General features: G+C 53.2%; 6 protein-coding genes and 1 long non-coding RNA gene across 12 annotated transcripts; 3 read left to right on the top strand and 4 right to left on the bottom strand.

The window, feature by feature from the left end:
• Window positions 1–1,485: 1,485 nt before the first annotated feature.
• On the top strand, window positions 1,486–35,153 carry ZFPM1 (zinc finger protein, FOG family member 1). 3 transcript variants are annotated; one of them, XM_061477385.1, is made up of 10 exons: window positions 1,486–1,615; window positions 15,387–15,518; window positions 17,887–17,976; window positions 27,073–27,206; window positions 29,309–29,411; window positions 30,618–30,830; window positions 30,966–31,190; window positions 31,819–31,914; window positions 32,062–32,205; window positions 32,346–35,153. In XM_061477385.1, exons 1-10 carry the CDS (start codon window positions 1,576–1,578, stop codon window positions 34,577–34,579), a joined length of 3,411 nt encoding a protein of 1,136 aa, XP_061333369.1. In that variant the 5' UTR covers window positions 1,486–1,575; the 3' UTR covers window positions 34,580–35,153. The 3 variants fall into 3 exon arrangements, with proteins under 3 accessions (XP_061333369.1, XP_061333368.1, XP_061333370.1); XM_061477384.1 differs by having other exon boundaries at window positions 1,486–1,642; XM_061477386.1 differs by lacking the exons at window positions 1,486–1,615; window positions 15,387–15,518 and adding an exon at window positions 16,098–17,573.
• Window positions 35,154–36,631: 1,478 nt separating this feature from the next.
• Window positions 36,632–38,542, bottom strand: CIDEC (cell death inducing DFFA like effector c). Its single transcript, XM_061477331.1, has 5 exons — window positions 38,073–38,542; window positions 37,765–37,906; window positions 37,499–37,648; window positions 37,154–37,338; window positions 36,632–37,022 (listed from the first exon to the last, which is right to left on the bottom strand). The coding sequence occupies exons 1-5, from the start codon at window positions 38,120–38,122 to the stop codon at window positions 36,842–36,844; spliced, it is 708 nt and encodes a 235-aa protein (XP_061333315.1). The 5' UTR covers window positions 38,123–38,542; the 3' UTR covers window positions 36,632–36,841.
• Window positions 38,543–42,292: 3,750 nt separating this feature from the next.
• ZC3H18 (zinc finger CCCH-type containing 18) lies at window positions 42,293–89,866 on the top strand. Of its 4 annotated transcripts, none has more exons than XM_061477405.1 (19): window positions 42,293–42,375; window positions 50,842–51,443; window positions 54,384–54,468; window positions 57,033–57,181; window positions 57,524–57,616; window positions 58,180–58,337; window positions 59,879–59,911; window positions 61,487–61,604; window positions 62,725–63,017; window positions 73,608–73,808; window positions 74,840–74,965; window positions 76,497–76,598; window positions 78,236–78,379; window positions 80,036–80,188; window positions 82,577–82,731; window positions 83,332–83,528; window positions 84,675–84,771; window positions 87,030–87,126; window positions 89,043–89,866. In XM_061477405.1, the coding sequence occupies exons 2-19, from the start codon at window positions 50,856–50,858 to the stop codon at window positions 89,239–89,241; spliced, it is 2,988 nt and encodes a 995-aa protein (XP_061333389.1). In that variant the 5' UTR covers window positions 42,293–42,375; window positions 50,842–50,855; the 3' UTR covers window positions 89,242–89,866. The 4 variants fall into 4 exon arrangements, with proteins under 4 accessions (XP_061333389.1, XP_061333388.1, XP_061333391.1 ...); XM_061477404.1 differs by having other exon boundaries at window positions 61,487–61,613; XM_061477407.1 differs by lacking the exon at window positions 59,879–59,911.
• A 3,239-nt stretch (window positions 89,867–93,105) lies between these two features.
• On the top strand, window positions 93,106–94,724 carry IL17C (interleukin 17C). Its single transcript, XM_061477365.1, has 3 exons — window positions 93,106–93,126; window positions 93,316–93,635; window positions 94,394–94,724. Exons 1-3 carry the CDS (start codon window positions 93,106–93,108, stop codon window positions 94,641–94,643), a joined length of 591 nt encoding a protein of 196 aa, XP_061333349.1. The 3' UTR covers window positions 94,644–94,724.
• Window positions 94,725–95,955: 1,231 nt separating this feature from the next.
• On the bottom strand, window positions 95,956–100,412 carry LOC133281593 (cytochrome b-245 light chain). The gene is made up of 6 exons (XM_061477329.1): window positions 100,232–100,412; window positions 97,814–97,883; window positions 97,554–97,628; window positions 97,260–97,343; window positions 97,101–97,182; window positions 95,956–97,000 (listed from the first exon to the last, which is right to left on the bottom strand). Exons 1-6 carry the CDS (start codon window positions 100,287–100,289, stop codon window positions 96,818–96,820), a joined length of 552 nt encoding a protein of 183 aa, XP_061333313.1. The 5' UTR covers window positions 100,290–100,412; the 3' UTR covers window positions 95,956–96,817.
• LOC133281594 (uncharacterized) lies at window positions 98,127–98,700 on the bottom strand. Its single transcript, XR_009747550.1, has 3 exons — window positions 98,644–98,700; window positions 98,380–98,601; window positions 98,127–98,297 (listed from the first exon to the last, which is right to left on the bottom strand). It is a non-coding gene; the product is annotated as an uncharacterized LOC133281594 (long non-coding RNA).
• An 845-nt stretch (window positions 100,413–101,257) lies between the features above and the next one.
• Window positions 101,258–105,676, bottom strand: MVD (mevalonate diphosphate decarboxylase). Its single transcript, XM_061477328.1, has 10 exons — window positions 105,609–105,676; window positions 104,488–104,558; window positions 104,262–104,376; window positions 103,998–104,144; window positions 103,715–103,914; window positions 103,103–103,177; window positions 102,694–102,912; window positions 102,495–102,610; window positions 102,306–102,414; window positions 101,258–101,478 (listed from the first exon to the last, which is right to left on the bottom strand). Exons 1-10 carry the CDS (start codon window positions 105,664–105,666, stop codon window positions 101,398–101,400), a joined length of 1,191 nt encoding a protein of 396 aa, XP_061333312.1. The 5' UTR covers window positions 105,667–105,676; the 3' UTR covers window positions 101,258–101,397.
• Window positions 105,677–108,588: the final 2,912 nt, after the last annotated feature.

Raw genomic sequence — 108,588 nt, 5'->3', positions numbered from 1 at the left:
CATCCTCATTGCTGGCTTGACCTCTTTACTGGCATGATGTTCTGCTTAAAACTCATTATCCCACCATTGAAACAGGAAGTTAATTAAAAAACCTTTAAACAAAAGAACAGAAAAAGAGAGGGGAAGGGAAAAAAGAGCACACCCCATGTCCAGTGATAGATGGAGAGGGGGACATGGCCAAGACGCTTTGCCATGTCATGTCCCCACAGTCACCTGCTCTCCCACTGATCCAGAAATTGCATTAATAATTGGTACCATAAGCTGTCACTGCTGGCAAACCCCCCACCCTGAGCTGAGATCAGCCATGGCCAAGGGCCAGGATTGGCAGAAATGACCATTTTTCACAGAGGAATATTCCCATCACGGACCCATTTAGCCCCAATATTGCCACCTGGCTGCATGTTCATGGTGAGGACTGGCTCACACACTTGCGATGATGCCAAGGGGGACCCCAGCACCCCAACACTGGCCCCAGTGTGCTCCCACATCAGAGGAAGGTGTCACAGTGACCCTGGAAGCTGCAAACGGGCCTTCTTGGACCACTCATCTACGAACGAGTGGGATTTTAAGCTGGGTTTGTGATTCCAAAGAGAGAGACTCTTACAGGAAGGTCCGGGAGGCCCCACAGGAGGCTTTGAGGACTTCCAAGGGGAGGATTGGGAGCTCAGTGCCAGGCACTGAGGTCCCAGAAGGGGGGGATTGGTGGACTCATGGGAATTTAGGACCTTCAAGAGAGGGTGTGAGGGCGAATTTGGAACCCAAAGTGTGGGATGGGGACACAAAAGGAGAGATTGGGATCCCAAAGGAGGGGTTTAAGGACCCTGAATGGGAGTTGGGGTCCCAGAGGAGTGGGTTGGGGACCCCAAAGGGGGACCATGGTCCCAAAGGAGTGAGTTGGGGACCCCAAAGAAAGGTTGGAGACCTCAAAAGAGGAGTTTGGAAAAATGCAGAAGGGCTTGGGGAGACCAAGGGAGGGTTGTGGAGCCCAAAAGGGGAGTTTGGGACACGCAGGGGGGCTTGGGGACCCCAAAGAAGGGTTGGGGACCCCAACAGGGGGGGGCAGGACCCCAAAGGGCCAGGGTCCCAAGGCAGGGTGCTGGGAGCTTCACGGGAGGCGTAGGGACCCCCAAGTGGTGCTGGGGAGCCCTCGGGGACCTTCGGGGGGGGGGGGGTGTCTGTCTCGCATCCCCTCCATTGATCAGACCCCCCGTGGGATCACCGCCCTTCGCCCCGCCCCTCGCGGCGGCGGCCGCCTGCGACGTCATCCGGTGGGCGTGTCCATCGGCGGGGCCCATAGCCTATAGGCGTCCGCGGCGGGGGCTGGCCCCGCCCCCGAGGAACGTTCCGCGGGTTTAATCCTCCGCGGCGCCCCATTGAGAAAATCCCGCGGCAGCGGCGGCGGCTCCGCTCCGCCGAGCACGGCCCCGGCCCCGGCCCCGGCCCCGGCCCGGCAGCGCCGGCGGGAGGCACGGACGGAGGGCGGGCGGGCGGGCATGCGAGCAGCCGGCAGCCCGCCCGCCGCCACCCACCTGCCCAGCCGCCAGCCGCAGCGCCGGGCTCGCCCCTCGCCGAGCGATGTCCAGGAGGAAACAGAGCAACCCCCGGCAGATCAAACGTGAGTCCCCGTTACCGGTGCCTCCGGGTCCCCGCTCTCCGTGATGCGCCCCTTACTCCGTGTGTTTGCCCCAGCCCTCCGGCGGCAGCTGCCCCGACACCCCGGGACTGCCTTCACCCCGTTCCCGCTACCGGCCGCCCACTTTGGTCCCGTCCCCGCCGCCTCTTTCTCTCCCCGCCACCGCGGTGACTCCGGTACCGGCTCCCGATGGGGCCCCGATAAGGCTGTAAAATATTCCGTTCTGCAAGTCCCGTCCTGATAACATCGCTCTGTCGGGACGGCCTGAAATTGTGATCTTATCTCCCGCGCCTGCCTCCCATCCAGCGCTGTGAGCCGGGGCGAGGGGCTCCCCAGACTCCCCTCCTTAGCTCTGTCAGCAGCTCCTCACCGCGGGTACTGCACGCTCGCCCTGCCAGGGGCTCCCCTTTCTGCACGGGGACCCCACATTCACCATCGTCCCCCTGACCGCGCTCCCCTCCACCTTTCGCCCTGCGCGGTGCCCCCCGTGCTCCCGCTTCTCGCCCTATCCCAGGTGGGGACAGGGCTGCAACGCCTCTGGCTGACGGCAGGAGGGACCACCGAGGCGTCCCACGGGACCTCGGCCACCACCCAGGTGCCCCCCCCCCCTTCCTATGTGCTGTCGCTAGAGGGTCGTGCACCCCACGATCCACCCCGAGGGCTGGGGTCTGGTTTCGATCCATCAGGGATGTGCCGCCTGCGCTGAGAAATCCTGTAAAGTGCTGGAAGTTTTTCGGTGACAGGCTTCGCTTTGGCTTTCCTCCCTTCCTTTCTTAGTGTGTGTGTTTTTTTCTTCTTTCCCCCTCGAGTCGATGGAAGCTGGTGATAAGAGCGAGATGGGAGGATAGGGAAGGCTGGCCACCATGTGATAATCTAGCTTTATCTTTCTCTTGAAATAATTGCAAGGCTGAGTTGCACCTACCTGTTTCCCTGCCTGGGGTGATTGCTCTGGTGATAAAGCTCAGCTAGACTTTTACCCGGGTAGAGTTAAAAATAGTCCCAGCTAGCTGCCTCCTGTATGGGGTGTTTTTTTTTTCCTGGTGATAGTTTTCTCCTTCAGCTTTATCCAACTTCCGCGGTTTTATTTCGGCAAAGGGCCCGGCTGCCCTGCGATCCCTCCCCGGGTAATGCCAGCCCATTAAACCGGGAGCGTTGAGACCTAAGTGAGCGGGAGCGTTGCAGCCGCTGATGGAGGTGATAGCTGCATGTGTGCTGGGGACGTGCTGATGGTGGGATGCCCATAAGGTCCTGGCACCCACTGGTGTGAACCACTTGGGGGAAGGGGGGGGGGGGGGGGGTGGAAATGTGTCTGGATGAGGCTGCGGCAGCTTGGCCGGGCAAAGGCAGCTCGTATCTCCTTCCTCTGCTGCTTTTCTGCAGAGATGTGAAGAAATGATAAAGTGGGAGGCTGATCTCAGGCCGCCGGCGATGGCCAAAAGTGATTAAAAGCTGAAAGCTTGGAACCCTTCCTGTATGTGTCAACATGAAAACAGTCATTAGAGCCGGCGAGCGTGGCGAGAGCGTCTTGCCGCTGCCTCCGACGGCTCTCCCCGCCGAGGGAAGGTATGCATGAATCAGGGCTCCGGTAACCAGACTCCTCTCATGTACAGACCGGACCTGTTTCCACAAAGTCTATCCTCCTTATCATCTCGGCTGGAGCATTAAAAACCTCCTCCAGATCGGTATCTGCTGATTTTATTTTCCTGGGTGACGCTATGTTCTCGCTTTGGCTTCATCTCTTCTGGGGTTTGGGTTCTGTGTTGGGGTGTTTTTCTTCAAGCTCGATGCGATGTGCAGATAGGCTCGCAGGGGAGATCACCGGGAGAGCGGGCGATTGCCAAGAGCGATTAAGTCGAAGATCAGACACCGGACTATATTTAACCAGCTGCTTTAACCGTCTTCTTCATCTTGGCTCTTTGGGTCACAGCGATGTGGTGCTGGAGGGGGACGATGCTGCTGGTGATGTGGGATCCCTCTGAGCCCCTCTGAGCACCCACTCTGCCCATGGCACGCAGCGATGAGGCTTTGAAAGCTGATTGCATCTATGTGGTGGCTTCCAATAGCGGAGAGCACTTAAAAACACCCAGAGCATTTATCCATCCCATTTTGCAGGGTACCTGCCCAGCGAGGACAGTTGCTTTTCACCCCCTTGCTCCATCCATGGCTCTAAACCCCAGCACCCCCCCTTGCAGCAGCTGCTGCTTTATAGGGTTTGGTGGTTGAGGTTTCTTTTTTTTCCTCTTTATTTTTTTTTTTGCTGTCTTTTGTTCTGCTGGTAGATAGATGTGAACGGCTGATAGAGAGCAGGAGCTGATCTCCAACCCAGATAGCCTGTTATATTTATTAACTTCAAACATGGGAGCGCGGGCACCGGGCTGATGAGCGAGGCTGCTGGCAGCTGCCTGTGCGTGCATTCGCAGCGCCGGGTCTTCGATGGGGGAAGCTGATAAGCAGGAGATTGATCTCGTCTTGCTGATGTGCCTCTCCCTCTGTTGTTGTTCTAATATATATACACTATTCTCTTTCGTTTCCCCTTCCGAAATTAGCTGGAAGTGAACAATTTTTGTAGTAGTTGCAGAGGCCTGTTTGTGGCTTTTTTCTCTTCTTTTCTTTTTTTTTTTCCCCTTTTCTCTTTCTATTCTGCTTTCAGCAACAGTAGATCTCGAGCTCCCGATAAGCACCGAGGCCCGATCTCCATCCTGATAGAGATTGCCAGGCGTGATAAGGACCACTTATCTCTCCCCACCAGACTGAAGCAGGATTCACTACAACAACAAACACAGCAAAGAGGGGCAAAAGGGCTCCAACAATTTGTTCCATTGCAAATGTGATTAATGCAGGCACTTTAATTATCTGATGGGGGGCAGCTGCATATGTGTTTTTATTTCTCAAGGTGTTTCAGGCTCTTTCTCTCCCCCGTGTGCCCTGTGAGACAAGCTGGGCTGAGCAGCCAAGCTCTCCCCAGTGCCTGTTATCAGCTGCAGATGTTGCATTAGTTTGATGAGAGCTTTGACTTTCTTTTTTGATTGTTATCTCCCATTCTGCTCTGCGGAGCAAACACAAGGGCTGGGGCGGGTGACAAAAACACCATCATATTTTCACATGTGGATTTTCTTTAATTTCTATTAGATGGTGTGAGATAGCGGCAGCGATCTGCACTGTTAAACCCCGCCGCCTCTCGATGGGGTGGTTTGGGTTGGGGTTTGTTATTTTCCTTTCCTCTTTGGCTGCTCTCTACTCCCATGTGGGCTCTGCAGTGATGCTGGGCAGGGGGTCACGGTCCTGGACAGGGAGTTTGGTGCTGGTCAGGCCGTGGGAGCATCCTTGCTGGGAGCCTGGAAAACTGCATTTCTTGTACAGATGTCGGTAGCCAGAACAGAGTCTATTTTAAGCAGCGGTGTGGTGAGCTGGTGGCGTGGGATGCTCCTGGCACGCCTCCTGCTCTTCTCCCACTGCCTTTTCTCACTGAGCTGCTCCTCTCCATTCAGTCCCTGCGGGTGACTAACTGCCTCCACTTGCTTGTTCTTTCCCCCCGCCTCCCATCACTTTGATCCTGCACTGCTTTTCCATCACTGCCAGCGTCTGTGCCTCAGTTTCCCCATTCAGGGATGCTCCGGGGTGGTGGGATGCCTGGGGAGGGGAGGGTCTGGTGCCTGCTCCCCAGGGATGAGCTGGGTGAAGGAAGGGCCTCCCAGAACGGGTATGATCTGCACTTCCTCGGGGGCTGTCTCAGCATTGGTACCCCCCATACCCTACTCTAAGCACCCCAAGGATGGCATCCGTGTGTCCCATGTGTCTGCTACACCCACGGGTGCTGCTTGCCAACCCCTCCCCACTTGTGCAAGCTCCATCCTGAGCCATTTGCCAGCCCTTGCTCAGTGGCATCCTGAAGTGACTGCTCCTGGGTGCAGGCAGCAAAGCCCTGTGGCACATCTGCCCCCGCAGCAGCTCTGCCCATCCCAGCTCCTGCCAGCCTCTTGGGATGTGCCATGGGTGACATCAGAGGCTCCTGGAGGTGAGGACCCGTTGTGATCCCCACAGGGGTTGAGGGGGGATGACGCAGGATGGGCTGGTGATGCTGTGGTGCTGGTGGGACATCCAGCAGAGCCTGCAGCCCCCTGTGGTGAGCTCTCCTGGCCATCACCAGCCGTTTCCCTTGGCAGCACCATGGGGAAGCTGTGTTTTCACTTGTTGGAGGTGTTGCTGGAAGAAGTTTCTCTCCTCTTCTCTCCTATGGCTAATGGTCCAGGTATGAGCATTCCTGCGGGCCCTGTGCCTAGGAGAGGAGTTAGCACTGTGCTGGCTGATGGTCAAGAGCACAGCTCGCCTCAGCCTTCCCCTGGAGCAATAGGGCCATTTACAGGGCACTGGGCTGCCATGGGACACATCGTGCCTTTCCCACATGGATGCTTCCCTTGGTGGGGGACACCCTGACAGCTCATTCTGGGCTCCTACTCAGGGTGTATGCACAGGGTGCCCCTTCCCACTCATCCCCATCTCAGCATCAGGTAATGTGGATGCATGCAGGAGGCTCGGAGGGTGAGTGCCAGAGCCAGGCTGGCCATGGCCGTGCACAGGGCACCCAGCAGCATGGCAAAACCTATTCTGCCGAATGCCTCAGTGCACATCCCTTCCCTGCCACAGCCCCGTGTTGGGAAGGCAGCACTGGCAGTGGAGGCTGTGGCTGCTTCCAGGGCCTGTGAGTGCTGGGGTTGGATTGGGTTGAGTTGTGTCTGCTGCCACCTTGCACCCCTGGGGGATGCCCCATGTCCCCTCCTGGGCACCCCGAGCGGGCATGGAGCTGCAGTGATGCCCATGCTGCAGGGTCCATCGCTGACATCCCATGCCAGAGCCAGAATGCCACCTCCAGCTGGGATTTACGGCTCTGGATCCAGCCTTGTGCGGTTGGGCAAGGTCTTGTTTTCCATTGTGAATCACGAGGCCACCTAGCCAGCTGCAGGTTCCCCTTCTGCCAAGTTGTGAGTTGGCCAGCTTGGCACCCGGGGCTTGGGAAGAAAGCAATCCTTTCCCCACGGGTGTTGCAGCAGATTGTGCAAGGAGATACAGTGCCATGGCACAGGTGATCCATGATTCCTGGAGAGGGGCAGCTCCATCCTTCCTTGAGGACCCAGCAGAGCCACCCAGCAATGGCAGCATCCTAAAGGCAGCGTGGCATTAAGTTGCAGGGCAGACAAGTCCTCCTGTGTACAGAGCATCCCTGGGGCAGCCTGTGCTGTGTGATGCTCTTTGTGCTGGCCATGGGGTTGTGGTACCTGCATCCCTGAGAAGGTAAGGGACCATGCTGCCCAAACCTGGGGACAGAACCACTGTGCCCTGCATGGAGTTGGTGGATTTGGGATCAAACACACACATTCTGGGCAAAGGAAGAGGGTGTTTTCCATGCGTCCTGGCTCACCTGGCGCAGAAAACCCTTGCATGATCTGCCTTGGAGAACACTGGCTGAGTGACAACCATGGTGGTGCAGCCTGGTGAGAGGGATGTGAACAGCCCCAAGCATGGTCAATGCAATGAGGGGCGATGCCAGGAGCGGGGAGCCCTTGTGCTTTTAACATCTCTTCTTATTTAAGTAGGAAAAAGTGTAAAACTCCCCTGCCAGCCCTGCACTGCGGGATCCACGAGTGCTGTGGCTGCACCGAGGGCATGGATTTTCTTCTTCCTGAGGAGGAGAAATCAGCTTCCCTGTGCTGAAGAAGAGCAGGAGGTCAATATCTCCCTGTTTCTTCAGTGACACGTCCCATGGCTGTTTTTGTTGCCTGACTCGGGGCTTTCGGACGCTGAGCTTGGCCAGGCTGCTGTCCCGCTGCTTGTTTTATCAGGAAAGTTCAAGTGTTTCGGGGTAATACAGTTCCCTCTTCCGATGGCTGCCCGGCAAAGGCTCCACATTGTTCCCGCAGCAACATTTTTTTTGGGAGGGATGAAATGCCGAAAGGAATGTAACCGCTGACCTTGGGCTGCAGTGGGGTTAAGGAGTGTGTGCCTATGAGTCACTCCAGATAAGAGCCTTGCATGGCTTTTTTGCTCCAAAATAATTCTTTATCTCCCCTTCCTCACATCAGCATATTTTCTTGACATCTCCCGTTCCATAGCACGTGGAGGAAATGTGCTTCTCTAATTTGTTCATCTGATGAAATATAGATGCATTGTTTGCTCTTGTCCTTGGCAAGCCGGGGGTCGTGGCCCTGTGGTTTGGGGAATGCTCTGTATGGTCGGTGCACGGGGTTTCGGGAATGTGCCTTAGGGTCAGTATGGAGGGCTTTGGGGTGCTCAACAGAGTCAGAACATGGGGCTTTGTGGATGCTCAGTAGGTTTGGTACCCGGGGTTGCGTATGGCTCACCTCAGGGTTGGTACCTGGAATGCGCAGGAGGATGCTCAAGCAGGAGACCATCACGCTCCGCGTTACCATCTCTGGGGAGGACAAGCTGCTTTCAGCTTCCCCTCCCTGCTCCAGCGGGAAGTTTGGCCGCTCACTCGCTTCTCCGTCTCCCAGCTGAGGCCTCTCATGCTACTTCCAGCTCCTATGATAATGCGGAAAGTTGAACTGGCCCCATTACTGCGCTGCGATGGTTGCCTCGATAACGCCCCGATAATGGCAGCGATAGCGGCAGCTCGGTAGCCAATGGCTCTGCCTCTCCTCCCATTAACATTCCCCACCACGGACCGGCTCGGAGCTGCCTATCTGCTCTCCATTTCCACTCCTCCGCTAGATAAGAATGGAAATACTGACTTCATAGCTCACTGATTAAAGTGTCTGGATTTCTTGATAATACACAGATAAATTATGTTTTTCAAAAAGAAGGTAGGGAAGGGAGTGTGAGGGGAGGGAAAAGCCTCCAGTCCATTTTTATTACTTTTTTCTTTCCCCTTTTCCTTCTTTCTGGCCATGCTCTGTGGGCTGGGGGCTTTTCTGCTCCCAAATGCCCTCCCCAGCCTGTGCGTGGGGAGGGCATTTGCATTGGGCAAAGAGGTTTTGGGAGCTACATGGACAGGGTGTATTGCACATGCAGTCACACCCCTGTGCTGGGATGGAGATGCTGTCCTCTGATGCCAGGGACCAGCTCCCATCACAGGGATGTTCAGCTTTGCCAGCTATGGTGATGCCATGTGGCTGTGGGATGTGGTCAGGATCCTGTCACCAAGAACCAGCAGGGGCCCAGAGATGCTCTGGAAGCATCTGCCTTTCTACACCTGAGCCTCACTGGTTCTGCTCTAGGATGCTGCCCACTCCAGTGGGATGTTTTAGGACCAGCCTCATCCCACTGGCTGATCCAGGCTGAAAGATTGAGTTTCCTCACTCATCCCTATTAAAGCAAACGGGGCTTCCAGACTTTTTGGTTCCTCGCACTGGAGAAGGTATCAACCACAAGAATCTAAGTTTGTTTCATCTAAATATAAAACTAAAGAGCAAACAGTCTAAAGTTCATTTTTTAATGTGCTGCCCCATTCCAGTTGGGCTGCTCTCTTTATTTTTTTTAGGGGAACTGTGATAAAAAGCAGTGATAAAGCCAGGGCTGTTTTGTGTAGGAGTCGGTATCTGCGTTATCTATCTCCCTTTTTCACTCTCCGAGCAGCTCTGTTGTTTTTTACCCTTATCTTGCTCCACCAAAATGCCAAGAACAGGAAAAAAAAAAAAAAAAATTAAAAAAGAGACAGCACAGGCACGTTTGCATGGAGCAAACTCAGCATCCATGGAGCCGGGCAGGAACAGCCACCCTGCCTGGAGCTGGAGGAAGAGGGGGGTCAGGGGTGACGGGTGAAGGTGCAGGTGACAGAGGGGATTTGCCATAAAGGATGCTTGTGCCGGTCCAGTAAAGGCTGTGGTGTGGGGGAGCAGGTAGCAGTAGGGTTTTAGGGGACAATGCTGTCCCAGTGGGTTCTGGTAACCCTCATCTGCTGGTCCCAGTGCCAGCAGCCCACCCTGCTTCTTGCTTTCCTAGTGCTTTTTCTGCTCATGGAGCTCACCCAGCCCCTGCTCATTGCTTCAGTGCTGGTTGGAGACCCCACTGTGGTCCAGGATGGCACTGGGAGCTGGCACTGGGCACCCCAGGATGCTCCGAGCAGCAGGGGGACCCCAGCCAGAGCATCTTCAGTGATGGGTCTAGTGGCCTCCTGGGCCACAGCCACCATCATCCCTATCCCCATCTCTCCATCCTTGTCTGAGCCTGGTGCTAGCATGTCCTGAGAGAGCCTGAAATCTGTCCCCATTCTGCTCCCAGCAGCTCTTGGCAGTGGGATGTACCCATGAGGACCTGAAGCCGCTTCCCACGAGGAGGGGGACGGCTCCAACGCAGCATCTCTGGGCTAATTTGTTGCTAGATTAGCAAAGAGCTTGACCTCTGTCCTCGCCATCACCTGGTATTGGTGGGCTCTGCAGGGCTGTGCTGCCGGGTGCACATCCCTCCCTGCTCACAGCCGTTCCTGACTGGAGCAGCTTTATTCCAGGTGGGAGAAAAAGGACCGGAATTGAGGGGCTTGCACCCAGAAGACCTCCCTTTGGCCAGCAGCAGCGGTAGCAATGAGCCTTGCCTGTCCATGCCACCTTGCATGCTCATGCGCATTCGGAGCCTGATCTTCATGGATGGAGTTTCCTTCCGCATTATCAGGATATCCAGCTGATCCCTAAGTGCGGGCTCACACTGGTGCCCAAATCCTGTGTTAAACATCTCAAACTGCTCTGGGATGGGGATTGGGATGGAGGATGCGTCCGGGTCCCCCAGTAAGGACGCGCTGCAGAGGGTCCCACCAGCTCCTTCAGTTTCCCTCTTGTGCTTTGAACATCATCTCCTCATCCTGTCTCCCCTGCCAGCTGGGAAGGCAGGACTGCGTTAAGCATCACATCCCCTTCTCGCCGTGCAATCTGCTCCCATCCATCTGATGTGCCAGGCCTGGGGACGGCTCTATTAGACTCTCTCCTCTCTTAAAATCTATCAGGGCGTTATCAGCCCCATCTGAAACGTAAAGTCACTTCATTGTCATTGTCCCTGTATTTTCTTTCTCATTACTTTCCCGTGCCCCCCCCCTCAGCCTGTATGTGTCGTGTGTGTGTGTGTGTCCCCCACAGCCGCTGTTTGATATGATGCGGGCTCTCTCGCTATTAGTATTAGTAATCGCGGCCCCTGAAGTGAAACAATCTCCTGTAATCTATCAGCGGTTTATCGGCCCTATCTGAGCGCCGGGAATGGCTGGGCTCGGCGATGGCGCCATGCTCGGCCGCTGATAAAGTTACAGAGTTCAGGCGGTGATGAATGTTAAGTAACTGCACCCCGCGCAGATAGGATATGGACTTGGCAGGGGGAGCAGCTCCGCCTGAAACCAATCTCTCCCCTATCAGCAGGGCTGCTTTTTCTCAGGCTCTGCTTCTCCACAGCTCCATTCTTCCCCCCCCACCCCACCTTCCCATGGTTATAACTGGGGGGGGTTCCCATGGGGCGGCACCGCCCCAGGTTGCGGAGGGATGCTCGAGGTGCTGTGCACCCTGGGTGCTCCTTTGCGGTGTGTGGGATGCTGCAGGGTATGGACATGAGTGTTCCCCCATCAGCAATGGTAGCATCCCCCTGTGAGCACTTGCAGGATCTTCCCCACCATGAGAAATCACAGCAGTCCCACCACCTTCATTCCCTCTCTATACCCTTCATTCCCCTTCTGGACAAACTAGGCCATAACAGACGTAATAAATGTAATTATAAATAATTATAAATACCCCCCGTGAGCAATTGCAGCATCACCCACCACCTCCACTCCCCAACTATCCCTTATGCCTCTCCTGGGTGAATTAGACTAAATACTTTATAAATTTCATTATATATTATTGTAAATCCCCCCCTACAAGCAGTAGTAGCATCTCTTTTTGCGAGCAATTACAGCATCCCGCCAGCAATCATAGCATCCCCCACCACCTTCATTCCCTTGCTCTCCTTCATTCCCCTCCGGATAAATTAGGTATAATTTAATGATAAATTATTAAAAGTCTATTATAAATCCATCCCTCCACCTACCAGCTCCCCAAACATATCTCTTTTTTTTACCTAGCCCTTTAACACAGGGCACTGCGGGAAGGATCAGGGCGAGTTTTATCTGGTGGTGATGGAGAAGGGCCCCATATTAGAGATAGGTACCGCTGGGGTTGGCCTCAACCGCTATCGCCTCCACGCATGGGGCTGATATTTCATGTGCTGATATCCATGGCAGGAGCCCGGCCCAGGGATGCTGCAGCTGAGCTGATAGGGCATAGGGTTGATTTGTGCTCTAGAAGGTTCGTTTTCCTCCAAAATGAGGTCTTGAGTAGGGGTCTTGCCCACCAGGACCCCCTTTTATGGATAGCATTGCAATGTAGTGCTGGATCCCAACAGCATCAGCCAAGAGGAGGGGGAAAATAACCCACTGGATAGCGTGACCTTTGAGGACTGGTGTCATTTCCCGGCCATTGAAACCTCATTTGCCCTCGACCGCAGTGCTTGGCATCCCTGATCCTCTGGGAACAGGCTCGGGGGTACCCGAGGTCATGGGTGAAAGCAAACATTAATACATACCAGGGAAAAATTGGGTGAGAAGAGGCGGGCTGGTGTCCCATCAGATACCAGTGGTTTTTGGATCTGCAGCCCAGGTTGCTCTCTGGGTGTTGCTTGCTGCGGGGCGGACACGGCATAACCCTGCTACAAGACCCTGGGGAATCCCCAACCTGGGCCAGGCCCCACAGAATCACTTGGAGATGGTTTTGCAGGCAGTGCAAGGAAGGATCAGGAGTGGCTGTGACCCTCTCCATGGGTGTCTTTCCCTGGGGAATACCAGTTCCTTTGCCTGCTCCTGCAACACTTTGCTCGTGGCTGCAAAATCTGGGGTGAAATAGGGAGGTTTTGGGGCAGCGGCACTGCCATGAGGAGGTGACGCCTAAGCATCTCAATCTCAAGGTGATGGGTGGGCATCGTGGTGATGCTTCATGTGCCCTGAGACCCTCTGGGCAGCCTTCCCCAGCTCCTTTGGGGCTTACTGCTTTATTATGGTTTATTTTTAATTAGAAGATGTACTCAGGGCCAGCACAGGGGTGATGATGAGGAGCTGGAAGGGGGAAAAAGAGATCCCCCATCACGGTGCCCACATGGTCCTGCTGAAGCCAGTGGAGCCGCCTTCAAAAGTCCTGCTCATGGAGTCGGATGTGGGCTGATGCACACCCAGGCTGCCCCCAGCCCGCACGAGTTTTCAGTCCAGGACCCGCTTTCCGCCATGGAAACTCCTCTTCCTCCTCTTCCTCCTTCTCCTCCTCCCTGCTCCAGAGCCAGTGGGAAAGTCTGGGGCTGTTGCTATTTTCTATCTGCTATCAAGGCCTCTTACCGCTTTGCTCTTGTCTGCGTGCCGGCGTTCGGAGTGTCCAGGGTCTCACTCTTGGCAGCGTGGAGGATTCCCCCCTCCTTTTATATTTTCCATGTATTTTTTCCCTTGCGTTTACCAGCACAGCCCAAGGAATCAACAACCTTCATTTGAGTGAAATGATCAAACAGTTCCCTGGGTAATGATGAGCTTTCCTACCACTGGGAATGCCGGCCTCGATGGCAGACTTGCATCCCCTTAGCACGGGTGACAAGAGTGCATCACTGCGAGTTTTGGACAATCATTGTAATTTTTTTTTTTTGGTAAAGAAGAAGGAAAAAAAAAAGAAAGAAATCCTTCCTTGTTATCAAAAATAAAAAAGGAGGGAGGGAGAAGAGTTAATCGTCAAAGAGGAGTATCTTGGAAGGGAGCATTTTTTGGCTCTTCCCCTCTCTGTAAAGCCAGCCTCAGTAATTCAGTTTTAAAGCATGAAAAAAGGGAGTTGATGAAATTCCACTATCAGCACTGAACCAATATGCAAAATATCTCGCCGAAAATCAAATAGCTATTATGTTTTCATTTCCATTTCAGCGTATTTGCTTAATGAAGAATAGACAGATCAGGCAAGCCGAGGGAGGCTGTGTGCGGTGATAACTGTGCAGGGCTTCCAGCAATCCCGGAGAAGTGACGCTCCGCTCCCTGCTCCACGCTCCCTCTCCCTCCCTGCTTTTCCCTTTTCTTTTTTTTTTTTTCCCTCTTTTTTTACCCTTTTTTATTTTTTCTAAGCTATCCAGTAGCTCATTTAACCCACGCAGCCAGCGGCAGCGGCGGCAGAGCATCCCTTGGGAATAGGCGGCATGTTGGGAGCGGGATGCTGCAGTAGGGCCGGCTGGGTGCTGGGATGCATCCAGGGACCGTGGTGACATGGTGCTGGGATGCTGCTGGCCACCCATCATCCCTATAGGCACTTGGTGATGTTGCAGCACCCAAACTCCTGGTTTTATATCATTGCATCTATATGGGGCATCCCCATCTCCATCCTCGGTGTATTAGGGCAGGATATGGTGGTCTAGGCACCCTGGATGGGTACCGCATGCGGTCCTGGCTCCATTCATTCCTCCCTGGCCACATCCATCCCTCCCTGGGTCTGTCCATCCCTTCCTGGCCAGGCTGGGAGTGCCAAGCTACGGAGCAGGCGAGAGTCGGGTTAACTTTATCAGAAGCCCAAGAGCTGTGAAGGCGTGAAAGAAGAAATTAGCCTAACAATGTTTCATTTGCAGCGAGAGAAACGATTTGTTAGCTGGCGATTGTTTCTGAATATTATCAGAGCCTTTTTAATTGTGCTGGAACTGAAATTAGCAGAATTAGAATAAATTGCCTTCCCTTCTCCGGCAGCCTCTTTATTCACGCTCATTGTTGTCTGCTTTGTATAGATTATGGGCTCTTTGTTCTCCTGCTGTAAATATACATGCCTGGAGTCACAGAGAGCAGCTGAGGTCTGCAGTGGGTTTGTCACCGCGCCATTCCCCCCCTTGCCTGCACCGGGGTGGTGCCGGACGGGCATCGGGCAGCCCCCGGCACGAGCCACGCATGCCGCTCGCTCTTCCTCCCTTTCTTTATTGGTATCAGCACGGACGGGGATGCTGCGTTACTGTGGAAACAGCAGCAAGGGCTGCCAGGGCTGTTTGGGGGGAGCTGAAGGGGTGTCCCCCGTCGTGCACCCCATTTGCACCCGCCGTGTGCCCTGTGTCCCCATCGCAGCATCCCCCTGTGTTCAGGGCTGTGGGCATGGCAGGGGGATGTGTTGTAGGTCCCCTGTGAGATGAGGGGTGAAATTGGGGACCATGGAGATGGTCTCTGGGGTCCCTCACCCCGTTTAGATGATGGGGGTTCAGATGGGAAGCGCAGGTGAGCGGTGCAGCAGGCTGGGTACCTCACTATGCCATACCCATGTACCCATGGTACCTGGGGACCCTGCTCACTTCCCAGGCATGTGTAGGGCTCATTCTGCACAGTGTGGGAATCGCTGTTCCTGGAAGTGCTCAAAAACATATAGATAAGGCCTCAGTGACATGGTTTAGTGCTGGGGAGCAGTCCGACTTGATCATCTTAAAGGTCTTTTCCCACCCGGTTGATTCTATGTGTGAGGGGCACCAGGCATCCCTTGGGGTACCCCCCCAGCAAGCCACTGGTTCTATAAACCTCCCTCAGCAAAGGGACATGGACCTGAGGGAGAAGCTGGACCACAGGGCTGGCTGGGGATGGGGGTTCCCTTCCCTTCCCATGGCATTCAGGGCATCTCCTCGCAGCCCCATGTCAGGTCAGGAAAGGGCCCTTTGCCATCCTCCTACATTTCCCAACTGGGATAACCCACTGCTGGGTTTTTTTCCCATCCAGTTCTCCCACTAACCACCCCTCTGTGTTTCCCAGGTTCCTTGGCAGTGATGGAGGAAGGTGAGGATGGCCCAGCGGCAGAGAAGAGGCCCTTGGAGAGGGATGCAGCCACCTTGGACCTCGAGGGCTCTGTTGAGCATGATGCCTCCAGTCCCCCCGACAGTGAACGTGAGTCTCACCACAGTGGCAGGGGGCTACCCATGGTGTCCCCATGCCATGGGGATGGGCTGTGCCACCAGAGCACATCAGCATCTTCTCTGCAGGGTGTGATTCTGCTTCTGTGATTCTATAAAGTGACCTTCTTCTGCCCAAGATGAGCTCTGAAGGCCCCTTCCAACGCAAACTGTGATATGATTCTATTCTTCTGTGGTTGTATAAGGTGATTTTCTTCCCCCAGGAATGCAAAGTGACCTCATGATGTTCAGAACAACATCTCCTGGGGTGCAGACTGCCTCCCCAGGCAACAAAGCAGTCCCTGAAGTTATCAGAATAGTCTGGGTTAGAAGGGACCTTCGAAGGTCATCTTGGGGAGAAGGAGTTCACTTTGTAGAACAACATAATCAGAATCATATCGTAGTTTAGATTGGAAGGAACCTTCAGAGCTCATCCAGTCAAAAACCTTGCAGTGAGCAAGGACGTCTTCAGTCAGCTCAAGACACCAAAAACCTTGCAGTGAGCAAGGACGTCTTCAGTCAGCTCAAGACACCCAGAACTTTGAGGCCCTGATTCTATGATTCTGTGGTTCTATGAAGTGACCTCTTTCCCCCCAAGATAAGCTCTGAAGGCCCTTTCCAACCCAAACTCTGATACGATTCTATCATTCTGTGATTCTATAAAGTGATCTCCTTTACCCAGGAATTCAAAGTGACCTCTTGGTGTCCAAAGCCACATCTCTCGGGGTGCAAACTGCCTCCCCCTGGTGCAGAGCATCCCCTGAACCCACAGGTGCTGGCACAGATGGGGCTGGGGGCACGGGGCCGTTGCTGCCTGCTTCCTGCCCTTGCCGCCTGCCTGCCGCCGCGCTGTGCCATGCCCCACCCCAGAGGTGGCTGCGTTACAGGGCCGGGCTGAAACAGTCCCCAGATATCCTTTAAGTTCCTTCCTGTGGAGGTGGGGGCAAATCCTAATCAGTTCATGTTTGCAGTGCCCTTTGAGATAACCGCGGCAGGGCAAGGCTGCACCGGCTAACGCAGCCGGACGGGTCCGCAGCAGGCAACGGTGGCTCCTGGGTAGCACCGGAGCAAAGCAAAGCGTGTGTCCCTCTTGAAACCCATTGGAGCGATGCCATGGGGATCCACACCAGGCAACAGTGGCTCCTGGGTAGCACCAGAACAAAACAAAGCGTGTGTCCCTCTTGAAACCCATTGGAGCGATGCCATGGGGATCCACACCAGGCAACAGTGGCTCCCGGGAAGCACCAGAGCAAAGCAAAGCGTGTGTGCCTCTTGAAACCCATTGGAGCGATGCCATGGGGATCCACACCAGGCAACAGTGGCTCCTGGGTAGCACCGGAGCAAAGCAAAGCGTGTGTGCCTCTTCCAAACCCATTGGAGCAATGCCATGGGGATCCACACCAGACAACGGTGGCTCCCGGGAAGCACCAGAGCAAAGGGTCCCCATTAAAACCAATGGAGCAATGCTGTGGGGATCCCAATAGCCTGGGCAGGGAGGGCTCGCAGGCAAACTTTGCTCTGCAGCAGGGAGAAGCAAGTGGCTCTTATCTGATGGGGGAGCCGGGCTGGGGGCGAGGGAGCCGGGAGCTTGGGCGCGTTGCTGCACCTGGCACTGGGCTGCCTCGATAAAGAGGTGATAGCAGAGATAACGCGGAGCAGCAATAACGGCCACTAAAGCTTTCAGCGCGATGGATAAAAATCGATATGCCAGGCACTTTGATTTATAGCCAAAAATAATAGGACTTTTATACCCGGTGATTGATTTATTTGATGTTAATCATTCCGCTTATCACCTGTATTAATAATCTCCAATGCTGGTGACGTCACCCCTGGGTGTTCGCTCTGGCGCCGATCGATTGGGCTCCGTGCTGGTTATCCGCCCGGGACGCCAAGGCAAACATGTACTTTGGGCGCTAATCTTCCACACTGTCATATGCAGATAGGCTCTATCAGCTGCATCTCCAGCAGCAGTTAATGGAGAAAATAATTGTTATCAAGTTGCTATGAATACGCCACAAATAGAGCTGTGATGGGAGCGGGGCTGAATCCGGTGACATGGGGCCCAAAGTGGGATGGGAAGGATGGATGTGGGAGGGGTTTAGGGGTGAGAGGTGGGTGCCTACCCATTGAGGATGTGTGGTGGGCTTGGCTGTCATTATGGGATATTCCATGGGGGGGCAAAGGACCCTACAGGTCGGCAGTGGGGCGTTTGGACATGGGGATTTTGAGGGGGACCTCCCTATGCATGTCCCTGAGAGCATCCTGACCCTGGGGTGTCACAGGTCCAGTGGTCCCAGTCCCCATGGGATGCTCCCTCTGAAGTTCCCCACATTTGACCTGCTGCCTTCCCTCTCCTGCTGCAGATTCCAGAGACACCCCAGAGAGTTCGAAGGAGCTGGAGAAGCCAGATCCTGGAGAAAACCTGCAGGAAATGGGTGTCTGGAATGGGCCAGGTAAGTTCCCAGTGTGCAGCCAGTCATCCTGCTCCTTCCCAGCTTCCTGGCTGGGACACAGGCTGGAATAGCTGAAGCAATCTCCGTGCATTCATCTCTTGCAAACCAGTATGAGGACTGGGAGCACTGGGACCTGGGCAGATTGTAAATACAGCACTTCTGCAGAGAGGGGAGGTATGAGATGATGGTTGTGGTCCCCACATCCCCAGGGCACTTGTTTGGGACAGTAAAACCCAAGCTGGAAGCTGCGGGGGTGCCATCACTGTGCCTGGCATTGTGCTTCCCAGCACAGGGAGGGTTTGGACCCCGTCCTGCATCGCTCCACGCTTGCAAGGGCACTTCACAAACATCCTGGCAACCACAAGAGCGACGCTCAAGTGGTTTGGTGATGGTTATCAAAACCCCAAGGAGTGAATAAACGCGTCTATCTCCCTCTCGGCATCTCTGCTGGCACCCTGGCAGCCCAGCAAGGCTGCGTGTGCCATGTGGGTACCCTGCGCCCTATCGCCCTGCTATCTCCAAACCACCCCGAGATGGGGTTACACTTGAGGCTCCATTGTGCAGATTGGGTTTGTGGGTGCCCGTCTGCTGCGGATGGGCAGGGATGGGACAAGAGGGAGCTGAGCCCCCCCCAGGGGTTGATGTGCCACGTTTTGGGCCCCATTGGTGCTGTTCCTCCCAGGAGGGATGCTGATGGACCAGGGTGGTTTTGGAGCATCCACCCTGGATGCAGCAGCACGTGATGGGACGGGGTGACCCTGATGCAGGGCAGTGATTGCCTCTCAGTGATGGATGCAGCAGGGCAGGGGTGGTCCCAGTGTGTCCCCAAGGCCACCAGGCTCCCGCATGGGTGATGGATAGGCACTGGGAACTACCGGCTGCAGCACACGTGCTCCTGCAGCTGCCCAAATCCCCACGGCCCGGCAGGGAGCCATGGCCCCGCTCCCCCTTCCTGCCCCATCCAAGGGGAAGCTCTCGCCGGCCCCGCTGATATCCCAGCCCTTCCTGCGTGCCGGGCAGGAAGGAGCTACGAGGCCTCCCCAGCTCCTTCTTATCTGCTCCCCAGCCCTTTGGCCCCTGCACTGCCGGGCCCCCTGCTCCACCGCATCCCAATAGGGATGGGGCTTCCATGGGTGCCCCCATACTGAGGGGTGACAGCACTGCACAGCCCTTTATCCCAACAGCTCCATCAACCACGGGGTCCCCAAAAGGGACCACGAAGCCTTGGCTGTGACCGTGCTTCCCCCTTCCCCCTCTTCCCTCTCCGGAGCGGGTTATTTGCATTCTTTATGTAAAAGAGATTTTATTATCGCCTTCTCCCAGCCCATCTCTATTCTGGTAATTGGAGTGGTATTAATTTCTGTGTGGCTGGGAGTTGATGGCGGTCCGGCGATGCTGCAGCGATAGGGTGTTCCTTTCGCACCAACCGCCGCGATAGCCCGTCTATCAGGCGCTCTGCAGGCTCTGCACTTATCAGGGATGGAGCTGGCAAAAAGGGAAACTCTGAGCAGCCTGAATTTTCTTTTTTATCTGGCAGGATCCGCCGTATGTCAGCAGTGGCAGCTGTGAAGATGCAGCACATTGAGGCGGGGGGGGGACAAGCAGGCTGCTCCAGGCGCCTTTGTTCGCACCCTGAGGGGTCTCCCCTTCCTCTGGCTCTTTTTTGGGGGCTACAGGGTCACTCCCCACTATGGCTTTGCTCTCTGGGTCTCCAAAACTGGGTGCGCTGCTGTGCCAGAGGCTGGGCAGTGTCAGGATGTGGCATTCCAAGACCTCACCGTGGGGCTCCTTGGTCCCACGGGTCAGTGAGGGATAGGGAGTGTTGTATTATCTTTGCAATGATCTTGTTCACTGGAGAGAGCTGCTGCTCACCCGTCTGATATGCAAATCCCCAGGGGCTGTGGGCTGTGGGCCGTGATCCTCAGCTTGGGAGCCTTTACCCCTTCAGCTGGGGTGCTTGGTTCTGCTTCCTGACAGGGTCCTGGGATGGGCCGTGGCCGTGCCTCATGCTCATCCTCTGATGGGCTGGGGAGGAGATGTTCGTCCTCCCCAGATCCCCTTCGCCACATCCCCAGCAGTGCCTCTCTTCCATGCCCATCTTTCCCACTCGTTTTTGTTTGCTCTGGAGCAGGGCCGGTAGCAGAGACCTTTGGGAGCACCCGCAGCCCCTGGCTCCCATCCCAGGGCTGTCGCATCCCACCCCATCCCTGCCTGGCCAACCTCACCAAGTCCAGCCAATTTTCCCAGAGAACTAAGGTGAAAAGTTCCAACAAATTCCATGAATGTGGTGTTAGGACAAGGGGGGTGGAGGAGAGCAGAGTCCTGCCGAGGGACAAGCTGCTCAACCGCTTTACGAGACACTGGAGAATCCCTCACCAGGCACTGCAGCCCCAGGGAAGCCCTGATGGCACTTGCCTTTCTGCAAGGTGGGATGAAGCTTTTTGCTGTTGTCCCTGTGGGGACATTGACAGGGCCAAGAGAGGGAAGGGATGGAGCAGACAGGGCCAAACCCAGGGTTGTTCTTTGCCTTGTCCCCCAGTGGCGATGTCTCACCACCCTCCCTCAAACAGCAGCAGCTGCTCCCGGGGGGATCCCTCACTCCTTTTCCTACATCAGCATCACCATTTGGGTCTCCATAAAGATTCCCACCTTGCTGAGCCCCATCAGAACAGAAACTCATCCCTGGCGGTGTTCAAGGCCAGGTTGGATGGAGCCTTGGGTGACATGGTTCAGTGTGAGGTGTCCCTGCCCATGCCAGGGGGCTGGAACTGGATGATCTCAAGGTCCTTTCCAACCCAAACCATTCTGTGATTCTCATCTGTTCATGGCTTTATTTAATAGCTCCCAGGCAGTAACGACGCCTCTGGGTTAATTACAGAGCGTGGCACAGGTCCACCTCTCAGGACTGACCACGAACCCCAAACCCACCCTGACCACCAGCCCCGCATGCGGGTATCGCGATGGCACAGACCCATCCCCTATGGCTTTTTGGGTGCATCTAATTAAAACCACGAACTTTGTCAACTCTCCCCCCGCCTCCCCCTTTGCCTTCGGTTGTGTTTATCTGCGCCGCGACTCCTACCCGAGTAATCTCCGTCTGCCCGGAGCGTGTCTGCAAACCTCAAGGTTTATTATCGGGACGAGCAGGGCACGAGGAGGACGGCTCATCCGGATGGCCGTCTCCGCGCCGCGTCTCCCCCTTTCCCCTCTGTTTTGAGTGGGTGGCAAAAGTTATTCCAGCTATTCCTTTTTATCGCCGGGAGCCCGGCTGAGCAGCTATCGCTGTTTGGGTTAGATTGTTGTGGGATGGGGGAAGATTGGGTTTGGGGGAGTCTCCTGCTGTGCTGCAAACTATCCCCTGTGCTGCTTGTGTCAGCAAAGGCAGACAATGAAGGCAGAAGGATGGAGGGTGTCGCAGCAGTGACACCTGTCCTGGACTGGAGATATGGAAGGGGACACTGTCCCTGCTGGGGTTTGTGTCCCTGACATCAGTCTGGCCTCTGTGCGGGGACACTGGAAGGTGGAGGGATGGCCAGGATGGGTTTGGGGATGTTGCTGAGTGGAAGGATGCTCAGAACAGTCTGGAATAACTCCTGGGCTGCAGGGATGCTTAGGCTGGTTTAGGGACACTGGTGTGGTGCAGGGATGCTCAAATGGGTTTCATTTGCGGACATTCCTGGGATGCAGGGATGCTCAGGCTACTTTGAGGACATTGCTGAGTGGAAGGATGTTCAGATCCGCTTGGGGATACTGCTGGGATGCAGGGATGCTCAGGTTGCTTTGAGGACACTGCCAGTGTGGGGGGACACCCATACACAGCGTGGCAGGGAAACCCCTGCATCGAGCAGCACCTGAATGATGTTGAGAGGTGCAGGCAGTGTCCCCTCCCAGCTCTGTCCCAGTCCTTTCCCTTGGGAAGGAGAAAAATCTCATGTACTTGTGGAGAGAGCCCTGAGGGCAATGCTGCCAGGCTCACTGTGACTGACAGCCGTCAATCACTGCTGCCTTGCCGCTCTGCACTGGGCTGGAGCTGAGGACCAGTGGGGTTTGTGTGCAAAGCCAAGCTCGCACCCTGCTCCTGCCCAGTGCTGAGGAGTGACCCCCCCTTGTGGTCCCCTCCTCCTTTCCGGAGGGGATATCTACCCTCTGCATCAGCTCCAGGGGCCCCTTCACTCCCCTTCCTCCCCCTTCCCAGCTTCCTGCCCCCCCCCCCCCCCCCCAGCACATCCCTACCCGCTGCTTGGTACCAGCCTGGGCAGAGTCGGGGGGTCCCAGCAGCCCTGTGACTGGGGGTGAGCAGGGACAGGGGGTCCCTGGCACAGGGGTCCAGCCAGCCTGGGAGAGCTGGGAGGTATTCTTCCTTCCCATCCTCCCTGAGTGCTTTCTGATGTTGTTCCCAGTGTTAATTCCTGTCCCCATACCCGTGGGTATGGCTCACTTTTATTATCCAGGGTAGGGACCCTCTTGTGACAGGGACCCCTGGGGATGGGGACCCCCTCAATGCCACATCCCCGCAGGGCTCAGCAACACCCCAAACTCAAACGTCCCGGGGACGTTATCAGGACGCATCCTGCTGGGGCAGGGCACCCTGGCTTACATGGGGCATAAGGGAAGGGCGATCCCGGAGTGACGCGTGGCAAGGCTGGTGCCAGCACCTGCCAGCTGTGCAGCACAGCTGGCGAGCGGGTGCCTGGCCCTCTCTGGGGTGCAGCACCTCCTGGGTGCCATGGTCCCCCCTTTTCCCTGGGCGCTGGGAGGTGCAGCTCTGCTCTCCGAGGTAGGTCACAGCTCCTCTATTAACCAGGGGCAGGGTTCAGCCTGATAAAGATTTGCTTTTGTACTCTGTCAAAAAGGAAATCAATAAATGGCAGGCGATGGGCAGGACTGATAAAGGCAGAAATCTCCCCTCAGCTCCTGCCATGCCAGGGCACTGGGGTGCCCCCTCTGCACCCAAAAGCCCGGGGAGGGGGGCAGAGCCCAGCTCTCCCATAACCATCCCCTCCCAGGCCATGGCAGCTCAGCCACAGCAACCCCAGGCTGAGCCTAAGCAGGCGCAGCCCAGCAAGGCTCGAATTGAAACCCTCCTCGCTCCTTTGTCGTCCCCAAGGCTGCCCTGATTACTCGAGCACCCGGGACGGCAAAGCCGGGATAATCTCCTTAGCCCCTTTGGAGAGATTTCCCTTTGTGAGCGGAGGTGAAGAGTGGAGATGCTGCGTGTTCGCAGCTTAAGACTCTTCCCAATCGGCTCCCTCCATCTTATCGGAGCGGTGCCATCACATCATTTCACTAGTTGAGTTGTCAGGATTTATTCCTTCCGCCGCGCACTCACTGCTTCTAAAAACAGCAGCTGGGGCGTGCAGCAGGGCCAGGGCTGCTGTGGGAGACGGGGCAGCTCCAGCTCCGCTTTCCCCTCGGGATGTTGGGTACCAATGGATGGATGGATAGATGGATGGATGGATGGATCCATCCTCCCTCCCCTTAGGGGTTGCCATGCCATAGGGACATCCCAGACATGCTGGGATGGGAGCAGAGATTCCCCATTCATCCCTGTTCCCCTTGGGTTCATGTGGGGGCTGTACCTGGTGTTGTGGTCCCCCCCAGCGAGGGCTGGCAGCTCCTGGGGCCAGGCACAAAGCGCTGTATTAATAGGAGCAGCGCGGCTGATGCTGGGATGTGGTCCCGTGACATCCCGATAGCAGTATTTATCCAGATAGTATCCAGGCAGCTGCAAACACTGTGGGGACCTCCAAGCCTGGATCCCTGCCGAAGGGCAGAGCCCATCATTCGGATTGGATTAAAGTCACACCAGTGCAGTTGGTGCAAAGGGGGTGCAGGAGTTGGTTGGGATGGGATGGGTGGGTTTGCCCAGGGCTGTGTGGGCCCTCTCTTCTGTTTCCTATTGTTGCTTCCACAAGGAAAGCAAATGTGGGTGCATGGATGCAGCTGCGCCTCTGGAGCATCAGGAGCAAAGGCAGGTGGCTGCAGGAGTGCATCCTTGCCCAGCAGCACTATTTCCCTGGCCATAAGGATGCTGTGGGTCGCCTTGCGGATGGGCTCTTATAGATGTTCCTCACACCCTGGTCCTGTGTTCACCCTGTCTTGCGTGGCAGTGCCTCACATGCAGGCCTGCAGGTTTCCTCCCTTCCTGGACCCCACAGGTCCAGGGGGACTCTGATGCCAGCCCTGCCTCCCCAGCCATTGATCGCCCCATGCGTGGCCGTGGTGTGATGACAGGATTAATCTTTGCTCTCCAGCACAGCTCAGCCTGTTTCTTTGAAATCTCTCGATGGGGAGATAAGCCGAGGTGCAGTGTGGGGCGAGCAGGCGCTCTCAGTCCCTGGGGCCAAGGAGCAGCCCCAGCGCTCCGTGTTTCAGACGTGGGGCAGAGCACTGGGGTCCATGCCGTGCACCTGGCTCACCGGGGGCTTTTCCCCTCCCTCCTTCCTTCCTTCCTGCTGCTTTTCTTCACGACACAAAGCAAACAGCCGCGTCCCTGCCCAATTTGGTTAATGATCAGGGAGATAAACGTGCCGCGATAACCGGGGCACTGCCTGGCTGGGACTGATGGCCAGAGGAGATACCCGGGGCGGTGTTCACCTGCCGGGGGGATCCCGCAGGGAGGCAGCACCGGAGCCGGGCCTGCTCCTGTGGACTTTGCTCCTTGCCGGGCACCCCATGGGCTGGCACCAGCAATTCCCAACTCCGCAAGGCTGCAGGCAGGGGGACGCAGCTGAACCCGGTGCTGTTGGAACGTGGGGACGTGGATCGCTTGCTTTGGGCTTTGTTACCAAGTGTGGACAATGTGCCGGGCTGTGCCATCCTGGCTTGGCATCGTTTCCCCTTTCCAATGGAGAACTAAAGCAATACCACGTGCTTACTTTGGAAAATCCCCTTTTTCCTCCTCTTTTTCCTTGCTCTATTGATGTGGGTGCAGCCGGTGCTTCAGGGGCTGTGGCAGCATCCCTGTCTGGGCACAGGGACACCCATCCAGATGGAGACCCGCTGGATGGGGTTCACCACATCACGTTTTCGGGGTGACAGTGGTGCATTGGGCCAGTGGCCAGTGCCATGGCCACCGGGCGCTGGTGGGGAGCGGGGCCAGCTCCGGCGGCACTATTTTTGTCCCCCTGTCTGGAACGGTTTTGTCTTTATCAGCGCCTGCGTGTTTTCTCTGCTGGGGATTGATACACAGAAGATGAAGTGCTCTGACATGGGAAGTGTCAGGCGAACGCTCTTATCTTGGAGACATGGTCTCCTGACCCAAACGCTGCTGATTACCAGTGAGACGGGGGGAAGGAGGGGCAAAAGGGGGGGCACGGAGGGGTGGGGGGGGGGGGAAGTGGCGGTTGGGCTCTGCTCCCCAAAAGCAGCCAGGCTGTACAGAGGGGAGACACCACTATTAGGAATGTGGGGCTTTTCTTCCCGGCTCCGGTGATAAGGGATGCTGGGAATGTGATGGAGGGGCTAAAGGGAGCCTGGCAGCCCAGTGGCACATCAGGAGTAAGGTGTTGGAATCGTGGAGCAATGAGCACTGAGCTGAGCACTGACTGCCCTGCTCAGCCCTGAGGCCTCGGTGATGACCACATCCTGCTCGGTGGCTCTGCTTCCTGCCTGCCCCCCTCACCCCGGTCTTTCACATGAAGGGCTGCTGCTGCCTCTTGGCATTGGTTTGTGCCAGGGAATAAATCCCATTGGCTCCTTGAAGGCCTCAGCCCTCCTCCTTGTCTTATCCTGCGGTGGAGCCGGGGGTGCTGGGCAGGGGGATGCCAGGAAAATGGGGCAGGGGGATGGCAGGGATGCAGGACGGGCAGAGCCAGCACTGTGCTCACTCCCAAACCGCTTTGATGGGGATGAAATCCTGACTGAAGAGAGCAGGGATCCCTACGGAGCATCCAGCTCCAAACCAGCACCAAGGGCTTCCAAGCTGAAGGCACTGAGGGCAGGAGGTGCTGTGGGAAGGGGAGGCAGGAGCCCTGCCTGTACCCCAGCAGGGCACTGCTGCTGCAGGCAGAGCACATCTCATTCACCAGCATGTGTTGGAGGCTGTGGCATGGGGATGGAGGGTGGCTCAGGGATGATCCTTGGGGATCTCTAAGACCTTTGCAGCCTTTCCTCCATCCCACCCACCAGTGGGGAGCAGGTTTTGCCAAGGGGCACCAGTTGATCCCCTGGGACACAACTGGAAACACATCCCTGGTGGCACAAGGCATCCTTGGTGAGCAGAGCTCACCTATGGGTGACGCTGGGATGCAGGTGATCTCAGGTACCGCCAACCCATGCTCACCACCCAGACACTCACCTTAACTCACCCTATTGCTGACAGGATCCAGATGTCAGCTGGGCTAATAAACACATCAGATTTCAATCTCCGCAGCCATGGGATCGCTTTATCCTCCCTGTGCTCCCAGCTCTGAAAGCAATTTTGCCTTCAGACCAGCCCACAGGACCCGAGCCCTGGCTGCATCTACTTCAGTGCCCTCAGAGACGGGGCATGGGGCTTTAGGGGGCTCTTCTCCCTGCTATGGTCATGGGGGGAGCCCCACTTCTGCCCCAGAGCACCCTGGGGTGGTAGGAGCCTGCCTGGCTGCAGATGGGTGCCCAGGGCCTCACTGGTGGCCTGGTGTTCGGCTCACTGTCCTTAGGGAGCATCACGGGTTTTGGGGTGCAGCATCCAGCTCCTTGTGCTGTACAGCGAGGGGCAGCCAGCACACATCCATCTGCGTATTGGTTACCTGCCATCTTATCTGCGCTCCAAAAGACAAAGGCACAGTTAAAACATTTTAGAGCAGCCTTCATAGCGTATTAACATGTTATCTAACCCATTAAACCAGAGGCTTATCAGATAATCAAAGCCATTAAGCCCTGAAGCTGCTTCAACTTTGGGTGCTGGGATGGGAAATACTTCTTCCGCTCCACCACTGTGCTGTGCCCGGACCCCCCGGTGAGCAGCTGGATGCCTCCCACCCATTAGGGACACCAGGGGCACCCACCAGCAGCTCCAGGCTCCAGATGGGCGCCCACATCCCTATGGAGCTGCCATGGGCCGTGGGTCTGGCTGGGGGGCATCGCGGTGATGCTGTGCCTGTCTCCCCACAGATGAGCTGGACCAGGTTGTGCAGGATGGGGAGAGGCAGGTGCGAACCCGCAGGAGCCTCCCCGAGGGCTTCTCCTGGGGACCCTTCCAGGGCAGCATCCACAGCGAGCTGTCATCACCCAGGCACAGTGACACGGTAAGGAGCACTGCCGTGGAATGGTGGTGAGGAAGGGCCTGAGGAAAGGAGGGGTTTAGAAGAGGGGTTGGTTTAAAAGGGATCAAGCTCCTGGGGATCTCCAGATTTGGGTGTCCGGAAGGTTTCCGTGCCGTACACTGCCCATCGTCCCGAGATCAGAGCATCAAAGCAGGCAGGGAGATGGGATGCTGGCTGTCCCCTCTGGTCCCCTCCTGCACAAGCAGGCTGTGTGGTGGTACCTGTATCCTTGAAGAAGGGATGGCATCGGGGTTTCCCACCCGAAATCTGCTCCTGAGGGACTCTGGTTGTGCCAGGAAAGCACCAGGACTCTGCAGCACAGGAGAGGAGGCAGTGGAGGACGTAGGTGGCTGGTGGTGGCAGGAGCATGACAGGGACTTGAGTCTGCACATGGGTGTGTTGGAAGCACTGGGTCCTCACATCCCAGCCACATCCTTGCCCCTGTATCCCCCCGTGCCACACGCAGACAGCTCCATCCCAGGATCTTCAAGGCTGGAGAATCCCTCCCAGTCTCCATCCCCACCTCCTCCTTTCACCCTCTTTTTTTTTTCTTCCCTTCCCTTTTTTTTTTAGCCCAGGCCCGTTTATCTTTGCTGAATTAAATCCTTGATTAACCCTTATCTGCCCAGTTTGGCTCCCTATCTCCTGGTTGGCGCCGTGTGTCCAGACACCCGGTACAGGATGATTGATTTCTTAAAGATATGCGCAGCTTTTTTCTGATACTTCATTTATTGTCTAAATATTTTTGCTCCCATTTCAGCAGCTCCCTTATCGAGCCTGGCTGATGATTCCCAGCCCTGCTCTCCTCCGCCACTCGCCTCCCTCCCTATCTCTTGCTCGGGAAAGCGAGGAAGGAATCGCAGCCCCATCCCTGATACAGGCTGTCGCCCCCAGGTTCCTTCGTCTTTGTTGCTGACGGCAGGAGAGGGCATGCAAGGGGGTCTCCCCCAGCTCCTGCCCAAGCTCTGCTCTTCATCCCCATGTGGGAAGTTAGCTCATCCGAGTGGGAAGTGGGAACACTGGGTGGCTTTAATGTCTCTGTGGCATGAAGCATCATGGGTGCCCATTGGTGCACTGGTGGAGGAGGAGGAGGAAGAAGGCTTCCTGCTTCCCCAGCCAGTCCCACGAGGCTCCCCCAACACATCCTTGCTCCATCAGGTGCACATGAGAATGCCAAGGGACCCCGGAGCTCCACGTGCTGGCTGTCCCCCCACTCCATCCCTGCTCTGCTGACCCCCCCACCAGGGCACCCAGCCCTAGGGTGATGCCCACAGAGGGGGACAGTGAGGGCACGGGGCTGTTCCGATAACGCCCTCCCAGCGGATGCGGAGCAGATAGGGTTTCCGATGGTTATCGTGCCGGTGCAGAGAGGAGACACTGACCTCTTTGTTCCAGGGAGAACAAGGAAGGGCTTGACGCAGAGGCTGGGGCCGCCAAAGGGAGCTGGGCCAGGCACCCTGGGGTGCTGGGAGCGCCTTTGGGGTGGTGGGAGCACCCTGGGGTGCTGCAGGTGCCTCCCTCCATTGGGGGTACCCATAGTTCCCACCGTTGTAGAGCAAGAGCTCCACAGGGATCCATCCTCATCTCCCACAAAGAGGGGCCACCGCAGTGCCGGAGGGTGCTCAGCGCATGTGCCCCACCACCAGCACCCATCCCCGCGCCCCACGCAGGGAGGTGCCCAAGCCCCCAGCCCCATTTCCCACCCAGGCGGGTTCCTGCAGTTCACACGCGTGTGCGAGCGCCTTGCACACGCGTGTGCGCAGGGGTTATCAGGCTCCCAGCACCGCGCTCCTGCCGGCGATAAGGCCACAACCAGCTGCCACCGTCAGGCTGAGTCGGAGGGCTTAGAAATATTGGGATGAATAATTAGATTTCATATCGTTACGGCAGCAGCCATCAGAGGATCAGGCAGATTAATTCTAACACACACCCCCCCTGTTCTTTCTGGTCATTAATATTCATTAGAGATGCGGGAGGCAGAGCAGGGTGCGGGATGGGGGAGAGCACCATGACCCCCCCAGCCCAACTCAATCTCAGCCTGTTTTGGGGGGCGATGCTCACCCCACTCTCTCTGCTCTCAACAGAGCCCTCCCGTGACGCTGGTGCTGGAGGATGAGAGCTGCTGGCTGTCCCGCCTGCCCCTCGTGCCTGGAGAGCCCGATGCCAACACCGTCATCTACAGGAAGGGTTGGTACCGGTGCTGTGTGTCCCTGCACCCAGGGAGGGTTAATGGGGGGCACAGGCATGGTCATCTCAGTGCTTGGGTGATGGAAGGGGTCCTTGTCCCCCTCCATCTGCTCCTCCACATCCTCCGTGACCCATCACTGAGCATCACTGGGGCTTGCTCCCTATCACAGCCCTTCCTGGTTGGGATATGAGGATGGTCCCAGTGGCTTGTGCAAGCATTACTGCATGCTGCTGGGGCAGGACCCTTTGGAGAGGGTCCAGAGATGGGCACAAAAGTGATCCAAGGGATGGAGCACCTCTCCCATGAGGAAAGGCTGAGAAAGTTGGGGTTGTTCATCCTGGAGAAGACTTCAGGGAGGCTTTATTGAGGTCTTTCAGTTCCTAAAAGAGGCTTATCTCATATGAAAGATGGGATGAGACTTTATAGCGGGGTCTGTTGTGACAGGATGAGGGGTGATGGTTTTAAACTAGAGGAGAGAGATTCAGGCTGGATATAAGGAAGAAATTATTACAATGAAGGTGGCAAAACACTGCCACAGCTTGTCCAAAGAGGTGGTGGATGCTCCATCCCTGCAGACAGCCAAGGCTGGGTTGGATGTGTTGTTGGGCAACCTGGTCTAGATGAAGATGTCCCTGCTCATTGTAGGTTAGAACTACATAAGCTTTGAAGGTCCCTTCTAACCCAAACTGTGATACGGTTCTATGACTCAGTGCATGCATCATATAGGTGAAAGACTCAGTGTAAGCACTACTGCATGCAGTGGTGTAAGACTCGGTTTGGGCATTACTGCATGTATGGGTGCATGTATGGATGCATGTATAGGTGCATGTACAGGTGCGTGTATAGGTGCATGTATATGTGCATGTATGGGTGTATGTATAGGCACATGTATATGTGCATGTATGGGTGTATGTATAGGCATACGTATATGTGCATGTATGGGTGTATGTATAGGTGCATGTATGGGTGCATGTGTAGGTGCATGTATGGGTGTGTGTATAGGCTCATGTATAGGTGCATGGGTGCAAGCACCAGCGGGAGCAGCACTCGGGCACGGGCAGACACCGCCATCTCCAGGCAGACCTGGAGGAAGCACCAGGGACAGAGGGGACAGGCGAGCCCAGGTCCATGCAGGCAGCAACAGGATGGGGATGCCATGCTGACCATCACCCCGTTGTCCCCCATCCCTCCGTGTCCCCCCCAAGATGAAGCCCTGTGGTGCCGGACGACACGAGCCCTGCAGGAGGACGAGGTCTTGTGTGCCTTCGTGTTGGCGGAGCCGCTGGCCATCCCCAACCACCATGCAGTGACTGTGGAGCCCGGCGACTCACCATACCCGGCTGCACTGCACTCCGACATCCAGCTGCTGCCGCAGCAGGCAGGCATGGCCACCATCCTGGCCACGGCCATGGTCAACAGTGAGTCCTCATGGATGCGCAGCACTGGGAACGGGGACATGGTGCAGCCCCGTGGGGTGCCACCGCTGTGCCAGGCATCCCCAGCATGCCATTGAAGTGATGTATGTGCCCTCCTTGTCTCTTTTCCCTCCACAGAGGATGTTTTCCCATGCAAGGACTGTGGGATCTGGTACCGGAGCGAGCGCAACCTGCAAGCACACCTGATGTACTACTGTGCCAGCCGGCAGAGCGCCGGCTCGCCCGCCCTGGAGGAGAAGACCAAGGAGACCTACCCCAATGAGCGCATCTGCCCCTTCCCGCAGTGCAAGAAGAGCTGCCCCAGCGCCAGCTCCTTGGAGATACACATGCGGAGCCACAGTGGTATGACATGGTGTGGCTGCTGCAGCCTGGGGCATCAAACCACACACAGCGACCCCCAGAGCTGGTGTGGAGGGGCAGGGAGGATGTGGGGCTGCAGCGTGGTGACCAGTGATAGAGTCATAGAATCAACTGGGTTGGACAGATCAAGTCCAGTCTTTATCCCAGGACTGCAGCTAGCCCATGGCACTGAGGGCCTCGTCTCCACGGTGTGTGAACACTTGCAGGGACGGTGACTGCAGCCCTGCCCGGGGCAGCCTGTTCCAATGGCTGGAATACTGGGGAAGGAACTGTTCATCTCCATTTAAATCATCTCATCCCCATCTAAACCTGCCCTGGTGCAGCTTGAGGCCATTTTCTCTTGTCCTATCACTTGTTAGTTGGGAGAAGAGACCAGTCCCACCTCACGACAGCCTCCTGCCAGGCAGCTGTGGTTAGATGAGGTTCTTCCCCAGTTGGGTTACGGTTTGGGGCAGCTCACTTGTAGGTCTTCCCCCATGTCAGCCTTGTGAAGGTGGAAGGAGCATCCTGCTTCCCGCAGCCGTGCCCTCCTGGCTGGCCTTGCGGGGTGTCCCCACAGTCCCCATCCCCTTTCCCTCGGCACTGAGGTGTCTGCCTGTCCATCCCGCAGGAGAGCGGCCGTTCGTGTGCCTGATCTGCCTGTCCGCCTTCACCACGAAAGCCAACTGCGAGCGTCACCTCAAAGTGCACACTGACGGCCTGAACGGTGAGTGAGCGCCGCACGGCATCCTCCCGTGGGGACACCCCTGGCCCCATAGCACAGCATGGGGACAGGGATGCGTTCCCCACGGGTCTCTGCTCGCCCTGCTGAGTGCCGTCCTGCCTGCTCAGCCCAGCGCTGTGTTCCCTGCAGGGGTCTGCCATAGCTGCGGCTTCATCTCCACCACGAGGGACATCCTCTACAGCCACTTGGTCACCAACCACATGATCTGCCAGCCAAGCTCCAAGGGGGAGCTGTACTCACCGGGGACAGCCCTGGCTGCCACCAAACCCCATGGTGGGTACCACAGGGACACACACACACAGAGCCCAGCATCGCCATCAAGGGCTGCGGCCACAAGGAGGGAGGCTGGGGATGGGGTGAGCATCCCTGTGCCAGGATGCTGGGTAGCACCCGTGCCTCTCTCCCCTCTGCAGGGCTGAGCCAGACCAACAACGCATCCCTGCGGAAGTGCAGCCTGCCAACGCTCCTGCCCGAGGGGCTGCCAGCGCTGACACAGCACATGGTGCTGCACAGCCCCCTGCCTGCCCCACCGCCCGGCCCCGATGCCGTGCCCCCCATGGCACCACCCACTTCATCCCCTAACGCCGCTGCTGGCAAGCTCTCACCAGCAGTGCAGCCACAGAACGGGGAAGGGCCATCATCGTTGTCGTCATCATCATCATCATCATCTTCATCATCATCATCATCATCATCCTCCGGCGAGGCCATCCGCATCAAGGTGGAGCCTGCCTGCAGCCCGGTGAGTGAGGCGGAGGTGCCCAAAAGCAGCGGTCCCGGGGAAGGGGTCAGCAGCAGCCCCAGTGCTGCCTCCCAGACCTCGTCCCCGCACAGCCTGCCCTCGGCAAAGGTCAAGTCAGAGCTCGTGAGCCCCACGCCGGGCTCCAGCCCGGTGCCCAGCGAGCCGGGGACGGGGACGGGCACGGCCGGCGGCACCATCTTTGTGCCCCAGTACGTGTTCAGCCACGAAGCCGCGGTGGTGCCGCAGGCATCCGAGATCCTGGCGAAGATGTCGGAGCTGGTGCACAACCGCCTGAAGCAGGGCCATGGCGGCGGCGTGGTGCAACCCGCCGTGTACAGCAGCACGCCGGCACCCAAGGGCGCCACGTGCTTCGAGTGCGACATCACCTTCAACAACATCAACAACTACTACGTGCACAAACGCCTCTACTGCTCCAGCCGGCACCTCACCGAGGACAGCGCCGCTGGGGCACACAAGCTCAAAGTGCCCCCCGGAGTACCCAAGGGCCCTCCTACCCTTGGGATGCTGCTGTCCTTACCGCTGGGCGACGGGCAGGGGACACCAGGAGGGAATGGGGATGCCAGCCGGAATGCCACGCCACCAGCCATAGTGCCAGAGGTGAAGGTAGAAGAGGGGGGTGTTAAAGCGGGGACCCCCGAGGCGGAGGGCGGGTTGGGGCGGTGCAGCGAAGACAGCCAGAGCCCCAGCAGCTCGGCAGGGGATGAGGGGGACGAGGACCCCAACAAGACGCTGTGCGAGGCGTGCAACATCCACTTCAGCCGCCACGAGACCTACGTGGTGCACAAGCGCTTCTACTGCGCCTCGCGCCACGACCCCCCCATGCGCCGCCCCGCGGCCCCCAAAGTGCCCCTTCCTCCCCAGCCCCTGCGCACCCGCAAGCGCCGCAAGCTCTATGAGATCCATGGAGCCACTCATCGCCCCACTGAGCCCTCCCCAGCCCCTGACCTACCACCACCGGTCCTAGAGCCAGTGGGGGCTGCCCCGTCGCCCCGCTCCAGCCCGGATGCTGATGGTCCCATTGACCTGAGCAAGAAGCCGCGGTGGCAGAGCGAACCAGCGCCGGCAGCGCTGATGCCTTTGGCTGACTACCATGAGTGCACCGCGTGCCGCATCAGCTTTAACAGCCTTGACAGCTACCTGGCGCACAAGAAGTACCGGTGTCCGGCCACCCCACTGCAGCCCCGCACTCTCGAGCACCTCCAGAAGATGAAGGGGGCCATGCCTGTCCCCATCAAGGGTCAGCACAGCCCCGGCAGCCCTGGTGAGGGGGACCCCGAAGGGATGCGGGTGAGGGCAGCTCCAGCGGGGAGTCCCGGCATCCCCTACCCCAGGGCAGACTCACCACTGCGTTACCCCAAGAGTCTCCTCTCAGTCCTGGGGACGAAGGGACCCCTCTCTCCTTGTCCCTACTGTCCCATCAATGGGACCATTAAGGGCGATCTCCTTGAGCACTTCCGTGTTGTCCATGGGCTCTATGTGGCCAAGCCGGTGATGGCCAGGCAGCGGGTCCCCGGTGCCGGCAGGACACCAGAGACCCCGCTGCCCGCGGTGTCCCCCCCACATCCTCCTGCCCCCCCTCTCCACAGGGACAGCTCCAACGGGAGGGACAGTCAGGATGGCAGCGTCAGCCCCCGGCCCCCCTCCTTGCCCCGGCCCCCCATTTCCCCCGGAGCCCCCGAGGGGCTGCGGGAAGCCCCCCACAAGCATCCTACACCCCCTACTTACACGGACAGGGCAGTGCAGACCCCCCTGGCCAAGGCTGCGTCCGTGTCCAACAGCAACCACAGGTACTGTCGCCTCTGCAATATCAGGTTCAGCAGCCTCTCCACCTTCATTGCCCATAAGAAGTATTACTGCTCCTCTCACGCCGCTGAGCACATCAAGTAAAGCCCTCCTCCCCCCCCTCCCCTCATTTACCATCATCAACATTCAGGGGGGCTGCAGGGGTTGGGGGACCAGGAGCCGATGCCCAGCACCTCACTCTTGCAGGGCTCAGGGTGATCAGGACCCCGGGGAGGCTCTGCTGAGGATGCTTCAGCATCCAGAGGTCCCTCCTGTATCCCTACATGTCACCCCAGGTTGGGGATCCTGCGCGTCCTGGGTCAAGGACCCCATGGAGAGAGTGTGGTGCTGGCAGGGGTCCGGTCCCCCCCTCCAGCACATGGTGCATGCGGTGCCCATATCTGTGTCCCTGCTGCAGCCTAGGTTGATGTTGCAGGGAAACTCAAGCTTAAGGTGCATGGCCTTGTCCTAGCCAGGGGGCTCTGCCCCCAAATAGACACTACAGGGGTGGGAAAGGGGATAAAGCGTGGCTGGGGTTGACCCAGGGCACACTAAGAAGTGTGTGGGTGCCCCCACCACAAACCAGACCCTGCAATGAGACAGCACTAGAGGCAAGATGAAGCTATACTGGGAATATCCGTGTGTATAAGTGTGTATAGAAATAAATATGTCTTACGAAGCTGGGCTGGTGGCTGCACGTGAGTGTTGGTGGGTGGTGTGGGCACTGTCACCCCTGGGGTCAGGACACTGGGTGCGTAAGGAGGACATGGAGGTGGCCATGAGGATGATCAGGGGCTGGAGCACCTCCTGTATGGAGCCAGGCTGAGAACACTGGGGCTGTTCAGCCTGGAGAAGAGAAGGCTGCGTGGAGACCTCAGAGCAGCTTCCAGTGTCTGAAGGGGGCTATAGGGATTCTGGAGGGGGACTCTTCATCAGGGGCTGTTGCAATAGGGCAAGGGGTGATGGGTTCAAACTGAAACGGGGAGTTCAGGTTGGATATAAGGCAGAAGTCCTTTACTGTGAGGGTGCTGAGGCACTGTCACCGGCTGCCCAGGGAAGCTGTGCTTCCAAAGGGCTTGGAGCAGCCTGCTCTAGTGGAAGGCATCCCTGCCCATAGCAAGGAGTTGCAACTGAACGAGCTTAAGGTCCTTTCCATCCCTAACCATTCTATGACTCTTTGTATAGCCATGGTACAGCCTGCAGAGAAGGGGCAGAGCACGGTGTCCCCATGTCACCCCTGCCACTGCTGGTAGCACTGCTTCACCCTGGGTGTCACTCCTCTGTGCCACAGGGAGATGCAGCCACCAGCCCCTGGCTGGGCTCCAGCTGATGGGTCGTTAATTATCAGCTAATGAAGCTGCTCTGAACCTGGTTCAGGTCCCTGCCCCATCAGCAGTTCCTGTGCTGGAGCCCCATACCCCTGCAGTGGGGTACCCGGGTAAGCATGGCTCAGCTCCTACATCCCCTGCAGTGCATCATGGAGGGATGCACATAAGCAAGCCCAAAGGATGGTTTTCTGGCCTTCCCAAGTGCTTCCCAGTACAGGAAGCAGGTCATTCCCCTCCAGCCCACCCTCGAGAGACCCAGCCTTGGCTCCCCCTCAGGGACACCCTTCAGCTTCCAGCTCACTATAACCCAGTGGCCCCCCAGGCTGTTTTCCGTTCTGGTATCCCTGGAGCTACAGGGTGTTTGCAGTTTCCAAGAGCTAAGGCCAAGGCTGCAGCATCCCACGGGGGTTGTGCAAGGCTGGGGCACAGGGCTCTCAAGGAGACCAGGGACTAAAACCTCCATCCCAGCACAAGAGGAACACATCCCTCTGCGCTCTGGGTGCCAGTAGCACCAAGCACGACCACTGGCATCTTTCATCCTTTTCAATGGAGCAAGAACAGGGATTGTGCCAGCAGGCACGTGGGTTTGGGGGTTTGCACCTCATGGCTTGAATGCAGTGACAGAGGTTGGGACCAGACCCTATGTGCCAACAGGGTGCTGGGGTGACAGGGAGGAGGAGGAGAACGAAGGCAGCAGCTCCCTTGGGAAGCACTTGCGACAGGTCCCCTCCTTGCATGCTCTTGCACCACCACCCAGCACAGCCCTACAGTGCCAAGTAGGGCAAATGGCTGCGACACCCCCACAAGCAAAGATGAGACGAGAGACAGCTGAAATGAGCAAAGCTTTACTTAAATAAATATATTTACAGAGCAGCAGACAATAGAGACACGCTGGCCCCAGTCAGCCAACGGAGTGCAAGGACAGGCTATGGCAAGCACCATGGCAGCCTCTATCCCCAGGCATTGACCTAGCAGGGTGCTGGGACCCCCCCCCAGCATTAGGGTAAGTGGTAAAGGAGGGGGACAGGGCACCCAATGCTCACTGCAGGGTCTTCCTGCGGGGCAAGGGGGGGAGGCTGAGGGGGGGCTGCAGCGCTGGGCTGCTCTCTGCCTCCTTGGGCTCCTCCGTGGCATCCAGGAGCTGCTGCATGTAGCAGGAGGTGCCGAGCAGGACGTGGCCAGTGGCCTGCATGGTGAAGAGCGTCCAGCGCAGGGCTTCTCTGCGAAGGGAGGAAAGGGGTGAGCATCCCTCCTTGCAACCCATAGGGCAGGCTGGTCCCCCACTGCAGCATCCCCACACCCAGAGCCATCTCCTGCTCCCCCCCCCCCCCCCCCCCCCCCCAGCACTCACTTCATCAGCCGCTTGGCCCCATAGCAGCGCAGGTCGTAGGACATGCTGTAGGTGCCATAGAGCGTGGCTTTGACATTGAGGCAGCCCAAATCCCGGGGGTTGGTCTTGTACAGATCGAAGGTGACACGGGCGACATCAATCCTCCGAGGGGGCTTGTGGGACAGGCTCAGCTGGTATCCAGGGGTCTGAGCACGAGCAGGACCAGGGTTACGCAGTGGTACCCCTACCCTTCCAGTCCCACCTCATCCAGCATCCTGAGTACCTCCCATTGAGCAACAAATCACCTCTGTGCTGTTCCCAGGGACAAACCAGGCTCTTGCCCCCCACCCCAAGGGATGCACTTACCTTGGAGGCAGCCCAGGTCTGCCCCTTGCTCAGGGCCATCAGCACCGTGCCCTCCTCCAGTGTCTGGAAGAAAGATTCCGTCTCCACCGCAGTGCCATCCTCATCCAGCACCAGTGAGATGGGATCAGGAGTGAGCAGGGCAGCCTGAGCCTGCAAGGATGCTGGGGGTGAGCAGGGCTGGGGGCAGCCAGCCCACCATACATCTCTGTGTACCGACAGCCCCCAGGCAGGCAGACAGACAGACTGACTGACACCCAGCAGCTCACCTCGTGCAGCAGCTCGGAGAGGCTCTGTGCCATGATGCCCTTGCGCAGGCTGCGGTCCCAGTTGCAGACACGGAAGGGTCGGGGCCGTGAGGCCGGGCTCGACAGCAGTTGCTGGGTCATGGAGGCACTTGCTGACACACATCTGGGATAGGGATGGAGGGACTGGGGTCTCCTGAGAGACACCTCCATCCCCAGGCAGTGCCAGCCCCACAAGACTCAGTGGAGAGGGGCACATCCACCCAAGAGGTGCCAAAGCAGGGAGGGTTCCCATGTCCCCTACACCAGGATGCTGGCTCCCCAGCACTTACTTAGAGACAGGAGCAGCCAGGCGCAGGCTCAGGGACTTGGCATAATCCATCTTCACAAGGAGCACGGTTCAGCCTGCGGGGAAGAAGGATTCAGACCTAGACAGGACCTCTCCGGGTTCTCTCCACTCCAGCAGACCCTTTCCCACCGGTTCCTCCTGTGCTCAGCTCCAGCCCAGCAGTGACCCAGTGCCCTGTCACTGCCAGCTTTACGCAGGGGCTGTGCCTGCCCTTTGGCCGGGGCCAGGCTGGTGGCAGCCTCCCCGGGCAGAGTCTCCTTGCCAGCACGGCTCTTACGCAAAGCAGCACGTGGCGCCCTGAGTCAGTGCTGGAGCAAAGGTGAGGCTCAGGCACCCGGCTGCACCCTCAACCCGGCTCCTTGGGGCAGGCAACAAGCACTGGGGAGCCAGGGGAACCCAGGGCAGCAACCCCAACCCTGCTTCTCCAGGGATATCTGCAGCTAGGAGCCTACTAGGGGGAGTGGAGAAGGTCCTGTAGAGCATCCGCATCCGCATCCGCATCCGCATCCGCATCCGCATCCGCATCCGCATCCGCATCCGCATCCGCATCCGCATCCCCATCCCCATCCCCATCCCCATCCCCATCCCCATCCCCATCCCCATCCCCATCCCCATCCCCATCCCCACCTCCAGCAGCTCTCTACTGATTAATCCCCTCCCACCCTACCATATATGTCATCTAAAGACCCCGCCCACCCGGCCCCACCCCTCTTGCCTCAGCCAATCACCTCCTGGCCTGATGCCATGGGGGCGGGGCCAGCCGCGGAGTGGGCTCTGCACCGTGGCATGGTTTGTGTTGGGTGATAGAGGGACCTTAAAGCTCACCCAGCTCCAACCCCTGCCATGGGGAGGGACCCCTTCCACTGGAGCAGCTTGCTCCAAGCCCCTGTGTCCAACCTGGCCTTGAACACTGCCAGGGATGGGGCAGCCACAGCTTCTCTGGGCACCCTGTGCCAGCGCCTCAGCACCCTCACAGGGAAGAGCTTCTGCCTAAGAGCTCATCCCAGTCTCCCCTCTGGCAGGTTAAAGCCACTCCCCTTGTCCAAAGCCCCTCTCCCGGTTTCTTGTAGCCCCATTAGGTACTAGAAGGCTGAACCATAGAATCACAGAATACCAGGTTGAATGGAACTCAGGGATCATCTGGTCCAACCTTTCTAGGCAAAGCATGACCTAGACTTGATGTCCCAGCACCCTGTCCAGCTGACTCTTAGTTGCCAACATCAGGGAGCCCACCACTTCCCAAAGGAGATTATTCCAGTGGCTAGTTGTTCCCATTGCAAAAGATTTCCCTCTTGTTCTCAAATGGAATCTCCCCAGGAGTAACTTGTGCCCATCACCCCTTGTCTTTTCTATATGACTCCTTGTAAAAAAGGGAATCTCCTTCTTTGCAGCCACCCTTTAAATACTGGAACACGGTGATAAAGTCTTCCCTGACCCTTCTTTTCTCCAGGCTGAACAGTCCCAGCTGTGTCAGCCTTTCCTCCCGTGCTTCCCAGTCCTTTGATTATCCTTGTGATCCTTCTCTAGACCCTGTCCAGCCCACCTACCTCTTCTTTGTAGAGCAGGGGCCAAATCAGAGCACAGCATTCCAGGTGTGGCCTGACAAGCACTGAGTGGGATAATGACTTCCTTATCTCTGCCGGTGATGCCCTTGTTGATGTTCTCCAGCATCCTGTTGGATTCCTTTGCCACAGCTGCTCACTGTTCACTCCTACGGAGCCTGTGTCCACCAGGACCCCCAGGACCCTTTCCCCAGAGCTGCCCCCCACCAGATCCCAGCCTGTGCTGCCCTCCTGGATTCTGTCTACCCAGGTCCAAGACCTTACACTTGTCCTTGTTGAACTTCATAAGGTTGCCAATTATCCCACCCTTGAAGCCAGGACATCCTGCAGGGTGGCTCTCCCTTCCCAAGTGTCTTCCCCACTCGGTTTAGTGTTATCAGCAAACTTACAGGGTACACTTGATCCCATCATCCACATCACTTATAAAGACATTGAGCAGCATTGGGGCCAATATCAATCCCTGGGGAGACCCCATTGGCGGCAGGTCCCCAGTTTGAGAAGGAGCTGTTCCCCACCATCCTTGTGGTGCTGCTGGTCAGCCGGTTACCCCACCACCACACACCCCACTTGTCCAGACTGTAACACATCCGTTTCTCTAGGAGGAGGCTGTGGGGAACCATATCAAGACCCTGGGCTGCTCTAAAACTTCCCCATGCTGAGCTAGGTTGCGGGAGCATCCTCTATGCCCAGACACACCAGCATCCCTCAGCTCCTCAGGCTGTCCCCAGGGAGCCCTTTCCTGGTGCCCTCAGCAGCACCACCTCCGGGATATGAATTTGGCCCTGGGTTGGAAGGCTGGGACCCATGGGGCTGTTGAGTCAGTGCTGGGGTTGCCGAAGTGGGCTTGGAGCCTGTATGGATGGAGGGGGCAGAGAAGCCCTGGCTCCTAGGTGAGCTGCTGGGGGGCTGCTGTGGGGATCTGGGGTGTCCAGGACCTCGGTGCTGCTGCAGAGGATGCAGAGCAGCACAAAGCACTGAGTAGCACTGGGTTTGGGGGGCTGGACAAGGGGGTGTCCTGCAGGAGCAGCAGGTCAGGTCTGCACCCTGCAGGCATGAGCCATCACCTCCGGCATGTCCGTGTGTGTGTGTGTGTGTATGTCCTGCATTACAGCTGGCCACGCTTACATGCCTGTCCCCATGTTCATGCATGTCTGCATGGCAGGTGCACACATGCTTAGCTACAGGTGTCCACCTGCATGTGTGTCCATCAGCACGTATGTGTGCACATGTGCACATCCATCTCCATGTGTACCTGTATTCGTCCATGTGTGTGCACACATGTACCTGACTCTGTGCACACACATGCCTGTGCCATGCAGGTGTGCACACCCCTGCATGTCTGGGCATATGCTTGAGCATCCCTCCCTGTGTACATGTGTGTGCATCCATACACATCTCTGTGTACACGTGTGTGCAACCATGCATGTCTGTGCACGTGTCTGTGCATATGTGTCTGTGCACCTCTGCATGTCTGTTCATGTGTGTGCGCATGTGTGCGCACCCATGTGTCTATGCACACGTGTGTGCACCCGTGTGTCTGTGCACCTGTGTGTCTGTGCACGTGTGTGTGCACCCCTGCATGTCTGTGCACGTGTGTGTGTGCACCCCTGCATGTCTGTGCGCATGTGTGTGCACCCGTGTGTGCACCCCTGCATGTCTGTGCACGTGTGTGTGTGCATGTATGCACATGTGTGTGTGCACCCGTGTGTCTGTGCACGTGTGTGTGTACCCCCCTGCATGTCTGTGCACGTGTGTGTGTGCACGTGTGTGTGCACCCCTGTGTCTGTGCACATGTGTGTGCGCACCCCTGCATGTCTGTGCGCATGTGTGTGCACCCATGTGTGCACCCCTGCATGTCTGTGCACGTGTGTGGGTGCATGTATGCACGTGTGTGGGTGCATTTATGCACATGTGTGTGTGCACCCATGTGTCTGTGCACGTGTGTGTGTGCACACGTGTGTCTGTGCACGTGTGTGCGCGCACCCCTGCGTGTCTGTGCCCATCCCCGCCCCCCCCCCCCCGCACCTCTTTGTGCGCGTCCCCTTTAAGGTGAGGTTCGGGAGCGCGCGGGGGGGGGAGGGGGGTGCTGTAAAAAGGCGCGCGCTCCCCCCGCCCTTCCACCCTCCCGTCGCGAGGGGGCCGTCGCGCGTGGATGACATCACGCCATGGCCGCCCTGCGCCGCCGCGAGTAGAGGCCCGGTCCCGTTCCGCGCCGCTGCCGCCGCTTCGCCGCTTCCCCGCTCCGGGCCCGTTCCCTGCGTGTCCGCCCGGCCCGCAGCCCAGCCCCGCCGCTCGCAGCCCCGGCACTGCCCGCACGGGTGAGCTGAGCTACTGCCCGGCAGGCCGCCCTCCGCAGGCGCCGGTTGCGGCCTAGCTCTGGGGGGGCGGGCCCGAGAGCAGACGGAACCGGGGGGGGGGGGCCCGGTGCCGCCGCCTGGGGGAGCGCGGAGGGGGGGGAGCAGCCCACGGGGGGGGAAGGGGGGGGCGGGTCCAGCGCTGGGGGGGGGGGGAAGCACTCAGTGGCGGGGGTCTCGTCTGGGCGAGGACACCTGCTGGATGGGGGGTGGTTGGATGGGAAGGGGGAGCGTTGGTTTGGGGGTGCTGTGGAAGGGGGTAACCTCTGCTGGGGGGCAGCTCTGATTGCGCCCCCCTCCCCGGGCAGGACCCGCTGCAGCCACCCCAGCCTGGGGGCACCGCAGGAGGATCTCAGCCTGGCCCTGTGAGGTAAGGGGGGCAGTGGGGTGAAGGGTTGGGACCACACAGCATCATCGGCACTCCAGAGGGTCTGTTGTGCCCCGCATCACCCTGGTTATGTGCGTCACCCCCGTAGCACTGGTTTGTGTTGTCTGCCTGGTACAGCAGGAGCTGTGGTGTCCTCGCTGTCCACAGCTGCTGTTGTCTCTGTGAGCACTCTGATGCAGTGCTGCTGCAGGTGGTTTGTATTCCCCCCCCAGGAGTTGTCTCAGTGGGGCTGTCTCTTATCAGAGCTGTCCTGTCAGCCTCCACACTAACAACGTTTTCTTTTGTTCCTATCAATAGCTCAGCTATTTTCAAACAACTTTTACTGGCGCTGCTTTGGCTGTAGCAGGAGCAGCACCTCCGAGGTGTGAGTTCTCTCTCCTAGCCTTCCTAAGGTTTGCCTAGGTTAAGGAGAAAGGTTGTAGTCTAATCAAGACAGCTGATCTGCTGCTCTGAGAGTACAGTTAGCCTATTGAGCATGATTATCCACAAATCCCACAGAAAACCAGTATAATCGTACTTTTCTTTCATGGGACTGAGGCACTTTTAATGCAGAATTAGCATTTGCCTGCAGATTGCTGCAGGAAGAGGAGAATCAGTTACACTGTGAAAACAAGCTCCAGCTGCTCATGGTGCTGTTTTCTCTTCATGTTCCCTTCCCAAAGCCTGCCTGGCACACAGCAGTGGTTAACATTCCAAATCGGAGCTCTTCCTTAAAAATCAGCTGCTGGAAATGGCTGTCACCTCTTAAGTTAATACCAAAAGGCATCCCAGTTTTCTGCATCCCTGATGGCCACTAGGTAGCTGAAGTTTGCAATGCATTCTACAAGTCAGTGCCGCCCTAAGGAACTCGGGAAAGTGTGTAGTTTATTAACCTTGCAAACAATAGTAGTTTCATTCAAAGCAAAGGACTGGGTGCTGTGCTCTTGTTCTAGGGTCTTTTCATTTTTATCTGATGCCTCTTTCCTGCATCATGAGGAATTTTATTTCCTTTTCTTCCTGTTGTTGCTACTCTTCCATGTTTTTTTCCACATTGAAGCTGCTGCCCTTCATTTCTGTTTTGCTTCTGTTCTCCAGGTCTTTGTTCCCTAGGTGTTTTTGTGCTGTGTTTCTCACTTGTCCTGTCAGCACTATTTCCCATTCATTCTCCTCAGTTCACTTACATCCTTCACACATCCTTGTGGCTGGATTTAGACTGTGCTCCAGAACTTTTCTGTTCTGCATTAACCCCTGGTTTTCACATATCTAAATAACAGAAGTGTTCTGATTTTGCATCAAGCTGTTTGGCTGTTAAAAAGTAGCGTTTATCCTTTCTATGACAAAGATTTCTGCCTGAAGGAAAGATGTTATTTGCTTCTTTCCTTTGTGTCTGATCCCAGGAACTTGGAGTTCTCTACTGGAAGGCTAAAGAAGTTTTGTCTGCTCTTGGTTCTTGCCATCTGAGTGGTGATCTGTAGGATGTCAAGACTGAAGCTGATGGCTCTGTAAACCTCCAGTTTTCTGTAGGTTATTCTTTGCCTTCCTGCTACTGGAGGTTCTGGAACCGTCTCAGCTGTTGGTTCCTGTACTGTTTCCAAGGTGTATTCCTTGTTAGCTTGGAAAAAGCTTTTTGTGGCACCATATAAAGGCCTAACCTTGGAGGGAGGAATGTAATGAATGGAAATAATGCTCACCAGGAGTATTTATTCCTTGTTGAATGTTGCAAATCATGTCTTTAACTCACAGCTTTATCCAACAGGTGATGCAGTGGGTTAGAGTAAGCTGCCATCCTTTCCATACTGCTTCCAGTTTGTGTGCTCCCAAGACGCTACCTGCAGCTGCAAGTCAGTTGTTAGTTGTACACAAAGCTTAACTCTGTTGGCTTAAGTGAAGATGCAGCTCAGATCTTTCTTGAGTTCTAGTTGGAAACAGCACAAAGTCATAAGAAACAGCATTTGAGCCTCCTGCCAGCAGTATTCAGTGTTGAGAGCCATGGATCCAGAATGCAGTCAGTGACACAGTGAGCTGCCTCGGAGTAGTGTCCAAGGTACATGTGTGACCACGGACTAAAGCTTGTTTGGCATTTCTTCCTTCTGGTTTTGTACCTTTTGATTTAAGAGAATAGAAATTGGGCTTGATCTTGAAAACAGACCTGCTGCTAAGAATTCCAGTGTTCTGACTCATGTGCCTCTTGCCCGAGGCAAATCACCTAACAGAAGTGTAATGTTAAAAATACTGTTTAAAATGCATTCAGGGATTACGTGGCAGTATTGAAGTTGAGTTTTAAAAAGCGTCTTAAGTAGAAAAGGGCTCTTATTGCCTTTAGTGCTGTGTCAGGGCTTCTTAGTCTCAATGCTGTATTTTAAATTTAAGAATCTTGTATATCATGAAGCTTTGGGAAAATATATTGTAGGATGGCCAAAGCAGATGAATTTAAGTTTTTGTAACACATCCTCAATGTACAGTGCCATTTTACCTGTGTGAGGGGGGAAATCTCTGTCATTTTAAAGTTTTCCAGTAAGACTATGAGACTTGGTGAGAGCAAGATGGGCCTCTTCATTGTTGCATCCAGGTCCTTGCAGGTGAGGATGGCTGTGTGAATGCCTAGCTTAGAAAGAGCATTTGTATTCCAGGGTATGCAGTGAAACACTGACAAAGTTAAGGAATAGTTAATTCATTTTTCCCTACTTTGAGAAATACCAGAGCTCAGTCTGTGAAACTTCAGCACTGCCTCTTGTTGCATATATACTGTGTAACTAAAAGGCTTCCTTTTTCTGCCAGACCTGACTCTTTGGAGCTGCTGTGCAGGGACAGGGAGAGAAGCGAGGGACTGCAAGGAGAAAAGGCAGGTTTGCTGCAGATAATTGCTGCTGAATGTCCCCTGGGACACCATGTTGTTCTAGCCCTTTTTATCCTGCTCTTAGCTGATGCTATGCATGTCTCTTCAGAGTGCTTCCCATCATTTCTGGATACCCAGTGACCAAAGGGTCAGACTTAGGTTTGCAAAAGCTGCCTGGTGTTCTCAGCTATAGCTGGATGCAGCGGGGTTCTGCTTGGGCTGTGGAGCATGATGCAAAGGCACTGCTACTGAAAATGAGATGACAAAGCCCCAGGTCTTGTTTTCAAGGGATTTCTTTACTTCATATTTTTGGTAGACTATTCTGTAATACTGCCTGATCACAGCACTGTCAGGAGCACTGCAAGCTGACAGGGGCTGGCTGAGGACATGAAGATCCAGAAGGAACAACTGGAGGGAAAGTCCTGCTTAACCTGATTGATACCTGTGGTGACAGCAAGTGCCGTGTGGCTCACACCCAGGAGGGTGGCATGTACTTACTGCAAGTGAGATGGCTGGAAAGTTGAGCTGCCAAATCCTCATTTTCCTCACTGAAAACACGTGAGCTGCTTTATAAGGGGCTTTCCACACAATGAGGCATGCACAAGTGATTCTAGAGACAAAGATACATTTTGGGCTGAAAGTGCACCCTACTATTGTATTGGCTCCAAAGCCTCTCTATAGAAAGGCTGTATCAACTTGCTTAGCCTGGCAAAAGGAGGGTTTTGTAAGTGTCATCTAAAATGCTTGATACCTGTTCTGAACTAGCCTGCTTCTTCAGATATGCAGAAAATGAACATTTGATACACTGAGGAAATGAAGTCAGTTTTGGAATAGTGTGGCTTTGCCTCAACTATCTGTAATTTAAAGGTAGCTCTGAAGATGAAACACTAAGTAAAAAGTATTACTGTATACCTGGTTCTTGCCTCATTATCCTAAGTTACAAGTCAAGGAATCTTATCTATAGGTTAGATTTTTTTTCCTTTATAACTTGTTTTGAAGACGGTAATAAACTTCCTTGGTTTTAAGGAGCAAAAATTCCACCCTTATGATGAGGGATGAAACCTGTGGATTTCTGCTCTACTGTTTCTGCTCTATTGTGTTGCTTGTTTGAAATACTTCTATCTAGTAATTTTTCTTATCTTTTTCCTGGTATTTGTATGTTTAGGTGAATGACATTGGAAAGCAAAAAAATGCAAACACACACTAGGAAAACTTCGTAGGAGTCCAGAGATTTAGTATAAACTGATTTGCAGATTATTCTGAGACAGTGCTTGGGGCACGCGCTTTAAATGGAGTGAAATTTGCTAGAATGCAAAGAATAAATTCACTGGAGCTAGAAAGGAAGCTTGAGTGAGTAGAGCAAGTACTCCAGTGCTTCACAAAATCCATGCTGTGATACTCTTGCCTTTCCTAAAGTTCAACTCTTTTTTTTTTTTTTTTTTTTCTTTTTACAAACCAGTGACTACAAGTAACACTGACTAGCTCAGTGATGAGGCATTCTCCCATCTCAGATCCTGCTTCTGTGATGCCGCTGTCGCCTGTAAGCTGCTTGTTTGAATGCTGTGCCTTGTTTCTTTGCTCTCCTCTTGGGCTCAGAGCCTTGGGACTGCACAAGGCTAAGGAATGGCTGGAGGACACTGTCTTTACCTCCCCTGTTGCAGGAGGAGCTGCTGTGGCAGTGAGTTAGTGAGAGTCTACCCTAACATTTGGATGGCTGCTAGGGCAGTATCTTGCCATCATGCAGCAGAAATGCTGTCTAGTCCTGTTGCACCATTAGCCTGACAGTTTTCTTTAAATTTCCAGCTCCATATTCTTTTTTCCTGCTTATTTTACCTTTGCATATTATGAGGTTTGCTTTGGGGTATTTCCATGCAGTTGCATATGTAAGATTGAAGAAAAAATCTGGTTCTTTGAATATTGGGGTACCTTTTTCTTGGCTATTGGTTAATAGCCCTTGGAGACTGGCTGAACAGTGGGTTTACCAAAGTAACTACCAAATATTACCAAATAATATTTTATTTACCAAAATAATTCAGCATAAAAGGTGGTGGAGGAGCTCTCTGACTAGGACTTTTTGAAGTGCTTTCTGTGCACTGCATCACTGCTGGCACAGACAGAGGCACTGGGGAGGGCATAGCACCTGTTGCTGAAGGGAAACTTGCTGTTACTTGAATCTGGGGAAATCCACACCAAAACCAGCCTGCCTATGATCCCTCTTCAACTGAGCTGTCATTTATTGTGTTTCTTATAATTTCTGTCAATGGAAATTAATAGGAAGTGATTGTAACTGATGGATGCCCTGGGGTTTTATAATAGCTTTAATAGCTGCCAGTGGAGGTGAATGTTTTATACTTATCACCTTAGCTGGTGGTGAGAATCCACTCGCACTTTTTCCCCCCCATCCCTCTAAAGGTCTTAGTGCTGAATGCAGAAAGGTATTTGGTTCACTTCAGTGCTTTTTCTTTGGTGCTGCTTGTTTGCAAGAAATCAGAAAACAAATTTCCTGAGTACATCTGCCCTTGACAACTTGTACATTTCTCCTGGCCTCTTAAGTCTGACCTTTCAGATGTAATATGCTAAGTTGTTCTGTGTTCACATAAAGTGTAACTTCTTAGGCAATTAAAATCGCTGCCATAAGCTTGATCTTAAAGCCAGTAATAATTTGTGCAAGCATTTATGAACTCAGCATCAACTTTTATATACCCAGAAAGAATATAATTTGTTTTGGATTGCATCCTGTTTAACTGCCCAGAGCCGTTATCACCAGAGGCAATTGCTGTCTTGTAATTTGGATTTTAACTTTTCAGCAAAATCAAAACTTCGGTTATGAGTAAGAGCCAACTTCAGATGTGTGGAGAAACTGGAGCAGCTGGTAGGAAACTCAGAATATGATTCTTCTGCTCAAATGCTGTAATGGTTTAAGCCCAGCTGGTAATGCAGAACCTTGCTCACTCCCCTTGTCTTCCTCCCTCTGCTCCCAGAGGGATGGGGAGGAAAATCGAGAGAAGATAACTCCCATGGGTTGAGATAAGAACAGTCCAGTAACTAAGGTATAACACAAACTACTACTGCTGCCACCAATAATAATAATAATAAGGGAAATAACAAGGGGAGAGAATACAACCGCTCACCCCCCCCTGACCAATACCCAGGCTGACCCAAGCAGCAATCTAGCCCTTCTGGGTAACTGCCCCCACTTTATATACTGGGCATGATGTGCTGTGGGATGAAATACTTCTTTGGCTAGTTTGGGTCAGGTGTCTTATCTCTGCGTCCTCCTGGCTTCCCCTCCTCCCTGGCAGAGCATGAGACTCAGAAAGTCCTTGGTCAGAGTACACATTACTGAGCAGTAACTAAAAACATTGGTGTTATCAGTACTGTTCCCAGGCTGAAAGTCAAAACCACTGCACCAGCTACTAAGAAGAAGAAAAATGACTGCTACTGATGAACCCAGGACAAATGTTTAGATCATTCTTTATTGGTTATCAAATATCTGTGTGGTGCTTTGAAGACATAAAACAGAGCATGGTTGATAAGTACTTACATAAAGACTTCTTCTGGGTGTGCTTTTCATTGTGATTTTTCTCTGCAGACCTCCTATAGTATAATGAGCAGCATTTTCTTGAGTGTGACTTTCATCTTGAGAGTTTGCTGCAAATACCAGCTCAGCATGTCTTCACTAGGGTGAATACAAGAGATGTTATCTCGGTGATGACAGTGCATCTGGCAGCATACAGGACGTAAATACAACAGCCCTGGTCCTTGCAAGTTCATGAAGAAGCAAATGAGTAGCATGGGTAACAACATTGTGCCTTCCTGATTTCCAGGCACAGGCTCTTGACGCACGGAAGAGATGCTGCACGTTCCCCATGCTTAACCTCCTGCTGTATTTCAGTGCAGAGATCCCCAATTTTGTTACACCAAAATGTATTTGGGCTTGTATGATGTGAAGTCTTGGATTTGTTTTGGTGGTGTTCACTGTTGTTTGTTGTGGCTTGGCCCACCTCCTGTCTGTTCTTGCTCTTTAATGGTAAATAACCTTTACTGTGCAGAGCTAGTTGGAGGGGCATGGCAGGCAGAAGTGATAGTGTGGGTCAGGAAAAGGTTAAGTAGCACAGAGCTGCCTGGTGTTATAACTCTATTTCACAAAGTGTTGCTTGGTGTGCCTAAAGGTGCTACCAGGGTCTTGTAGCCTTTCTGCATCAAGAGTTGACAATAGCAGGTAAAAATCTGGTAGTTTAGGCCATGTTTTTTTGTTGCACCAGCAGTAAATGTGCTTGCAAGGAGCTTATAGCTAGGAGCAGCTGGAATAAAACATGAAACATATTGAGATGAAGAAGTCCTATTGATTTGTAACCCTGTGGCTTTTTGTTTCCTAAATATGCTTCTGTAAGCCTTGGTTTGTCTTTAGCTTTTAATTTCTGTCTGATGGCTGCCCAGGCTTGTTCCTGTGCAGACCTTTGGGTTTGGAGGAGGAGGTAGCATATAGTGAAATGGTGAATTTAGTTCCCTGGAAAAGTGCCACCTTGAGAGGAGCCAGTGCCTCTGTTGAACCATTCTACTGATACAAGCAGAGAGCTGCAAGTGGCTGCTTTTGTCTTTCTTAAGCACTGGCTGGCTCGGTGCTGGCAAACCTGCTAGGACACTTCTCTCTGCCTGGGCTCTTCTGAGGTAGCCAAGCACTGTGGTTATTGCTGAGGGGAGTGAGGAAGGAGTTGCCATCATTTATAAGGCTGAGTACATGCTGCAGCAAGAGACCACAGATGAAGGGTCAGAGTTCTTAATCACCAAGAGCATTTGTCTAAATGTAAACCAGTAATCTTCCTAGTAACAGACAGCTCAACCAGTTCCTTGGGTCAGGCAGTTCTAGAATTCATGGGATTTTTTGTTTTCCGGAGTAAAACAAGCATATATGTGGCTTGGGTTCTTTTTCTGGCTTTGCATCTTGTCTCTTCCTATTGCATTTACTGTGCTTGTTCTAAGCAGACATCTAATTTTTAACTCGTATTGAGCACATGTTCATACTGAGCTTCTAGCAGAATTGCATGGTGCAGAGTTATGAAGTTGATCATCTGTAAAGGAATTTTGAATCTTTAGTCTGTAAAGCAGCTGGAGATTAGGTGGCAATACATGCACTGTCTGAATTAAACCCAATTGAAAATCCAGGTGGTTTTGTGATTGGATACTGCCTTTGCTTTCTTATCTGTTGTGTATGCAATGTAAAAGATCCTGTAGAGATACAGGCTATTTTTTCAGCATCACTGCAAGTTGTGCTCCTGTATGTCTTGAGTCTGTAGGGCCATGTGCTTATACTTGAAAAATACATCTTGGAGTTTCAAACTGACTTGGTGAATGCTAGAGCTTGTAGGTAAAATTCCAACCTCAAGCTCCGTTGTTGTATGTGAAGGGTGGCAGACTCTTGTCTAGACTGGAACAATATCGGAATCAGTTTCTTATGCAGCTTAAACTCTGTTTCCTTCTTGAAGGTCCTGTGATAAACCATGTTAATGAATTCAAGCAGTGTTTTCTTCTTTAGGAGGTGAAATATGATAGTACAAATTCTGCAAGATAAACCTTCCTTGATGTCTCCTATCTTGCTCCCCATAACTAGTGTTGTTTTCTACCCTCTGCAGACTATTGGGTACTGATGGATGTTTCCAACAGCCCTGAGCGAAACCCCTGCTCTCCTGATGAAGAAGACCAGCAGCTTTCTGATGAGGAAGTCCTGAAGGAATGTTGTTCAGACCGTGAACTTGATGGAGAGGGTGGGCAAGGCAGCATTATGGGAGAGGAGGAGGATGCAGTCAGGGGATTGGGCCACGGTGAAGAGGAGAACCGCTCAGATGAAGAGGACCGTTTAAGTGAACCTAAGTCTCACCAGTCTGACAACAATGAGCAGAGTGGGGAGCTGAAGAGCCCTGCACCTCGCAAGGGTGAGGAAGAAGACAGGACAAATGATCTTGGTGATGAAGCATCCTCTGTCACCCGTGAACTTGATGAGCATGAGTTGGACTATGATGAGGAAGTTCCTGAGGAACCAAGTGCTGCTGCTGCAGAGGAGGATGGTGAGAAAGCTGCTGGTGAGGATGATGAGGAAGAAGAGAAAGGAGATGATGCTCATGAAGATGAGAAAAAATCCAGTAGCAAAAGTGATGATGAAAAGGATGGCCAGGATCCCCTCAAGGAGAAGAAGAAAGAAGAAGATGATGGAGAAATTGATGATGGAGAAATTGATGTAAGTAGGAGCTGGTCCAAGTGGGCAGAGCCCTACAGGGAAAGACCTGTCCTCGTGTTTCTGAACTGTTTGGCTCTTAGACTGCCATGCCTCCCTTCTTTGACATGAATTAGCTGTGTTAGCTGTGTCCCCAGTGTGCAAGTAACACACTTTCTCTCTGGAGGTAAGACCATACTGCATACCAAATCCTAAACTTGGTGGGTGGAATGTCTGGTGCCGTGTACTGTAGAAAAGCTTTGGGCCAAATACTGTCAGAGGCATCACAAATAAGCTTTGTTCCCATTGAACATGGAAGGGCTCCAGTGCTTTAAGAAACTATTTTGCCTCAGCTTTTGGAGGACTTTTGACTGATGCTGACAGCAAATTACTTAGCTATGGATTAGGTGTTCGTAAGCTGTCTCCTTGCTTGAGGTTGAGAGGCTGGTGCTGGAGAGTGGAAGCCTGTGGCCCTGAGATGGTTGGGCTTTAGCAGCATCTGGATGCATGGAAGAGGAGCAGAAGGTGCTGGGCTCTCTAGAAGGTGCCTAACCAGGTGGCCCCTGCATGTGATTTAGAGGATATTTTTAGTTATATGCAGTCCCAGTAGCTGCTGTTTCACAGCTGAGGACAAACAGCTGTTTAATAAAATCAAAACTGGGGTTTAATTGCCTTGGTGACCGGGGCAAATAGCACTCCTTATTCATGTTTGTCTTTATGTGTTTAATACAGCTTAATACCAGTTTCCCTCTTGCAGGCAGAAGAAAACAGGGCAGAGTGATTCTAGCAGTAGAATAGAAACGCTCCTGTGGGTTGCTGATCTGGTGGACACCTTGCTTGAATCTGAATAGTGGGAGTGCAAAGCACTTCAGAGAGAAGTCTGTGGCTTGGAGCAGGCTCTGTTCTCAGCTGTCTGTACCAGAAGGTATCCTGCACAGCTAAGCTAGGTTGTGAGAGCATCCTGGTGACCAGACAAGAAGCAATGTGCTGTGGATGGAGTCACTGGTGGGGGGGATTCGTACTGGGAGGTGGTGTTGTCTTCCAGTCTCCATAGCTGTGTAGCTGCCCTGGCCATGTGCTCAAGAAGCTCTCATCACAGAAGAGACCTTCCTTCCTTTTCACTGAAGAGTTGTATATTGTGTGGTTTTTAGCTTTGACAAGTTCTGTTGCTTAAAAAAACGTGACGTAATTTTTCTTCATCATGGCCATTCTGGCGGGTGATTTTGTTTAAAAACATATTTTCCAAAAGTTTTATGTGCTTCTGGCTCACTTAGGAAGAGGTCTACCATCCTGTGCAAGAGTCCAGGCAGGGGGGAGAAAAAATTCCTGGAGCCGTGACTTCACGCCTGCTTCTTGATTAAAATATGAATGCTTTCCTTTAAAGTCTAAGGCATTCTTAAGAGCGCTCTCCTTACAAAGCACAAGATGAATCTGTACTCTGGTTTTCATATATTATCTCATAACAGGGCTCCCAGCTGCCTGATTCCAAGGAGACCTCACAGAAATAAATACTTACCCTTTTGTTCAAGTACAGCATTTGCAAAGACTTCACACAGCTCCTTTGAAAGAAGCAGAGTTGAGCTGGTTATGCCATTCACATGTCACTGAATGCCATCCCCAGCTTCGGGGGGAGCTATGAAACCTCTGCATTTTATTCTGCTTTCAGACTTCTGTCTTGGAGGGAGGGGAGTATCAATGCAAATTTTAATTTGAATATATCTGTGTAATATTTTAAATCCCTCCTTGTTCAGGAGAGCTTTCCTTGTATTGCCCTCGGAGGAATGCAGCAGCAGAAGCTGTTAACCCATCTCTCTAGAGATCTTCTGTTTACTTACAGCCAAGTGATGTTCTTTTCTTCCTTTCCAGCTGCTAAATTGATCAAAGCACATAACTTTTCTAATCTTTTCCATGTAGACAACTGCTGTTTCTGCCACAGAGTTGCTGCGATTGCCACGCAAAGGGAAGGCCTCCACCAGATGCTCCCTCTTTAGATGTGTTTCAGATGCTGAAAACTTGTGTGGTGGTGAGCGGAGGCAAAGTGAGGGGAAGCCAGGGTGCCTTTTAGATTAAATAGCTCATTTCCTTGCCACATATCTCTGACAATTCTGGTCATGTATTTGCCTTCTGCATTGCCTCCCTTTGACTTTTCAGCTGCGCCTGATGAAGCCAGGGAAGGGGTTTTCCCCCCCCTTGAGAACAGAGGCAAAGGCAGGTACTTTCAAGGTTTCAACAACTTTCTTCTGGAGGTGTTCTGTGGCTGTTATTTCACACTCTCATCCCCTGTGGTTCTTAATCTTGAAAACAACTTGCATCTCCCAGACTTTCTTCCTGGGGCTGCTGTGTCTGGGGATGATGTAGAGCTGATTCAGAGCTCCTGCCTGGAGCTGAGAAGTAGAAGAGAAGGTGTCAAGTTGTTGCCAGAGAGGGCTGGAAGAAATACATGACTTTATTCCTAAGAAGCTTATGTGCGAAGTTGTCACTCAGCACTGTGGGAAAGCATGTGGGAGTTAGTTATTGTAATAGCAGTTGTCCTTCAGAATTGGACAGATGCTGCTGGGTTATTATATTAATGCAGGAATACTGCTGTGCATTTTAAAACAATAGATAGAAGGAATTGGTTCGAGCTTAACTAAGGGTGACATGAGTGCTGAGCAGGGAACAGTCCAGTATATAGCAGGTGAAATGATGCAGCTTGAAACCTTGGTCTGTGGTGTGGCATCAGGACGTGCTTAACACCTGAAGGGTTTGGCGTCACCTTTGAAACACTGAAGTTGATGCATCTTGTTATTTGTAGAAGCACATTGTGAAGATGCTGTGGGGTATTTGTTAGAACTTTATATTGTTTTTTTCTTCTGTTTCGCTCCAGGGTGTGTTTTCAGTGACTGATATTTGACCATATTGTGAAATGTCAAGTCGCTGCAGAAAATGCACCGCATGAAATGTCAGCTTGTCTGTCTGTTCCAGGATGATGACTTGGAGGAAGGAGAAGTTAAAGACCCCAATGACAGAAAAGTGAGGCCACGTCCCACTTGCCGATTCTTCATGAAAGGTAATGACAGACTGTAATGGTGGAAAAAAACAAAGGTGCTATAATTTTTCTTGTTTGATTTAAACCATTAAGCTGCTGTCTGCATGATAAAGTCTGCCCCAGGTGTCCTCAGTATCACCTTTCTGTTCCTTGGCAACCAGATGCTGAATTTACGTAGAGCCAATATGCAAAGATGGATTTGCCCTAAGTGTGGTGAGTCTGATAGAAGCAAGTAAGGGAAGACTTGGAATCAAAGAATGGTTTGGGTTGGAAGGGACCTTAAAGCTCATCCAGCTCCAACCCCTGCCACGGGCCCAGACCCCTTCCACTGGAGCAGCTTGCTCCAAGCCCCTGTGTCCAACCTGGCCTTGAACACTGCCAGGGATGGGGCAGCCACAGCTTCTCTGGGCACCCTGTGCCAGCGCCTCAGCACCCTCACAGGGAAGAGCTTCTGCCTAAGAGCTCATCTCAATCTCCCCTCTGGCAGGTTAAAGCCATTCCCCTTGGCCTGTCCCTACAGGCCCTTATCCAGGTTTCCTGTAGCCTGTGGGAGCTGCTCCAAGGTCTCCCCTTAAGGAGCCTTCTCTTCTCCAGACTGAACAAGCCCAGCTGTCAGGGTGCCTCATCTTTATGGCTTCATCTGGTCTTGCTCTGGCAGATCCATGTCTTTCTTACTCTGCAAGTTTTCTTAAAACAGCATGGGATATAACTGCCTTTTTTGCTGTAACTTTTGTCTGTAATTCTTAATAGGACATTCCCCAAAGTTTGGGCAAATCTGCAACAGCTATCTTAGGCTATCCTGGAATTTTGCTTTAATTTAGAGAGTTGGGCTTTATAAAAGTTTACTTATTTAAACATTACAGGATAATAATATAATCTTACACTTCCTCCAGCTGCATCTCACTTCATGTTTGCTCATTTATTTGGTTTTATTTACAATCGCCCTCGAAACAGTTTATGAAAATCTGGATCAAAAGAAGGGTGGGGAGCAAGGTGGAGTCTCTTATTCCTTACATCAGTGGTGTAATGCAGAGCAGGGAGCTGCTCGGGGGGTTTCCAGAGACATGACCATCACGTATCACGTACTCTGCTTCCTGGATGTCTTCCGGTATCGGATTTTCTCTGTGTGCTGTGACACGAAGGTGTTGGTGGTGATGGTGGTGGAACAGGGAAGTCCCTCGGCCACAGAGCTGTTTGTTCCTGAATGCTTAGCGTGACACACGCCTCTGTGCAGCATGGAAATATTTGCCTGAGTCAAAGTTCAGGCTGCAGGATCTCCTGCCGTAGTTGTTCTTTGATTTGGTGTCAGCTCAGGTAACGTTGACACTCGCTCCTGCTTGCCCCATAAAGGGTTTACTGCCACCAGGAAGGTGAGGTGCTGCTCTTCAAGACATTCAGATTTTAACCCTTGCTGTGTTGGAGGAGCACTCACGTGGCTGCGTCTATCCAGTGGCGTGAGTGACCAGCTTGCAAAGCCTTCCAGCAAAGTAACGTGCTGTATAGCCACCTTGACATGAGCAGGGCTCGTCACTTGTCAAGGTGGTCATTCCTCTTGACACCCTCAGTAGGAATGTAAGTGTTGGTGTAGGTGTCTGACAGCCCCTACCCACGGTGCTTAGGCACTGAGAAGGGATGAGCCATTGACCAAAGGGATTTGTGCTCTTGTTATGTTTGACAGTACAAAGCATACAGTGTTACTTCTGACACCAGCTTGTGGTTAGTATGGGACTTGATGAGGAGCATTTCCAGGTACCGAAGTGCAGTGTGAATTTCTGCTAGCCAGCACTGGGAATTCTTCCTTGGGCTGAAGCAGTGTTAACGGCTCCTTTACCCCTCAATTAATGTGCTAATGACTGAGCTAGCACACAACTAGCAATGACTTTGTGATGCAGTTGTCTGCTGGGAGATCTGCAAAATGTCTCTTGCCTGATGTTGAGTGGATTGCTGGAAGAGAAGAAAAAAAAGGGTTTTGTTTCTGAGGCAAGCTAAATTAAAGTTGGGAATTAGCTTTGTATCCTGGTATAGACCCCCGAGTGTTACCATTTCTTTGGGAGTGGTATCTGAAGCTAATGAGCAGCCTCGGGTTTGTCTGCTGCAGTCAACAGTGATGTCTCCTTTCCTACTTAGTGCTGGCAAGCCTGTGGATTCAGCTGGAAGGAGAAGCTTTGATATAATTCATGCCTCACCAGAGAGCTGTTCATTTTGAATGCACTGCAATGCTTTCTTGTCTGTCAGGTTTTATGTATTCGTTGTTTTTTGTAAAAGGTAAAGCTCCTAACTTGGAGTGTTTGTCATTAATAAGACTTGAAGAGCTCGTAGTCTTTATTACGGCATTTGCCTAATGGTCTGTTTGCATCCATCCCTCCCTTCTCACCATAATGAGATTCTTGCACATTCATCCATCTTTGACTGGATCTGTTTATCCTCTCTGGGAAGGTGTTGGGTGGTGAAGATCATTCCATGTGAATGAAAACAGGTAAATCCCAACAAAATTGGAAAGAAGAAAAGTCACATGTCTCAAACAGCATTATTCCTTGCTGGGTTTTAAGTGCCTGTGGGGATCTAACAGAACTACGTTTCCACAGGGCACTGTACCTGGGGCATGAACTGTCGATTCATTCACCCTGGTGTGAACGACAAAGGAAACTACTCCTTAATCTCCAAGCCTGAGCCCTTCTCCCCAAATGGAGCTCCTCCCATCGGCCCTCACCCACTGATGCCAGCCAATCCTTGGGTATGGACATCTGTTTTATGGATTTATGGCTTCTGCACATAGCTTTTGTCTCCTGTTCTGGAAGTGAAGATGATTTGGGTTGGTTTTTATTTTGTGAGCTAATAACTTGGGAACATTGGTCACTATCCAATTCATCAGTTGGATGTATGATATTTTAAAAGGTTGTCTTGTAGTTGCTAGTAGAGCAGAATAATTTTCCATGTGTGTCCCAGTTTGTGCCCTGCTGATACATCTCCGGAGCGTCTGGAGGTACTCCGGGGTAACTGGGTAGCAACGCATGAGTTTGCTGCTCAAAACTAATGTCAGGTGTGTGTCTTCTTCCTCTTCTTGCCTTTCCAACAGGGAGGACCAGTTGTTGATGAAATCTTACCTCCGCCCCCTCCGGACCCTCCAACAGAAAGTGCCTGGGAGAGAGGACTCCGGCATGCTAAAGAGGTAAATGCCATCCTCAGGAAGCATGGTGATGTCTCCTAAATCCAGTTGCCTGTTTCGCAAGAAGCTTTTTTTGGAGCATGTAGCTTCTTGTTCTTTCTAAGGAACTTTCCTTTTGCCTTTAAACCTGTTAACTGTGTCTTGTTGTATATCACAGTTGTACAGTCAGGAAACGCTGTCAACTAGGTTTGGTGTTTTCATATGACCATGAGCTAGGGGGAGTTCGTGGCCTTGAAGTCAAAACCTCTACAAAGCAAACCTTTCTAAGCTGGGCTAATTTCCTTTACTTCGGTACCTGTCTCTGTAGCATGTATCCATGCGTCTGATCGTTGCAGAAAATGGGGTTAGCATGTGTGAAACTTTCTTCTTCTGTTCTGAGCTGATGGAACAGTGAATTACATTTTGTACCTGAAGGAGAGTCCAGTGTCTTACACATTGAGACCTGGGCAGAAGAAGGTTGTTTTAGCCAAAGGGCAGGTTTCTCCCAAGTGAAGGATTTTTAAGACTGCAGTTTCTCTGGGTCTCAGAAATGGTCTCTTTACAATGTTTTTTTTATATTATGGCAGGTATTAAAAAAGGCAACTATGAGAAAAGAGCAGGAGCCTGACTTTGAGGAGAAGAGGTTCACTGTGACTATTGGAGAAGACGAGCGTGAATTTGACAAAGAAAACGAGTTCTTCCGTGACTGGAATTACCGCATCACCAGAGATGTCAGAGATCCAGCGTAAGTCTTGGTTTTGCTACATGGAATAGACGGGGGGAAATGTAGTACAAGATGGCAGTCTTCAGTTAACTTCTACAGACTGGAGAAATGCTTACCTCAAAGTGAGAACAACTTCCATTAAGCAGCATGTGCACCAGTTAAATGTGAGCTGCCTCCACTCACTCCAGTTCACACTGCCTTCATTTACAGTCATTTTTAAACCTTTCTGCCTTCAGTGTTGTTGGCACACTGGTCCCTCAGGGGCATTGTCTAGTTGTGCATTGCCTGTGTCACACCAGTGCATTCTTCCAATTGCTTTTCCTCTCGTTTTTCTTATTCCAGCCCATGAAATTTTTAAAACTGAAGCTGCAGAGTTGGAGTAGGGTCCACGAGATTTTGGGCAGCAGCGTTACTGTCTCAACTATCTGGGTGTTTATTTGCAAGGGCATTGGCACAGCAACTGGTCTTGAACATTTTGACCAGTCCCAGATAAACTGTTGAGTAAGACAGTGGTCAGAGATTAAACCCCTTAGCTGCCAGGGCATAGCCTGGGCCAAAACAAACACCCTAAACTTAAGTGCTTAGATGATTGGGTTTTTTTTTAAGGAGGTGAAATGTAAAATGGAGACCTCATACACACTCCTGTTATGTCTGAGAGCAGGTAGGAGAAGGTGCAAGGGTGAATTAGTCAGCTCTGGCAAGCTTGGTTAGTGGTTCTCAAGCCAAGAAATCAAATGGAAAAAGATTTTTTGAGAGGACTATATTCTGCAGGATTACAGGTGAATCTGTTTCTCTTGCTCATACATCCTCTGTTCTTCCTACACATACAGACTATGGAAACACTCCCACTCACAAAGTGTTGCAAGGCTTGATTCTGTCTGTTTTAGAGTGAATGAGTTGCAAAAAAAAACCTCTGGAAAGGAATAAGGAGTAGGTTAAGCTTTTGTCCCTTGATTTGCTGTGGAGTGCAGTTCTTTTCCCCATTTTAAATTCTGCAGCCTGAAATAAAACAGTTGCCTTGTATTAATTTTTTCATGGGTAGAAATATGTCTGTTGTATTTAACAGAACAAGGTCTTCTGTTCCTCTGAGAAGGCTCTCAGTTGCACCTGGGACATATCACGAGTGCTCTGTGGGTTGACTGTACAGTATCTTTATTTTATGACTGTATATGGAAACTATCATCAGCGTTCTGGTTGTTTTGTGCTACTGTCTCGCTGATGCAGGAATTGTGTTAGGTACAGAACTTTCTGGTTTTCATACAGTCAAGGAAAATAAATGTTTTGCATGTTGCCAATGTTAAACAACTTAAATGGAATTCCTGTAAATTCAGGCATTTTTATTGTGGCATTGAAATATCTTCATTGCGTGTAAAGGCTGAAGTTATGATGATGCTGCTGCTTAAACTCCAAAAATGGTGATTTTTCTCACATGCACCTTATTGCACAGACCTTGCAGCAAACTAACTACTGGCATGTTAATAAATGCTTTGAGGACTGTCTTGTGACCTATGGAGATGTCTAAATAGTTCATGAATCCCTTTTTCTTTTTTGAAAAACTATAGGGAGGTGGACATCAAAGAAAACATTAACTATGGGTAAGCAGGTCTTTGATTCCAGTACTGTTGCAACTGTAAGAAAATGTTCCCTTTCCTTTTTCCATTGTACTTCTTAAAACTTCCTAGGCCACAGACTGCTGTCTCATCTGATGTGGTGGGCAGTTTAACTGAGTGGATGTATTTGATTTTTTGGGTGATACCAATTATTTGCCTAAGCATTTAAGCACCGCATTATCTAAATGCACAGCAGTTAATTAAACAAGTTAAATGATTGTTTATATGAATAAGAAGTCTGCAAAAGTTACAGGAAGGGAATGGGGAGATTTGGAGTTGAGTCTGTGTTAAAGAGTTTTCTTTTTGATGTAGCTTGAGATTTTTTTGTATCTCTTCGGACACCTGATGTCACTGAATCTAGGCTGTTGTCTGGTTGGCATCAGGAGTTTCTTGCTGGATTAAATATCAGTGTTCAGGATTAGCTGGTATCTTTCCCTTGGCTTGTTTCAGACAAAAGTGGAAATCTTAAACCATTTAAAAGCACTGGAACAAAAATGCAAGTAGCAGCTTGACTTGCAGGGCAGCACTTACATCATAGCCAGTTTTAGATTATTTAACGGCTTTTAAAGTGCGAAAGTGGGCCCTTTATTCCTCTTACGTACAAGTCAGAGTCTCATTATGGATAATGTGGAATTTGGGAACATTTGTTTTAGTCTGCCACTGACTCCTCTGTGGCCCTGGAAGTTTCTTGTTTCCTGTACCCACCTCCCTGTCTTTACAATGGATGTGATATTTCTACTCCAGGTGGCTGGCAGGGATTGGATGTTGTTGAGTATGAATTAAAACCATTTAATAATGTTAATAGAATTCATACAATGGAGGAAACCTTGCAGATTTAAGGAGGGTGGGGTTTAAATCCCTTTTTGACCCAAAAGTTACTACAGTTTTACAGTTGGGCAGCATGTACCGTGTGCTTGCGCGTTCATTTGTGTGCTTGGGGGGCCAGGGCCCATTTTCCCCAGAAGAATATGACCTGCATATGCAGTTATCTTCATTACATGCAGTAATTCCAGGTATCAGGGCAGAGCATTGCTGGCCTGCCCCAAAGTTTAACTTCCCCGGTGGAATGCTCAGCCACAGCTCATGTCCTGTGCTGGTGGCAGCGGGATGCACCCATCATTTCTGGTGGCAGGGTGGGTAGGAGATCACCATCCGTTCCACTTCAGATGTGAGAATGCTTGAGATTAGTTCTGTGTGCATGAACAGAAAACACAGCTCGAAATCAATGAGGCAAAACATGTTCTGTTACATTTGCATACATTTGAAGTAGCTATAAAAAGCATTTTTACCACATTGATTTGAAAGGCTGAATTTGGTGTTTAGCATTTTTCTTTTGTGTTTATCAAGAAAAGTTTATGCTTTTCTTTGATAAGCTTCACTTTAAAAAGCCTGTCTGTTTGCAGTATGTAGAAAATAAACCACTGTGTATGATCATGCTCAGTTGAACGTGTTTTTTCTTGTCACTGCACAGTGACTAAAACCTGAGCTAGAATACGTAGCGTTTCTGTGTGGGGACAAGGTGATGCTTCCCTTTCTAACCTTCCCTGTTTTTCATTGTAGGCTTGATCCTTATACAGATCCCTATTATGACTATGAAATAGAACGGTTCTGGCGTGGTGGGCAGTATGAGAATTTCAGGGTTCAGTATACAGACCCAGATCCATACCGTAACTACAGAGTAAGTAAGGTAATATGCCTTTCCGTGCTTCTCCTTTCAGCTTTCTTCTAGGTACTTCTGGTGCTTGTCGTGTTTCCAGTGCAGGGTTGAAACAGGCCTTGTGATGGACGTTCAAGATGCTTAATCTTACAGATAGTTAAATGTTGGCTTAATTACTGCACAGAACACACTCACTCTGAGTGCCAGGGGTGGGAGGAGGTTCTGTTGCAGTGTGATGAAGGCATGTTTAAGTCGGGAAGATGTTTCCTCTTGCTGGCAGCATCTCTGCATACCAGCCTCATGCAGCCACATCTTCAGCCGTTCTTGGACATGTCAGGGGAGTGAGGGAGTTTCCAGGAAATAACCTTACTGTGGTTTGCTTGTTAGTTATTGGGACAGAAAGGACTGGATCTGGATAGGCTTGCTTAGTGTGCAGACAGAGGTTCCAACATGACTGTCCACTGCTGGTGGAGTTCTGTGTTAGCTGATCAAGTCAGGTGAGAAAAGCCCCCAGCCAGCTGCTGAAATCCCAGATCAGTTGGTGGTGTAGTGCTGTAAGTTACTGAGCTCCATGAAAATAAGGCTATAAACCCTTTCCCTCCGCTTCCTTTTGCACTTATGAGGCATGTTGTGCCTCTAGAGTAGTGGCAAAAAAACAGTAAGGCCTGCTCAGTGGGGAGGATTTCAGTGGTAGAAGTAGAAAGTGGCTTTCATTTTGCTGGGAGACCTTGCTGTTCTGCAGAAGCAGCGCATAAACAGGAGCCTGTCCTCGCTATTGTTGCACATGCTGCACCATCAATTATTTTCATGGTGCTTGTTTGTACAGTTAATCAGCTAAACACGATTAGCAGTGAGAGTAAATACTTGTAAACATCAATACATTTATTTAATAAGCGTAATAAGCCAAATTAATCTTTGACAGTTGCCTTTGAAAATTACAGCTGAGTATGATGTATGCTTTGCTCCTTTCCACTTTCTGCCTGCTCAGCAGGCAGTGTTGGCCAGCAAGCTCCGCATTTATCTGTCTCAACGCTTTGCTCTGACAAGGGAGGGTGTCTGTAGTTCCTTGTGGTCCAGGACCTTGGTACCCGCTTTGTTAGGGGATGTTACCACACAGCGATTTCTCTGTTCTTTTTTGAAGGAAAGAGAGCGAGAACGCGAACGGGAAAGGGAGAACAGGCAACGAGAAAGGGAACGCGAGAGGGAGCGGGAGCGGGAACGGGAGCGGCGCCAGAGGGAGCGAGAACGGGAAAGGGAACGGGAGCGCGACAAGGAGCGCCAGCGGCGGAAAGAGGAGTGGGAACGTGAGCGCGAACGGGTGAAGAGAGATGAAAAAGACAGGCAGCACAGGGACCGGGACAGAGACCGGGACCGGGACAGGGAACGGGAAAAGGAGAAAGAAAAAGCCAAGCCCCGGTCCCCGCTGCTACCAAGGTAAGTGTTGGCTGGAATTCAGACTTGTCATTTTATCTGCATTGTTTTATCTGTGGATCGTGAACCAGGGTGATGGTGATCAGAGTGGGGGAGATCGCTGTTTCCCGCAACTCTTCAGTAAAGCGGTGGTTGCGGGAGGAAGGCAGGGCTTTAAATGAGCCTTGTTGGCCACTAAGTGGAGCTAAAACACCAGGAAGAACCGAGTGTGCATGACCTGTCTGAAAGGAGAGCATCTGTCTTTTGGCCTGTAGGTATGGAAATGTTCAGCTTGTCCCTGTTCCCTCGAGGCTAGAGCATGTCTTGGGAGGCTGGCTGAGTCCCCAGTGCTGGGGGTGTCCTTCAGATGGTGGCGGCTTTGACAAATCTTCTTTGATAAGAGGCAGGGCTGGTTTGGGAGTTTGTGGATAGCAAGTGTATCTGGAGATCTTTTAAGTTAAACTCAACAAAGAGGCTAGAAAATAGAGAAGGATTGTATGCCTTGAAATGAGTCTGTGCTAGCTGCTATGGTGGAATGTGATGTGGAGCCGGGTTTCTGCCTCGGACTGCCAATTTTCTCTGAAAATCCTAGTTCTGACCTGTGTGTAAGAGAAAAGTGAACCAGGTAGCCTAAAAGTCTAGGAATTTCAAAAGTGATTCCTATTCTGTTTGTCTGACAATTATTTAAGTACTGTGAATTAGGCATATTTGTAAAGCACTGTATAATTATCACTGCAGAATATAGAACTTGTCTTATGAAAAACTCTGGTGTCACATGTGTTGTGGACACACAAGTATGTGTATCTGTGTGTTGGAGCAAATTGGGGTATGGGGAAGCTGTTTCCCAGGTCATATTTGACCTTCTCCTTCTGCCTGATGTCTGTGGTGTTTCTTGAGCACTAGAGGAAGGTGTGAAACATCATGAGCATGGTGTGTTTTAACAAACAACAGTGCTAAGGTGGCCCTGAATGGGTTGCTGCATGGAATTGTGTGGTTTCGGGTGGGAGCAGGGTTTTGTCTTGAATCTGATCCTAAATTTTTATTTGCATTACCAGAAGGAAATGTGATTTTTGACGGTGACCTTTTTTTTTTCCAAGAGGAAGTCACAGTTTCAGAACAGTTTGAAGGTGTCTTGTGAGCACTTTGGTGCCATAGCAGAGTGGTTACAGGAGTGTATTCAATTACATGCTACATTTAATTATAATCTTCACTTACAACCATAATTTATGCACCTTAATTACCACATTTGCTGTCGGTTCTGCTCTTGTTCAGTTAGTGCTGGAAGAGATCTTGCTGTCCAGAGCTATGTGATGATGATGATGAAAGTGATATCAGATGATGGACAGCTCAGGTTGTTAGTCATTAACAGTCACTGTGACTGCAGTCACTGCACAGTTCAGTGTGTTAGCTGCTTCTTCCTTTGACACTCATGGGGCAGGGATTTGTGGGAGCTTTTGCTCTTAGTGCTGCCCAGGGTTTGCTGGGCAGGAGCGGTGGCCGCGTTCCCCAATCTTGAATCCGTCTCACCCATGTAACCATGTGTGTGAGTTGAGAGATGCGATTTGTGGTGTTTGTGATACATGCTTTGTGAATACAGGTTCCCTACTTCTTGCCCATGCCCCTTCTCTAGCATAAGCACTATTTAAAGGAGCTTTAAAAGCTGGTGACAAGAAGCATCATTTTTATGTTGAATAAGGAGCTAGTATTGAGCAAAAAGCTTTAAAATCTCCCCGGAAAATCTTAGGTGAGCACCTACACGCAGTATCTCCTCCTAGGGAAGAATGGAATTAATGGCAGTACTTATCCCATTAAACTGAAAGCCCTGCTTGTTAAAGGCAGCTCTCCAAGTACCCTTAATGGTTCTTCAGTTCTTGCTGTTGAAACCCATATCAATGCGAACACTCTTACTGAAGCATTTACAGGTGTATGGGTGTTTGCAGAGAAAACAAAGCTGCAGAAGTAAGTTTTGAAAAAGCTTTTCAGCAAAGTGAATACATGAGTCCATTTCTTTTCCCTTGGAGAAGACATCTCTCATCCAGCAGCTTGTTTCCCTACACAGTATTCCCCAGAAGCCTCCATCACACCTGCAGTGTGACTTGGCTCTGGACGGTGCCGTTTTGTCCCGCATAACCTTTTTGACAGACTCCAAACTTCTTTGTGGGAGTCGGAGCTGTCTCACCTTTCCTCTGAATACCTTCATGCCATGCTGCAGAGGGTCAGGTTTGGGACTTTGGGATTAAACAGCTCCCGAGTTTTTTTGATGTGTAAAGTGCTTGTGATTGCTTCACACTTCCTGGACAGCAGGATGCGTGATAGTGGCGTTGCACTCACCTATGGGTGTATTTATAGACTCCGGGCTTTCCCTAATTGCTAGATCCTAGCTTTTGGCAAGTCCGGCCTTTCCAGGCATCATAGTGCAATGGATGAGGGCTGGTTCTGCCCAGCTGCAGGCAGCTGCCCGTTAACATTCCTGCACCAAAGGCAGCACCGAGCCCACGCGGCCCTGCTCTTCACTTAGTAATGAGCTGGGGAGATTGAAAAACTGCTCCACAGAGGTTGTGCAACAGGCCACGAGCTTTGCCAAAGGCAGAGCTGAGGATGTCTGTAATTACAGGTAGATGCCAGTCTGTCCATCAGTTTGAAGCTCGCTCAAGTAGAGGCTGGAACAAACCGATGTACAGACTGTGGATTTGAAAGGATGAAAGAAAATGAAAAGCAAATAGCCAGGAGTATGGAAACAAATTCTCCTTCCTTTATATTGAAAAGTAGGAAAGCTTAATCTGATCTCTAAACAACAGCAGAGCAGTTATGGGTAATAACACAGAGGACTTCCTGGCATCACTGGTTGCTACAGATGAGGAGGATTAGAATTTAACAACAAACAGTGATTATAAACCCTAATGGACTTGGTGGCAAATGCTTCTCCTTGAACCTTTTAAAAGAGGCTGCAGTGTTTAGGCTTCAGGTAGGATTGTCACGTGTGGATTGGGCTCTTCTCTTCTTTGACAGAGTGTGCAGTTGCTGCTTTGTGCTTTGGGTTGGTTTTTTTTGCCACCCCCCCCCCCCCCAAGCTTAAGATGAGCACTCAAAGAAGTTTATGATCTGAGATTGCAATGCTAGTAAAATTGTTCCTCCCCCTCCTCCTCCTCCCTCCTCAGGCATTGAACACTTAAAACAAGCCAGGACACTTTATGATTGACTGGAGGGATAACTTGGCTGTCTGGCCTCGTGTTCCCCATCTCCAGAACGAGTTCTGATGCCTCAGGCTGTGACTGATTTTGCTGAGTGCAAAATTTCTCGTTTATATCTCTGTCTTGCCACTGTAGCTCCCTGCTGTGCAAAGCATTTTGGGGATAAAGAAATGCCATGAAATGTTAGTTGAAGAAACTTAGAGCAGTGCAGGATGATGTTACCCAGACTGCCAGACTCAGCTGCAAGCAAAGGCCCTATCCACAGTAGTATTACTTTGCTTTAATCCTTCTATTGTTGCATAGGTCTTTATCCTGCTATCACTCAAGTGAATCTGATTGTTTCAGGGTCACATTAAGCAACAGTCAGTGTCATGGGACCTGATAGCGGTTATATTTCCAAAGCACCAAGGGATGTTGAGGGGTTGGACCCACTGGTGAAAGCAGCAGGCTCAGTATCATTGCCACATTTGCTTTGGTGGCGCTAGGTGGTCCTCAATCGTGTAAGGAAGAGGAGGGAAGCACTCCTGTGCTGCAGGTCTATGAGCTGGATGCTGTTTTCTTTCCCACCAGGGTTTCCTTTGCAGGAGATGCTGTGGGCCCTGGTGAGAAGCAGCATGGCAAAACGAGCCTTTGGGTGAGGTCTCTGTCTTCTCCAGGCCTTGAAGTTTGTCCTGAAAGCTGACCTAAAAGCTATTTCCATGCAGACAGGTTTGGTCAGAGCCCATGATAATTCTGTGCTGGTGCCAAGAAGGGCGAGGACAAGGTGGCTGTTGTCTTCAGAGTTGTTCCAAAGGCTGACAGGAGGTGACAGCAGCTCTGAAGCTGCCAGGAAGGAGCAGTGTCTTGGTGAACCATGCCGTGATTATCACACACACAACGGTTGTTTTTTTCTGGAATGAAAAAGACTATTGATGGAGTGCACTTATGCAGCCATTAAGATACAGAAATAACACCTGCAGGCAGGGACACAGTGACATTTAAAGCAATGTCAGAAAGTAGCAAGTCATTAAATCCTTTGTAAAACCCTTCAAGCAAGGAGCACTGTGCTACTTTGCAGCTTCTGTTAAGGTGTCAGTAGCCCTCAATTGTGAGATGCTATATAAAGCTGCAGACCCTGGGACAAAAGATTATGCTATCACACTTGTGTTGTTTTTCCAAGCTAGCTCAAGTTGACTTGCAGAAGGTTGTTGTTAATCTCTGGGCTGAGCAAGTTAATAAGCAGGATAACCTGGAGTCTAAAATCAATGAATGCAAGTTACCCAGGGCTTGCAAGTTAGAAAGTGATAGAATGAGGTTGATTAGATAGAGGAGTGGCAAAAGTAAGGGAATGCAAATGGAGTGATTCATGACTCTCTATGTGTGTGATCATAAACCAACTGAACTCGTTTTTTGGAAGAATCTGTAATTCTAAGTGTTCCTGGGTCTTCATCATCTTCTCCAGCAGCTTCTGATGGTCTCCCCATGCTGCTGTCTGGTTCTGCTCCCTGGTTTTTGTGGGGGGTCTCAATGAAAGCAGCTATCACTCAAATAGAGCTAGGTGTTTTGGTGGGCTTAGCAATAGCATCCTATCCTGTTGCATAAAGGTGGTGTGATAAGCTGGTGGATTTTGTCTTCTTTCATGTTCCCCTGTGGAAATATAGTCTGTTTCTTAAAAGAAATACTCTGTTTGTCCTAACACAGGAGGGAGAGCAGGCAGGAAAGACAACTCTGTGCTCTTCCTGGTTTCGAGTCAGGTACTGGGAAGACCCTGCAGGGCTCTGAATAGGTCTTACATCCACGAGAAGCTACCAAGGGGGAAAAGCAGCCTCTGTCAGGAGGCATAGGTTTGCTCTCAAGGCGTCTGCACCTTCTCTGGGCAGCTTCTTAGAGTGAAGATAGCAAAGAGAAGCAAGTGGCCCCAGGCTGTTTGGTTTCCCGGGCTGAAACAAGGGGGTTTGACTCCAGCTGGAGCAGAGCTCTGGGCCTCCATTGCACACAACAGGTCTGCTATGCTGCCTTCAGCACTGCCCCGTGCAGCACTGCTCAGAAGAGGATTTCCCTGCTCCCCACATGCAGAACATGCCCTGTGCTGACACTGTGGTTCTTTGGACTCGTAGTTCAGTGCCCTGTATGGTAACACTGCGGTGATAAGCACCATAACTTGTTTACATCCCTGGTTTTGGGGGTGCAGTTTCCAGCCAGAGCAATGCAACCTGTTTAGACAGCTTCACTTTCATTTCTGCTCACATTTCATTTGGGAAATTCATGATAATTAAAACTCTCTATGAAGCAAATTGGCAAAACTTCTCAAAGTTCTCCACAAAGCATTTCTGTTGGCTGGAGTTTTCATTAGTCTTCATGGTACTTGAGGTTCTGCCTCCGCTTCCACAGTAGAAGGGTTTCGTAACCCTGAATCAAGATGAAGGGCATCGAGTGACTCAGATGTGCCTCTCAAGGAATGTGTTTTTCTTTGGCATTTCAGAGATGGAATTACTGGAAAGATCTCCCACACTGGATTTTATTAAGATCTTGCAAAGACCGGGGCAGAATCACTGCGTGCGGGTACCTCTCATTTAGAGGAGGCTCTCAAGGCGTCAAATGCTCAGCCCTTAGGGTAGATCGCATCTGGGATATGTTTATCTACCTGCTGTGATGATTTCATACTGCAGGTTCAGATTGTATCTCCACTATTTAATTTCAAAGCCTCTCCCCATCTGGCTTTGAAGAAATCTTTCTTTTTTTTTTTTTTTAAGCAACTGATAACTCTTTTAGATTGAAACATCTTGAGAAAAGCATATTCTCTGCTAATGCTTCACCAGCATCAGTTGGCACCGGCTCCAAGGTTCAGCATTTCCCATCGTAGCTCCACATAGGTGGGTTTTGGGAGCTCTTGTCCATCTCAGTGTAAGTGCTTTTACTGTGCCATGGACACTGGACACTGCTGGGGTTTATCTTGCAGTGATTGCAGGTCCCTTTGCAGCTGCTTGGGCACATGGATCCGGTCATTCCTCGAGTCCGCTTCCTCTGGAAAATTCCACTGACAGCGCAGGGAAGCTGCGGGTGCTGACGCAACGCTTTCCTGCAAGAAACCAAACGGCTTTTAAGTCATCACTGGACTTTCCTCCCTCAGAAAACCGAGCTGTAACTGCCGGCCAAAACAGTAGCCCCGGAGCCAGCCTGACGTCACCCTCCACCGTAGGTGATAAGGTTTGCGTTACTTGTGGGAGCCGTGTCCCACGGGGAGGGGGAAGAAAGGAGCCACTTTCCCCAGGAAGCTTGTTTTCCCCCTCTAAGATTAGAAATGCTTTGGTGTCATTCACACAAGTACACGAGGAGGAAAACTTGAGCCGTGCAGCTCCGCTCTTCCCCCTTTGCCTCCACGTCCTTGTTGAATTCAGTGACGTGCTTCAACCAGGGTTTATTTGGGAGCCTGAGCGCGTGCAGTTGGGAGCTGGCTGACCTACGCTGTGGTTTGCCTTGCCAGCTGGAGCTGCCTTTGTTCCTCCTCTCGTTGCCAAAGCCACGTTCAGCTTCAGTTCTCCGCTTGATTGCTGTAATTAAATTCGAGCCAAATATGCATTAACGTGTTCGTTCTGGAAAATAAAGCATTTAGTTATTTTTAAGGTTAAAATGGGCTTCGGAAATAGCTACGCTCTGCAGACCTTGCTCGTGCCCTGGTGACGCAGGATGCAGCTCCTCAGGGCTCTGCAAGGAAATTAAGGTGCTTTTGATCAGTCTGTCTTGTCAGTCTCTTTCTCCCTCTCTAATTCATTTGATTTTTAAAGCCTCATGGCATGGGTTTACCTAATTAGGGTGTTAATTCTTAAATATTTGAGATGTTTCCCAAAAATGTGGTGGAAAAAGAGACCAGGATTCACACACATGCTTTGGTAGCCTTTGCCAGCCACACTTTATGCATTGGGTTTGCCTCCAGCACCAGCCTGGGTAATTCTGCTGGGTTGAGGATAAGCTCATTTGAAGCACCGTGAGCTGATCTCCAAGCTCACCACCATGAAGCAGTCAAGCTTTTTCTCTCCTTTCCCTCCTCTGTTCATCATGAGTCAGTTCCTGCCTTTGTTCAAACCCTACTGGTTGGATTTGCAGCAAATTGCTTTTGTTTTGTTCCTCTTTCTGTTGAATTAAGGAGTTGAGTTGGCACCAGGAGAGCTCCAGACAGAGCCAGATCCAGCACAAGACAGGAAGGAGAAAAATCAGTTATAAGAGTGAAAGTGAGGAGGAAGCCTCCTGCTTCTTGGGATCAAACACATCGCTCAACCCACCCAGCATGAAGCATGCGGAGCAACTATTGCATTCAGCATAGCTCTGGGCAGCCTTCCTGCCTGGTCTGGGCCGGGAGCCACAGGCTGGTAAATGCTGCCTCTTTCCAATGAGCTTTCCTCTACAGGCCTTAAGGCTTCCTCCACTTTCATCCCAGCAACTGCCTGGTATCAGTGTGTGGCAGTAAATGTGATTTGGAACACTGACTATTGTGGGCTGCCAGCCTCTAACAGTCTCTCTGGTGAAACTCACGGAGGCTGTAACTGAGATGTTAGTCTAAGGTGGATGGTGAGGATCTTGGCAGTTGCTCCAGTTCACTGTCAGTTCTGACTCCTGAATTCCACTGGGGGAGACGAGCCAAATGGCATCAGATAGCAGTCATTGTGTTAAGTTGAACAAGTTTGTTTGGTGATGCTACATGTTGGGCACGCAGGTAGCTCTTGAGGAAAGACTTTGAAAATGTCCTGACACGAGCATCATCTTTCTTTCTTGGCTGTCATATGGTAACATATTTACTGCTGAGTCAAAAAGCCAAAGCATAACCAGAAACGAGGCTTTCTGTTGTGGTTTTCCTGGGGTAAAAACCTTTCCTCCAGAAAGTGACTTCATCGAGAGAGAATTGCATCAAACCAGGTAATAGGTGCAAGTAATGAGATTTGCTTTCCTAGTCATCTTTGCTCCAAGCTCGCGCCCAGGTTGTATTGTTCAGCCTAAGTTGTTCCCACGTGGGGTTGGAGCTGAGGTACAGCTGCTGTTGGATGTGAATTGGGCAAGTTTGGGGGCTTTTGTGAGAGAGACACAGAATAAGTTTGGTAGGAGAGTTTTCTGTCTGAAAACTATTGTTGGAGAGAGGGGCAAGGGTTTTTGTTGGCTTTCACATGTATCACATCTCTTCCTCCATTCTGCTGTTCTTGATGCTGGAGAAGCTGTGGCTGCCCCATCCCTGGCAGTGTTCAAGGCCATGTTGATGGGGCTTGGAGCAACCTGCTCTAGTGGAAGGTGTCCCTGCCCATGGCAGGAGGTCTGAGCTAGATAAGCTTTAAGGTCCCTTCCAGCCCAAGCCAGTCTGTGATTCTGTGTTGACTGTTCCCAGCCTTCTTATCTCCTGATTCACACTTAGTTATTTTGATGGTACTCTAAAGGTCAAGATGGCTTCAAAATGAGTTTGTATTACATCTGCTGGAAGGAGAGCTTCACCCTGGCTACAAATACTTAAGTGTTATCAGAGTATAAATAATAAGTCCAGTTTATCTCAACCCCATATTCAGGGTCATGGTCTTCCTCTGTGATTAGATACTCAGATACAGTTGTGGCTGTAATATTTAAACCTAGACCAGTCTACTGCAGATGACTATGTGCTGTGCTAAATAGCGTACATTAGAGCAGCACTAGAAAGGATGATCATGCTGAGTGAAGATGCTAGTGAATAATGCTGACCCATAACCCTGCTTGGGACTCTCTCACTAGACAGCAATTTTGTGTTGCTAATACGTAAGTGACCTGTTCTGAAGCTGGAATGAGACGTGTGGGAGAGGTGAATGTGAAAGAAGAGTTTGTCCTCCCGTAAAACTCTGTATATACTGAGATAGATGTGGGAGAAATTGCTGGACTTAATCAGCAGCATAGGGAAGGAGTAAGATGCTGCGCTGGACTTTAAAGTCAGCATGTACAAGTTCTGGAAGAGGTGAGAGGCCATAGGAGTTCTAACTGTGTTTTAATACAGCCAAGTGAGGAGCAGATGAAACTTGTTAGTGACTAGTGAAGCCTTCAAAGGGCTGCTGATGAAGAGCTCTAATTATCCTGTTGCTGTTGAAAAAGTATTGTGGCAAGAAACTCTGTCCATAGGATTATTAGAAAACTTGGAGGTTGCTTTTTATCTGAAAAGGTAGAGGAAGTTGTGTGGGGAGTGGTTGCTTCAGTCCTGTGACTAATGGGGTGGTACTGGCTGAACCCAGCGATGGAAGGTGCCTTTCCTCCCCCAAATCCTCAGAGATCTCATTGCTTTGAGAAAAGGAATAAAGGCGCTATTACTGATAATTTGATGAGCACAGGAGCCTTCATAAACCTTTCAGCAAGAGCAAGCTTTGCTTAAAACCCAAGAGGGAAGGTTATAAGCAGGTACTTTAACAGTCATATGCAGGTTAGAGTGAGGGCAAGGAAAAATCCCAGGTTTTATCACCCATAGATAAGAGAGGTAATAAAGTCTAGGCCGGAAGAAATTTAACTCATCCTGGAATACTTGAAGTATCCGATGCAGGTGCTGAAAAGTTAGCCCTGAACTATTCTCAAATGGTTGTAGGGGAGAAGGGAACCCCGGGCAACCAAAGCAAAAGAGGAAATAGAAGTAGAGCCCTTGAAAGGCAAGGGAGGAGATGGAGGGTATCTAATATCATAGTTATCAACAACAGAGCACATGTTCAATGGTGTTTGTAAGCACTTAGAGAATAATAGGGTGATAAAACAGCCATTATGAACTTCTTTATGCTTAGTTGGTGAGGTAACCATCCCCTTTGTAAGGGTAAAAACAGATGGATGTGTCTTGGCTGTGGACTTGTGACACAGGCCCACATGATGTTCTGATGAGAGAACTGTAGGAGCGTGACTGAGGCTGAATCCCTTTTCTTAATGCCTACTAGTTGTTTCCAGCAGTTTGCTGTATCGAGGCAGTGTTTCAGATGCACACTTGATGTCCTTAGTCTACCTCTGTGTAGTATTTTCAGCAACTGCCTACCAGGTTTGGGTTGCTCCAGCTGTAGCAACTTGACGTAAGTGTAGGAAGAACCAGATTTCCTGTTCCATTCCCTCTCACATCTGTTTCTGCCCACTCTGTGGAGGCCAAAAACCAAAGCTGAAATCAGCTGGCAGGTTGCTGCTTGGTCAGTATAACAAAGTAGTTGATAAAACTCACAGGTAGTGCTGTTTTGATGGGCTTGCAGTCATTGATTGACAAAATGATAGCTGCTGTAACATGTCATCACTCCAAAGTGATGCTGAATATCTCACAGTGGAGGTTAAGAGATAGTATTGTTATAAATGATGGATTTCTGAGATGTTTTCCTGGTCCTGTGTTTCTATTAGCCTTTATACACATACACACACACATATATATTATATATATATATGTATATATATGAATTAATCCTATCTGCTTCTGTCTGCTTTCCAGCCGTCAACCAGAGCCACCAAAGAAGGAGAAGGAGGCAACCACAATTACCACCACTCAGTCGAAGAGAGCAGATGAATGGAAGGACCCCTGGCGCCGATCAAAGTCTCCCAAAAAGAAGCTTGGTGTGTCTGTGTCTCCCAGCCGTGCACGCAGGCGCCGAAAAACCTCTGCTTCTTCAGGGTCTGCTTCTGGCTCCTCAAGGTGAGTGAAGGCAAAGAGCATGTCGCATCCAAGCTGTGTTAATGTGTAAGGGAATGCAGTGCGGTGCTTTCTTGTCAGTGGAAGGTGTTTAGATGTTTGGGAAAGCAGTTTAAGACTCTTAGTAGCAGCTATGAAGACCAGCATATATAGGTAGTGAGGTGGAAGTCAAGGGGAGTATTTAATTGTGGGTGCTCTGTTGTGACCTGTTGAAGACTAAGAAAAGTCCTTGGAAAAATCACTCTTCAGATAAACTAGACCTGGTTGCAGACCACAAGATGAGTAACTCATCTAGATGACAGCTGACCTTAGTAGGAGCAGAAAAAGCTGGAAGCTGTAAACATTGGAGCCTGTTTGCTCCAGGAGTGCTTGGGAGATGAGGGGAGCCCAGGAAGGGCAGACTGGTGCTGCTAGGGGGAAACTGGGGTTGTGGAGGCTCAACACAGCTTTAGAGGGCTGAAGTGGAGCTTGGAAACCAACGGGTGTAAGCTTAAGGGAAATCCACCTTTCAGGAAGAAGCATCCTGAATTTAGGGGAGTTGAGGCATAAGCTGGATGCATTTTCTTTAAATGCTTGAACTTGAAGCTCCTGAAAAGGGGGGGAAAATGTATCAGAGAGGAATGAGGAACATGCCGAGTTGAAGATATGAATCTAAAAACCAAAGCCCTCCTGAAGCAGATAGCTTTTCTTGCTGGGATCACTGCACCTGAGATTTTTCTGTTATCTCCTGTGTGACCTAACCTATCAGGGGATCGTCAGGTGTGAAGGCATGAAAATGTGTGGAAGGAGTTCCTGAAGAGGGATGGAAAATCAGTAGCTAAGGGAAGGGAGGCCTGTTTGAGAGCACAAAGATGGTAGCAACAGCTAAAAGGAAAGGGTGGATGAAGGAGAAGCTGTAGTCCTGACAGGTCACTATGGATAAGTCAAGTAGGTTTTGGAGCAGTGTTTGAGAACTTGGGAAGAGCAAACAGGAAACAAGACCTTGGTCTCAGTAGACTTCTTGATAGGCTTTTAATCTAATATGTTTCTTTCAGGTCCTCTTCTCGTTCATCCACCTATTCTGGTTCAGGTTCCTCACGATCTCGTTCCAGATCATCGTCTTACAGCTCTTACTCTAGTCGCTCTTCAAGACACAGCTCTTTCTCAGGCAGCAGGTCCAGGTAATGACTCCTTGGATGTGGAAGTAATGATTTACGGCTTTCCAGACACTTGCTAAGAGCTGCTTGTGCTGCTGCTTAAAAGCAAATAGCCAAATCTTGAAATAAGACACTCAAACCACTTTTGTGAGTGAGGAAATACAATAGACTGCAAGGCAGCCTGCTGATTTTGTTGTTGAATGAAGCACATACATCAGCCACCCCCTTCTCGCCCCAGTGCTCCCACCCACTGTGCTGTTGTGGCTAGGTTCTTTCCCATGCCTGTGGTAGCTGAGCAATTGTAGAGCCTGGCTGAGATGAACTTTTCCATCATTTGCATTTTATGATTGGAAGAAGTTACCGGTATCTCTTCTCTATTGCACTGGAATTTCTGTTTAAAGAGGCAAATCATGTTTCTTTATTAAAGCAGTTGTGTCTTGTAATAGTCTTTATACTTCAAAGTAGCAGTTCAGTGTCCCATGCTGATTAAAGGCTCGTTTATTGCCCTGCCACTTCCTTGCCCCTGCAGACTGTAAGTCTGGAATATGCATAGTGGGAGAACTGGCTCCTTAGGCACCTCTTCAGAGCTGAAATCACACAGATGCCCAGAGTGGATCACACAGTTGATGTCAGTGTTGGAGATGTGGTTTCTCCTAGGAAAGGCTCAGGTGGGAATTATCTTGATGCAAGCACATAGTGTTTCTGGGGAGCAGGCTGGCCTTCCCCCATCCACCACATCCCTTGGCAGGACAGCACCAGGCAGAGGTGACACTCCAGTTAGATGCCTCTGTGGGAAGGCAGGAGAGTGAGGAACACCCTAACTGTTCTTCAGAAGGCAAATTGCCGAGGTGCCTGGCTTTCTGAAGTAGTAGGCTGCAACAAGGGTACTTCCAGCCTTGGTGGTGGGATGAATCACTCCAACGCCAGCATCTGGTGAGCTGTGTAAGTGACTTGCTTCTTTGGTCAGTCCTGATCTTGGGAAACAGCCTTTGCCCTTTGATCTGTTGGCTTTGATATACTCTGCTTGTTTGGGTTTTTTTTAACCCCTTTGTGTTCCAGAAGTTGTGGATACCCAGTTAGATGTATTATTGTCTTTCTCCCGAGAGTTTTCTTTTTCTCTGCTGTTTAAAGGGTAAACTGTACATGGAGTTACAGGAATATAACAGAGGTCAAAACAAATCATGCTGAAATTGCAAGTCAAAATCCTGCTTGTTTTCCCCTTATTTCTCCCTCAGAAGAGAATACAGAGAGTATGGAGAAAGCCTCGGGTGTTGGTATGGAATATCTGAGTGCCTCTCTTGCAGTCAACCCTATTTTTGACTTTTGTTTTCTACTTTTACCACTGTTCTGGTGACAGAAGTTAGTTCTGTTGAACAGAATCCAAATATAAAACTAGGATAACCTCAGACCCACAGGAACTAGGTCCTGGAATGCAGTCTCTAGCCAAAGGAGGGGGTGATGGCTGAGTGCAGTCTCTAGCCAAAGGAGGGGGTGATGGCTGAGTGCACCAAAAGCTGTCTCCAGTCACAGAGATCGATGTGTCCTTTCTTTCTAGGTCACGGTCCTTCTCATCTTCACCCTCTCCTTCTCCAACACCATCTCCACACAAGCCACTTGGGAAGGCTAAAGGGGATTTATTACCACCTGCTGGGAAAGGGTAAGGCTTCATCTCGATTCTGGTAGAGCAGTGCAGAAGAAGCTCCAAACAGGAGCCCAGTCCCTGAGTCAGACCCTTCCGGCCTGGTTGACAGCTTAAGGAAGAAATGGAAGGTGGAAAATATGACCTGTATAGAAGAGCGCTTAGCTTTGCATATTTAATTAAAAGATGACACTTTTACTTATTAAATCCAACTGTACAAGTAACCTTAAGTGTTATATGTATACACGAGTGTTTAAACACATGCATGATTTATTACTCAAACATTCTGTGTGTGCAGATATGTTTACACAGGAGCTATAAGAAAGTTTAGTTCATTCCTGTACTCTGGCTTTAGTTAATGTACAGCCTTGGAATAAAGAAATGGTTCAGCTTCATCTACTTCTACATTTGTCACATTGATGACAAATTAAAGCAGTACTGTAGGGGTGAAACTGTTTTTGGCAGATTATCCTAGCACTCCCGCTCTTTTAAATACTTGAAGCTGTTATTTCACAAACTCCTGTAATACATAGTAAATTATGGATACGTTGGCGGTGACACAACACCATAGTGATGTCACCTCTTTCAAGGTGACCTGCAAATAGATTACACCATGGGAATGCCCCTGAATTCTCCAGAATACAGGACAATCCCCTTTGCCATACTTCTCGTACCTAATTGACCTTCCTTTGTTGTTTTTTCCTTCTCAATTCAGAGGGTTCAACCCTTTCAGGACATGCTCTCTGCCTGCAGCGATGTCTTTACACCCTTCTGGTGCATATTGCAGTGCTGGTTTGGTGACACACGATACCAGCCAACCTGCACTAGTATGGGGATTGTTTTCGCTGCATAACACTGCATGTGCTTAATCCTGTGTTCTGCAGGGAATAAACACAGATACCCTTAAGCACAAGAGGAGGAATTAACAGTCTCTATTTTTGTATGCAGACGGCTGCCGCCTCCCCACTTAATACTAGGTGTGACATCAGTGCTGGGGATGTTGAGGAGTAACCAGCTATTAGAGCAGAGATTGGAGTGCTCTGAGCCCAGAATTGAGCAGTGCTGAAGAACCAAAGCACAACTCACATAGTGGAGGGTAGATAAAGTCTCAAAACAGTGTGTAGCGGTCCTCTGCAGTGGTGTTACCCACCAAGCATTCCACAGGGAAACTCAAGCCAAGGATGGGTCCTATGGGATCCATCTGCATACACAGGCTCTTTTGTACCCTGATCTTTGTAAGAGAGTGAAAAAGAGGATTTCTGCATAAACTGTGTTTGATTCTGAAACCTGACTGGCAGATTTTAAGTAGGTGTATGTGTTTTGGATAAAAATGCACAGAGTCAAACAGATAAGAAACAGTGATTCCACACGGTCTACTTCAGCAGTTAATTACAAGTCAAATGTCTCCAAAACTGGCTGTTGTAAAGTAACTTACGTCTGAAAAGGTGACTTGATTTAGAATGTGGGAAATGGATCCCTTTGGGGGGATCTGCATTGAGTGTGGTTTGGTGATACAGCAAGTGTCTGTAGCTACAGTAACCTGTGTAACATTCAGTCATCAACAAACACGAGTGCATTTCATCACTTTTTGAGAACATCTGTGGTCTGTACCTACGGATTTTGATGACAAAATCATGAAAACGTTCCTTTTGTAGTGAAAAATCTGTGAAGAAACTAGCTGCCCTTCCAGTCCTTCAGCCACTCACTAAAATTACAACAGCTGCACCTGAGCCAGCCAAACCCGGGGATAATCGAGAGGCAAGAAGGAAGGAACGTCAGACCAGGACTCCACCCAGGAGGTAAGAAAGCTGTGGGGTGGAGTGAGGCTTGATCTCCAAGTAGATACAGCAAATCCTGGGGTTCTCTCAGGTGTCCCCGACTGCAAGGGCTTTTCAGTATTAAAGGAGAAATCTGTTTCCTGGGGCAGGAAGGAAATGGGGAGAGAGGGAAGGAATTGGGGGTGATGCTAGTGACTAGCCACAGCGAATGGCTCCTGCCACTGAAGGCTGGCTGGGGAACGAATTAGGTGGAATACATTAAATGTGTCAAAAAGCAGGGTCTGCAGTGCAAAAAAAGGCATGTTTCAGAGCCGCTGGTTGCAGAGGCCATGCAGCAAGGAAGGAGAGGTGTGTTTGGTCCAGAGAGCAGACCTGATGTGTTGGAGTGGTGAGCTTTGTGGCAATGGGTTTGGACCATTTACTCAATGTCTGCCAGTGTGCAGGGAGTATTTGCGTGGTCCTGGGAGCTGGTTCATCAGCACTCAGTAGAACTACTGCAGGACAGGAGGGAAAAGTCCACTACTTTCACTCACCCCCATAGAGAACTTGCTGGCTCTGCTTTGTCTTCCTAGCTTCATCCTGTGTGACTAGGTTGAATGCTTCAAGTGTCCTGTTCTGTCTGTCCTCTTAACCGTTTCTGTTGCCTTTCTTCTCCCTTTGCATTTGAAATGAGAGAGACTTCTGATTTGTTTCAAGCGAGAGCACTTGTCTGTATTTAAACATGCTTATTGGCCTTAATCCATTGTACTGTATTTGAATGGTGTTTATGTGTCTAGTCTATGGAACCAAAGATTCGGTGCATAAGAAGTGTATATATTACAAATGCCTGGTTTATGGGCACACAAGGAGACTGATAACGTGTTATTACTGCAGTAAGGCATATATGCTTTTTCTAGAATGGAGTTTTCCATCATGAATGTGTCAGTGTGTTTTGAAGATGGCTGGAAATACTGTTTCCACTAAGGTTTTCAGAAGCATTCTGAGTCAGTTCTTCATTTTGTGCAGGATTACTTCTCCCATTTCTTCCCAGTAGCCAGAGGCTTGGCCTCTGAGCAGTTATGTGCCCATAGGTGAAAACAGATCACAACAAATTATTTTCTCTAGAAACTCCATTAGTTCTAGTTCCCATTTCACTTTAACTGGTTAATAATAATGTTGGATATCTTTATTCTTTATTCCAGTCTTGGGGTTTGGGATCTTGTTTTTCCGTGCTTATACCCACACAAACTCCAGTGTCCTCTAATCTCCCTGCTGTGCAAAAGACTGCAGCTCTGTTTATCTTAGTACTGGTGTGTTAGTCACAAAAAATGGGTATGATTATTTGTAAAGCCTGAAATACAAGGTAGTACCACTGTGTAGTTGCAGTTAGCAATTTCTCTCAGTAGGAAGCATTTGCTCCTGGTATCAGTACGGGATTAAGTTACTTGAGATCATTCTGTGCCTGGCTTTCATTAGCATTATTCAGTCTTGCATAAAACACCTGCTGTTCAGAAAACAGATGCTTCCTCAGGACTTCAAAGGTTGAGAAGAACATCTGAAACAATTACACATCCAAAGCACTGATCTCATGTGTAGTACGGGACTACAGCATCATGTTCAAACTGTCCTTCAGCACTTCCTCCCAACACCATTTCATGACAGCACAGCAAGGTGAGGATGCCATTTGCTGTCTTGCAGGCGGACCATCAGCGGCAGCATCAGTGGCAGTGCCAGCAGCTACAGCGGTTCCAGTTCCCGATCTAGGTCCTTGTCTCGGTCTCTCTCCAGATCTCATTCCAGATCATCATCTGCCTCAGTCTCCCACTCTCCGTCTGGGTCCAGGAAGTCCAGGTACAGCCTTGATCCTTCACAACCTTTGTTGAAGTAGGAGGAGATTATAACTGTTGTTCACTGTTGTGGTTTTCTCAGCAAAAGCTCTCAGTAGCTTCAAGTATCAGAAGCTGTAGGTAAATAGGATGTGAAACAAGATTGTTTGTGTGGTGTTACAAATCCAAAGTCCTGAATCATGACAGTAGTATGACATTGGTAGCGTCCTTGTGCCTTATTCAAGGAAATAATCTACCATGTGTACCAAGCTGTCCATTTTTTTTACTTAAATTATAAACAAAATACCTCCTTATAGCCACGGTTGATCCCACATCCTAATTTACTTAGCAGTTAACAGTTTCAGGCAATGGAGCTTTGCTCTTCTAAACCTCTGCTACCTCTGATTACTGGATGTCCTTAGGGAAGATGCTTGGCCTGTCAGAAGAGGCAAGTCAGAAAATACCTAAAAGGCCCAGCTAATGATATTTTTACTTTGCTGGCAAAGTTGCATGGCCAGTTCCCTTTGTGTTTAGCCCCAAGTGAATAGTTACATGGCTGTTAGTCTGTGGGATTTGTAAACAGCTAACTCCCTCCAGTAAAGAGTGATGAAATAAACCTCTTTCAAGTCCTTCATTCATCTGTTTTGCATCCCTTCACACACAGAAATCCCTGAAACCTCACAGGCAGCCTTGAAACACACCACTTCCCTGTGACACGGTAGACCTGTAGTGTAAAACTAGTGGATTAAGTAGGACTTTGACTCTGACCAGCAGTAATTCACATGTCTGAACTCTGTGAAACTCCAAGGTTTAACATCCGTGTTATTTTACGGAAATACAAACGTGTTTACTACATGCTTGTCGCGTTCATCAGATCGGGCAGGGGTGATGCAAGAGGTTCAGAGAGCGCTCATGTGCACTGGCTCTGCACTGTGCTGGGCTTGAGAGGAGAAGATGGCAAAACTCACTGCAGGTGTTCTTTGTGTGGCACTGGGACTGTGCTTGCTGCTTCTTCAGGTGTGTGGGAAAGGGGGAAATGGTGTATGCCCAAACCAGATTTGCTGTCACAACCTCATAGCCAGGAGCTGTCCTGGAGAAGGAGTTTCTGGCCCATCCAGTTGCCATTGCAACAGTCATGGAATCTTTTGATGGTTGAGTGGTTTGGGTTGGAAGGAACCTTAAAGCTCCTCCAGCTCCAACCCCTGCCACGGGCAGGGACCCCTTCCACTGGAGCAGCTTGCTCCGAGCCCCTGTGTCCAACCTGGCCTTGAACACTGCCAGGGATGGGGCAGCCACAGCTTCTCTGGGCACCCTCACAGGGAAGAGCTTCTGCCTAAGAGCTCATCTCAGTCTCCCCTCGGGCAGGTTAAAGCCATTCTCCTTGGCCTGTCCCCACAGGGCTCTTGTCCAGAGCTCCTCTGCAGCTTTCCTGTAGCCCCTTTGGGTTCTGGAAGGCTGCTGCTGTCTGTCATGATGCCAGCAGGTAGAGACTTTGCAGCTCCTTCCAGAGCTATCCATGCTGAAGCTGCTGCAGCCCGTTCAGTCATTCCCAAGCCTGCTCCAATGAATGAGCTCGGACCCTGCTGTTAGGGCTGTCTGGAGCACAGAAGTCTGTGTGGCCTGCAGAACCTGCTGGAGAGGCTGCCTGAATATTCATGTAGATGAAATACACCTGGTCCTGCACAATGGTGGCAACCCCAGGTAGCTGGGATTGTTGGAGTCGCTTCAATATAGCAAAGCTGTGGTGGTGGTGTGCCCCTGAAGGGAAGTCTGTCTGATGCATAGCCCTGTATTTTTGCCTGTTACATTTCTGAACAGAAATTCTTCTTTAATATAATAGTTGTCTGGCACAACGTTGTGAATCCATAAAAAGATAGACATCTTATACACACTATTAGAAGATAGCCATCTTAAAAGCATCTCCCCTGTCATTATCAGTTATGACTTTATGTGCATCCTCAAAACAGGCAGCTGGGCTCTCCTGTACCCTGGGGAGCTGGGCAGGAGCTGTGGCTGTAGGATTCCAGGGCTTTTAAAGCCTCCATGAATAAATGTGTGCCAAACAGCAAAAACATTGCCAGAGAACCCTTGACCTGAGCCGTAATACTGACCTGTGTATAACAGTGCACACCCTGCTTTCACTTTTTGTTTACTTGAGGAAACAGTGACCTGTTTATATATTGCCTTAATCCTGTTTATAAATAAACAGTACTTTCTAGGTTTGCACCTAACACATTTGGCATGTCTCATATCGTCTGCACCCCAGAAGGCACAGCCTTTGTCTCTCCCTGATCATTGCCTGCCTTAGCAGCTTTCTGACATCCTAGCAATGCAGGGCAATTGAGATGAAGATGTCTGCCTCATCACTGCCTGGTTCTTGTTGCATTTGTAACGGGCTGTTGGCTTTTTGCAGGTCCCTGAGCGTGAGCAGCGTTTCTTCTGTCTCTAGTGCCTCCTCCAGCAGCAGCTCTGTACGCAGCGCTGACTCCGAAGACATGTACGCGGACTTGGCCAGTCCTGTCTCCTCAGCCAGCTCTCGATCCCCAACCCCAGCACAGCAGAGGAAAGGTAGAGGTTCCTGGTTTGGGATTTTCTTACATAAGCGGTCCTGGGAAAAGAAGGGAGGGGAACAGAGATCTGGATATGGCTTCTGTTGGGTTACTACAGGCTCTGAGAAGATTAGTGAGCAGAGGCTGACTTTTGTGACTAGCATAGAGTAGGGTAGCCCAGAGGCTTCATGTGAGGAGGATGAGGCTTTGGAGCAAATACACATTTGCATCCTTCCATCCACATGTCTCTAGCTGTAAAGATGCTTTTTCCTGCCTGGAAGTTCTGCCTGATGCTCCCTTTCTTACCTTCTACTCTTTCACCCTTGCAAGGTGATGCTAAATCTTCTGGGTAACACCAATACCATGTTGCTGCTCCTCTGTTCTTTTTAGACCGTAGCAGAGTTGGCAGGAAGAGCCTTTTGTTCTTTGTCTTTCTAAGTGTCCTCTCTGTGGAAATTCTGGTTTCCTGAATCTTTTAACCTTGGGGCCACACAGTGTGCTAACTGGTGTGGGCTTTTTCAGTCCCTGGAGCAGCATCCTCTTGCCCTGCCCTCCTAAAGGAGGTCAGGCAAAAGGAAACCGGTCACAAGTCACTACATTTGCTCTCTGGTTTCAACAGGAAAGCCAAAAAAAGAAGATAGCACTAAAGAGGAGAAGCGGAAACGGGATGTGCCCGGTCAGCTCCTGAAGTCAGCCAAGCCCAACCAGGGAAGCAAATTGCAGCAGCTCCCCCAGACCCAGCAGCCATCAGCCCCCCAGTCTCAACAGGGAGGCTTCAGCGCTCACAAAGAGATCAAACTGACTCTCTTGAATAAGGTGAGAGGGGTGGGATGGCTGCGATTCCCTCCACACAGGGGTCCGAGGAGCGGATGGGATGGATGCTGGAGCTCAGGGCTGGCAGGGTTGATGCTCCAGGCTCCGCGCTGTCGGGATGAGCTCAGCCGGGTAGGTCTGCAGCTGGGATTGAAGGGCGGCAGACAGAACCAGTCTGGCAGCACACACCCTGTGGTGGCTTCAGTTTGGGACTGTGTTGGCGGCTCCCCTGAGGCACATTCCTGCTGCAGCTTTAAGGGCTCTTACCCACTCTCCTGAAGGCTGCAGCCGGAGCACAGAGGCGAAGGCGTGCGCGGTGCAGTCCCACATGTGCCTGCTGAAAGCATGCTTCCCGCATGCTTCCCAGCAAGCTCTCCTCCCACTGCCCGCTCCGGAGCGAGCTGCTGACAAGTCATTAACTGAGTCAGGAGATAAGAGTGGCAATTACCTCTCCTCTATGGGTTGCCCACACTTTCTGCAGGGAGCCTGCTTCTTTCCCCCCCTACAACTGAGCCTGATGCCCCAGATCAGTGCCTTTGGCTGAGATTGCAATCCAGATCATATGGGAGAGTTTGGCCCCTTGGGGTTTTGTTGCTGGGGCAGGGTGTTGGCCCCAGTCACATGAGTAGGTTCCTGGTGTTGAAGCATTAATGTTGTTTTTCTGACAGTCCAAATTCCCCGTTGCAGTCTAAGGCTGCAGTTTTCTCTACTTCCCTGTGCTATGACGTGAGGCGCGTTTATCGAGTCTGTGAAGCATGCTGCATGGGGAGGAGTGTGCCATGACACATAACTGCTGCCTGGCAGGGTTGGATCCTAGAAGTAAGGCACAGTTCCACGTGCCTCCTTGACATTTGCTATTCTGGGTGCTACTGGAGTAAAGAAAACTCTGCAAAATGATGGTATTTTTCTGACCGTTATGAAAATAGCACCAGTGCCAGAAAATGGTGCTTATTTGCTTATGGTGGTAGGGGAATTACATGGTGCCAGTGATGGTTGGGGCTGGTATGCACAAAATGTTTAATAGGAGACACGCTTGCATGAGCCAGCGAGTACACCATGGGCACCCATCACAGGAGATATCTCTGCCTGCTTCCCTCCCCAGAGGGAAGTAGCTGCTCAGCTCCATTGTCTGTTTTAATTCCATTTCAGGCAGCTGACAAAGGAAGCAGGAAGAGATACGAGCCAACAGACAAAGACAGGCCGAGCTCTCCTCCAGCCAAACGGGTAAACCTGTCGCCTGACAGAGGTGAGACATCCCAGGGGCTCCTGGGCTGGCTGGGTTCCTGCTCCACCGCTCCAGGCGGTGCTCATGCGACAAATGACCCGTGAAAGTCTGTGCTGCAAGAGTCCATGCTCTGGAGAGGTTAATTGCAGGCATGTGTCCTTCCAAAACCTCAGAGTGTGCGATTGCCACCAGATAACGCGGGTGTATTTGCTGTCCTGCTGTGAAAACATGGTGCAGGTGAGACACTCTGGTTTGTGAAGTAAGCGAGGTGAGGTCAGCCCTGGGCAGCCAAACCCGGCCTTGCCTAGCTGCCTTGTGATGCACATTGAGAGTGCCTTGGCTCCACTGTGTCTGTGTAAGTCCACTGCATAGAGAAAAACAAGAAAGCCCTCACTTTGAAGACACAGTGTGCTCATCTCTGCTGTAACTAGATGCATCTGTCCCACAGCAGCCTCCTCTTCTCTAGTAACATCATTGGATGTGGCTGGGGAAGTCAAAGGGTTTTCCCTTACTGTATCCCAGTTTTCTATGCCTCTCAGTCTTCCTGATAGAAAGGTTTGTGGCAGTGCTTAGAAAGGGAGTACAGGCTGCCAAGGCTCCAGGATGGATGCAGTAATTGGCTCAATCACCTGTCCTGTGAAATGAGGTGATTTCCCCACCTGTGTGTGACACAAACCTGATCTGCCCTGTATGTTTAGAAAGACAACGGGCTTTCCAAGTCTTCTCCTGGGTCTGAATCGTCAGCAGCAGAATGAGCACCTTGGAAAACTGAGCTAGTGAGCCGTGTCAAGAGGGACCTAAATGCCACACTCCAGCCTTTGCTGTCACTGCTAAACACAGAAGTAGGGGGGGGGAGTTGTCAGCCTGGTGTTGACGTACAAGCCAGCATTGGCACGTGATGTTGTTTTCCCTGTTGTCTCGGCTGTAGGTGTATCTTGTTGACTCTGGGTACCAGCCAGAAAAAACTTCTGTGCTAATAGCCTGGTTGCATTCAACTCCTGCAAAGGCAGCATGGAAGGGACTGGGTGAGGTTTTAGTTCACTGGGTTCTAGTTCACAACTACTGCTGAGCTGCAGACAAATGAAGGGGCAGACCTAGCAAACTGTGTTGATTTTATAGATGCATAGGTATAGATGTAATTATACAATTTTATTTGCTGTCTCTACGTTATAAAACCACTCTAAGGAGTAGCAAGTGGGACACAAGCCCAGAAGGCAGCTCAGCCTCACCTCCCAGTGGCAAATGTACCCTTGGACTGAATTGGGACTGAGCAAGAGGCATGCTGCAGCATGCGGTTTGCACTGGTGTCCCAGCAAAAGCTGAACTGTTTGTGGCCTGAGTCTCACTTCTCTGTTCTGTCACTGTGCTGTGATCAGATCTGCAGTGTCTGTGGCTTTCTCACAGTGTCAGTCTTTAGGAGCAGGGGGCTGTCCTAGCACACACAGGTGGCCAGTGCTGCAATGAGGAACTGGGCACCGTTGCTCTCTGGAGTGCTACTGAATATGAGGTTAGCAGCCACCAGCATCACTGTCCCAGTGCAGTACAGCAGGGTGTGTTGTTCAGCTTGTCCCTGGGACTCATGGACAGCCCTGCAGGCATCGGGCTGCCTTCCAGTGGTTGCCTCTTTGTGCACTGGGATAGCAGTGGTTGGGAAACCCACTGCAGCAAAGCTAGGTAATGCTGCTGCAGGACCCTGATGGGCTTCCCACCACTGCTGAGTCCATTTGGGCAGAGCATGATGGTTCAGTCTGTGCTGAACACACACAGGTGATGCTGCCTGTGGGTTTGCTGGCTCCAAAAGTAACATAGCTCACCCACCCATCACTCTTTAAACCAATACACCCTGTTAGCTGGCCAGCCTGGAGCTAGCTCAGGTGCCACAGTGCCCGTTGTGCACAAACTGGATAATGGAGCACAGACTGCCTGCAAGGGCCCACCCTGCCCCGCAGGTTTGAGAGCAAAGCATGGCCTAAAAGCACCGTGGAGCAGATTTGTTCCAGCAGCCAGAGGGTGAGGAGAGGACAGTGTGGCTCCCTGCAGGTGCTGTTTTGTACAGCTGACCATGGGGCACAGCCTTGCCTAGCTTACCTGCTTACCCTGGAGACAGGGTGCACAATGGTAGGTGTGTTTTCTGGCTGCTGCTGGACTTGGCCTGTTGTTGGCATGGTCTGGTAAGTCTGAAGAGAGCATCTGTACACTGAGAGGTGGTGCAGTAGGCTGGGTAGGGAGCTGTACTTTGGTGATGAGTGGGAACCTCTCAACTTTTCTCTTCCCAATAGGCTCTCGTGACAGGAAGGCAACTGGGAGACTCTCTTCACCCAAGCAAGAACGACAGAGAGGCCAGAATACAAAACCTTCCCCTGCACAAGCAGACAGGTCAGTGCCCTCTTGTTCTCGTGGGTCAGGCTGGGGCTCATGCTTCTCTAGCATCTCAGCCCCTCCTCTCGAGCGGCTCAGAGGCCCTCTGGCCATAGCCTCCAGTTGCCATGGAGGCACAACAAGAGGAAGGACGCCAGGCTCCCTGGGTGGGAGCCAGAGGTGCCCAGGGGTTCATGTGGAAGCCACTGGCTAAGCTGTTCCAGCTCGGAAATGAGCAGGAGCCTGGGGGTTTTCTTGAGGTCAGTCCCAGCAAGAGGAGCCAACTGGCTAAGCTGTAAGCTCAGTCATGCCGGTGCCTCTGCCTCTTGCTAGCACTGCATAGTGCTAATGACGAAGAAAGTACAACCCCATCCTCCTGCTGCCACTCTTCTTGTGGCACATTGCTCAGGTGCCCAATTCCCTCTTTTCCATAGCCTGGCAAAGCCTCAGCTGCTTACTCTGCTGCTGTGAGATGTTAAATTGTGGCCCCTGCTTGAGACTGGGTGGTGACTGGCCCTGGCTTTGCGCCTCCCCATTCCCTCCAGTGGTGGGTGTCCACCTCCTGTGTGATTTCTTGGTGGCCTGCACCCACTGCTGGGAATATCCCTTTGCAAAACTGGATGTGTGGCTCCAGGGGCTTTGGGCTGTGCTGCATTCAGAGCCCTTTGGCTAAAGGGTTGTGGAGCACCCTCTGCGGCACACCTAAAGCTTCCTCAGTCCTCCTTGCCCGTAGCCAGGCAGTGCTGCTTTGCATGTCTCTAGTGTCATCTCTCCAAGGATCTGTGAGCCAAGGGATGCGTCCCTGCCCCATGCCCCTGTTCCCAGCCTGGGGCACAAGTGAGCCTCAATTTCTGTGTATCAGAGCCTTCCCAAATCAAAACCTGTCCCCGGCTGCCACAGCCCTGTCCTCCTTCATGCCCTGAGGTCCTGTTTTCTAGCAATGTAGAGAAACCTCAGCTTTACCAGACCATGGTGTTGGCCTCATCCTTTGTTATTGACCCTCATCTGCCTACTGCTGTTTGGGTTGGCAGTGTCGTGTTGTGGGTTTGGTGTTCCCTTTGCCCAGACACAAGGTAGTCGGGGACACATTGGTGTGCTCTAGGGTAGCCCAGGGGTAGGTCTGTGTTTTGTTTCTGCCTGGGGCTGTTTGGGTCATGTTTGCACAGCCACACTCGTCTTAAGTGTAATGTGGAAGGGTGGCATTAACAGAGGGGATGGTGACTCTCACCGCTGACATCTGGCAGCAGCACTGGTGCTTTCCCAAATGGTCCAAGTCATTAGAGCCAGCCAAGGCCACACTGTGCTCTCAGTGTGTCACCGAGCTGGTGGTGCTGCCAAACCCCAGCAGGCCTGTGCTTCCTGGTCCTGTCATCCTCCTTCCCCCATGAGGATGAGGGGAAGTAGTGGCTTATGGTGGGAAAATCCACAGGCCAATTGCCTCCAACCCGGTCATGACCCAATCCAGGAAGAGCCACTGCTGCCAGTGGCAGGGACTAGTGGCTCCCTTCCTCCCCACATGGGCTCAGCCACACTCCTGCAGCATCTCACAGCCCCAGAGTGCATCCCTGCATGCTCCCCACGACTGCCACATCCACACTAGGGCAGGAGCTGCTGGGATTTGACACCATGGGGATGCTCCAGGGCTGCTCTGCACTTAACCTGTGCTGCTTTCCCCTCTTCCCTTGTGTCCCTGTGCACAAAACCCCAGTGAGCTGCTCTCAACAGCCACAAGCTGTCCCAGCCCTTGGGAGCTGGATTTAAATCTTAGGATCCCCTTGGAAAAATTGATCTTTTACTGTTTCAGCCAGTTTTCCAACCCCTGTTTCCTTCCACGGGCACTTAGAGCGATGCTTCCCACTGGAGCAGATGGCAGTGGGGTTTGTATCCAGCGTGATGTGCTGCTCCCTCTCACCACCCTCTCCAATCTCTTCCAGGAAGCGCCAGCTCTCACCTCAGTCCAAGAGCTCCAGCAAAGTCACAAGTGTACCGGGAAAAGCCTCGGAGCCAGGCCCCACGGGTGCCAAAGCGGGCAAATCCAGCACCCTGTCCCGACGGGAAGAGCTCCTCAAGCAGCTCAAGGCAGTGGAAGACGCCATCGCTCGCAAGCGGGCCAAAATCCCAGGGAAAGTATAGTGGGAAGAGCCCTGGTGACTGTTGATCTTTTTATAATGAGTGTCAAAGCAGCCACGTTGGGATTTTGCAGTTCTGTCTTATTTTGGCTGCGATTCTTTTTAGGGAAAAAAAACCAACCAAACCCACACAAAAAAAGAAACCCCAAAACCATGAAAACCAGATTGAAGTTTTGTCGACCGAGAGACACCTGCTCCAGGAGATGCCCCATGTAAATTATGCACAGAGGACTCCAGCCTCCCCCCACGTTGGATGCTCTCACTGTTTCCTCTGATTCTCTCTGCCCTCTCTCCTCTCTGCTAGCCTTGAGTTGTATTCTCCTAGTTAGCCCTGCTGTGTGTTGAGTGTCTTCAGCAATGCAGTTCTATATACTGTGTAATGAGAGAGCTGAAAACTGCTGTGAACTGCTGGCAACATCACCTTCTCCCCTGCCCTTCCCCTCCAGGAACAAAAGTATATATATATTCTTGACTAAAGTCTCATTGGGAAAACGACCTGTCTTATTTTGAGCAGCAGAATGTCTTAGTTGATTCAGGAGAAGCCCTGAAAGTTTGGGGGCATGTCTGTCTAACAGAGAGGGTCCTTTTCCTCTTGGATTTTTATTTTCTTCCCCCCCCCTTTTTTTTTTTTTTTTTTTTTTGGAGGGATTTCCGTGAAATAAAGTATTTTGATAACCAGTTCTTCTTTTTCTTGTTCTCTGTCCTCCCACTCACTCCTTTGCCTTGGGGGATGTGTTCCCCCCCCCAAACTTCGAGGTATGTAGTTTGTCATGATGTCCCTATGGTTGCATTGATTCTGCTGCCACCACAAGCAGCCCCATGGAGCTGGAATTGCTGCCATGTTGCTTAGGGGGAGCCATGTGTCCTTTTGATGCAGGTGACATGTACCCTGGACCCCCTGGGTCCTCTGCCCCTTCACCCAGTATGGAACCACTGTCCCACTGGTATTAGATGGTGATGGGGGGCCTCTCGCTGGGCTGGGCTGGGCTTCACTTGGTGAAATTTGGGGGTGCTTCTGGGTTTATCCAGCTGTTTTGGGGATATCCCCTGTGTGCTGTGATGGGAGGTTCTGCCCTTGCTCCCAGTATGGAGCCAGTACCCACTGGTATTGGATGGTAGGAGTGTAATAAACCCCTCTGCAGGCTGGGCTTCACATGGTGTAATCTGGGCATGCCTCTGGGTTTATCCAGCCCTTTGTGGGTCCCCAGCTGTGTGCCTTGTGCTGTCTGCTTGGGCAATGTGGCACCTTAAAGGTAACTGCTGAAATGGGTGCAAATCCCATGCTTTTGGTAAAAAAGCAAAGGGTGGCTGTGCCTGGTCCTGTAAACCTTTCACAGATGCTTCCCAGTACTGTTTTTCGCACTGTACTGGGAGTACTGGGCTCCTATAGGGATAAAGCCTGAGCCCTGACCACCAGTCCTTTCCCTGGTGGACCTAGTTCAGCAGGAGGTTGCTTATGGAACAACCCAGGGGAAACAACCCTGTGCTCATCCCTGGGCCAGCTCCCACTGCATCCTCCCCTTTCTTCTCAGCACCATCATCCTGGCATCAAGCAGGATGATGGTGCTGGACCGGGCAGCATCAGAGGGGGCAATCAAAGCCACTGCCCTTTCCAGTGTTGCCCAATTTGGGACTTCTACTCTGGGGATGTGATGGTGATATCACTGTGGCTCTTACGCAATGGGGCCATGGCCTGGGGCACAGGGATCATGTCCCTATGGGTCACGGGAGGGATGGGGGGGGGGGCTGGTGGATGGGTACCGCTGCAGCGGGCACAGGATGCCCTGGGTACCCATCCACCAGCCCCCCTGCAACGCATACCATGCATTCCCACATCACTCCATACCCATTATAGGTAGCCAAACCAGTCAGCACCCCTTTCCCTACACGTCTATACATGCCTTATCACACACACACACCCCCCCCCCTCCATTCCCATCCATCCTCCAACCAATTTTAGGGATGCTGGGACTCCATTTCCGGGCTGGAACACGCGGGATTGAGAAGGAAGTATGACAGCCTGCGGGGAGGAGGAAGGAGCTCCGGAGCTGGAGTTTCCAGGTGTGTGTACATCACCTGCCCCAGCCCTATATAAAGGAGGCAGCAGCGGAGGTGCTGCCACTCGGCCGCCTGCATCCCAAGGGTTCGGAAGGGATTCCCCCCCTACAGCATCCATCACCGTGTCCCTGTGCCCTCCTCATGGTAAAATTGGGAACGGAGTGGGGTTAAAGTGGGGGGAATGTGGGGCTGGGAGCGTGTCTGGACACGTGTGTGTATTGCAGGGGGTGAGAACACGTGTGTGTGTGTGTGTGTGTGTGTTAAGGGATCTGTGGTTTGTTGCATGTGTGAATACACACGTGAAGTGTGTGCCTGGACATTGGCTGGTGGCTGCTGCTTTTAGACATGTGTGTATGTGTATGCAGGGGGAATATAGTGCTCTGTATGTAAGGTGTGCACAGCCCCGGGCACATATACAGTATATATACAGTGATAAATGTACGTGGTTCTGACCAGCGTTGGTATGTAGGATGCACAGTGCCTCTATATGTATAGGGGCAGCCCAGCACAGGGTGCTCACAGCTCCAGGCACATACACTAGTGATAAACACATGTGGTTCTGACCCATGCGTGCGTCTATGCACGCTTAGAACTGTAATGCAGCTGTGTGCAGATGTGCTGGTAACACGTGTTTGCACGTATGCATCCGTGTACATATGATGGTGATAAATGCATGTGTTTCTGACTGGGTTGTATGTGCGCTTGGGAGGGTAATTCAGTTGTATGTAAGCGTGCTGGTTTGCACATATGTGTATTTGCATGTATGCATGTGTGCTGTTACCGCTGAGTGGGTACATGGGTGGAAGGAGCCTGTTAGGGAAGCACAGCTCTTTGGCGTTAGGAAACCTTTCCTTGAGGAAGCTGTGACCTGAGCTGGGTTTTCTGATGCGAGTGAAGGAGATGAGGTTTCCATCGCCCAGATGTGCTGCAGGAGGGCACAGCCTGAGGCCTGTGCTCCTCCAGCCCAATGGCTTCTGCTTACAAAGGACCTTTTGGTGACAGAGCACACAGGCTGAGACCACTGCATGTGTGTACACACATCTGTATGTGCATGGAAGGGTAGCACGGGGCATGTATGTGTATGCATGTGCTTGTATATCCTGTGTGAAGACATGCATATGGGTACTAATGTATGTTTTACACGTGTTCTGAAATCTTTGTGTGTGTGCTGACACTGTGTGTGTAACTACACGTGTGCTGGCACTCTGTGTGTTTGTATACACAGGGTGTTCTGTGTGTGTGTATGTAAATGTATATGTGTGTGTGTGTATGTGTACACGCATATATAGGTCTGGAGCAGCTCTGCTCTGGGGCCAGGCTGAGAGAGCTGGGCTGGGTCAGCCTGGAGAAGAGAAGGCTCCTGAAGGGGAGACCTGAGAGCAGCTCCAGTGCCTAAAGGGGCTGCAGGAAAGCTGGAGAGAGGCTTGGGACAAGGGATGTAGGGACAGGCCAAGGGGAATGGCTTTAACCTGCCAGAGGGGAGTCTGAGCTGAGCTCTTAGGCAGAAGCTCTTCCCTGTGAGGGTGCTGAGGCGCTGGCACAGGGTGCCCAGAGAAGCTGTGGCTGCCCCATCCCTGGCAGTGTTCAAGGCCAGGTTGGACATGGTTGGAGCAAGCTGCTCTAGTGGAAGGGGTCCCTGCACATGGCAGGGGCTGGAGCTGGGTGAGCTTTAGGATCCCTTCCCACCCAACCAGGCTGCGTTGCCACGGTTCCACATACAGCTGTGTGTACTTGCATACACACATGTGAGCTGCTCCTTGGCAGTGCGGGTGTACACACATGTCCAGGTACCCTGTGTGTGCACACCCCCATGTGCTGGCACTGCGTGCACGTGTGTGCAGGCACACGCGTGCTGATGCTCTGCACATCCAAACCCATGGCACTGGGGCCCTGGCAGGGGCTGGGTGGGGGGGGAGGCTGTGGGTCTCATCTCCGTGCTGCATCCCCAATGGGGGCAGTGGGTGGGTGACGGGTGTCCCGCACACACAGGGTCCCCGCACTGACCCATTCTCTCCCGCAGGGCTGGCTCGCTGCCCTGGCCCTGCTGTGGACCCTGGTGCTGTGCCGCGGCCTGCGCCGCCCCGTGCCCCATCCGCATGTGCCGTGCTACAGCGCCGGTGACCTGCGCGACGGCGAAGCCCCCGCTCCGCTGCTGGCCCGCAGCCTGCGCTGGGACCACTACGTCCCGGTGCAGTTGGTACCGCAGCTCGAGCGCCTGCAGGACAGCCCCGGCCACCGGCGGCACCGCCGGCACGGGGAGCACGCCTGCCCCGCGCTGCAGCTGCGCACCGGGCTGCACAGCGAGCCCCACGAGCGCTCCATCTCCCCGTGGAGATACCGGTGAGTGAACCCCCACATTGCGCTGTGCCTCGGGTTCCTGAGCATCCCTCCAACACCAGCATCGGCTTCCTCCAGCATCCCTTGAACATCAGCATCAGGTTCCCCAAGTATCCCTTAAACATCAGCATCAGGTTCCCTGGGCATCTCTTGAGCACCAGCATCAGCTTCCCCAGGCATCCCTTGGATCATCAGCATCAGGTTCCCCGAGCATCCCTTAAACATCAGGTTCCCCAAGCATCCCTTGAACACCAGCATCAGTTTCCCCAAGCATCCCTTGGATCATCAGCATCAGGTTCCCCAAGCATCCCTTAAACATCAGGTTCCCCAAGCATCCCTTGCACACCAGCATCACTTTCCCCAAGCATCCCTTGGATCATCAGCATCAGGTTCCCCGAGCATCCCTTAAACATCAGGTTCCCCAAGCATCCCTTGAACACCAGCATCAGGTTCCCCGAGCATCCCTTAAACATCAGGTTCCCCAAGCATCCCTTGCACACCAGCATCACTTTCCCCAAGCATCCCTTGGATCATCAGCATCAGGTTCCCCGAGCATCCCTTAAACATCATCTTCCCCAAGCATCCCTTGGATCATCAGCATCAGCTTCCCCGAGCATCCCTTAAACATCAGGTTCCCCAAGCATCCCTTGAACACCAGCATCACTTTCCCTCGAGCGTGCCTCACCTACCCCTGGTCAAAGGGGATAACTTGGGGTGCACAGGGCCTCACTGATGATTCCACCCATTCCCCCCCCCTACAGCATCGATGAGGACGAGGACCGGTACCCGCGCAAGCTGGCCTTCGCTGAGTGCCTCTGCAGTGGCTGCGTGGACGTCAAGACGGGCCGGGAGACGACGTCGCTCAACTCGGTGCCCATCCACCAGACCATGATGGTGCTGCGGCGCAAGCCCTGCCCGCGTCCCGCCGGCCCCGGCCTGGTCACCTTCGAGGTGGACTACATCAGGGTGCCTGTGGGCTGTACATGTGTCCTGCCCCGCACCGGGCGCTGAGCATCGCCACCCCCAAGCTCCCGTGGAGCCCCATAGCGTGACCGTGTCACCGCATCCACCCTGACCCGTGCTTGTTTTAGAGCACCCCCTCAACCCCTCACCCTGTTATTTATGTTATTTATGAGCCTTATCGCTGGGGATCTTCTTTTAACCTGTTATTTATTGCTGATGCTCCCACCAAGGCTGCAACTCCAGGGCCAGCATCACCCGACGGTGCCCATGGCCCTGCAGCCGGACCCTGCGAGTGCTGCACGGAGGCTCGCTGGTTATTTATTCCCCCCGCAAAAAATCCTATTTATTGTCTCCTCTGTGTGTGCTATTTAATACTGGCAGCCTGCAAATAAAGGCCGACACTCTCAGTATGCTCCCTGCTCCGTTCTCATCTATGGGGGGCACATTCACGGGGTGATGCTCGGCATCTCCCAGCCCCAGTGTGGTGGGTAATGCCCCAGCGCACCCATTGCACAGGGGGGGATGCAGGGGAGCCCCATCCCCGGGGGGGGGGGGACGGACGGGGTCCAGCCCTGTGCCCGCAGCACCACCCACAGCTTTCCCACGGCACCACGGGCCCAGCACCCCCTGCTGGGGACACCCCGTACCCGCAGCACCCCCGTTGTGGGGTGAACCCATCACCCCTCGTCCTATCCCTGTCCCTAATGAAGAGTCCCTCCCCAGCATCCCTATAGCCCCCTTCAGACACTGGAAGCTGCTCTGAGGTCTCCACGCAGCTTCTCTTTTCCAGGTTGAACAGCCCCAGTGTTCTCAGCCTGTCCCCATACAGGAGGTGCTGCAGCCCCTGAGCATCCTCCTGGCCTCCTCTGCCCTTGCTCCAGCAGCTCCATGTTCCTTACGCTGAGGACACCAGAACTGCACACAGTGCTGCAATTGGGGTCTCACAGAGCAGAGCAGAAGGGCAGGATCCCCTCCATGACCTGCTGCTCCAGCACACACTGACGGGGCACGTTCAGTCTCAGCATCGATCCCCCATCGCACCCTCATCGCCACTGACTGGGGCAGGGAGGGAAATGACCGCTGCCAGTGGGGTCACCCCAGGCTTTGGGGGCTCCTCTGGGGTGCAGGCCCATGTCTGACCGTTCACATCCACCACACCACTGGGTCCATTTATGGTGGTACAGGACTATGTGTGTGCCCCCATGTCCCCTGTCGCTCTACCCAGGAGGGATCACACTGCACCGTGTTTGCCCGTAACTACATTGTTTGTCCTCAAACTCCACTCAACGGTCCTAACCTACCCCCAAATCCATCCCCATCTGTGACAGCCCCTCCGGAGCGGGAAGCAGGAGCATCCGGCGTCTTTCCCAACCTTTATTGCAACTGCACAAGTGACAAAAAGCAGCGAGAGCCGGTGTGGAGCGGAGCTGCTGATCCCCATCATGGGGAGATGGGGATCTCCTGGGGAGCTGGTGTTCCACAGGGATCTGGGGATCCCGGAGAAATGGGGGCTGCTTGGAGAGCTGGACCCCTCAGGGAGCTGAGCATCACTGGGGATTTGGGGATACTGGGGAGCCCAGGGGGAACTGATGATCCCCAGGGATTTGGGGACCTGGGGAGTCTATGGGACCTGGAGATCCCTCATGGAGCTGAGCATCCCTGTGGATCTGGGGATCCCCAAGAAATGGGGAGCCCCTGGAAGCTGGAGATGCCTCATTGAACTGAGCATCCCTGGAGATTTGGGGATCCACAGGAGATGGCCAGCCCCTGGGATCTGGAGACCCCACATGGACCTGAGCATCCCTGGGGATTTGGGGAGCCTGTGGAAGCTCGAGATGCCTCATTGAACTGAGCATCTCTTGGAATTTGAGGATCTACAGGAGATGGGAGCCCCTGAGAGCTAGAAACCCCATAGGAGCTGAGCATCCCTGTGGATCTGAGGACTCCCCAGGAATCCCAGGGAGAACTGATGATCCTCACGGATTTGGGGATCCCAAGGAGCCGTGGACCCCCAGGAACCGAGCATCCCTTGGGATTTGAGGATGCACAGGAGATGGGAGCCCCTGGCACCTGGAGACCCCCCCAGGACCCGAGCATCCCTGTGGATTTGAAGATCCCCGTGAGCTGAGCACCCCATTCCCCCCCCAGCAGCTGCAGTACACTGGGAAGCAGGAGCACGAGCAGCAGCAGCAGCAGCAGCATCAGGAGGGGGTCCCCATCCATCACTCAGCCTCCACGGGGATGGGGTTCACCTGACCCCCCCCCTCCGCCAGCTGCTTCCTGCGGGCGTCTTGGGGGGGCCGTGGCGGGGGGTTGTTGGGGGGCTGCTTGATGGTGCTCCACACGTGCGGCCGCTCCCGGGGCTGCTGCTCAATGGGGCTCCACTCCTCCCCACGCACCGCGGCCTGCGAGGACGGAGGTGGGGGACACGTTGGGAATGAGGCTCCTTCAATGGGACCCCCCCCCTCCCCATAAACCTGCCCCCCCCGTCCCCTCTGCACTCACCAGCAGGTAGATGGCACTGGCGATGCCCAAGCAGACGGTGCCCAGAATGGTGGAGAGGAGGAAGCCGGCGGGGACGGCCAGGCTGTGTGTGGACATTGGATGGGTTGGAAGGGGCTGATCGGGGGCTGCACCCCGATCCCGACCCCATACCCCACTTACGCGGCGTGCAGGACGGCTCGGATGTAGTAGTTCCTTGTGAGGGGTCCAAAGAGCTTCACCACCGCTGTCAGGTACCTCTGGCCACTGCAGAGACACAACGGGGGGTCAGAACTCAGGGGTTACCCAAAGGACCCCCATTCCATGCTGTCTGTCCATGGGATACCCCAAGGATCCCATCCATGGGATACAGCCCTGTTCCCATCCCATCGCTCCCAATCCTGGTGCCATGACCCTGCGTCTGGGGGGTACCAGGACCCCCAAACCACAGGGATATGGGGGGGACACCCCACTTACCACCTCTCCATGGTGGAGCCCTTCTTTCTCTTGCTCCTTGGGTACTCAAGCAGGCAGACCAGGACACCTGCAGCGCTGGGGGGGGGGTCAAGGAAAGGGATGCTCGGGGGCAGGATGAGTCCATAGGCACAATCCCAAAGGAAAACAGGGCAGGGAAAGAAGGACTTGGGCCCCTGTTGGGCAGGGGGTGGTGTCTCCTGCTGTCCATGCTGATCGGGGCAGGGAATTCCCACTCCCGGGCATCCTCTCCATAAGGATACATGGCGTACGCCGCAAAGTACCAGCCCTTGAACTGCCCCGCCACGGCCACGATCCCACCCGTCAGCATGACTGTGGGGCAGAGTGGGGATGGTGGGTCCCTGCTGGGGACATGGCATCCCAACTGGGATACAGCACCCCCAACCCAGGACACGGCATCCCAACTGGGATACAGCATCTCAACATGGGACACAGCACCCCCAACCTGGGACACAGCATCCCAACGGGGATACAGCATCTCAACATGGGACACAGAACCCCCAACCTCGGACACAGCATCCCAACTGGGATACGGAATCCCAACTCAGAATAAGGGAACCCAACCCAGGATACAGCACCCCAACCCAGAATATAGCACCCCAAACAAGGATACAGCATCCCAACATGGAATACAGCACCCCCAACCCGGGATACAGCACCCCAATCCCGGATATGGCATTCCAACCTGGGATACAGCTCCCCCAACCCGGGATACAGCATCCCAATCTGGGACATGGTACCCCAATCCAGGATATGGCATCTCAACCTGGGATACAGCTCCCCCAACCCAGGATACAGCTCCCCCAACCCAGGATACAGCATCCCAATCTGGGACATGGTACCCCAATCCCGGATATGGCATTCCAACCTGGGATACAGCACCCCCAACCCAGGATACAGCATCCCAATCTGGGACATGGTACCCCAATCCAGGATATGGCATCTCAACCTGGGATACAGCACCCCCAACCCGGGATACAGCATCCCAATCTGGGACACGGTACCCCAATCCAGGATATGGCATCCCAACCTGGGATACAGCTCCCCCAACCCGGGATACAGCACCCCCAACCTGGGATACAGCACCCCAATCCAGGATATGGCATCCCAACCTGGGATACAGCCCCCCCAATGTGGGATACAACCCCCTACCCCAGGATGCAACCCGTCAATCTGGAACACTGCCTGCAACCAGGAATACGGCTTCCCAAACCCAGGATGCAGCCCCCTCACACCGGGACGTGCCCCCCACAATCCAGGACTGCGGTGCCTGTACCCCAGCATGCAGGGAGCCCCTGGATTGAAGAGAAGGGAACCGGGGGGGCCCAGTATGGGGCTGATCACAGGGGAAGGCTGTGTTAACCAACCCCCCCCCACCGAGCCTTGCCCTGTGCGGGAAGGAAGCATCGGGGGAGAAGGAGGAGGAGGAGGGAGCGGAGAGGGACGAGGAGGAAGAGGAGGCTCCCGTCCTGCGCAATCCCAACGGGACCGCACTTCGCGGCCGGCCCCGCCGCCTCCCTCTTGCGCCATCCCGGAAACCCCCGGAGCTCCTCGACCCCTGCATCCCCAAACCCTGATCCTGCCCCCAAAAAACACTGCACTCCCCAAACCCTGCACTCACAATGATCCTGCATCCCCAAAACCCTGCACCCAAAACCCCCAAACCCCGCAACCCCAAAACCTGCACCCCCAAATTCTGCACCCCCAAAACCCTACACCCACACCCACCAAAACATGCACCTCCAAACCATGCACCCCAAAATTCTGCACCCCCAAACCCTGCACCAACGAAACCCTGCACCCACACACCCCAAACACTGCACCCCCCAAACCCTACACTCACAATGATCCTGCATCCCCAAAACCCTGCACCCAAAACCCCTGCACGCCCAAACCCTGCATCCCCAAACCCTGCATCCTCAAACCCTGCACCCTCCAAACCCTGCACCCACTAAACCCTGCACCCACAACTCCCAAACCCCACAACCCCAAACCATGCACACCCAAACCCTGCACCCCCAAATTCTGCACCCACAAACCCTGCACCCACAAATCCTGAACCTGCACCCCCCAAACCCTACACTCACAATGATCCTGCATCCCCCAAACCCTGCACCCCCAAACACCACGCCTGAACCCCCAGACCCTAACCCTGCACCCACAAACCCTGCACCCCCAAGCCGTGCGCCTGCACCAAAAGCCCCTGCACCCCCAGCCCCTACCCCTGACCCCCCGTTCCTCTGCACCCCAATCCCTGCACTGCCCAAACCCTGCACCCTCAAATACCACCCCGGAACCCCCAGACCCTAACCCTGCATCCCCATACCTCTGTACCCCCAAACCCTGCACCCAAGCGCCGCCCCTGGACCAAAAGCCCCTGCACCCCCAGACCCTAGCCCTGACCCCCCATTCCTCTGCACCCCCCAAACCCTGCACCCCCAGACCCTGCATCCCCCCAAACCCTACCCCTGACCCCTCACTGCTCTGCACCCCCACCCCTCTGCACCCATAGACGCTGCACCCCACAAACCCTGCCCCTGCATCCCAGCCCCTCTGCACCCCAAACCGTGTCCCTACACCCCTAAACCCTACATCCCAACCCCTCTGCACCCCCAAACTCTGCACCCCCATCCCCTGCTCCCCCCCCCCCCGGCACTCACTGAGCCCCGCCGCCAGTGCCTGCTCGTTGGCCCACATGGCCCACTCGATCTGCCCCATGGCTCCCCCGAGCCCCTTCGGCTGCGCTCGGCCCGCTTCGGGTCCCCCCCGATTCGCTTCGGCTCGGTTCGGCGCGGCCCGACCAGGAAGGCTGATGCGCAACCAGCGCCCGCCACGCCTCTTCCCGGAAGCCACGCCCCCCCCGTAGGCCACGCCCCCATAGAGACCCGCTCCAGCCCCCTACCCAAGGGTCACACCGGGACACAGGGGTCGTGCACGGGACATGTGGGGCGACGAGGGTGGTGAAGGGGGGTTCCGGTCCAAGGGGACAGGCTCAGCCCTATGAGGGTCACTGGGGGGAACAGGGGCCATGTGGGGTGACAAGGGTGATGCTGAGGGCCAGGATCAGCCCCAGTAGGGACATCTGAGAGACAGGATCAGCCCTGCAAGGGGCACAGGAGGACAGCGTCAGTCCTAGCAGGGACAGCGGGGGGAGAAAGGGAACAGAAACAGCCCCACAATGGACACGGGGTGGACAGGCTTCCATAGCAGCCTTACAGTGTCTGAAGGGGGCTACAAGGATGCTGGAGAGGGACTCTTCATCAGGGACTGTAGTGACAGGACAAGGGGGAATGGGTACAGACTTAAACAGAAGTTTAGATTGGATATAAGGAGGAAGTTCTTTACTGTGAGGGTGGTGAGGCACTGGAATGGGTTGCCCAGGGAAGTCGTGAATGCTCCGTCCTTGGCGGTGTTCAAGGCCAGGTTGGACAGAGCCTTGGGTGCCATGGTTTAGTGTGAGGTGTCCCTGCCCATGGCAGGGCGGTTGGAACTGGATATTCCAACTCTAACTGTTCTATGACTCTATGACAGGGGAAGCACAGGGGCCATGTGGGGTGACAGAGGTTGCGCAGGGAAGACAGGATCAGCCCCAGCCTGGCAGGCAGAGCCATGAGGATGACCCAGCCCTGTCTCCTGTCCCCCACCCCAGCATCACCTGTGGAGCCTGGGCACCCCAGAACAGCACTGCAGAAGCTCTATATCCTTACAAAAGAGTAAGAACCAGGCCTGGGGTCACAACCTGCCCAGGGCTGGGGACAGCTTCGCACCAGGGTGGCACCGGCAGAGCCCCCTGGCACATCAGTTGTCCCTGGCGGTGTCACCGGGCTCAGGCTGTCCGGCGGGGCAGCCCATCTGCTCCCAGGAGGTGCTGGCTGGGGTCATCCAGGAACTGGGGTCCGGGGCCAGGCTGTGGGGCAGGAGATGGGTTACGGGCAGCAGGGAGCTCCGCTGCCTGCAGGGCAGCCCTTTGGGGCTGGGGGACAGCTCTGGGCCCCACAGACTTCAAAAGGGCACCCCAATGGGTCATGCTCATGGGAACATGTCTAAGGATGGGGGACAGGGATAGGGTCCCACACACAACCCTCAGGATGGGGACAGGGATGGGAATGGGGTTCTCTGTACCCCTGGGGATGGGGATAGCAGCTCATGCACAACCTTGCGGATGGGGACAAGCTCTCACAGCCCCTCACCAGGATGGGAAGGGGAACAGGGTCCTGTGCACTCTTGGGAACAGGGGTGGGATTCCGCACACAACTCTGGGGATGGGATAGGGTCCTGTACACCCTGGAGGACAGGGATGTGGTCATGTGCACCCCTGGAGACAGGGTCCTGCAGACACCCTTGTGGATGGGGACAGAGATGGGGTCTCACATAACCCCATGGAGATAGGGACAGAGTCCTGTACACCCCTGGTGACATGGATGGGGTCACACATACGCCCCTGGGGATGTGAACGGGGTCCTGTGGACTCTTCAGGACAGGGATGGTGTCATGTGCATCCCTGGAGACAAGAGTCTTGCAGAGCTCCTGGGGATGGGGTCTCACATAACCCAGAGATGGAAATAGGGTCCTATACACCCCTGGGGACAGGATCAGGGTCACACACAGACCCCTGGGGCCACGGATGGGGTCTCATGCACAACCCCGGGGGTGCGGATGTGGATGGGGTCCCATACCCAGCCCTGGTGATGGGCAGACGGGCTCCCCTGCCCCATGCTCCCCCCAGCCCCATACCTTGGTGTGCAGGATGTACCGGACAGCTCCCGGCACCGGCTCAGCCACCACGGCTGTGAGCAGCTCCTCCGGCAGCGAGGCCGAGCTCACAGGGAGCCCGCGCACAAACCTGCGGCACAGCGGAGCCGTCAGCCCCTGCCACAGCCCCACCACCCTGCGCCCCACAGTGAGCCACGGCATCGCCCTTACTGGTCCCCGTTGGTGGCGGGGGGGAAGCTGCGTCTCACCACCTCCACGAACTCGGCCACGGTGTCGGCCAGCATGAAGATGACGGCGTTAGGGCCGGCATCAAAGGTGTATGCTACCTGTGGTGAGATGAGACCCAACGTGGGGTGAGGGACCACAGCACCAGAGCACACCCAGAGCCCCATGGGGGCGGCGTGGGTACCTTGGTGCACCCGTGGTGGGCATTGAAGCGGTGCGCTAAGGCGATGATGTTCCGTGAGATGTCATTGAGGTAGAAGATGGGGGGGAAGGTGTCGAGGCAGGTGGCGTGGAACTGGTTGCTGTCCTGCATGGTGAGCTTCCCAAAGCCCTCGAAGTCCCGCTCACGGATGTGCCGCACCATCAGGGCCAGGCGCTCTGGCACCACCACCTCTGCGCGGTGCTGCCATGATTGGAGCCGTGGTCACCTCAGTTTGGTGACACCCACAGCACCCACATCACCCTGTGGGGTTCATGCAACACCCCCCATGCTCCCTCAGTGCTCCCAAGGATGGAGAAATACCATCGTAAGGGAACCAGGACCCCAAACCCTGCCTGCAGGCAGCTGTGCTGGACAGGATTGAGCTCCCTACCTTCAGCAAGCGGCTGGTGTCCACGCTGGTCTGCATCCCTGCTGTGCTGCCAACCTGCTTCTTCTCACCACTGACCTGGGGGGGGGCACAGACAATGGGATATAACACTCCCCATGAGCTCCCATCCCCAGCAACAGGCATTCCCTGATACCCCAGCCCCAGCAAGGGGCATCCCCTGATCCCCCTAACCCCAGCAAGAGGTGCCCCTGGTCCCCATCAAGGAGCATCCCCTGATTCACCCATCCCCAGCAAGAGGCACCCGTGATCACCCATCCCCAGCAAGGGGCACCCTCTGATCCCCCCAGCCCCAGAAAAAAAGACACCCCCTGATCCCCAAGCCCAAACAGGGGGCACTCCCTGATCCCCATCCCTAGCAAGGGGCACCCCCTGATACCCCCAGCCCCAGAAAGGAGCATCCCCTGATCCCCAAGCCCCAACAAGGGGCATCCCCTGATCCCCAAGCCCCAACACGGGGCATCCCCTGATCCCCCATCCCCAGCAAGGGGGCACCCCCTGATCCCCAGGGTCAGCACCCACATAGTGTTGGGGTGCTCCATCACCATCGCCAGTGGGTGATGGTTACAGCCACACACCCCGTCCCCAGCCCCTCACCACCAGGATGAGGACCCTGAGCTCGGGCCAGTGCGTTTCGGGGGCCACTTGCTGCGCGATGCTGTCCCTGCCGTCCGGCCGCTCGCCCCGCTGCCACTGCACGAAGCCCCCCAGCATGCTGCGGCAAGCACTGCCCGAGCCGCGCCGCGCCACCTCCGACAGCTCGCCCTCCACGCCGTACAGCCGCGCCAGCGTGGACACTGTGGGGACGGGGATGGGGACGGGGTCAGGATGGTGGGGACAGGCCTGGGATGCGGTGTCCCCCGTGTCCCGGCTCACCCACCCAGGCAGGCGTAGCCGGCAGCGGAGGATGCCAAACCGGCTGCGGTGGGGAAGTTGTTCTCGGTGGCGATGTGGACCTTGTAGGAGAGGCTGAGCGCGGCCGTGTCCACCGTGCTGCTGCCCCGGCGCTTTCGGGCCAGGCGCCGCACTGTGAGGGATACAGGGAGGAACTGGGGATGCAGTGGGGAGCAGCGCTTCCCGGTGGATGGGATGGGATGGGATGGGATGGGATGGGATGGGATGGGATGGGATGGGGGACACTCACCCTCCCGCAGGCAGGCCTGCAGCCGGGGGTGCCCCACATCCGCCTCCTCCCCGTTCAGCCATAGCCGGTCCTCCGTGAAGTCCCGGCTGGCAGCGGCCGTGGTGGTGGTCTTGAGCTGCAGGGAAATGGGGGTCAGTGCAGTCGGAGGGTCCACAGCACTCCCCCCCAATCCCTGTATGGGATGGGGGACAGAGGGGCCTGAGCCCGGTCCTGACCCCATCCCAACCTGGTCCTGGTGCAGCGTGACGCTCAGGGAGGAGTTGATGGGCAGGATGAGGTCATTGTCCCGCTTGCCCCCTGCAAGAGAGAGCACGGCACGGCACAGCTCAGCGCAGGTAGGTACAGCACCACATCATTCAGCATGGCATAGGATGAACAGGGTCTGGAAGGACTCTGACACCATCAACCCCAAACATTATCCCACCAACCCACGGCACTGAGGCCTCGTCTCCAGGGACGCTGACTGCAGCCCTGCCCTGGTGTCCTGGGTTCAGCAGTAGCAGTCATGTTTCTCCTCCCTGGTAGCTGGTGTAGTGCAGTGTTTTGACTTTCATCTCAGGAACAGAGCTGATAACAAGGATGTTTTGGTTTGGCCAAGGACTTTGTGAGCCTCATGCTCTGCCAGGGAGGAGGGGAAGCCAGGAGGAAGCAGAGACAGGACACCTGACCCAAACTGACCAAAGAGGTATTCCATACCACAGCACGTCATGCCCAGGAGGTAATGGGGAGTTAGCCGGAAGGGCTGGGAGACTGCAGGGTTGGAGGAGGTATGGGTCGGAGCTTGGTTGGGCTTGGGGGGCAAGTTATCAGTCGGCTGGTGGTGAGGTGTTGTATTCTCTTCCCTTGTTATTTCCTTTATCATTATTATTATTGGTGGCAGCAGTAGTGATCTGTGTTATACCTTAGTTACTAAACTGTTCTTATCTCAACCCGTGGGAGTTGCATTCTTTTCGATTCTCCTCTCCGTCCCTCCGGGAGTAGGGGCAGGGAAAGAAGGGGGGGAAGTGAGTGAACGAGCTGCCTGACTGGGTTTAAACCACGACACCTGGGCAGCCTGTTCCAATGCCCCAGCACCCTCTGGGGCAGGAATTGTTCCTCATCTCCACCTACCCCTGCCCTGGCGCAGCCTGGGGCCGTTTCCTCTTGTCCCACTGGGAGCAGAGCGCAGCCCCTCCTGGCTCCATCCTCCTGCCAGGCACTTGCAGGGAGCCATCAGCCACCCCTAAGCCCCGCACGGCACAAGGGGCACGGTCTGGCACCGCACCTCAGCCAGCTCCAACACCACCCCCCCCCCCCCCCCCCCCCGGCCCGCACCGGGTGTCCCGGTCCCGGTGGGGCGGCACTCACAGTACTTGATGACGGCGATGTTGACGGGAGCCGTGCAGGTCACCGCGGACACCGCCATGGCGCTGCGGGCACGGTGCGGGCAGCACGGAGCCCCGGCCCCGCGCCCCGCGCGTCAGCGTGGCCTGCGGGTGGCTCCCGCCTCGCCATTGGCTGATCCCGCAGCGCCCGGCTCCTGGCGTCCAATGGCAGCGATCGGACCACGGGGAGGCTCCGCCCCCGCCGGCGCTGGGGTCGGCGCTCGGGGGAGCCATCTCCGAGTCGGGAAGGGGCAGCGCATGCGCAGTGGCGACAGTGCGGCGACAGTGCCACCAGTGCCCCCCAGTGTTTCCAGTGCTTCCAGTGCCATCCAGTGCTTCCAGTGCTCCCAGTGCCCCCATTGCCCCCAGTGCTTCCAGTGCTCCCAGTGCTCCCATTGCCCCCATTGCCCCCAGTGCTCCCAGTGCCCCCAAGTGCTCCCAGTGCTTCCAGTGCCCCCATTTCTTCCAGTGCCATCCAGTGCTTCCAGTGCTCCCAGTGCTCCCATTGCCCCCATTGCCCCCAGTGCTCCCAGTGCCCTCAAGTGCTCCCAGTGCTTCCAGTGCCCCCATTTCTTCCAGTGCCATCCAGTGCTTCCAGTGCTCCCAGTGCTCCCATTGCCCCCAGTGCTCCCAGTGCTCCCATTGCCCCCATTGCCCCCAGTGCTCCCAGTGCCCCCAAGTGCTCCCAGTGCTTCCAGTGCCCCCATTTCTTCCAGTGCCATCCAGTGCCCACCAGTGCTTCCAGTGCCCCTCAGTGCCCTCAGTGCCCCCAATGCCCCCCAGTGCCCCCAGTGCTCCCAGTGCCCCCAGTGTTCCCAGCGCACCCTAGTGCCCCCATTGCCCCCAGTGCTCCCAGTGCCCCTAGTACTACCAGTGCCCCCTAGTGCTCACCAGTGCCTCCAATGTCCCCAGCGCTCCCAGTGTCCCCCAGTGCTTCCAGTGCCCCCAGTGCCCCCAGTGCTCCCACTGCCTCCAGTGTGCCCAGTGCTCCCAGTGCTCCCAGTGCCTCCAGCGCCCCCAGTGCTCCCAGTGTCCCCAGTGCCCCCAGTTGTCCCAGGGCACCCAGTGCTCCTAGAGCTTCCAGTGCACCCAGTGCTCCTAGAGCTTCCAGTGCCCCCAGTGCTCCCAGTGCTTCCAGTGCCCCACCCAGTGCTTCCAGTACCCCTCCCAGTGCCCTCCAGTGCCCCCAGTGCTCCCAGTGCTTCCAGTGCCCCCCCCCCCAGTGTTCCCAGTACCCCCCAGTGCTCACAGTGCTTCCAGTGCCCCTCAGTGCCCTCAGTGCCCCCAATGCCCCCCAGTGCCCCCAGTGCTCCCAGGGCTCCCAGTGTCCCCAGTGCTCCCAGTGCTTCCAGTGCCTCCCAGTGCCCCCAGTGCTCCCAGTGCCCCCAGTGCTCTCAGTGCTTCCAGTGCCCCCCCCAGTGCTTCCAGTGCTCCCAGTACCCCCCAGTGCTCGCAGTGCTTCCAGCGCCCCTCAGTGCCTTCAGTGCCCCCAATGCCCCCCAGTGCCTCCAGCGCCCCCAGTGCTCCCAGTGTCCCCAGTGCTTCCAGTGCTTCAAGTGCCCCCAGTGCTCCAAGTGCCCCCAGTGCTCCCAGTGCCTCCAGCGCCCCCAGTGCTCCCAGTGTCTCCAGTGCCCCCAGTGCTCCCAGTGCTCTCAGTGCTTCCAGTGCCCCCCAGTGCTTCCAGTGCTCCAAGTACCCCCCAGTGCTCGCAGTGCTTTCAGTGCCCCTCAGTGCCCTCAGTGCCCCCAATGCCCCCCAGTGCCCCCAGTGCTCCCAGTGCCCCCAGTGTTCCCAGTGCCCCTAGTACTACCAGTGCCCCCTAGTGCTTCCCAGTGCCCCCAGGGTCCCCAGCGCTCCCAGTGTCCCCCAGTGCTCCCAGTGCTTCCAGTGCCCCCAGTGCTCCCAGTGCCTCCAGCGCCCCCAGTGCCCCCAGTGCTCCCAGTGTCCCCAGTGCTCCCAATACCCCCAGTGCTTCCAGTGCACCCCAGTGCCCCCAGTGCTCCCAGTGCCCCTCAGTGCCCCCAGTGTTCCCAGTGCTTCCAGTGCCCCCCCAGTGCTTCCAGTGCCCCTCCCAGTGCCCCCCCGTGCTCCCAGTGCTTCCAGTGCCCCTCAGTGCCCCCAATGCCCCCCAGTGCCCCCAGTGCTCCCAGTGCCCCCCGTGCCCCTAGTACTACAAGTGCCTCCTAGTGCTCCCCAGTGCCCCCAGTGTCCCCAGCGCTCCCAGTGTCCCCCAATGTTTCCAGTGCTCCAGTGCCCGAGTGCTCCCAGTGCCCCCAGTGCTCCCACTGCTCACACTGCCCCCAGTGCTCTCAGTGCCCCCAGTGCCCCCCAGTACTGCCATTGTCCCCAGTGCCCCCAGTGTTCCCTATCCCTGCAGCGTTCCCAATGCTCCCAAAACTCCAAACCCCAGTTCTCCAGTGCTACTACAGTGTTCCCTGCTCTCTCATTACCTCCACTGTCCCTGATGCCCCAGCTCTCCCCGTTATCCCAGCACACCCTCTGTCTCCAGGGCCCCCAGTACCACTACACCACATCCCATCCCAATGTTCCCAATATCCCCAGTGCTTCCCTGGTGCTCCCAGAGCCTTCAGGATCCCAGTACCTCCAGTGCCCCCAGCACCTTCACAGCCCCCAGTGCTCCCAGTATGTGCTGTACCCCAATACCCCAGTGCCCCTCCAATGGACCCAGTGCCCCCAGCATCCTTCCAGTGCTCCCATTCCCCTCTCAGTGCTCCCAATGCCCTCAGCACAGCAGCGCCTGGGTGGCCCCATTCATCCCTATGGGCACCCCCCAACCCAGATCCACTGCCTGTGTCACCCCCCTCCTGTGGTCACTCATTGCAGCATAAAATACCCCCAGCTCCGGGTGTTGGGGGGGATGTGGGTGACACCGTGGTGCTCCCTTGGTGGCAGGGCAGGGGTCCCTGGCCCCACACCCCGGTATTTATAGGCATTTTCCATGG

This window comes from Pezoporus flaviventris, unplaced genomic scaffold, assembly GCF_033815535.1.
Source record: "Pezoporus flaviventris isolate CSIRO_AGI_PZ_B2104156 unplaced genomic scaffold, CSIRO_AGI_Pfla_v1 ptg000105l, whole genome shotgun sequence".
Lineage (NCBI taxonomy): Eukaryota > Metazoa > Chordata > Aves > Psittaciformes > Psittacidae > Pezoporus > Pezoporus flaviventris.
This window is presented reverse-complemented; position numbering and strand designations above follow the sequence as displayed.

Excerpts from the sequence above, each read along its gene's own strand:
- ZFPM1 (XM_061477384.1), top strand. The coding sequence starts at position 1,576 with ATGTCCAGGAGGAAACAGAGCAACCCCCGGCAGATCAAACGTGAGTCC. Across the intron at positions 1,643-15,386 it reads CCCGTTACCGGTGCCTCCGG|GTTCCTTGGCAGTGATGGAG; the intron begins GTCCCCGCTCTC and ends TGTGTTTCCCAG. Across the intron at positions 31,191-31,818 it reads ACACATGCGGAGCCACAGTG|GAGAGCGGCCGTTCGTGTGC; the intron begins GTATGACATGGT and ends TCCATCCCGCAG.
- CIDEC (XM_061477331.1), bottom strand. The coding sequence starts at position 38,122 with ATGGATTATGCCAAGTCCCTGAGCCTGCGCCTGGCTGCTCCTGTCTCT. Across the intron at positions 37,339-37,498 it reads AGACCTGGGCTGCCTCCAAG|ACCCCTGGATACCAGCTGAG; the intron begins GTAAGTGCATCC and ends GCTCGTGCTCAG. Across the intron at positions 37,023-37,153 it reads GGGGCCAAGCGGCTGATGAA|AGAAGCCCTGCGCTGGACGC; the intron begins GTGAGTGCTGGG and ends CTCCCTTCGCAG.
- ZC3H18 (XM_061477404.1), top strand. The coding sequence starts at position 50,856 with ATGGATGTTTCCAACAGCCCTGAGCGAAACCCCTGCTCTCCTGATGAA. Across the intron at positions 57,617-58,179 it reads GACTCCGGCATGCTAAAGAG|GTATTAAAAAAGGCAACTAT; the intron begins GTAAATGCCATC and ends ATATTATGGCAG. Across the intron at positions 82,732-83,331 it reads CCCAGCACAGCAGAGGAAAG|GAAAGCCAAAAAAAGAAGAT; the intron begins GTAGAGGTTCCT and ends TGGTTTCAACAG.
- IL17C (XM_061477365.1), top strand. The coding sequence starts at position 93,106 with ATGTGCTGGCACTGCGTGCAC. Across the intron at positions 93,127-93,315 it reads TGTGCTGGCACTGCGTGCAC|GGCTGGCTCGCTGCCCTGGC; the intron begins GTGTGTGCAGGC and ends TCTCTCCCGCAG. Across the intron at positions 93,636-94,393 it reads ATCTCCCCGTGGAGATACCG|CATCGATGAGGACGAGGACC; the intron begins GTGAGTGAACCC and ends CCCCCCCTACAG.
- LOC133281593 (XM_061477329.1), bottom strand. The coding sequence starts at position 100,289 with ATGGGGCAGATCGAGTGGGCCATGTGGGCCAACGAGCAGGCACTGGCG. Across the intron at positions 97,884-100,231 it reads GGCACTGGCGGCGGGGCTCA|TCATGCTGACGGGTGGGATC; the intron begins GTGAGTGCCGGG and ends TCTGCCCCACAG. Across the intron at positions 97,344-97,553 it reads GGCTCCACCATGGAGAGGTG|TGGCCAGAGGTACCTGACAG; the intron begins GTAAGTGGGGTG and ends GTGTCTCTGCAG.
- MVD (XM_061477328.1), bottom strand. The coding sequence starts at position 105,666 with ATGGCGGTGTCCGCGGTGACCTGCACGGCTCCCGTCAACATCGCCGTC. Across the intron at positions 104,377-104,487 it reads TCACGCTGCACCAGGACCAG|CTCAAGACCACCACCACGGC; the intron begins GTTGGGATGGGG and ends ATTTCCCTGCAG. Across the intron at positions 102,611-102,693 it reads CCCACCACGGGTGCACCAAG|GTAGCATACACCTTTGATGC; the intron begins GTACCCACGCCG and ends ATCTCACCACAG.